The sequence below is a fragment of the Molothrus aeneus genome, chromosome 5 (assembly GCF_037042795.1).
Source record: "Molothrus aeneus isolate 106 chromosome 5, BPBGC_Maene_1.0, whole genome shotgun sequence".
Taxonomy (NCBI): Eukaryota; Metazoa; Chordata; class Aves; order Passeriformes; family Icteridae; genus Molothrus; species Molothrus aeneus.
In genome coordinates, this window is record NC_089650.1 from 20,126,687 (window position 1) to 20,269,965 (window position 143,279).

At 45.1% G+C, this 143,279-nt stretch overlaps 1 protein-coding gene across 1 annotated transcript; it reads left to right on the top strand.

Moving 5' to 3' along the window:
* Positions 1–25,882: 25,882 nt before the first annotated feature.
* CACNA1I (calcium voltage-gated channel subunit alpha1 I) lies at positions 25,883–112,734 on the top strand. The gene is made up of 35 exons (XM_066549587.1): positions 25,883–25,989; positions 26,987–27,120; positions 43,313–43,410; positions 59,563–59,722; positions 62,193–62,508; positions 63,135–63,227; positions 68,994–69,297; positions 70,653–71,053; positions 78,046–78,197; positions 79,250–79,435; positions 80,105–80,222; positions 80,664–80,819; positions 81,266–81,356; positions 83,271–83,473; positions 84,593–85,009; positions 85,901–86,001; positions 87,057–87,180; positions 88,062–88,130; positions 88,985–89,169; positions 89,507–89,633; positions 90,706–90,831; positions 91,279–91,368; positions 91,784–91,976; positions 93,093–93,244; positions 94,972–95,081; positions 95,687–95,820; positions 96,545–96,615; positions 99,477–99,555; positions 100,117–100,238; positions 100,960–101,298; positions 101,907–102,053; positions 106,228–106,344; positions 106,716–106,884; positions 107,744–107,940; positions 109,709–112,734. The coding sequence occupies exons 1-35, from the start codon at positions 25,897–25,899 to the stop codon at positions 110,411–110,413; spliced, it is 6,279 nt and encodes a 2,092-aa protein (XP_066405684.1). The 5' UTR covers positions 25,883–25,896; the 3' UTR covers positions 110,414–112,734.
* Positions 112,735–143,279: the final 30,545 nt, after the last annotated feature.

A 143,279-nucleotide genomic window follows, 5' to 3' on the forward strand; every position in this document is an offset into this window, starting at 1 on the left:
CTCATTTCCAGCTAAGTGTGTTTAAGTAAAATGTGACACAGCCTAGAAATGAGTCTTTATCTCTCACAAAATTCACTGCCATAGTAAGGATTTTAGCACTGATGTGGTACAAACATTGACCAATTTGATTCATTCACTAGCTTGTCACGTTTGAAATATTCAGAGGGTGGTAAGACACTGGTTTCTTTAGTGTATTAAAAAAATAGTTTGTCACAGCATGTTCTTCCAGATGTTTAGATACTATGCTTTCTAAAGATTATTTTATATCAGTTGTGAGGCCTAACTTGAAATTGTATAGAGGTTTCTGAGATGCTTTCCAAATGCAAAGTGCAGCCTGCTAATTCCCCAATTTGGTTTACGTTACTGAATTTTTTAGTGATGGATTTGCCTCATACTGCAAGTTATTTAGAGATCGTTGGTGTAATATTTGGGAGTAGAAGCTTTTGGGTTTTGCTTTGCTGGTTTGTTCCTGAGCTGCTTATCCTCCTGGCCTCTCAGCCCTCAGCAGTGTTGTTTCACTTTTAGTGCAGAAGAGGATGGAAAAGAGGCCAGAGACAAAACTTTTAAAAGGGGAAATTTAAACTAGTTTCTTCTAAATGAATTGGAGATTAATGAATCTATTCAAGAGCAAGAAAGACGATAGCTTTTCCTTGTACAACATGAACAATAAGAGTGATATTGGGGGCATGATCAAGTGAAGTGGGACTTGAGGCAAAGTAGGGAAATGGGTCAGGATAAGAGAAAACGAAAATGTGGATGAAGGGAGACTCAGGAAAACTGTAATGATGATTAATTAGGCTTCTCCCTAAATAACTGTTCCCATCTGTACATCTGAAAGCCATTCAGATGTACAGCACATATTTGGAGAGTCCTACAGGTAATAAAGGTAAGTAAATTAGGTGTGGAGTTACGAATCAAAGTACCAGAACAAAAGTTCATTGCAATTTTGAACTGCACTGTTAATGCTATTACTACTGTTATCTTTAGCTCTGTTTCCTAAGGAAATGGAGGTGATCAATGCTCCCCTGTAAGAACCTTTTGGCTGATCTCAGTCTCAGGTGGGTGGATGGAGGAGAGCAGTCATACTAATGCCCTCACCCAAGGAAGGATGGGCAGAGCAGAGACGCTGTCTGTTCTGCTTGATCCACCAGCTGCTGAAAGGCAGTGACCTGTGCAGGCAGCCTGCTGTGCCAGATGGCCAAACAGCACCCATGCAGGGCAGGAGCAGCTGGGGTGGCTGCCAACACTTGCCAGGCTGGGAGGGTGTTTGTGCTGAGTAGGGTACACTGGTGGGCACAAGGAATTGACCTAGGTATGGTGACAAACTCTTGAGGAGATGCTGGGAACACTGGGAGGAAGTGTAGAACATTGTGGTGTGATGAAGAGTGCATAGAATAGAGCTGTAGGAGGGTTTGATCTGAGATGTGCTGGTAGGTGGGCAAACCCAGAGAGGATGAAGAGATGAGTTTTGTGAGCAGCAGAACAAATGATGCCTCATGTTTGTGTCTCAGCTGGTAGGAGGGGTCATCCTGAGCAGCACAGGCACAGAGACCTGTTCCTGGAAAGGGGGCTTCTGGAGGTTAGAGACAAAAACTGCAAAAGCTTAAATTCTGCAGTTCAGAGCACCTTGCTCTTCCTGTCATATGGGAGGATCAGGAACTGGCTGTAGTAGACCTTGTGTAAACATAGGAAGAGAAGATGGTTGCCACTTTAAAGAATTTGTTTTGGAACACAGCAAGAAATCACATTGTAGACCTGGCATGTAGTCCTCCTTTTTCTTGTGTGATTGCAGTTGTTACACATTGAGTACTCTGAGTTCTGGGAGGGATTTTGGAAAGAGCAAAACAGGAAAAGCAGTGAAAGAGAAAACAAGGCAAGTGCCAAAGGATCTGCAATGGATTGATTTTTTTTTTCTTTTTTTTTTCCCCCTTTCTAGCAGGAAAGAATTGAAAGTTCTAATTATGGGTTGTTCGACTTAGCAACAAGTCAAGGGGAAGCCTGGAAGGAATTTACAACAATAGGAAAAGTTTCTGTCCCAGGGATGAGGAGGGATTTACTTTAAGGCTGTAGAAATGCTGGAGGCTTTTGGAGGAGGAAAGGGACAAAATATTTTGAATGCTCCAAAGAGCTGTGTGCATGTGAAGGTGTTAGGCTGACAAATGCCTTGTTGTGGCTTGTGGCACTTTTAACCCAGCTCAAAGGCACTGGGAACTGTGTTGCTAGGATCCTTCAAGGGAAGGGGCCTGGGTGCTGCACACCTCTGACACTGCTGACTTGCATCTTTGTGCTGAGATGAGCTCAGCTGGTGAGAGCACAGTGCTAATGACAGCAAGGTCATGGGCTTGGTCCTGGTATGGGCTACTCACTTAAGGGTTGGACTTGATGATCCATCTGGGTCCCTTCCCACTCAGAGTATTCTGTGATTTCTAGGGGGGAAGCATCAGCTCAAGCATGAAATTGAGAGAATATGCTAATTATTAGTCAGTCAGACTGGAAGCCCTGTCACTGTTTCCTTGGCTCTGGCCCGACCCCACAAGCAGGTGTAGCACAAATGAGGGGAAGCTGGGCAGGAACAAGAGACGCCAGTGGTGATTTCCAGGAGGATGGAAGTGCTCAGCATATAAGGCTGTGCTAAGGTCAAAGAAAACGAGCCAAGAGAAAAGCTCATGGTTTGCTTTGCAGAAGAGGAGATCATTAGCTATCCCAGGCAGTTCCAGTGCTCTGGCTGTCAGAGCCTGATCTAAAAACAGGCTGGGGTTATGTTCTGTATAAAAATGAGAGGCGGTGTTTCCCTCCCCCCTCTGCTTTCCTGAGAAGAGGGAGGGCTGCAAAGTGAGAATATGTTAGGGCAAAGGTGGAAATGTGCAGGAATAAAAGTAGTGACATCTAGCAAGTGGCAGGAGAGTAATGGAGGAGAAGAAATTTGGAATTGTTACAGTGGGGCAGGGAAAGTAGGTGGGGGGTGGAAGAAGTGGGAAGTGATGCAAGAGGAAAAAGAGATGAGGAATACCCTGAGGGATGTGAGAAGGAATAAATAATATCCTGGGAGCAGTGAAAAGCAGCAGCAGGCAGGGAGCAACGATATTGAGATTTAGACTAATCTTACACTGAAAGGAAGCAATGTGCTCTAGCTGCTCACAATATGTGTGTGTAAGCTTCAGTCCTGCATGCATACACCTTTTCAATGATAAGGAAATGACTATCCAATTAATTAGGAATTGGGAGCATTGTTCTCATTGTCTGGCAATCCATAAAGAAAAGATGGTCAAGTGCCACGACTGAAAAGGAGCTGGAAGCTCAGAGGAGGCTTGGGCATTTGGCAGTCAGGCTAACTGAGCTAGATAAAGCAATGCAAAAAAAAAAAAAAAAGGCTGGCAAAGCAATCTACTTATCCTGGAACTGGCTTGTGTCACTTCAGCAGTTCTCAGCGCAATACCATCTTGTAGCTGCACTTTCCTTGGGCACAGAGCTAAGCAAACATTCCTCTGCCTGTTTATCTCACAGAGGAAGCTGATGTGGAAAGGGATACGGATGCTGGGCATGTGTGGTGCTGGATTGAGTCTGATATGCTGGTGTGGTGTCTCTGACAGTGACTGGTGGGGAAAGTGACAAGTGCCTGACTGGTGCCTGAAAGGTGTTTCTACCTTCTGGGCCATTAACTAGCACGGGAAGCATAGCAGTTGTACTAATAGAAACAATGCTTCTATAAATCGAAAATGGGCTGTTTAGCAGGGTTTGCCTGGCCTGATCTGTGAAGGTCTGACTCAAAATAATGAGAGGAAACTGATCCTGGAAGCAGAAAAATATTCAAATGAGCATCACAGAAGTTCATGCTGATGCCCACTTTATCTGCTGTGACTCGTAGCTGCCCTTTACTTGCTTCGTTCTCTGGCTCAGATGTTGCTTTTCTGCATAGGACTCCAATATGCTTAGGCACTTCAAAAAATCAAGCAGTAAATGTGATTGCCTTGATTATAAATGTCATCCAGCTTGGATGAAAGAGGAATGGCTGAGCTGGTGTAGTACATAACTGCTGGTGATTAACCACAGCAGGGAGCACCTCACAAAAAGGTGTCCAGACCTTGCTGCAGGCAAGTGTGGATTTGTCCCCTGTGTATGGGTTAGAGATGGGTGTAAGTGATGGGGCTTTGAGTCTCTAGTAATGATAACTCTGCATATGGATTTATTTTCCTGTGAATTGATTGGTTCTGTATTGAGTGATGTGGCAATCCTGGTCTTGCTGCCTTCTGTGGCAGAGTTCTGCTGTTTAATCATATATTGAAATTGGGAGGAGGGGAGTGAGAGCAGAGCAGTATTTCATTTCTGCCAGGTTGGATTTGCCATCTTCTAATGACTGTGTATCCTCCTGGCCCTGTGCTGCGAGCACAGAATTTCGCCCGTTATTGGTTTTATTATTTCATGCACTTCTATATTTTTTTTTCTGTTCAGATGAGCTCAGGACCAAAAGGGATGGCTGGAGTTGCCTTATCAGGCACCCTGCAATCATGAGCCCCTGTGCTAAGTCCAGAATGAGCTGCCAAAAATGTACTCTCACACGTCAGAGGCTGTGAAATATTTTTGTGTGCTTTGCAGCAGATGTAGGACCAATGCAATAGCAGATCAAAAATCTTAACAGTAATATACCGTGGTGACAGCCCTGCCTGCCAGAAACCAAGGCTATTGCTAATGCAGCTGGTGCTTGTAGCAGGGAAGAGGATTCCCTTGGTAAAAGGGACAAGAAACCAACCCAAAGTTTTCCCCTCCTTGGAGACAACAGTGTTCCCAGGCTGTCCATCACTTCTGCCACCTTTCTCTGAACTCTCTCAGGTTCTGCAAAAACTGTTGCCACCTGAGATAGCCAATTCTGCTTATTATCTGTGTCCCTCCTCCTCTGGTCCTTTTGCAGCTGGGCACTTCTCCTGATGACACTGTGCTTGGCTGGGCAGTGCTGAGCTGGGTGTGGGGAGCCCAGCTCCTGTGCACTTGCCTCTCAAAATCCTGTGAGAGGACTTGGAGCAGCTTTAATGTGGGTTTTCCAGGATAATCAGTTTGTTTAAATTGACAGTGTCACTTATCATTGTGTTGGCCATCTGCCTTGCTTTGGTTAAGTCTCAATCCAACACCCAAGAATTCTGTCCCAAGATCTTGAGAGGCTGTTTTGAACTCCCCAAAATATCCTGTATCCTCCACAGACTCTGTGACCCCACCACGAGCTCTCTTCCCACACAATTTATATATTATTTAAACCATCTGTACAGCACTTGCTTCCTTTACTCTGAATTAATGTCCTTCTGAATGACTCCCTTTGTGCTCTGAACAGTCTTCTAAAATCTAGTGCCATTTGTGTATCTCTTGATTCACTACCTCCTCCTAGGCCACTGAACTTAATTACACTGTGAACCATATTACTTAAGGGCTCAGATATTGTCACTTCTTGATTTAGTTCCTGCATGTTGCTGAACATTAAGTCAGGAATTGCTGCTTTTCCTTGTGGGTGCTTGAATTAGCTGTTCCAGGAAGCAATTGTTTAAAGAGCTATGGGGCTGTTGTGTTCTTTGTGCCAGCTTACAGGTGAATTCCACCATCTTAATTTTCTAGAAATTGTGTGTTCTTTCAAAACTGCATAGCCAGCTGTCTTTAGCTGCAGCCCTGATGATAGATGTGCAGTATGGGATTATAAATGTATTGCAGCTCCTGGGGTTGTGAATTCATGCAGAGTTGGTAAGATCTTCTGTACCTATTTTTCCCCCTTAAGAGTTTTAAGGTTTTCTGAATTAACTCCACCGAGGTATTGAACAGACTGCATTATTCTTTCAACCTTTGGCTTGAACCCACTTTTCTGTATAACTTGCTTCCAGGTATTATAACATCTAATTTGCTTTTTAGTGTTCCACCAAGTTTCTGTCATTCATAGTGTATTAGTCATCATCCATTGCCAGGATATCTAGTTCACCTTAAAATCAGCCTGTTCTGAGATGTTTAAAGCTAGGCTTGAAGGGGAGAGAGGGAAATGCTAATGCAAAACCTTTCTCCCTTGTTTAAGTCTGGGTAAGGTGTTACTTGATTGGTCTTCCTTGCTTCTGTCTCCTCTGGCAATGCAAGAGGTGCTGACGGAATGTGATTGATTCCTGGGCTTGGATTTGCTGACTAAATGGTTTGTTTCTTTATCTGCTGCAATGAAAACAAGCAAATTGGAGTCAGCAGGTGAGAAAGGACTGTCAGTAATTCCCCTTACTTCACCCTGATGTGTAAACCTGATAGGTTTAAGGGGTTGAGGGCTATGGGGCTTTGCTCTGTGTCCCTACTACCATGATATACTGTGCTGGGAGCAGGGCTGCCAGCTCCAGGGTATGGTAAATGAATGCAATCTCCTGCCCCACCCCACCTCTGTCCTTCAGGATTGGCCCTTCCCTGAAAGGGGAGGGTGAGCCCTGCAAAGCAGCCAAGTCCAGTTTGGAAAAGGGGATTGAGCATCCTGGGGAATCAGGTAGCTTCCTCCCAGGGGAGCATACACCATGGGCTCTGAGAGCTATTTTATGATTATGCCAATCATAGATTATGCCAATCCTTTGCTGTAGGGCTCTGCAGGGAAGAGGCTGAGGGGACCTCCCACAGATTAATCTGGTTAAACTGTTCTTCACAGGGTGGATAATCTCTGTGTCAGCATTTGTGAGTTCAGACCCACTGATGAAAGCTACTCTGCAGCCAGCTGGGAGCTGGATAAATAGGGCAGATGCTGCTGAACATGATGGCTTCCAGCACTCTGTACAAACATTTGAAAATCAAAAACAAAAAAAAAAAAGGAACCCAGTGGAGAAAAAGGGACCAAAATTGGGTGTTTGAAACTGTCCAGATGTAGTGTGTAGTGTCTCAGATAAACACTGGGGACACCATGACAATTCCCAATGGTGCTTCTGGAGAATTTTGCCCTGGAACTGAGTTCAGTTGGAAATTGCTGATTCAGGGAAGTCAGCACAAATTTATTGTCACCCTTCTGCCCCCTGGAAATGATGTGCATGTTTTAATCAGCTCAACACATTTCCTTTGGCTTTATATGTTAATGTAAAAGTCAACATGGTAATGGTGATAGTCAAAACCCTTAGGTCAAAACAAATGTTCTTCAAACAAGTCAAAGCAAAATGCATTCTTGAATACATTGTTTCAGGCCATTGCAAATTAAGATGACACAGGCTTATGGCCCATGACGTTTGACTTCCAACAGCCTATTAGGAATCTGTGGCCTTAATGTCCAAACAAATGTTCAATAAGATTCAGTTTGCTTCTCTTATTTTTAACTGAGTTCAGTTTTGACAAAGGCTGTGGGGCTGACAGCTCTGAACAACCAGCCTTAATGCATTTCTGCAACTCACATCTTTAAAGCTTGATGTGTCCTGGCAACTCCTCCCCCGTTTCTGAAGCTATCTTTTATCTTTTTTTTTTTTTCCTTTCAAAGCTTCTAATGTTTCCTAGGTAGACATGAGCTACATCTATCCAAGCCCCAGTTTAGCTGTGAGGGGTGCTGGTGGGGCCTGCAATGCAGCCCATGTAGTTTCCCACACATTGCTGGCTCCAAGCCCACCCCTTGTGCAGGCTCAGAGGGTTTGTAGCACACTCAGGCTGCCTGTGACAGCCCATCCAGACTGCACAAATGAGAAGAGACAGTGCAGGGCTGAGAGCAGTGCATGGGCTGGCACAGGAACTTAGAGCAGCCATCAGGTTTGCAGGAGGGGTGAAGATGAAGCCTAGAGGGGACAGTGGCTTTTGGATCCCTGTGCAACCCACCTGTCCAAGATATGGGATATGCTTTCAGATGGTTTTGGATAGGAGTCTGCTTCCAAGCTCACCTTTGAACAGGCACTACCCTGCAGGAAGCAAGGAAGGGATGAGTTCCCAAGGCTTCCTGCTTGTCCTCCTGCCATCCCTGCAAGAGTAGAGAAGGCAGAGGGGTGAGTGTTCCTAGTTGTCCTTGCTCTTTTGTCGGCTGCTGTTCCTCAGAATGGGTGTGCAAGCAAGGGCCTGTGTTGGGAACCAGGCAGGAGACAGGGCTGTCACCTTCCCCTTCATCAGAGCATGGAGGAAGGGCTGAGAGACAGGAGCCAACGTGCCAGGGGTCCTTGCTGGGCATAAGCAAAGGTACATCTCACCAGAGACCACGGCAGCATGAGCCTTGTTACCATAGAGCAGAGCCTGTAGCACCCCTGTTCCTGCATCCTCCCTGGTGCCAGGGCAATGTGGGCCAGCTGGGGGAACCAGAATTCAAGCTCCCTTCCAGAGCTGGAGTGCTGTGAGGAGAGAAACAAGTAATGGAAATTGAAATGCAAATTCTTTTTCTGAGTGTAGAAAAGGCCCCCATAAATCAGGAGTGACAAGAACACAAAGACACCATCAGGATGCATTTGCACAATCAAGGGATGTTTCATATTTCTGAGAGAACCAAGGCACAACCTCCGCTCCTGAAATAAACCAAATCCATTTTTTTCTCATCAGTGAAGCAGTCTCTGAAATTCCCTGTTTGAAGAGCAACAGAAAAACAGAAAGGAGATTTGAGCTAAATTTTACTCAGATGAGGCATGCTTTCTAATCCAGAAGGAAAATATTTGTTTTAAAGGGTCAGTGATGAATAAACAGTTCTTCTCTCCCTACGCATCCAGCAACATAATAGGGATCTGCATTTTTTTTTCCTCTAGATTTGTCATCATGAAAGAAATGGTACAGCTGTTGAGAACCTTGATGATATAATTGTGTAGTCTAGAAACAGAGTAACCTCATGGCAAGGAAAGAGCGCAGAAATGCTTGAACAGAGACCCTGTTCACAGAACACCAGAAAAGGAGCATGGCAGCATGGAGGGCTTTTTCCAAGGCTTGAACCTAAAACTGTAGCTAAGTGTTTCACTAACCTGTGTGTAAGCTGGAGGTGCTGCTATAGGAAGAGGTGGAGGTGGAAGTTTTAATGTGAAATCAGAAATGACAGAGCTGAGTGACTGAATTTGGTCAAGCAAGCCCTGTCCTGGATTTTAGCTTCACTCTTCATCATTCTGTCACAAGCCCCAAATCCATCTGTCTTTTGCTGTAGTAACTGATAAAACCCCTGTGTCTCACTGTCTTCCAGGGAAAACTTGAGACCAGTCTTCAGTCTTACTAACTGGCTTTCCTGATACACAGTGTGTGTTGGGCAACTCTCTACTTCCACTTATAGATTCCTGAGGAGCCTAGCTCCCATGGGTGAGATGTCTTTATCCCAGCCTTGCTGTGAGGAAGTGTTTTCTGCAGTTTTCAGTGAGTGTCTTAAAACCAGGTTGAGCCTGTCTGGTGCTATCTCTGCATCGCAGAAAATGTGATTAGATGTGTGCAAGTGGCCTCATAAATCGGCCACAACAGATCTGTGCTCTGCTTCTGACTGCAATTGTGTGGTCCTGTCCCACAGGTAGTGTTGGGTCACCCTGGCAAGACTGAAGCAGTTGCCATCTTCTCTTCCCCTGGTCTAAGGCCAGACTGGATGAGGCCCTGAGCAACCTGATCTAGTGGGTAGTATCCCTGCCCACAGTGGTTGGAATTAGAGGATTTTAAGGTCCCTCCTGTTAGGAAAATTAATCTACAAACATCAGAGGTTTATGTCCAAAAAGAGACAGAGGAATCCTTTTTCTTTATTTGAATAAAAGGAGAGGCCATGGGGCATTACCCTGGGGTCTCTCAAATGTTTGGAAGATGCAGCCTCCTTTTTATCCTAATTTCCCTTCTCTCTTTCCCCATTGGCTGAGGTACTTGAGAGGTACAGATTCCCCAATACCCCTGATACCAAAGATTTCCCTCTAATGTATAACCCTCCCTTTTAATTTTTAATTCTTATGGAATTTAGGGTTTTTCTTCCCCATTGTTTCTTTCATCTTTCAATGTCTAATTTAGTTTAACAGCAAGCCTAAAGTTTATTTGTAAAAGCAAATATGTTTTGCATTCATCAAACAGTGGAATCCTTCCCATTGTTTCTTTTATGTCCCACTGCTAGTTTTATCTACCAGCAGACCCACAGCTTGTTTGGGGTAGACAAATCTACTATTCCTCTCAATCCCAAATTAACTAATTAACTAAGATATGTTAAATGGGTGTGGAGCTCCACAGACTGATGGAGTTACAGGCTATTCCTGCCCAATGCCCAATACAGGACCCTTCTGAAAGCCATTGCACAGTAAGCACTGGAGCTGTCCCAGTTTGTATTTCCTTCAGCTGAGCCATCATCCTCTGCTATTCCAGCTGTAGAATGGGGATTAGGCAGACAGGCTTTACTGATGTGATTTGTACTGGGTTAAAACTCACAATTGAGTTATGCAGGTTCTGTGTTAATAAAACCTTTCCATTACGCCACCACATGCTCTAAAGCACATTAGAAAGCTGGCTGCATTGTGAAGGGCTTGGGGAATTCAGATCTGCTTTCCTGCAGCTGTTTTTCTGTCCCTGCCAGGGTTAGGTGCATAATGTGCCATTAGTTTCCATCTGCTAGGGCTGGAAAGAACCATCTCTGTTTCTAAAAGATAGCCCATGACAAACTCCCCCAATGCTAAACTGTCTTTTTTATTTTTTTTTTTTTTTGGAGCCATTTCACGACTAAAAGGGAAGCAGGAGAATTGTTAAAATGTGAGGAGGCTCCTTCCTATGGAAGGGTGATTCTCCCTGGATCAGGTACAAAATTGGTTGTGTTTCCATAGGAATGCCAAGTATTTCATGGGTTCCTGCTCTCCTCTGCCTTGGTTGCTTTATCCCAGTCCCGTGCTGTGTCTCGCCAGCCTGAAGTGAGAAGCAAAACCTCAGCCAGTGTGTGATCACAGTGCCTGGGTGAAAAGAGAAGGTTATGCTACTCTTGCCCCAAAGAAGCAGACAAACCTGCACATGCACATCCATACTGCTCCCTCTTGATGTAATAGGTAAGAAAATAAGCATGGATTCCCAATGAAGTGCTACTGAGATTAGAGCTGAGGTAGCCAATATTTGATGGGGTCTGGGAAGGGGAGATGGTTGTCTAACCCTAACTCAAGTTGTCAGGCAGTGTTTGGAGTTCTCTGTGCTGTGGACTGACAGGTGGCTGCTTTACTCAGGACCCTGTCTGTGAGCATGGAGGGATTTCCTGGCTCCAGTGGCTTTGTTCTGGACCTTGATGGTGGTAGTTACAAGAGAGGGTGCCAAAGGATCACTGCAATTCCTTATGCAGAGCAGAGGCTTTCAGTGCAATGAAAAATGATGATTGCTTACTTCTCAGGTTCTTTTAAATTAGGGTTAATTGAAAAAAATTGGGCAGCTCTCAAAAATGGGAAGAAAAGGCCTTCTCAAGAGAGAGATTAAGTTTTCAAATAGGTATGAATGGTTTAAAATAGAGGACTTGGATAATTTAAAAAGAAGTGCATCAAATGTGTCATCAAAAAGCCTGGGCATTCTACTGAAGAAACAAATCACTTGACAGACTATCAAACCACCTGAATGTAAATGCCTTGCCAGGGAAAGACCTGTATGAGCTGTCCAATATATGTGGCCTATATCCTTGTCTATGTTACATATGCACAGGCATCCTTGCTTTGGAAAGCTGTAATGCAGCAGCCAGTAATGGGGCCAGCTTTAGTCTATCATTTCTTTTTTCTCTACTTCAAACCAAATCCTATCAGGCAGCATGGCGAAGCTGAAAGGAAGAATGTGGGGGAAAAAGTGTTTACTAACAGGAAAGGGAAGGATCAGGCATGGATGTGGAGTGTTTGTGGAAATAGTCTTAAAGCAGGGAGGTAGACAGGACCATTAAAAGCTTTGTACATCAGAGTGCAGGCTGATGTGACAATTACCATTTGGAAACTTAAGGCTCTGTGAGGCTGAAAAGTTTTTTTGAACTGTTGCTAAAACTAATTATCCTGGAGAAACGAAGCTAAACTGAAACAAAGAAAAAATTATACTATGGGTCGCTGTGCATAAAATATTATTAGTGCAAGTTTGATTTTCCTTTGTACCCTCCTCCCCAGTTTTAGTGGCATGTGGGTGGGAAGAGTGCAGAGTGAGGCAGAGTGGTGTGGGGAAAATTGCTTTATCAGCCTGGTGCAGCATGCAGGGGTTTGAGTGGGTGTCTGGTTCCAGACCTGGCACACTGTGACTGCCCTGGCCCCCAGTACTGCCTGGCAGGGGTGCCCACGGGACAGAACCTCAGCCACATTGCTGTTAGCTGGGATTTGTCATTCTCCCTGATGGCAGAGGGATGGGGAGAGGAGCTGGCTTTAGGGACAGGCTGTTCTTTCTGGGAAAGATGGGAGCTCTTTTGCAGTCACTCTGAGATTTACTGTGGGTCCACAGTGGCTGTCTCCTCACGGTGTGCCAAGTCTGGCTTTACTATCCTGACCTATGCTCTGGTTTTTCTTTCCCTTCCACTCACTGTCACAAATAATGTGGAAGCTTTTTAAGTGCAGTGCAGTGCAGTGGGTGCTCCAGGCATGCCTGGGAGGAGGCTGTGCTGCACACAATGTTCTCCACACCTGCTGCACACCCTGTGCTGCACACCCTGTGCTGCACACCCTGTGCTGCACACCCTGTGCTGCACACCCTGTGCTGCACACCCTGTGCAGATGCTGACACCTCCTGCCACACGAACAGGAATGGCAGCTCCTCTTCCAGAAACAAGCAGTGCTGCAGAGGGGGTTTTGCCTCTTTCAAAGAGGTGTTATGACAGGGCTGTCCCTTCTTTTCCTTGCTGATAAATTTTAAATTATTTTTGGCCCTTACCTGACTCAGACCAGACCACATGTGCTTCCTGCACAGCATTCCATGGGGATAGGCACTTGAAGCAGAGTGCATCTTGGCAGCAAAATGGATGAGTGCTTGGGGCGTATAAGGATCTGTAGGAAGTAAGTCTTGAAATATAAGGGTAGGTTATGAGTAAGGAGCCAAAATCTTCTGTGGTAGTTTTTCCTACAATACCTCTGACTCCATGTCTGATTGTATCTCAGCAGGAAGAATCATTCTCAGATGAACAAAAAGATTGTGTAGAGAAGATGAGTTTTATCAAGTCACTGCTAGGTGTGTTTGAAAAAGGATGCTGCATGTAGGGTTTGAAAAATAAATTTGCAGAAGTTGATGGGTCTTTCAGCTGTAGGTATCCTGAGTCTAGTAGGAGATGGTATGTTATCTCAGAGAGCAGCACATCAAGCTGCTGCTCCTGATGGTTTCTCTGACAGGGCTGTACAGGGCAGGAAGCAGCCATCCTAATCCACCAAGCACTGATTTATCACATATATCTCGTCACTGGTGCTCCTCCAGATGAGCATGACAATGCCTCATCTTGCTGAGCTGGGCAGATTGCCAATAATTTGATGACTCTTTGCCTTGGTGATCTGCTGATCCAGGGGCTGAAATGTCTGCACCATGATGCAGCCTTCTCTTCTTTGCAGGCTGCTGAGACCCTACTGGAGCCCTGTCCTCTGGCTAGGGGAAGATGGCTGGCTTTGTGCTCTGCTCACCAACATTTTGTACCAGCTATGTCTCAGCTAAGCAATCATCTTTCTTCCATCCTCATGGTGAAGTCACTTAATTGTGAGAAACAGAAGGGAAATTTTGGAAGTGTTCTGTGGAAGTGATGTAGCTAAGTATCATAGAATGGTGTGAGTTGGAAGAGACCTTACAGATCATCTTGTTCCAACTCCTCAGCCATGAATAGGAACACCTTTCACAGGACCAGGATGCTCAGAGCCCATTCAATCTGTCCTTGAACATTCCCAGGAAAAGGGACTGCTTCTTTGAGCAACCATTTTCAGTGCCTCACCACCCTTGATAGAATCATAGAATAGTTTGGGCTGAAAGGGACCTTAAAGATCATCTTGTTCCAACACCCCTGCTGTGGGCAGGGACACCTTTGCAGTGGCAGTATTGAATCAGTGTGCACTATGCAGAGGAGGCAGGAATGTGAGGGTGGCTGACCTAGTGAAGGTAAGAGAACCTGCATGGGACAGAGGAAATGCACGTGATCCTTCGGTGATATTTAAAAATGTTAAATTAATGGATGTCTGTGAGGTACCAAACAGCAATCCAATAAAGAAGCAGTTCCTACAGAGTCAGGCAGAATGGGGAATAGTTGTTAAAATTAAAACTAAAAGGCTCATAAGAGACTCTGAAAAGAGAAAAGGAAATATTTGGCATGGCTAGAAAGTAAGGATGGGGTAATGGGTTAGGCTATCACCTGTGTGTCCAAAATGAAGTGAGATTAATGCACAACTGAAATTTCTGACTGGAAAGAGTATGGGGAAAAATAAGTTAGACTGTAAATAAGAAGAAGAAACATGTATTTCCAGAGGCTGTCAAAAGCTCTAGAATAGCGTGTGAAGTTGAATCAATTTGAAAACAAATAGGTCACAGGAATACAAATGTGGTACCAGTCCTAAATCTGAACAAAGGCGATGAATACAACAGGCAGAAAGACATCAAAGAGGCAGTAGAGCTATGCTGCCCTGATTGATGAAGGCTTTAGCTAGCCTGCCCTATTAGCAACATGCTGTGTAGGACCTGCCTTTTTCAGAGATGGTTGGTCTGCAGTCAATTGTGTTGGTAACTTGCTCTTATATATCGTGTTTCTATTAAAGGAACCTGGAGTGCCTTTGGAAGGTAGCGAATTCTTTGGCAGATTGGAAAAGAGAGAGATGCGTGGGTGTTAGACTGGTTTTAGTGTTACGCTATCACAACTATGGGCTGAGTTTTCTCTTGAGGTCCCAGTGAAGGTATCAGTGGAAGACGAGGTAGAGAGCGTGTGTCTTGTGGCTGTTGCCTGTTTATCCTGCACACCTGAACAGCCAGAAACCTCTCTGAATGCAGGGAGCCCTGCATTTTGGTTATCTATTTGCAGTATGTTACTTGCCTCTACATGTGGAACCTGGACGCTTCTCCCATTGCTCTTAGGAAAGATTTTTGGGGAAATAATTTTCCCTGTGAGCACAGTCCTCATCAAATGCAGTAGTAGTTGAGATAGAGAATGATCTTAGGTCAAAGATGCTGGAGAACAGTTTGGGAGACTCTTGCTCAGTTCCCAGCTGTGCCCCATGTCTCCTGTCTGCCCTTGGGTAAATGCATTCATTTCTCTCTGCTCTTGCTTCTTGTGTGTGAAGCAGAAATCATAATGCATCGTTAGCCTGTCCTGTTCAGTTAGATTAAAAACCCTTTGGAGCAGGCAGCATGTTCTACTGCATGTTTATGTAACATTTTGCATAATTTGATCTTGGCTAGCATCATCGAGGACACGTGGAGATACCTCATAAATAATACTAATAATATTTTAATATTGTTAATGCTTAGCACATTCACAGCATTTAACCTCCCCCTAAAACAGCACTCAGCACTGTCGACGTCGCAGTGATTGAGCATGAGTCATGTTGGCTCCTTTCCCTGGCATGGTTCAATCTGTCAACTAGCCAGAAAGCTGAGGCCTTTAGTGAGCATGTACTGGGTGTCAGGAACACCTGTATCTTAATGCAGCCCTGGCAGTAACTTACTGTGTCATTGCTGGGTAATGTTTGTTTGTTTGGGGGTTTTTTTAAAGTGAATTCTGGTCTTTGGCCATCTCACTTGAGATAGTGGGAGCCAGAGGCTCACAGAGCTTTTCTGTGTTAGAAATTAAAAGTATTACACATCTTGAAAACCAGTCTCTAAGAAGCTCATGCATTGGAAAACCCAAACTAGGGGACACTTTTGAAAAACCCTGCTCTTCTTGTGCTTGCTTTCTAATCAGGAACAAAGGGGAAGGATTTCTGTACCTTAAGAGGTAGATGTGGAATTCAGTAGAAGTTCACACGGTGTCTTGAAGGAAAGTACTAGAAGATTTATATAATCTCATTTTCTCTGACTGCTCTTTGTTGCAGGATGTAAGAGGAGGGATGGAAAAGAGACCAGATGTACTAGGAGAGTGCTGACACATCTGCTCAGCCACCACAGAGTCTCTTTTCCTCCTCAGATGAGAAGCTTAAATACTGAGGATCTCTCCCGTCCTTTGTCACACAGACACATCAGGACCTTCCTTTCCAGGAGTGCATCCACAGCCCACTTGTGTGCTCAAGGAGGTTCCAGCAGCTGCTGTGAGCCTGTATGCTGGCTGGAGCTCCCAGCTTCCAGTTATCTGCTGAGACAGATTGGCTCAGTCATTTGCAGTCTTTCCTCCAGGCACGTGTCCTGCAGGACATGGATGCCAAATCTTCCCAAACACACTCTGGGAACCAGGGTAGACTGGCCAGCTACTAATCTTCAAAAGAATTAAAACTGAGAAGGAAAAGGTATTCAAAATAGGGGGTAGTGACAACTTAAACTCTGAAAATTATGCTTTAATTACAGCCAATAATTGAAACAAACAACAGGAGTTTTTATCCGGCTCTGTTACTGCCCTGCATTTTGCCTAGACTGTATCCAATTTCTTCTGAATGACCTTACCTGAGCACTCCCTACACTTCTGAATTAATCTTTATTTCCTTTGCTGCAAAGCTTTGTCCCTGCATGTCTTTTTTTTATTATTTTTTTCTGTTCTGAAGCACTTGTCAGAAAAGCCTGCTAAGCTAAGCACCGAGCATAGGATTTAGTGCTGCTCCAGCCACTGAAAACATCATGCTGCCTTTCTTTCTGCCCCTCTAATCTAGGATTTCTACTAGAGGCAGAGTGCCCTCTAAGATAATTTAGCCTTGGAAACTGGCTGTATGGAGGAGCAAGGTGCTCACTTCCACGTCCTTCACCAGGTGATGTGCTGGGGTACACGATACTGCCCTGAAACCTGCAGAGAGAAGAGCCCCTGTGCAGAAGGGCATACACACCTTTTAAAACTGTGAGAAGGTCCTTGATCTGCCTTTTGTATTTTCATTGTCATCTTCACATTCTTGCCAGGCAAGATGACCTTTTATTAAAGGTGCCCTGCACTCCCTTCAGACATATTTGAGTTGTACATCCCTCTAAGCTCAGCTTGCACTTGTGTGGCCTTTGACAGGGATAGATGGGAAGCTGCAAAGAATGGAAAAAGTAGTTTTTAACATCTGAAAACTACCATGGACTAGAAAGATGGAAATGCTGAACAAAGAAACCAGTGCAAGGAAAAGGAACAGGAGCACAGTTATTGTTTGGTGGTGGGCCTTAGCCCTTTGGTGCTGGTGAAGTTTCTTCTACCCTAATTCTTCTCCAGGGAAATGGCTTCTTATTCAAAGACATTCCATCCTTCCTTTGTATATGCTGTAAAGTTCAACATCCAGGACCCAAATCTCTGTCTTTCATGGTTCTGTGCCTACAGTCTGGGGGTGGTGACTCCCAGCTCAAGCCTGGGCAGTGACTGGGAGCTGCATCGCAGCACCTGCTTCAGGAGGTTCACTGGAATATCCTCTTCATGCCCCATAGACGGCTTCCCAAGGCACACAGAACCTAAAACCCACAACATGAGGACAGACCCTACACCCATTCATAAACAAACCTGACAACATTAGGAGCAGTGAGGGGGCATAAAAGTAAGAGTTTCATTTTTAAATTTCTCTTCCCTGCCCTCATAAATCTAACATTGCTTGTTCTTTCCTCTTCCTTCCTTGAAATTGAGTCAGACAAACGCTGCTGTTCTGGTGCTGTATTTATTTAGTGTTTAGGTCTAGTGGGCCCACCCAAGATGAGGACCCTGTTCAAACCTCTCATGATCTGAAGGTAAAAGAAGGGACTGCAGCACTACCAAACCTGGCAGGATTGTTGCATCAGTTTGACAGGTGCTGAGGAACACTTACACAACTTTGGATGAAGCTGCAGGGTGACAGAGCAGTGAAACACAGAAGCAGAGGGAGGATTGGAGATATTTTTTTTCCTTTCCCTTTGCAAAACACCTTTTTATACTTTAGGAGGAAATTTCCACCAAGTAAGCTTGGCCACAGCCAGATTAAATCTGATAAAAAGTGGCTCAGGCTGTGGTTAGAGAATGGTGACTCCACCAGTCTCTCTGATCATGTCACTTCCTGGGGTTGTGGAGGATGGGGCACTGTACCAGAACATTCAGCTACACTGGTAAAATTCACAGTTCATCATTCTGGAGCACATTACTAATTGAAATCACTTCTGGACCACAAATACTTTTCTGTTTTGGCCTGCCAAGTTTAGCTCTTCTCTGGAGCAGAGGTCCAACTGAGTCCAAAATCAAAGCCTAGCTCTTCCAAGGTCGCTACTTTGCCACTGCTGTCAAAAGGGAATTGCTTGTGCTATGGGAAATACCAGTAAACAATAAGAACTTTAAAATTTGGACCTCAGTTTTGTGGTTCAGGGGGTTTTCTCAGCTGGTCCTTCTCTGGTGTCTGTTACTCCTGTGACTCCATTCGCAGCAGGAAGCAACTGCTGGATCTGCCACTCTGACTAGGAGATTTTGGAGCAAAATTCTTTCACCTGTCACACAGCATAACAATGTTCCAAGCTGCAGTCCTATAGCCTCATGCTGTGACCTTGTTGAAGCTCCTACTGTGAAGCCAGGTCAGATTTTGGACAGCAATCTGCAAGGCAGAGCCAGAATGCTGCAGGAGGCACCATTTGGGAATCAGCAGGAGGTGTGATTCCTCAAGTCAGTCTTGAACTGGTTCCACAGCATGGTGGAGTATTGCTTTCCTGGCAGGAAAGACAGGCAACCTCAATCCCAGCCATCTGAGGATACTGAAAAGCTCTTTCTCCAGGAACAGTCATTATCTCTAATACCCTGCTTAAGTTTAAACTTGGGTAATTACTTTCATCTGACCTAAAAAAAAAGATTCTTAGGTGGGTTTTTTCCTAGGTACACTATTTTTTCATGCTTTCTGTAGTAAACAGCTTTGTAGGAGTGCTGCACACTATTAAACAGATGCTCTGTTGCACCCTGAAAGACAGATGCAATTTGGAGGTGGGTCGTTATCAGTTGAGAAGCTCTGGGGCTCAACTGCTGCAGGCAGGAGGTGATCATTAATAGCAGGGCTGTGCAGCAGCAGCATTGATGAGGATGCATGGTATTTGTGAGATATTTGAATAATTAGTGCTGGGATGCACACACCTCTCCTGGAGGAAACACCAGGCTGCTTTACCAACGTCTGTCCATGCAAATGCTGTGACAGAGAGCCAGAATTCTTGGTGTAACTCATGCTAGCTTTAGTACCAGTGAGTCCTGGTGGTGAAGGATATCTGAAAGAAGCCTTGCTTTTTTTCCCTGCAGCCTCCTGTTTGATTAGGGGCCCTATATTAGGTCAGAGATCTCCTGTTGTCTCCCATTTCTGGAGTATCTGAAGACTTGTCTCATTGTGTTAATACCTCTTTTTTCTTCAGGTTCTTTCTTAGCCCTTTAATCTTCACTGTATGTTTTTCCTGACAGAAATTTCTTACTACTATTTTTGGTTTTAGTGGACTTGAGAGTTTAATGGATGCATTTAGAACATCTGAATAAATCATTATGGAAAGAGTTTTAAGAAAGGAGATAGTTGCTTCCTCTTGTTTCTGTAATGGAAAAAAAGCAAACCTAACAAAATTTTTCAAAAGCTATCTACAATCCTTGCCAGACTTTGAAGGGGAATATGATGTGGTGCCTGAGAAACAACTGACTTAAATTCAAATTTAACTTAGAACCTAATGAAAACGGAGCTATGCATCCAAAATTCTGTGTGGCCTCATACAGGACCCACTTTCTGAGCATCCCTTGGAAGTAAGATCAGAGGGTCTGACCAATGGTGCTTTGTTTTTTTGGTGTTCATCTGATTTAACATGGGAACAACTGAATCTCTGTCTTTTGTAATGAACCTGTCCTTGATAGAACATCCCTTCCAAAGGGCAGAAACACAGAAGCATTGCCAACCATGGAAAATTTCTCTACTGCATCCCCCTTCTGCAGTTTCTTGTCCTGCCTGCCAGTAACACCAACACAAGTTAAGCCTTCCCCAATGCCTCTCAAATCAATGTTTCACTGCACTTGGCTGTACCACAGTCCTTTCCTTGGCATCAGTATTGCTGAAGGCTTGAAGACCTTGGCAATGTTTATGTCAGGTGCCTGAAGCTCAGGTGCTGCTCTTTCATGAGAAAAGTGTTTAAATGATGGTGTGATGGAAGCAAACGTGTACAAGATTGCACAGCATGGGAGCACTCAAAGCATGTCAACCTTGAGTGCTTGCAAAAAAGCTTTATAAACTGCCCTTGTGGCTTGGCCACCATGAAATCCCAACACTGCAATGCTGGGTGTTGGCATTTGATTTCCAACAGAAACTCAGAACTCCAAACCGGGGTGTTCTGTTGGGTCAAAAAAAAACCCAACCTTTTTTCTGTTATGTTGAATTTTTTCTTTGCATTAAAGAAGACATAGAAGAAATGCTTCAGTCTTAACAAATTAGGATTTTTAAAGTTTCTTGTTTGAGAAAATGTTTTGATTGTTTTGATTGTTTTGAACACAAACACATTTTGAGAGGTATTTTCCTTCACATGAACACAGTGTTACATTCAATTTCTTCTAGTGAGTTAGCTCACAGACTGAGCTGAAGAGAAAGAACCCTGTTGATTCTGCCAGCTTATTTTGTAGGAAAAGACAAAACTCCCATGTATCAACACAGAAGGAAAAGACCCCACAAAAGCTGAGTGTTGATAAGAAAAAGTGGGAGGGGGCAAAAAGTGAAACTTGCCTGTGAAAACATTTTCAAAAGACAACAGCAAGGAGGTAGAGAAAATGAGCATTTCTTTCCTTGGGGCTGTTGCCTTCTCTGACCTGTACAACAAATCCCTCCTTCCATTATAAATGGAATATTAACTGTCCTGCTTCAAGTACAGCATCCTACTGGCTTCTTGCAGGACAGTCACAAAGCAGGGGAGGAAAGTAGGGAAGGAATACAACTCTGTCCTTAGCTTGTTTCAAAAGGTGGGCAAGAAAATGTAATCACTGCAGACTGGAATGACAGGGTGAAGCCATTTAGCTGGTGGAAGGATGGTGGGATGAGTGGTAGGTGGGGAGGAGCCCAGGGGCAGCAGAGAGGAGTGCTCATGCAGATGTGGTGCAGTGTCCTCAGCCGAGCCCGCCTGGCAGCAGCTCAGAGCTGGGAGGCCACAAGGAGTTGTAGGAGGGTGGCTGGTTTTGGGATGCATTGCATGGGGCTCCATGTTTCCACTTGAGTCACTGAGCTGTTCTTCTCTCCATTTTGGGGTAGGAACAGGTTCTGCCATGACCAGCCATGCCACAGGGCTGGCAGGCCTTCCCCCCTTGCTGGAAATGCTTTGTAGTCAGGCATTTCTCTGCACGTTAAACAGGTCTGAGATAGTCAGGACTTTCATTGGCACCAGGCATACCCTAGGAGTAGTTTGGAAATAGCAGCAGGAAACACTGAGGGGTTGTCATGCCTATAAAGCTTATATATTTTCTGTGCTGTTAGGAGTGCCTGCCAGCCTCTGGGGAGCTACTTGTGCCTCTGCAGCTGATGACGGAGGAAGAAGAGGGGTCCTCAGAGCACTGTTTTACTTTGCTCTGTTGTGTTTTTGTCAGTGATAGAAAATAGAGATTAAGGTCAATCCCAAGAACCTTAAGTGGTACTCAGCTTTTTAGGTGCAAGGTTTTTACAGCTCCAGCACAGCAGACGTTTCTCCTGCTATTTGTCATTCAGAAATTGAGCCCAAAAGCTTTGCCTGTCTCCCATCACCTGTTTCTAACATCATTTTCCATTATGCACAGTTGTGTTATCAAGCACTATCACAAAACATGTCCCAGAAACATCTGCATATCTCCTTAAGTACCCTGTAGCTTGTGGCTTTCAGTGCGTCCCAGATGGTTTGGGGTGAATGATGGGTCTCTCCTGGTGTGTGCTGGTGATGTGTGTCCCTGTTGAAGCCTGTATCCTCATCCCAGAGTTGCCCTGACCATGGGGAGACAGGGTGTGGAGGGTCAATAGTTTCACAGTGGCTGTCTCTGGCCAGCAGCTGGCCAGGCCCTGCTCGGGCTGCAGAAGGACAGGGCTGGCGCCCAGCAGCAAAGAAAAGTCTTGCTGCCACAGGCAGGCACCAGCTATAGAACCAGTGAAAGTTTACTAGGCAAAGTCTAATCTAGATATGGACCTTGATGTCTCCAGACAGTGCTGAAATGAACAAAACTTTTTTAAGGAGGAGAGACTTCTGTGGATAATGAGACCAGCCCATGGTTACTCAATGATCCTTGTGGATCCTCCCAGCTGAGAATATTCTGTGATTAACTCAGGAAATACTTATTTTGCTGTATTTCTTTTTTCAAATGAGGGCCATGGTCCTTTTATCTGAAAGGATTTGAATCAGCTATGAACTGCCACAGTTAGTGGGGAAAACCCCTCCCTTTAGGGGCAAGTTATTACATAGTGGATTCCTGTGAATTTTCTGGTGCACCTTGTGGTGGCCGAGGAGAGAAGCTGACCATGGGCAGAATTTGTGTGGGTCTCCTTTTAGTTTTTCAAACCATTTGGAGGCTCCAGAATTCACTGGGAAAGATATTGAGAATGAGGCTGTGGGAAGGGAGAGAAACAGTGAGGAAGGGCTGGAGCAGGGCGGGGAGAACATGTGCATGGGTTTGCTTGTAATTAGGAGATTTAAACTTTGAAAGAAGTTAATTAATAATGAAACTTCTGACTGAATGATGCAGATTATGAAGACTGGCTTTGTCAGCAGCTGCAATTAATTACAGGCTCAGGCACAGAGAAAAGGAGGGGGGTGAGGGATGTGGGAGAGGGGAGGCATCACCAAAAGAAAGATGATAAACCTGGCTGCAGGCTGTTGCTGTGGTGACAGGAGGCAGTAGCTGTGGTTGACAACGGTGACACATTGAAGGCAGCAGATAGTCCTAATTACCCCCTCCACCGACCCAAGCAGGCAGCAACCCCTCCTGATTCAGGGTAGGAGATGCTCTGGTTTTCTCCTTGCACTTTGTTCTTTTCTGCTGTAGGTTTGATGTGCTTTTTCAGTGTTTCCAGCTGCTCTGAAAGGAAAACTGAGGGGCAGTGGCTTTTTCTAATGCCACTGTAATAGCCTGGGAATGGCCAGTGGTTCTGTAATATTGTTGGGAAGGCGGGACAATGCTGGCAAACTCTGAGAGCTGATATCTAAAAAGCAGGGGAGAAGAAATCATCTGCAACTGGCCATGGCATTTTGAGCAGGAAGATGAGATGAGATTGCACAGCTGCCCTAAGTTTCAGGCTTTTTGGGAGAGCTTGCCATGTCTTGTTAGGTCTTGTGCTTCATGGTCTCACCAGAAACTGACAGCCCCCTGCCATGGTCTGCATGGCCTTTTGGGGGGCTCTGCAAGGAAACATGGAAGTGTGCTGCCCTGGCATTGCTGCTGCCAAGGCACGTGCATAGAAGTGTAGACCTGTGTTAGATCAAAACTCCTGACTTTCCTGAGTTGGGTTGTAGTCAGAGTAATACTCTTGGCCTCCAAATCTCTTGTGTCATGTTTTCTGGAGAAAAAAAAAGACAACTGGCTTTTAAAACAATTTCTGCTTTTCCTTTGTCATGCATTAATTTGTTCCAGGAAGGTTTGAGGCCCTGGTTTTGTCCACATATCTTCTGACCTCCTTATGCCCAGGGAGAAGGACTTTTGCAACCATTGGCTCAGACTGCTCTGAAACTGTTTTAGCCTCTTGAAGAATGTCGTTCAGCACTGACCTCTATCAGGGCTTCACTGGTGCTGCCTTTCCAGTCACTGTCAAAGCACCTGCAAAAATGGAAAGGCTGAGAGAGCTGGGGCTGCTCAGGCTGGAGGAGAGATGGTTTAGGGAGCTCTTATCCATGTGTATTGATACCTGACAAGAGGAGTAAAGGACACAGCCTGCTCAGTGATGCCCAGTGACAGGCCAAGAGGTAATGGTCACAGCCTGAAAAGTGGGATATGCCCTATTTTAACTTAAAAAAACACTTATTTTCTGTGTAAATAATCAAATGCTGGAGCAGGTTGCCCAGAGAGGTTTTGGTGCCTCTATACCTGAAGACATTCAAGCCCCAAGTGGATGCAACCCTAAGCAATCTGCTGTAGTTGATGCTACTTTGAGCAGGAAAGGTGGACAAGATGACCTCCAGAGGCCCTACAACATCAACCATTCTGTAAGGGAATGGTGACACCAAACAGATTTTGAAGAGTTCAGAAAAAGAACTGCAGTCTTATCTAAAAACCCTGTGTGAGCTAATGGAAACCTCTCAAATTGCTTTCCTGGCCTTCAGATCTGATTATTAAAGAAATGTGCAAGAAAGAGGGAGGTGGCAAGTTGAAGTTGTGTTGCATAGACCCTGAGGGAAAATACTTGGTGCCCTTTTGGTGCATTCCTCTCAGAAAAGGGCCTGGTTTTGAAGCCTGCATTGAGGGTGGGCTTGATGTGCATGACTTTGTAGAGCACAGAGGATTAACTTTGTGAGGGATAGCGATAACACATTCTTGAAATCACATTTGAGCATAATTGGAACAGTAGAACTAGTGCCCTGCTCTTGTCTGATTTTGCAATTGAAGGTAGCTCACCACAAACCAGGTGGGGGAGAAGAGAGAGAATTAATAATCTTCTAGATCAGATTGTGCAGTTTAGTCATAAATCACTGTCAGAGAATGAGCATGGAAGAGTTGCTCAGAACAAACCACAGAAGCTGGATGTCTTTCAGAAGTGATCAGAGATACAGGCTGCCCTTTTAGATTCAGTACTGAAAGGACTGAAAATGGATGCACTCAGTGGGTTGGATTTTAAGTTGATAATTTTATGCCTCTTCTATTTAAAAAAGTTTAAATTGTCTGACAGTGGAGACTGGGCAGATATGTTGTTGTGAGGTGTGTAAAATGCCCAAGAACGTTTCTGCCAGAGGCTGGAGGTCTATTTAGTCTACATCACTGCTTTGCAATGAGAACACTGGAAAGTACAGCACAAATGTACCCACTTTTAGAGCTAAAATACTGTAAATGAGTTCTTGGATAAGTGTGTATCAGGCTTTAAAACTCCTTCACGAGGAGAGGGATGGTGAGAGGGGGCAGCTGGAGTGTGTAGAGTACAAGGGTCACACAAATACACCATTTTTATCTACTTCTCTAATACATAAATGAAGTGGCACTTGATAAAATTATAAGACAACAAATTAATAATAAATAGGAGGGAACAGTTTTTAATGTAAAGTATAATTAGCCAATGTAGCTCCGGGCTGCTAACTATTATCAAAGCAGATATTTTAGCAAGATTATCAAGAAAGGATTCAAATGAATAAGCAAAGCATCTGCAGGGACACCAGTGTAGCTGAGAAAACAATTATAAGGACTATCAATCCTCATGCTTTAGGGCATAAACAGATCACCAGCTGGGGTCAGAAACACAAATTCTCCTTATAGTTAGTGAGTAACTTGGGCACATTGCGGAGTTTTATACAGCGTGGGTCACTGCTGGTAACATAGTGACAGGATCAGTGGCACTTCTTTACCCCCAAGTTTCTCTGAGAGGTGACAAGTGAGTTCCATTCTTCCCAGAAGGGCAATAATCATGTAGAGATCAATCTGCCCATTTTGATTTAGATGCCTTGATCTTGGAGGTCTATGATAAGTTTAGGTATAGTCCACCTTGGAAAGTCTCTTCCATGTGTTTGGAGTATTCAGTAAACCAATGAGGGAAGGGACTCTGCAAACCAGCAGGAGAGGAGCAAGCATGTGTTTGACTATGGCAATGATTTGACTTGTGTAAGTACTTGAGGCCTCTTGTGCTACCTCTGCTTTCCCTTTTATAAAAGAGTTTTGGCTTAATCAAGGAATGGAGTAGTGATGAACTGGGTGCAGAGAATGTGGGAATGTAATAAATCAGCCTACCAGCACTTCTTTCCCTTAATCTTCCTACATTTTTACTCAAGCCTAGAGCAAGCTTATCTCAGCCATGATGCTTTTGCAGAAGTTTTCCTTGACTCTCTTCCACCTGGTTCGAGTGTGTCAGCATGATGGTGATTTTGCTAAACTGTGTTACCCTGGGAATGTACCAGCCATGTGAGGATATGGACTGCCTCTCTGACAGGTGTAAAATCTTGCAGGTAAGCAGATTTCTTTCTCGTTGTGATGGTGCTTCAGTCCAAGTCACAAATTTTCGTGCACGCTTTCCTTCAGTGTGTGGGCGATGCCCTCCCGGAGAGGCTGGCAAGGCTGTCCCTGGCAGTGAGCTATCCTGCTGTAAAAGGCAAGAGCTTGCTTTGAGCAGGGGAATGGGTCAAGAGAGAGAATGAATGAACTTTGCTTCTGACTGTGCAATACTGAACACTTGCTAATATTCCTGAACCTGCATGTAAGCAGGGGTTTCCTGACACAGACACCCACAAGACACGTGGGTCAGGGTTAGGCCAGGGAGAAATAACTGAGGTTACACAGCCCAGGCAGGAGGGAATAGCAGCTCCCAATGCATTTGGTAGTTTGGTGATGTGCAAGACTATTACTGATTGAACAGATACTGTGGAATTCGGGATGCCCAAAGGGAGAGCATATAAAGAGAATGCTTAGAAGGGCCATGAGTACATCCAGACTGTAAGACATCAGCTGTGCTTGATGCTTCTCCAAAGAGAAGGTGACAGCAAAGGCTGTCATCCACAGTGGCTAAGGCTTTCAGGTATTTGAAGCTTCTCTCTGTGATGGGTGTGTGCTGTCCAAGCTGTGTGGGAAGCTGCACTATGTCCTCAGCTGAGCCATCTGCAGCAATGTGATGAGGAGTCCCTCTTGGGGGGATCTTGGATAAAACAGTGTTTTCCTGGCCAGGCTTAGATCTGCTGGTGCCGAACCAACACCACTTTTCAAGTCTACGTAAGGAGTCTCTGAGTCTGCATCAGTTACTTCACCTGTGGGTGAAAAAACTATAAAAGCCCTCACTGAGCTTGAACAGCAAGAAACTGTGATGCCAGGGCTACATGGAAGAAACTTTTCCAGCCCTGCCTTGATCTCATTTTCAGGAGTGCTGAAATTAGTATTTTTCTCACATTCTGTGTTTGAAAGTCCAAGGTTGAGAATGCTTGTCAAATATGCTCTTGGGTTTCTGTTTGGCAGGTGTTTGATGATTTCATCTTCATCTTCTTTGCCATGGAAATGGTCTTGAAGATGGTGGCCCTGGGGATCTTTGGCAAGAAGTGTTACCTTGGGGACACCTGGAACCGCCTGGATTTCTTCATTGTCATGGCTGGGTAGGTTGATAATTTCTGGGTTGGTTTATTTTGGGTTTGCTAGAGTCTTGTATGGAACAGAAATGATGTGACTGAGGAGAAAGTTTCCACTCTGGTGCTACTCTGGTGCAGCAGCCAAGCTGGATTTGGGCATGCTGGGGTTAGCAGCCAATGGAAGAAAGAGCAGACAAGGTACCTTAGCTCCTCAGCTGATGTGCAGCCACCTGTCTAGCACAACTTCAGCAGAGGGTGCTCATTTGTACCAGCTGAAGAGCTTGTCCAGAGACATTTCTGGGTTTTTGTGTTTTTAAGATGTGTAGGTAGAAGAGGTGTAACCTTTACCAGAACCAAACTGAAGCTAGCATTTCTGTTTCTAGCAGCAGTGTTTCAAGGGTAGGAATGTAGGTTTTTTTATTCAGGGCTTTTGGTTTTGTATTGCACCAGCATTACCCGCAGTACTATTGGGACAAGTTGACATTTGAGGGTTTTTTACAACAAAGTTGCTATGGTGAAGCTTTGATTTTCCCCTCTGCATGTATCCAGTGGAAAGTCTACCAGAATTTGCCTGCTAAATCACAGCAAAATGTCCATTTCTGATACCAGTGGGATGTGCTTTTCCCCCAGAATTCTAATTTTCCATTAGAATGCCTTGTGAGATTAAAAAAAAAAATCATAAATAAATATGGTATCTTGCTCTTCTCACAGAAAAAAAAACTGAACATCTTTTCAGATGGAAGCCCTCAATTTTATTTTTCTTTAGCCAGGAATTACCAGCTCCACTGTTGCCTGGAAGTGCATGTATTACTGACTGAGCTAGCAGTGAGTTTGAGCTCACTTTGCAGTTTTCCCCCTGGTGTGGAGCAGCACTGTCTTTATATTTGCTTTTGACAGAGTTCTTCTACAGCAAGACTTGAAAGTTATTCCCTCTGGAGGAGCAGATAATTGTTTGCTTCTGGGAGGAGCAGAGATTTTCAAACTTGGTGCAGCTGTAAAAATTTGAAGGCTGATTCTCAGCCAGGTTGTGCATGAAAGAGGACAGGCAGATGAAAACTGTAGGCTTTTCTAAATTAACACAATGTGTGTGAGATGGCGAGACCTTTCTTGTAGCTGATTCTGCTGTGGTTAAGATCTGATTTAAAGTGGCCTGACATTAGAAGTGCCAGTTAAAGCCCCTGAGACTTGGTGCTGAGGAAAGCCAGATCATTGTATGTTCTAGCCCGAGCTCCTGGTGGCTGAATTGCTGGAGACTGGGTGCAGGGAAAGCAAAGACCCTAGCACATCAGCCTGTGAGGAAGGAAAAGCTGGGTAGGTTTGAAAAGGGCGCCTTGGAGCTGCTCCATGTGGGTGATCTGCTGGGAGAAAGACTCTGCTCCAGTGGGCACAGGAAAACCAGCATGGGGTAAAAAGGTGTGGGAACTGGGGGTCTTGCTCTGCCTGGGGTTCCTGCAAGCATGGTATGTGAGTGGGGCTGTCTGAAGAGATAGTGGGGCAATACTAAATGAAAGAGACAGAGCTCAAATACTTCATGCAGAAAACAAGTGAAATCCACATTACCTAGGCAAGGAAGGAACAAACTCCATTACATATTTCCTTCTGTCACCATTGCTGGCAAGAATTTGAGGACAGACAGAGTCTTTTGTGCATCTGATAGCAGTACCAGGAAAAAAAAGCTCATATCTGAACTTCTTTTAATGCCAAGGAGACTTTGAATCAACCCCTTAGATATGAAATAATCTGTGTGGGGGATTTTTTTATTTCAGGTCCAAAACTGAAAGAAATTGATTTCCTGATTTCTATTCAATTGTCCTCATGAGGTGTCAGAATGAAATGATAGTAATCTCATTAGAATATCTGATCTCAAAGGACTTCTGCTAAAGAAAGATTTTTCCATTTAGTTATATAGAACTAATGACTATATAATGTATTTCGAGTTATAAAAGCTTGTGGTTATTAATTCATTATTCTTTGAAATTCATTAAAATTGTCTGCACTGTTTAAATCAAATCCAAGGCTTTATCTTGTCCTTACACACTGTAGGCTTTTGCTTAACCTCAAATGCAAGCCCCAACCTTTATCCTTATTGATTCCACACCTGGATCATGGCTTCAGCTTACCGAAGCCATGCTGTCCAGATGCTGCCTTAGCATTGACTTAGGGAGGACACCTAGCATTAGGTCTTGCACATTGTCTCCATGCCAGGGAGCTAGATCCTGATCAGAGGCTAATCAGTTTTCTCTAAGAGCCCTCTCCTTTTCATCATCCTGGATTCTTCTTTTCTGTAAGGGAAGTTATAAACTTGGCTCCTAAGGAAACATCTCTGATGTTGGGGAGCAATGCCCAGCCTGGAGTCCATGCAGCTTCTCTCAGTTTCAAGAATATGGATTGTACCTCCTGGCCCTTTCTCCTCCCTTCTCCCTCTCCAAATAAACACCAGCAAGGCAGCAAAGTTTGCAGAGAACAGACTGTAGCATGGAAAAGTGAGGTGCAGGCAGGGCCCATTCCGGGGGGCATTCCTGGGCAGCTGAGATGTCTTCACCTGGTTCACTGCACAGCAGCACGTTTTATGAAAGAGCATAATGAGTGTTTGCTGCTATGGCCCCAGACAGTGCTCTGGTTACATAAACCATGTATTCAGGCAATCATTTCCTCACTTCCTTGGAAAGCCAGAAGCTATAGTTTTAGTTAGCTGAATTCCCTCGTGTGCCCTTGCCCTGCTTGCCCCTGCAACCCAGCAGCTCAAGGAGGAAGACTCCATTGTCACTAAAAATGTTCAGTTTCCATGGCAATAGGAGCTGACATCACCAGAATTTTCTCCCCTCTCAAACACTCCCTCCCCTAACCACCTTCAAAATGTTTTTTGGTTTTTTTTCTGAAAGGGTTAGGAAAAAACCCAAAACAACAGTTATAAGTCAATGTTCTCCCACAATGTTCCCCTCAGACCTCCAAAAATCAAATGAAGCAATTTGGTTTGAAGAGTGCCAATGCCCCTTGTGTGCACAAACAACCAGGGCTGCAGATTCAGCTTGTTGATGTTCCCATTCCCAACTGCTTGCTGGTGACAGGAGGTTGCAGGCTCCCAGACGTTTCAGGCAGACTGTGCTCGTCACCACCAGCTGTCCTGGTGGGAGTCCCTCTTCCCTTCCCTGCGTGATCAGGTCCTGTCTGGCGTCATTTGGTTCCCACAGTGATGGGTGTGTTTGGAGAGCTTGAACTCAGGCAGCCTCAGAGGGCAGCTACCTCAAGTTGAGAGCCTATGGTGGTTTGAAAGTTGAGATCATGAGAAAGCTAATCAGATGGGAAATGTCAGCCAGAGTTTGTATGTGTGTGAATTTAGGGGAAGAGTCACTTGTTTCTGGGCTCATGCTCATCAAGCCAGGCAGTTCTCTAGCAGTGCAAGAGTGAGCAATTGCCCCTGCTCGCTCTGTTCTGTGAAACAGTTGCATTCACGTGTGGCTGGAGATGATGCCACTGTCCCTCTTGGAAAGGAGATACCATCCCTTTATACATCTGACCTGAGGGTCTCCCTGACCTTAGGGGCATGAATTCCATGTAGGGAGAGGTTGTTCTGCCTCTCATGATCCAAATGCTGTAATTAACCATCTGTGGTGGGAATTCTGTCTCTCCTTGCCCTCTTCTGTGGCATCCCTGAAACATGTTAGGTATATTAAGGGGCAGAGGACTTCACTATGAGGGGTGGGGGTCAGTGTTTGATTGTGATTACACGTGTGTCCCCAGAAATATGCTCAAAATCTTCAACTACTTGTTGCTTGAATTCCATTGACTGAGGAGTGGGTCTGTCTTTCACAGAATGCTGTCTTTACCTCTCTCCATTATCACAGTGGAGCGTGCCATGCAGATCTCAAACTGTGGTCAAATTCCTCTTGTCCTTACTTTTGGTGTGAAGAATGGCATTTTTGATATTTTGGCATTTTGAGATATTCTTGGAATGTTCTTAAACAGTTTTTAAAAGTGGTGCATTTCACAATAAGAGCATTCTTCTGTCAGTGCTTCAGTCTGTTTCGGTGCCATTGCCTGTAATATTGTCTTACTATTCCTGCCTGAAATTTCCCATTTCCTATAGCCAAGTATTGCAGTAGCCTGTCCATTCAATCACAGCACCTCACAATCAATTCATTCAGCTGCTTTCTTCATGGTCTCCAGGCTTGATTGGTTGGGGTTTTTTTCCCTATCTCCTCTTCTGAAGAGAGAAAACCCCTTCCTATTAGTAGGAACAGTAAACTTTGTTCACAGATGTATGTTAGTTCCATTTTTTTCAAACTGGAATACTGGAATACATATTATTTGCATTTCCAAAGCAGTTCATGCTGTTCTATCCCTGACTTGTCATCTTCATTTCTTTTCTGTTCTCCCAAAAATACGCCTCAACTGCAAAATCCATAAGGGACTTTTTTTAGTTTTCTGTCAGGTTGTGATAAATAAATAAAGAACAGAGTGGCAAGAATTGTGCATTACAGAAGTACATCTGCTCACAAATGAATCCCCATTTAGTGTTGCATGTGAGGTTTATTACTTAGACGGTTTTTCTCTAGCTAATGTATGTCATGATGATTACATATCATTCCAGCCATATCAACCTAATTACTTGTGTGAACCAGACTTGTAATCTCATAAGAGATTATAACACATTAGTTTGATGATGTCTATTTTGCCTTACACTTGTATTGGGTATGGTTAATTTTGTTATCCACTTTTAATCCATAATCTATCCAAGATGCATATTGACAATTTCATCACTGTACTGTCACCAGCACCAGTCCTATCACTGAGATCACTGTGTACTGGCACAACATCAGAATTCCTTTGACCCTTGGATGCCTTCCCAGTTTTCTGAGTCTAATCAAAAATTATCAGTACTGGTCCAGATCTTTTCTGGCCGTTTCTTTTAAAACTCTTGCATACAAATTGTCCAGACTTGCTTATCTTAGAAAATCCCTATTTAGACACAGCCTGAAATACTTGATCACAGCTGGAGCTGAAATTAGCTCATTATGATCAATGGTGCACTTACATCATCTGACCTTCCCCAGAGGACTTTTATTTTAACTGATGTTTTCTGCCTTTTTTACGCTGTTAGTGACAATTCTGTTTTCTTGTTCTAAAACTTATACCATTTTATGTGCTCTTTCAGTTCTCTTACAAATTTTCTACAAGTCTCTCTCCTAATTTATATTCATGAGTATCACCTCTCCCTTTCCTTCTATTACATTGCTGCTTTTGCTTTCACTCATGTTGTACTATCTTCTTAGCCTGATCACCCTTCTTATCTCTCCTGAAGGTTCTTGGATACTTGATAAATATTCCTAAACGCCACTTGACTGTACTCCACAGCTCATGAATTGAAGTCTGACTAGTTTGGCACTTTTAAAAGACAAGTAGATGTGACTGGTGCTTAAGGACAGGGTTTAGTGGTAGACTTGGCTAGGTTGAATTGGACTCAATGATCTTAAAGGCGTTTTCCAATCTAAATGATTTTATGATTCTATGGCTGTTTCTGTGTGCTTTCAAATTCATGAATATGGCCTCTCAAATCCACCAGATGTACCTGATACTGTTGGTGACCTTACATGACTTGGACATAACAGATGCAATCAAGTTCTATATTTTTTTTTTTTTAAGAACTTGATAGAAAATCTGTCTTCCATTCTTGAATTTCCTGTGATTTCCAAGGCTGCCAACTTCCAAGGAGATTCAGGTACCCCCAATGCATTGCCCAAATTTAATTCTTAGAGGTGAATTGGGAGAGTGCTTTTATCAAGAGAGCTAGTCAGCCTGTATTCTGGTGTGATCTGGACATACCTAATCACATCCACAGGATCATAGGCAATCAAGGTTGGAAAGGGCCTTGTAGGGTCTCCACTCCAATCTCATTTAAAGGAGGGTCAACAGCAAACTCAAGTTAGAGTTGTCCAGTCAAGTCTTGACAACCACCACGGATGGAGATGGCACCATCTCTCACCATCCCAGCCTCACTGCTGATGTGTCTCTGTAACTAGTCTGAACCTCCCTTTCCTCTTTGTATTTATATTTGTTGTGTCTTGTTCTCCTGCCATGTGGTATTGTGAAGATTCTGGCTTAAATCCCACTGCCTTGTAGGTACCAAGGAACTGCTGTTAGGTCCCACCAAACTCATCTCCTCTCCTTACAGCACAAATGCTCCAAGCCCGAGCACCTTGGTGAGCCTCCACTGAACTTGCTTCAATTTATCAACACCTTCTTTTATTGGAGGGCCAAAAGTGAATGTGGTATTTGAGACATGGTCTACTGAGTGCAAAGTAAGGGGCATAATCCCTCCCTCATCTACCTGCTGCAATCTGACTGGTGCAGCTTGGTGTGTCATTGTCCTTCCCTGTGTGGACCTGTCCCCCAGGACTGGCAGCTCCTTTGCAGCAGCACCACTGTCCATCAGTCCAGCCCAAATGCAGGACCTTGCATTCATCTGTTGAATTTCATGAGGCTCTTGTCAGCCCATTTCTCTAGCCAGGAGGAATTCTCTATATGGCAGAAAATTAATCCATAAGTATTTTGTCACTGACTGTGTACTAGAAAATGCCATTTCTGATAGAGTGTGTTACTCCCCCTCTTTCTGTCCACTTGAGCCTCCTGACTAGGTTAAAATCCTTGATTTTAATATTCTTTTCATGCAGATTTTCCCACCAGGCCTTCCTAATGCCATTTAGGCATTCTGCTCATAAAATGAACAATTCTTATTCTCTTTATTACTCAGGCCCCTGGCACTGGTATATAGGCAACACTATTTTTCTCCTCTTTACATCTTTTAGTGCCTTGATTAGTTTTGTTCTTGACATATAGGTTCTGTGAGAATTAACTCTTTTCCTAGTTTTATCACTTTCCCCTTTGGCCTTTTATTTAATCTTCTGACTGGTCTTTCAGTTCTCTAAAACATAATTTTTCTTCTAATTAAATGCTGGTTAATATTTCTGCACAGGATTAGCCCAGTTCTCTGCCAGTCTCATGCTCTAGGTGGCTGGCCAAGCCAGCACTTTGTCATCAGATTCCTCCTTCACCTTTTTGCCTGTTGGCTAGAATGTGCCACTAATGAGTTCAGCTGAATATTTCTTGTCCAATTCCTTCAGAAAGGTTCATAAATCCAAGCCTATAATATGTGGTATATCTCTCATGATAAGAAAAACAATTAGTTTCAAAACATACCATCATGAGTAAATACTGTCCTTAAAGTCTGAATGCCTTCCTAAATTTGATTTTTAATTTCACCTATAGTATGGCAGCACAGCTCTCCTGGAGCTCTATTTCTTTTCCAAAGCACCTTTCCTTTCTGAGTAGTTATGCAGCATTTGGGGAGAGGGTTTTGCACAGCTGAAGATCCCTTTTCAGGCAAGCCTGGCAGCCCCTTAAGCTGAGCAGAACACTTCTTCTCACTCCCTGTCCATTTCGGCTAGTTGCTTCTTCAGGAGTGCTTTATGCAGCTTCCACACTGGGAGTCTGGAAAGTATTTCTATTAACTGAGATATTACTTCTATGTTTTCTTTCTGACAGTTCTCTACTGTCCTTGAGTTCTGTTCCCCATAATTCCCTAGATATGGCATCCTTTCCAAAAACCTGGAGGGATGATGCCTCCCAAATCCATCCATCCAAGCTCTTTTCAGACATGTGCAGCATCACTGTGAACACCAACTTTCTCCTTACATGGAAAGCACTTATGGCCCCAAGTTCATCCCTCTAAATTTCAGCCTAGGAAAGGGAACTGGCAGCTCTCTGAAGGATGTGAGATACCAACCCTCCATTCTCAAATGCCCACCTGTTTCCAGGAAACAAATCCATCACTGTGTGGTGCCCTTCCACACTGGGAAGACGCCTCTTAACCTGAAACACACCAACTAGCCTTAATCTCACAAGATGGAGAAGTGTTGCCAGTTTCTGCTTTTTCTTTGCTTTTAATTAACTGCAGTCCTTCAGGGACCTGGCCAGAATTTGCATAGTTATGACTTTAAAATCTCAGATCATTAAATACTTATTAGCAGCAGGGTAAACAGCAGAATGCTCAGAAAATCCTAGTTAGCTAATGTTCGATGCCAAATAGAAGTCTCTATAAAATTATGGCAAGTCAAAGAAAACTGTAATAAATATAGCAATTAGGTGTTTCAAGTAGTGATCAGAAAAAGATGGAAACCAGCAAGCAGCAGGCTAAATAGCATCTTAACCAAAGGTAGAAATAGCAGCAGCACAGCCCTCCCCTCAAACATGCACTCGCTTTTCCCTCCTTAATGATACTAATTATTTCATTTGCTTTCTCCCAGTAAAGCTATCCCTAGATGTGCAACATATTGAAATGAAAGCAGTCATCAAAACGAAATGAATCACACCAGAGAAGAATCAAAACAAGGAGGCAGCTCTACCCTGCCTGCGTAACGGGTAGTTCTCAATTATTGCCTCTGATTTTTTGCCTTTCTGAAAGCTAATTCCCTACCATGTGAATGTTAGGTTTCTTTAGAAAAACAAAACACAAAGCTCCCAAAAAGGTAAAACCAGCTGGCTTATAGGACCAAAATGCAGGCATTCTTTTTTATTTTCCTTTTTTTCCCCCCTAAGCAGTGAAATACAGCGCTCAGCCTGTGTTCTGACTCTTGGTTTTTAGAAGTGAGGCCCCATCGCTCGCATTCAGTCATCTGAGCTTGCCGAGTCCTTCTGGCTTTCTTATCACAGTGTGAAAACCTGCTTATGTCTTTTTGTATCATGTCTCTGAAACTATTAAGAAACTCTGACATTTTCTCTTAGTACACAGTTTGGAGAGAAATCTGAGTGTTCCAGGGTGTGAAATAATCACATTCCAGGCAGCAAGGGACCAGTCTCACAGGCTCTGGAAGCTTTCAGCGGCTTTTGCTTGCACAGCAATATAAAAAAAAAAAGTAAAAAAATATTTTGTACTGGAGAGGGGAAGAGTTGCAGGTTATTTTTTTAAGAATACAAAGCATCACAGCTCAGGAGCTGACTGTATAATTAGTAATTGATCTATAACTCCCTGAGGAAATGTCTTTTTGCTAACAGAATTATAGACTCTTTATTATTATATTTTGTAAATGAGGAAAAAAGAGTGTAATTTTTGCATTTCTTGTTTTACTAGCAAGGCTTTTTTTCCTTCTGTGTTTCAGTTTTCATGTCAGCAGAGAGTTGTCTTTTTCCAGCATAATGAGCTCTAAATTTAAAAGAGATAAGCAGAACTACTTAGCTTAGTACACTGTGGTTTGCAGAGCAATTTGGAGGCCTACTGTGTTATTCCACTTTTTCTGTGGTAGATGTTGAAAGGATTTTGGATCATCTGTTTAGGGTGCATGTTGAAACCTGGCCCCAGAGGCACCAAACTGTGCAAAATGGGTGCAAATGCACAGTTTGTTCTAGAGGTATCTATATCTATATAGATATACCTATCTATCCCAAGAGAGCTGATACTGGTGCTGGGATCTGCCTGGCAGCCCTATGCCTCCTGCACCACAATGTCCATACAGCAGAAGATCAGGTCCAAATAATGAAACAGTCTTTAACTTTTACCACCGCCTGCTGGACCTTTGGGGAAAATAAGGATGTGGCTCCAGCTATAGAGCAAAATGGTGGAGGCATGGGGCAGAAAGCTTAAAAAATAGGTCCTGGCTGGGAGCCCCGCTGGTCTGGCAAGTAGCATGTGTGCATCTGCTGGTCTGTGTGCATCCTGTGGCTGCAGACTCTGAGTGGAAGCAGTAGCCCTTCACTCTTGCCCAGTGTCTGGTCAGGCCTCATCAAAATCTCCTGGCCCTGCTTCTAATGTGTCCAGATGGATTTACAAGAGATTGGATTAATCTTGCAGCTCTCTTTGTGTACAAGCTCAGGCATGTCCAGCCTTTGCAAGGGATGACAGGAGCAATCTTGAATGCCCCATGTGCCCCATGCTCTAGACCTTTATCTGTGTGCTCTTTTTCCTGCCTTTCTGTGTACAGTTCCTCTTGCCTCATTGCTGTTAGCCCAGTGCTGGGGGTCCCCACTTCCCAGGCAGTTGTGGACCCCAGTTAGTGGATTTTACTGCCTGCCTTCCCTTTCCACAGCACAGATTCAGCTGATGGAATCTCTGGGGTAGCCTGGCCAGCCCTGCTCTCCACACTCCCTGCCCATGGCTACACCTCTGGCCACAGAGGACCAGGGCTGTGTGGATTTAGTGATGCACATGCCATTTTTTACTTTCTTTTCCCTAGGGTGGATCAATAATCTAAGAGGGGAGATATGGGACCACTGGAGTTCATTGTCCAGTGCAAATTCCAGTTTGCTCCTTTTTTGTATTGTAGCCACAGTCTTTGAAGCCAGAGCAGAGGCAGTGAGATCACCTTCTCGTCCCGGTATGTATGACTGAAATGGAAGAATTTAGGGGTAAATCAGTCTCCCACCACCCCACAAACTTCAGGTGGAAGATTTGAGCTCATGCATCAGGGGCTAGACATTTTGGTAAATGGAGAGATGTCAGCTCCCACCTTTGGCATAGATATCTGAATAAAATTTCAGTCAGGGAAAACTGATGGTCTTCCTATGGACTCCTATGTTCTAGATCTTCAAAGTGGTAGAAAATCCAGTTTGCAAAATGTGATAGCCAGATCAAGGAACCAAGAACAGAAAGACATATTCTTGTACACAGAAGACATTGATTAAATCCCATCTAGCCATGGTATAGGTACCCACCAATCTTTGAGCCCTCACATAGCTGAGAAGCTGAAAGAATTCAGAGCAGAGACCGATCAAACTCTTCTGATCTGGTCATATCAGGTGCTCATAGATGTAAGGATCAAATGGAAGTCCACAGGCAGAAAAAACTTCATTTCCCACAGAGACCCATAGCAAGTCTGAAATTACAGCTGGAAAGTCACAGCCATGAAGTTTTTTGCTTCAGTGCCAAACCTAAATTTATTTGACAAAAAATATGAATTGATTAGTCTGTTGTTAATTAGATTTCAATTGAAAACTCCTATCAGAGAAGGGGAATTAGGCAGCTTTTGAATTTGACAAAAACATATTGGCTTTGTGTCATAAGAAAAATACTGCCTCGGTATTTTTCATGAATGATTTCAGAATAGGTTTTAAATGCCATTTTTTGGCTGCTAATTTTCAGCAAATAGAAGTTCAGAAGCCAAGACTAGGAAAGTTATTAAGTATTTAATAAAGGTATAAGGAGATGTAAATATGAAGAGGTAAATGGTAATGTTTGAACTGCTTTACTAATGGATTTCATTGAATGTAACTGCTAGGTAGCAGCTAGCCAGGCATTGCATGAGTGTATTATCTCAGGTCACACGTGCAGCAAATGAAGTCTGAATTTTCTGGACTCCTTACATGGCTTTTGTACTGTCACTATGTCTATTTCAGAGAGCCTTAGCTTTATTCTCCCTCCTGCTGGTCAGTCTGCTCCCCTGTGCCTGGCACAGAGCCACGCTGGCCAGGCATTTCTGCTCTTGGACAGCGAGTGCTGCTCTTGCCGAGTGCCAAGGCAGATCCAAGGCCACTCTGGAGCCCACAGGTGCACAGTACGAAAGGAATGCCAGGCTGGAGCTGATGAAGCTCTTCTGGTGTTGTTGAGGCCTCACGGGCATTGGAGGTTTCTGTGCCCCCCTGTCCCCATGCACTCGCTGTCTGCTCCAGTGCCGTGACACGGGACAGGGGACACAACACCAGCCACGTTCTGGACAGGGGCACCTGCTAACAAATTGCTCGCTTGTTCCCTGCAATTCCTGTGTTTAACTCCAGGTCCTTTGTGTGTTCAGCTGAGCAGATTTACCTAAATGGGAAAACACAAAGGAAAGTCAAGGGGCAAATGGAAAAAGTGGGAATGAAGAAGAAAGGTTGAAATGAGAGGTGGAAATGTTGCAGGCAGGCGTGTGTCAGAGGGATGTAAGGAGGCAGGGAGCAGGTGGGATGCCTTGAGAGGGGGGAGGGAGGCAGAGCTCAAGCAGAGAGGTGTTCCCTGCCAGGCATCCCTCTGCTTCTGCAGGATGAACCCCATGCATGCAGGCAGTGCCCCTGTCCCTTTCCCCACCCCGATAATGTTCCCAACATGGATCAGTCTTGAGCTGTGTGGTGTGAGGACACTGCCTGTGCCAATCCCCTCTCCTTCCAGTGAGTTTCATGTGGAAGGTTTTGAAAAAGAAAACCTCTAGCAAGGGAAGAAAAATTACTGTAAATATTCAATTATCATGACAGCTCAGCGCTCAAATTCCATCACAGATGAGAAGTTTGTCTTATTTAGCATAGCTTAAGCTTCTGAACCTGTCCTTCTACTCATCCATTCACACAAGAGGCCAGAAAATAGTTTAGTGATGCCAGAAATGAGCTGCTGTTTCCCTCGGAAGAGATGCATATCACCTTGTTCTGTCATGATAAAGGGGAAGGACTCACACCCAGCGCAGTCTTTTTTTTTTCCTTTCCTCCCCTTCCCACATCCTAGACTCTGTCTGACTGCCCCCAAACCTTAAAGAATTTATGGTGTTTACTAACAAGACATGCCTTAAGCAGCCAAGAAAGAGAGGAGAACAAGATGAAGGGTAATGGGGGCTACCCTCATTCATGGCACTAAGCTGCTACAAAGCAAGAACAAGGAGCCTGGGAGTCTCCTGGTGTTCAACCATTTTGTACTGGCTGTAACCTTACCTTGGTTTACAAACACCCAGCAAACGCAGGCTTCTGCAGGTTGCTGATGGGATAAGGATCCAAAACCCAGCTTAACAAGAGTCCAAACAAGCACAGTACCCCTGACCCACCACCACAAGGTCTCTAGACACAGGAAATGTGAACCTCCTGAAAAAAAACCTGCTGGCAGCTTCTAACTGATCACTTCTTGCAATGAGTCCCTTTGACTCTCTGTCAACATGATGTCACCCCCATGTATGGCACTGGGAGATGGGGCTCAGCCCACACCTAGAGGGGGTTGAGGGTCCAGGGTTTCCAGGCTGTGGGGAGCAGGGCTGGCTGGGGAGTGATAATAACAAAAAGAGCTGGGCTAGCACCCCCTGAAATGCTGCAGATGCCTGGAGACTCCAGCAGAGTCACTTATAGAGATCCCATTTCATTAGAGAATGGAGGCAACATTTGGATTTTATCAGTTTTACCTACACAGGAGATGGGTGGGTTTTTGGTTAACATTGGAGTTTCACTGCACCTTGGTCACCTGCATTGTGTGGGCATGCAACCATTGCACAAAGAGAGGAGTGAACATAAGCTGATACTGAAGTCATCACTAGAAATGAAAAGGTCAAAATGAGCAGCCCTAATGCAAAATTAGACTGGAATTGTATCAGAGTTGTTTGGATACAATCTGCATGACTACAATAGTCATATCTCATCTGCAGGGATTTAAGCATCCTGGATTTCTGTGCTATTACAGCCAAGACTGGGAGGCCTCAGGAAGAACTGTAGTCAGAAGGGGTCTGTTAATCGAGCTGGAGCCTCCTAGGGCTGAGTTCATTTTTGTTACAGTTGCTCTTTAAAAGATTCAGCTTTTGCCCTTTTCTAACCCATCCTTGGGAACAGCCTGCTGTTTTCTCTGGCAGTGTGATTGTCTGTTCAGCTTTTTTATCTGGCTACACTGGAACATAATGGCAGTAAATCTGTGACTCTGGCCACTGAGGGCTGCAGGAGGCTGGCTTGCTGCTGTCTGAACCACAGGGTTGAGTTAAGGCAGCATTTGTCTTGTGCTGAAAGGACCCACGGTCACTACTTGGATGACTGATAATTTTCTAGTGACACAGGAACTGTACTATATAGCTGGCAAACTCATTCCAGCTAGGAGAAGGCAGTGATGTTCACTGGGTTAAGGTTACTCACATGCTGTAGCCACAAGAGGACAAAACCCAAATGGTTTGAAAACATTTTAAAATTAATTTTGCATGGTTAAGGCTAAGAGAAGATGTCACCTCCATTTCATGTCACCCCTAGCCCTGTGCTTTTTCCCTGTGCTTGGTTTCTCTGAGTATTACTCAGGACTTCTCATTTTGCTCCTCCCAGTTCAGAAAAAAATAATTTCTGAAATTAGATGTATTTTGGGCCAACAGCTTACTTGGCATTTGACTGTTGTTTTGGGTTGTTCTGCTTCTGCTCAAAATTTTATTTAAATTTTTTTTCCCCTCAGAGGCAACCCAGTTCTCTTAGGAGATAAGTGTTTTTAGGGGAGAGGAAAGGAATTTCAGTGGGACTTCACCAAGCTTGAGGGCTTTATGTTTCTGTGCATATACATACCCCCACAACAGACTGCAGCATGGGGGCTCCATCAGTCAGGAAGCTGCTTCTGTGTGTCAGCTCTCTGTGAAGAGCTGCTAGCTCATGGCCTGGGAGCAATGTAACTGTAATTCTAAAGTTTCAGCAGGTCTGTCTAATTCTGAAGCAACAACATGCTGATGAGACAGTCTTGCTTTATTTGGAGCAAGGTTGGTCAGTGCTTACTCAAGGCTCTTTCACTGTGTGCCTTTGCACCACACAGGGCTGTCCTGGAGTCATCTCCATGTGTTTTTATCTCTGTGTGTTCCTCCTGCTTTCATACCTGCTTCCAATTTCATCTGACTGCATCCCAAGCCTCTGTCTATCACTAATTCTTTCTGTAGGCTGGTTGAACATTTCTGCTTGGCTTGGGGTCAGGGCTTTATTTGGGCGTGGGAATATTTTGATTATCTGCATGAAATTCCTTGTCTCTTCTTCTGCACTTGGTATATGTGGAACTGACAGCTCCAGGGAGGTAAATGAATGCCACTGCATTTCAGAGGAAAAATTATTTCATGCAATTACCCTAAAAGTGCAGGAGAGAACAGACTGTAAGGAATGAGGGAGAGAAAGAAAGAGAGCATGAGAGAGGATAATCACAACACTTCGACAGGTTTACCCCATCATGTTTGAAAATCTATCACTCTGACAAGTCCCCTTTGTGAAAGGTGTAGACAGATAACCAGGCATTAGCTCTTCAACGTCCTCTTGAATGGAGGGTAATCTATAGAAGGATCAGTCCACTGTTCCATTTCACTCAATGCCTCTCCCTTATTATTTTTTATAGACTGCTGTACCCCATTCCCCTCTCAGCGTCTCACTTAAGCTCTCATTTAATTCTCAGTGATTTCTGGTCAGGGGGACTTGGGTAAACTTTTGGTTGACTTGTGGGTCTTTCTATATTATGTTTTTGTTCTGAGAAAGGGTGCAGTAACAAAAGGCTGTCCCCCCAGTCCCTTCCTGTCTCCTGAGTCCTATTAAAAGGCCAGAAAAAAGGGAACTTTTTGTAGTTTCATTATTCATGTCTGAGAAGAGATTCAGTAGAAGCAGTTCCTGTCCTGACTCTGCTGCTATTTCAGCTGCCAACGTTGTCATGCTCTTGATCCTATGTGCAGACCAGAGTTAGCCAAGGGAAGCTGGTGACAACAGCCCATGTCTTCCTGAAGGCCTCATGCATGTCTGTTCATGAAAACTTCTTCATGAAAGATGATTTGAGATCCTCAGGTGGAGATTTCTGGACAGGATTATCATTATATCATTATAATTATCAAATTATCATTATAATGATTTCCTACTGTGCTTTTAAAGAGACAGGACATTTGCCATACTGGGCAAGGAGAGAACACTGGGCTAAGGATTGCTGGGCCAGGTCACTTTCTGTCACCTGCACCTGCTGCTCTTGCAGCAAAGCCAATGCATGAGTCACACCTATTTGCACTTTGAGGTTATTTACAGCACATGTTGTTGGGTTAGGAGAGCTAAGGTCTAGCATATGTCCTAAAATTAGGCTTTTCTCCTTTTGGTTGGTGTCAAAAAGGAGTGATTCACAGCCATGGGGGAAGCCTTTCCACCTAGTGAAAGCAGTTAGTGCTTTAAGTGAGAGGGTTTATTTCTGTGTGAGATAAAGCAGGTTTAGCTGAAGCTGCCTCCCAAGACACACCCTGCCGTGGGAGATGAGGGGAACACAGGGAGCACCCTGCTGTGCTGCAGGTAACTCCCAACAAAACTGGCCACATGGCTCCTGTCCTGCTGGCTTTGTATGCAGGGGCCACCCCATACGTGTACTCTAGCCAGAAATGCCAGAATGAAGCTCAGGCTTCATACCCATAACTTCCAGAAGCTCTTCAATGAAGAAATGATAAACCCATGGCTCAAGCCAAAATTCTGGATTCTTTTAAACCTTCTTTTTCTCTCTTTTTTCTCCCTCTGTCTCCCTCTCTTTCCCCTGCTGCAGGATGGTGGAGTATTCCCTGGATCTCCAGAACATTAACCTGTCTGCAATCCGTACTGTCCGTGTCCTGAGGCCCCTGAAGGCGATCAACCGCGTGCCCAGTAAGTCGTGCTCCCCTCCCACCCCTCCCAGCTCCGCTCCTGGGGAGCACATGATCCATAAGGCTGCCTGTGCTGCTGGTGTCCCAGCAGGTACAAAGGGAATAGAGGCTTCTGTGGGGTGTGTGCAGGCTTTTCCTCATCAGAGGGCCCAGAGGTGGTGTTGGATGGGCAGGAAAACAGCAGTCTCCCAGTGTACCTGCCCTGGCCATCCTTTGTGCGTGGCCATGCCGATGGAGCTTCAGGAACCAAAGGTGAACAATGTGCAATAAAGAGAAGGGGTTTTTCTTTCTCTTACTGAAAGACATCACAGGTTTAATGATCTCTGTAGCCTCAAAAAGGCCTGTGTGTGAGGTCTGGAGAAGGATGAGCTTCAGGAATCAGGGAGAATTAGTTTGCTCAGGCTTCCACAAGACCTTCCAGATCCTCTCATCTGAAAAATCTTCTGTGGTGGTTTGACAGGAAATGTGTTTTTTGGGATGCTGTGTTTTTGGCCAATGGATATTCAGACTTTAATACTGGCATTTAACTTGGTCATTGGGACATGGACACGCCTCTGAGAACACGGGGTTAAAAGCAGAGCTCTCTTCTGGGAGGGTCTTCTTGGGTTTCCGGCGGGAAAGAGTTCGGGTCTCTCCCCCGGCCCAGCTGCTGGCTGGGCAGGGGGAGGGGAAAGCCATGAGGCCGAGAGAGGTAGGCCTGAGCCCGGGGGTGGAAGGGTGGAAGAGAGAGAGAAAGAGAGACACCGGGAGCCATCGGGCAGCCCCCCCTGAGAGACACAGAGAGAGAGAAAGAAAGAGAGCTGCTGCCTGAGACTGTAACCTTGAAGCTTGATAAACATGGGCCTGTGCCGGCAGCACGGCTGGGATGGAGAAGAGGGGGGGGTTCAGCCGGCCGCTTGTAGGAGCTTTTAACCCCTTTTTAGAGAATGAGAACTTTACAGAACATTGACCTTTCCTAGAAGATAGAGTGGAAAATGAGGAAGGAAATGGGCCAGTGTGAGAGAGGTCTGGGCGAGTGAGAGATAGTAGAAGAATAGAGAAGAATCCTAGTGGGAAGAGATGATGGAGTAGCTTTTGCTGGACTCTTTTTGTATAGCCATGGACAGAACCATGTTCCTTGTGATACAGAGACTGCATTCTAGGGGGAGGCAATGCCTCAGGACCAAGAGGGTTCAGTGTTGATGCCCCTCGGCCCCAGGAGGTGAAAATATGGGGGGGGACAGGTGTCCCAAAAGAGAGATTGTTTGTGATACAGAGACTGCTCAGTGTTGATGCCCCTCGGCCCCAGGGGGTGAAAAATATGGGGGGGACAGGTGTCCCAAAAGAGAGATTGTGGGGACAGGTGTCCCAAAGGAGAGACTGTGCCTTTTTTGGATCGGGACAGAGCATCCTTAAAAGACAACCCTAGAAGCAGTTCTGGTCCGTGTTCAGTGGTGAGAGCACTGGACATGAAAAAGAAGAAGTCACAACGGCAGATGTACTCCGGGCGGTGCCACGAGTGACACGGAAACACACGAGGCTTCGACTGTGTTTCCAGGGGAAGCCCATAGCACAAAAAAGACTCCTCTCCTCTTGATGAACTGAAGATTGATTGTCTAAAAGGTGGTGCTGGACCGAGAGTTAGTGATTTGAAGAACCAAATGTATTGTGTTAGAAATTTGGTGGGGGGAGGAGGAAATGCACTTGTGAAGTTTTCATTTTCCCTGTGTGTGTGTTCCTTTTTATCTGTAGTTGTAGAGTAGTTAATAAAGTTCTGGTTCTTTTTTTTCCCTAAGTAAGAGCCTGCTTTGCTTATTCCTGGTCACATCTCACAGCAGAAACCAGAGAGAAAGTATCTTCATGGGGGCACTGGCATTGTGCCAGTGTCAAACCATGACATCTTCATGCCATTACAGGTTAGGGGCATGCACGTAGCACCGACTCTTTTTTTCCCCCTCTTCACCTTGTGCTTTGTATTCTCTCTTTTGCGCCAGCTCTCCCTTCTGTGAGCTGCTGTGTGTGTATGAGCCAGGTCTGGGGCTGCCAGGAGTGTGCCCAAGCCCAGATGTGTCAGCCCTGGGAGACTTCAGGCATTTCTTCTGCAAGTTTTTCAGTCTTACAGAATGGCAGGAAGTCTCCTTGCTGTTCTCCATAATCTCCCTGATCAGGCTGTTGGCAGTGGCTGAGACCTTGCCAGAGCTCTCCTAATCCTTCTCTCAAACTTAGATGCTCCTTTTTCTTTTCCAGACCTGAGAAAGTTTGCACAGTTGACCTCCTAATCTGCATCATATGTTTTCCCTTGTGCCAAAGTAATTTTCATGATGTCACCTACTTCTTGAACATGCTGTGGAGGTGGATTTCAGAAACTCTGGCTTCATGCAAAGCCTTTCTGTAAGAGGATCTTGTCCCTCTTCCTGGATGTACTTTTATCCTTGAGCAATAGCCTTGAACAGAAGGTGCTGAAAGGTTTAAAAGAGAAACCGAGGCACAGTCCTGTGTACTCAGCATGGCAGAAAGGAACCAGACAAAAGAGCCACAGGTTGGGGCACTGAGAGAACAGCCAGGAATGTGACAGGTCCATCATGGAATGATAAAGATGAGGTTCAGGAGAAGCTTTTGGCTATTCATGGTCAGCAAAACAAACCCCCCAGTCTGTCTCCATCTCTCTGGCCCTTCTCCAGAGAGGAGAGGACTGGGAACCAGCCCTGGTCCTAGCATTGATGCCTTGAGAGGCTACCTAGAACAGAGGCTAGACAGAGTTAAAGGAATAAAGCAGGTATTTATTAAATGGCCTTCAAAGGATACACCTTGGGCAGTCCAAGAGCCTGGCTGTGGCTCCACCCAAGATGGACACCTGGTCATGAGGTTTCACACTTATACTCTAAGTTTTGGTCCATTTACATATTGGGGTTAATTGTCCAATTACAGCTTCAGCTTATGAAGTTCCATCCTCCCAGATTGCTCTCCTCAATTTGCTGTTGTTTACACTTTTTGGGCCTGAAGCTGCAACAGTGTCCCTGGTTCTCAGGGTGGAAAAGGACTGCTGTGCCTAACTGCCCTGTGAAGAGAACTTGCTAACACTTTATATGAAGCTAAGAGTTACACACTAAGGCAGTACAGAATCTAGAAAATATGAAAGCTAAAATTTAAGGCATCACCTTTCTGTGAGGGGTTGGCCCGGAGGCTGTGCATGGCAGACTCACCCCTTCCAGGAAGATGTGGGGAGCCATGTGAGAGCAGCACCATCCTCACAATGTGCAGCCTTCTTTCCTCCCTGCTTCATCAGGCGTGCCATGAGTTTGTGCTCAAAGACTGCTTGGAGAGACTGATCCCTGTTATCAGGGCAGACTTAACCTTGGAGGCAAATGGAAACATCTGGAATGACATCCAATTAACTCTTACAGGTGTCTGCCTTTTAAATTGCTGGACAAAGGTGGTCAGGAAGAGAGCTTGCCTGGCAGAAACTTAAGGTTTTCTATTAGTCCTGTTTATCTCTTTATTAGAGCTGCTCCAGGGAGGAACAGTGTGAGCCACGTCAAAACTGACCTGCTCCATCCATGCAGAAGCACCAGAGAGGTTTTCCATCATCTTTCCTGACCTTTGCAGAGCAGATGCCATTGAATTTTTCCTGGCTGTCCCTGCCCTGACACTGCCTGTTTGCTCTTTTCATCAGTATAGAACTATACCTGTATGAAATTGATGTTGTTTTAATTTCCACTCTGTGGTAAAACCTTTATGTATTTTTCTTGCTACATAAATCTGTGGTAATATGCAGAGAGTGTTTTGGAAGAAAGACATCCTGCCATTAATTAAAACAAAAAAAAAAAAAGAAAGAAACTGGATTCCCTGGGAGAGGAGGCATTGACTTGAGGGCTGAAAACTAGCAAAGAGGTTGTAAACAAAGGTTTGTGATAAATGGGAATGAGCTGCATTAGAAGAAGGTGTCTAGTGGGCTACAACAAACATAATTAATGGGACCTTTGGCCACAAATCTTTTTTAATGTCTTTTTAAAGTTCTTCATTACTAATCTGAAGCAAGAAGAAAGTCTATTAGTGAGATGTACTGATGTTATCAAGTGGGAGGTGTTGCAGGTGCTACCAAAGTGGGAAATAGGACAGCAGGAGGGAGAGGGAGATTGAGGTCATGGCTGTGAGTGTGAGATGTTTGGGAGAGGCAAGGACTGGGGGGTGGTTGATCCCCAAGGCAGATATTCAGCCAAGTTCAAAAGGCTATGATGGGCTGGGGGGCCCAGTGCTCATCTTGGGCATTTCAAAGGCTCCCACATGGACACCCAGGTAGGAACTGATTTCCACAGGGGAGTCTGGCTGTGTGGACTGAATAATGGCAGTTTATTATCAGGAGAATTGACAAAATGATTAGGAACCTGACTAATTAGAACACTAATGGAAGACTGCTCAAGTGATCTGTCAGGTAAATTATTTAGTGCCCAAAGAACTCTACTGATCTGCCAGCATTTGAAAAGTCCACATACTTACGTGAGAAATTTCTGAAGAAGTTTGAGAAAAACTTTATACTACCTGAAGAAAAAAAAAAGGCAATAACAGAAAATTAGAAGAGAGGGAATTCAGAAGGAATTTCTAAGGAAACAGTGGCAACATGGCAGAGTAAAAAGTTAAATAAACTTATTTTATATTCTTAGCAGGTGGGCAAGACTGAAGCTTAAATGCCCAAATTCCCAAATTGGATGTGTCTAAATTCTGCTTACGTGTGCTTATCTGCAACATGAAACTACTGAAAGCCCTTCCTCACAGTGACACTCCTGAGGCTTTGAAACAATATCCCACAAAGAGCTGTCAAATTCTATTTACTCATTATCTATGGTACAAAGGATGCATGTAAGGATGTAAAGCCTCTCTGAATCATGACAGAAGAAGAAAGGGACAACCAGTGTAACCAAAAGGTGATAAATGTCCATTGAGAATGCCAGTTTCTACCCAGTTGTAGTTAGGCTGTAAAACTCGCTGCCACAGGGAGTGGCACTGTGCAAGTAAAGAAAGCAAAATGGGATTTTCCAATGGGATTTTCCCATCCTTGGAAGTGTTCAAGGTCAGTTAGAATGGGGCTTTGGGGGACTGGACTGGTGGAAGGTGCTCTTGTCCATGGCAGGGAGGTTGGAAGTAGACGATCTTCAATGTCCCTTCCACACCAAACTATTCTGTGGGAACTCTCATGGAGACAATTCTGGATTTCAAACCTCCTTTGGGGTTAGAGCTGATCTTTAGCTACCAGTTATCAGCAATTGACTGCATTTCTTGCAGTTCTCAGCAGGATGTGCTACTGACCATTTCAGGTTTCCTGTCTGAAGCAGTCTGGGATTCTGCCCTGCCTGATCATTCCTCCATTCTCCTGCCATCTGTGGAGCGTGCTAGAGAAAACATGAAGCACCCTGGTCTTGTACCAGACCTTCATTAACATTCCCTCTCATTCTTGCATTCCTGACTACAACCCCAGGAACTCTGGCTTTTGGGGTCATGTTTGAAAATGCAGGAAATGAAAAGTCAGAGATTGGTCTGGTCCTATTGCCATGGGATTCAATTCCATGGCAATGAGTTGGTGTGACAAGCCCTGCAAGTCACTGAATCAGTGTAAAGAGTAAAAAAATACCCTCCAGGTCTCTGTCAGAGGTAGCTGCCTTCTGCTCTGGCCATGTCTGTGTCCTGTCTTGGGGTGAAATTCCACATCCATTTATTGTTATCCTTTTGTGATTGTGTTACAGGTTGCTGGGTGAAATATTGCTCTTTGTGCTGGCTCTTTATTTGTTGCTTCTTCTCAAGGCAAGGCACAAGGTTTGGGGAGAGAGGCTGGTTTTGTTTTATTTTTGCCTGCTTTCCAGCAGTGAATCTGTGATAATTTCTGATAATTTGAATTTCTTGCTCTTCTTTTATTAAGTTTTTTTGACATTTAAGAAGGAAATGTTTCTTCACTTTACTCTTTCTTGTCACATTGGCCTTATGCAAAGAAGAACCCCTGCATTATGTGTGATGTCTTCCAGTTTCCACTTACAATTTAGTAGCTGATTCATCATTTGGAAGTAGATTTCTTCAGCTGGGTGCACTGTATGCAAGTGAAAGAATCTGTTGCAAAGCAACTTTACAGAGTAGAAAGTACACATATGTGCTAATACTCTGTCTGTAAGTGCACTAATATTTATATGGAGTTGTAGGTATTATAAAAATAACATTATATGCTTATTATTTGGTGTGCAGGAAATAAAATTTCAGATTTGTGGGAAGTTCTGCTTTTTCTAAATGTGGTTTTTTTTCCGTCAGAACAAAATTAATCTTTTCCCATCCTTTTTAGTACAGCTGTATGCTGCCTAATTTTAGAAGGTTTGTTTAATTTAATGTTTTTTCTTACACTGGGTCCTGACAAAAAAGTCTAAAAATCAGAAATCCTTAATCATTCCATTCTAGTATAAGAATGCTTTCCTCTCTTCTTGTCCTCCTTTTCTTTTTGCTAAATGTTTTAATGACTACTGCAGTGTTTTTATTTCAATCAAATAGCAGGTTTTTTCCTAGTACAAGTGCTGTGTATAAAAACTCTTGATCTAGTTCCATTTTTCTTTTTTAATGATTGTAATTATAGTAACTCCATGGGTCCAAATAGACTGGAGTTTTCTCCTTCTCCTCTATGGATCTCAAAGATATAAACCATGGCTTGTTATTTTTAGTCTTTCTTATGTTTCACACCAGGTTAGTGGGACCCAGTAAGTGTCGCCAGCAGATTCGGGAGTACAACTGACATCTCCTAACTCCTAGCTCTGCACTCATCTCACTAGACCAAAGCCCCAAAATAAATATAATCTGAACCATCTGAGTGCTGAAATGGGAAAAGCAGATGTTTAACCTGCATATGCCTGCTTTAAATCTGTATTCCACACCAAGGTACCTGTGCTTGGCACTGTAACAGTGCCTAAAACAGAGTAAGCTGGCTACGAACCCCGCACTTGGCATGGGGGAAAAGTGATGACATTTACTTCTCTAAATGTGTTTTTGAAGAACTAATTTCACTGATGAGCGTGTGTGAAATGAGCTTCTGACTGAGATATATGAGGCTGTAAAACAGTCTCATTTACAGCTAGATCAGACAAAAACCAAGCACATTTGACGGGCACAGTCCTGCCCTAGCAGTTGGAAATGCAAACGGATGATGAAATTCCTCTTCTAAGTGCCCCCCATGGGGTCTTTGCTTCAGATGCTTCAGTGTTTTTGCAAGAGGACTTGCTTCTTCTCTTCCAAAACTGATTCCCTTTCAAAAATGTACTCTTCCAAATGACTCTTTTGGAAGTAATATCCCCCCCCTCTCAGCTTTATTTGTGAAGCAATAGCTGAAACTCAGATACTGTTGATTTTTCCAAGTATTTTAACTTACCCAACTCACAGTTCGTTGTATGAGGTGCTCTGTAAATACGTATTATCACACCTCAGTGACAAACAAACCACACTCTCAACCACGTGCTAATGTGTATACATACAGATTTATCCACATACAGCCTGAGCAGGTTAGTAAGGGCACAGGAGTGATGTTCTCTGGCAGCACCCATATGAAAACGTTAAGAGGTCACAAAGCCCTGTTCATTCCCTGATCAGGCTGTGTGACTGAAATGTATTTAAAGGTGAAGCTGCCAGCTTCCTGTGGGGGACATATCAGAGATGGAATTGTACTCTGAGCTGCACTGTCCTGTATGTGCAGCTCTTTATCAAGTGTCTTCATCAAGTCAAGCCCTAAATTAGATGGACACGCTCAGGATAAAGGGAAACCATGTGAAGGGGAGCAGAGCAGAATGAAGATCAAGAGAGATGAGAAAAAGGAAGGGGAGCTGGAAAGAGAAATGCACAGGAGGCAAGTGGTAGGGTTTGCCAGGCACAGCACATGAAGGCCTGATGCACCTCTGTGTGTAGGATAATGCAAAGAGGCAGGGAGGAAATCAAAACTGATACAAAGTCAAGGACAGTATAAAGACTCACAAATATGCTGGATGGGTTTGCAAATCAATGCATCTCTGAAGCTTTTTAACAAACCAACTGGTCTGTAACCAAACCCACTTTTGCAATGCTGGAGGAAGCCCTCATAGAAGCCTGGAATGGTTTGGGTTGGAAGGGACCTTAAAGATCAGGGACACCTTCCACTAGAGCAGGCTCCTCAGAGCCCCATTCAGCCTGGCCGTGAACACTTCCAAGGATGAGGCATCCACAATTTCTCTGGATGTTCCAGTGCCTCACAACTCACTGTAAACAATTTTTTCCTGTACTTAATTTTAAGTCTTCAGTCACTGAAGACAGGCTCCAGTTATATTTACTTCTTGTCTGATCTCCGTGCTGTTTTTCATGTAGATTACAAGTGTGCAGTGTATTGCCAGGTGTTTAACTGGGCAATCAAAGTAAATTTTGGAGAAAAACCCCAAAACATAATGAAAATTATATTCCTTTGTTAATGTGGCATCATGGCAAGGAGCTGGGAAACACTGAAATGCAGGAAACAGAGACCTGGAAATGCTTTGTTTTGTATGATACATTGATTATTTTCTATTTTTTGTGGTCACAGATCATGGGAGAAAGTAATATTTCCTTCTCTGAACCAGTCCACTTCATTTCTGGATTATTAGCAAGTATTCCAAAGTCACTAATTGTGGGCTTGTAGGTTTTTCAGATGACTTTAAAGCCATGAGATTTGAAAAAGGAAAAACAATCACAGATTATAATTATTTATTTTTCCTGTGGCTTTCAGACCTTTATACCTCTGAGTTCATATCTTTTTTTTTCCACCCATACTAGTGGGAAATAAAAACTTCTCTCCTTTTTTTTTTTTTGGCTGTAATCTGAGGTTTTCAAGTCATAGCAAGATTTCCCACCTGAAGGTTTCTGCCATGTAGCTAAAGACTGATGATAAAAATCACAAAAGTCTGTAACAACTCTTCAGAATTTGTGTTAGTAAAGCAAGCCTGGAAAAAACCAAGCCAAAACATTACAGAAACCAGTCATAGAAACCTTTGATGGAATCTTTATTTCTCCCTTCTCCTGTAGGGGAACATGCAGAGCCAGAATTTTAAAAAATGCTTAGTACCTCACAGCTCCCATTGTGATAATTCTGCTGCCTGTTCAAACAAGCTCAGCCTCCAGTGTACACAGCAATCACGAAAGCCCAGCCATGTATTTTGCTGCCTAAATAGGAGCTGAGCTGTTTTGCAAAATCTGTCCCATGGGACCTATCAAGCAATGGATACCATGGAAATGTGAGCAATAATGACAGTGTATTATGGGGTGAATGATACTGTCATATTACACTAATGCAAATTAAACTTTGTGTGTGTGGGCAAGGCAATTTACAACCATAACCTTAAATTTCTCTATCTTTGTGTATTTTGGGACCGATTCTCCTGTTCACACTCATTTCACGTAACGTCATGTCATTGCCTGCAGTAGAAAGAAACGTGATTCATGCTAGTGACAGCAAGAGGAAATTAGCCCTGTTAAATCTTACCCAGAAGTTGCATTAATACTGTTTTACATAATATTTTGCATTATTCTGTCTCACTTAGCACTAGAGATGTGTAAAGAGCTTAAGGATATTTATAGGATGGAGGCAAGTGGCTTGCAGCCACAGCACTGGAGTTGACTTTTGTCCCTGGTGTTAGGTGGCTCCTGCAATTCTGAAAGAAAAGCTGGCACTGTATGTTTTTAATAGACTCTTCACTGAAAGTGAATGCAGTCATCACTGCAGTGATAAGTGGGGAAAAAATGAGATGATCACTGAATGAACTGCTGTAGCAGGTGGTAGTAGGTGTTGCTTATTAGATGTTCAGTATTACAAAAAAGAACAGAATGACAGTAATCCCCCAGAGAGACACCTCTCTAAGAAATAATCTGACACCTGTCATCACTTTCCAAGACAAGGTTGCTTAACAGTCCAAAGCTTGCAGGGGGATAATGGCAGGACAGAGAAGAAGGGGGCTACTGACTGGGACCTTTGCCTGCATGCATTTCTGCTCCTGTCACAGATTATGTGGCTACCAACCATGCTGAGGTGGCATGTCCTGAATGTGACTGCTTGTGGGGGAGGAGTTTTTGGTTGTATCTGTGAACCTTATCTGGGCTTACAGCATCCATCATGAGGTGCAGCCTGCTGCAGAGCTTAGTGTCTCCTTTTTGGATGACAGAAAAGCATGGACTGTGGCCACTCTCTCTTCAGAAATGTCAGTATTTAGGTGTCAAGGTAAATGCTCTGGATTTTGCTCTGCTCTCTTTCTTGAAGCCACTGCAGCTGTGGGGTCAGGTCTGCAATTAGGAGGCTTCACTTCTGAGCTTGCTTCTTCACATCACCTGGCAGCACCAGCTGAGCCCCCTTTGGCAGCCTGCTGAGCTCTGGGGCTCTGCAGTGCCTGTGTGTTTATTTGCTCCTCTACCCCTCCAAGGAAAAGAGCTTATCTCTGGTTTCATTGGCTCTCTTTTTGGTGGTTGTTTTAGCTGAATGTCTGTTGGGAAGTGTTTTAAGTGATGCATTTTTCTTCTGTTCTTTACTTTTTCATGACCTGACCTGGTCTGTGTCTTGCTCTCTGACTGAAAAGAGGTGAGGTCTGTGTTAGTCCCTGGATCCCAAGGGAATTGTTTCTAGGGCCTTGGAGCAAGCTTAAAGAGATTTTTTTCCTCTTATATGACTGTACTCTAAACCTTGTCTGGAAAGCTTTGTTCCAGCAGGGTGAAGCTCTGGCCAAAAAGGTTTTTTCTGGAGTTTGTCTCTCTTTCGGCTACCTCAGGCTTAAGCTGAGAAGTACCTTGAAGGTAAGGACTAGGGGCACTTAGTGTTTAAACTTGAGTATTCTAAGGGAAGTCATTGTATGAAGATGAGGATTGGTATGCCCATGCTACTGAGAAAATGAACAACAGCTCTCCATACTGGCTGAAGCTTTATAAGTGCTACAAATGTCATGTTTTGATCTCTTCTGTGGTTACACTGGGGAGTGACAAAGATAATTTGAGGTTATGTCATCAACAGGCTGTGTAGGATGAGATGCCTGAGCCAGTCAGGGATGCTAAAAGGCTTTGCTTGTCAGTAAGGCAAGAGTGGGGATTTGGTGAGGAACTGAGCAGTGCTCCTGAGCTATGGATCATGCTGACCATCTGCAAGTGTTAAGCCCCCAGCTCTAAATGTACCCTGCAAATGCACCCAGAACCTGACAAAGAGATTGGTGGGAAGACTTTTCTTTTCTCTGAATGAGCCCAGTGTGTCTGGGGCAGTTTTTCCTTAGCAGCAGAACTGGCTTAAGATCTCTCAGTACCTCATACTGTCTGTCAACTGGACCAGTCTTTCCCCAGAGCTGATTTAATTTGGGTCTGGCCATCCATCTGGACATGCTCTCTCTCTTGCCTTGGTGCAAAACAGGCAGTGATGGTTTGCAATGTGAGTGAGGCTGGCTTTGCAGCTTGAGGACAAAGCATCTGGAGCTGCACACTGGCTCTTCCAGCTGAACTCCTTTAGCTTGCATGTGTTGTTTGCAGAACAGGCCTCAGTTAGAAGGAATGCATCAAAGAGAAAAGATCTGCATGGCAAGAAAAGCTGTGGGTTATAGTATAGGTCAGCTTGGCAGTGTGTCTGCTGTTGGACCCACAGCTGATTGGTGTCTCTTGGCAGTGTTTGGCCCAAGCTGGAGCTGAGTGCAATGTGTGAAATGACAGCTAAGCCTCAGGTCAGCAGGACATCAGTGAGGATGGCCACAAGTTGGAGCACGAGCTTGCACTGTGCACACAAACTGAGATTGTTTTAACTACAGGGGTTGGCTGCAAAATTAAAAGAAAAGAAGAAGGTGCACGTCTCTCTGTGTGTACTTGCTGCACAATCTATCTGCTGGAATGGTTCCTCGGTTCTGAAAATTTCCATAAAGGAGCACGCACAGGAGAATGCTGCCAACCCCATGCTAGCTGGATGGACTGCCATGTGTCCTGGGGCAGGGGAGGAAGGAAAGAAGGCACGCTTGGACAAGCAGCCTGGCTGAGGGACATAATGACACTTCAGTTTCTGCATTCTGCAAAATGTCCTGCCAGCTACAGTCACAAGTGCTGATGGGAAGGAGATTTGGTTTTGTTCCAGTTGAAACGACAAGTGGTAGCTTGGTCCACGATGCAGATGAGATGGGAGCTGAGAATTATGTTCTCCTCCACTGCTTTACCCCAGGCGAGGGAATGATGGCCTCAAATCTCCTTTTGACTTCACAGGTGTTGGCTCTGTCCCTCATGCCGTAGCTGGGGCGGACTGAAAGCCTCAGAGGTGAGAAAGAACAGGGTTTCTCACCCCTCCTCAGCCGGTCCCCGTTCGTGTCACAGGGGGGTTAGCGCCAGGGAGTGAATCAGCCCAGCTCTCCTGGCGCTCGGGAGGAGGCAGGGGGGACAGGGCGAAGTGACAGGGCTGCTGTCACTGGCGGTGGTGGCCCGGCCCTGCCCAGGCCGGCCCGGCCCTGCCCAGGCCGGCCCGGGGCGGGCGCGGCAGATGAGTCCGCTTAGCTGCGATAGCCAGGCTAATCAGGGTTGATGGCGAGTGTCGGGAGGGAGCTGGGGTCATTGTGGTGTCTGCTGAATTTGTCAGGAAGGGCCTCTGGGTGCCACCAGGCTGAGACAGACGATTTACTTCTGAACCACGGGGGGAGCTCAGAGGCTTTGCTCAGCCCTGTGAAGAAGGGCTGCTCAGAAGTGACCATCCTTCTGATGGTCACTTCTCTTGCCTTCCCACCATTTCTTATCCCTGTACATACTTTCCCCCATCTCCTGCTGTGTTTGAGTGGTGAACACACCTGTGGCTTTGCTCCTGCGGGATATCTTACCAGAAGCAGCCCTGCCTTCGAGGTACCATCAAGCACCCTTCTCTACCCCTTGCTCAAGGCCATGGGTGAGCAGCAGGAAACCATTATGTGAGCATTGTTTCCCTCCTTGGATGCCCACAGACAAGGCCATTTCATTTCCTCCCCCCGGTCAGAGTGAGTGGAGAAAAGATCTTTCCGAGCCCACACCTGGCGCTCATGAATATTTAATGTTTCTAGCTTTTATTTCCCTTGAAGAGCAAAACCTTTTCATATTTGATGCCCTGGAAGGCTGTTTGGTTGCTGAATGTTGTTTCATCAATGCTCTCCCTCCTCACTTTTCCTCCAGACTGCCCAGCCTCTCTTCCTTTCTCTTCTTGAGCAGCGTTCCCCTTTTTACAAAGGTTGCTTCAGAAAAGGTCACTGTGCCTTTCATATCCCCTCCTTACTGTGAGCCAGCACAGCTTCTGCTCTGCCAATGGTAAAGGAGAAATGGGGATGTGGGGAAAGGCAGCAGTGGGGAGGGAGGCCAGGAAAGGTGTGCACAGAAGCTGAGGAGCAGCACAGAGGCAGAGAGGAGTTGTAGGCAGAGCAAGAGAAAAGTGGCTGAACAGCAGGTGGAGGCAGCAGAAGGTGGGAAGGAGGCAGCAGCAGGATTTTGGTGAAGGGGCTTTCCAGCACCTTTCAGAATTTGTCATTCAAGATGCACAGGTGTTGCAGTGGATGGCAGCTTGTCCAGCAAGGGCCCTTTGGAAAAGGTAGGCATCCCAATTCCCCAAAACAGAATACTCCCAAAGCTGCACTTCCCATTTCCACTGTTGGGCAGTTGCTTTAGAGACCTCATTATTGTGGCCACCAGCTTCTCTGGTAAATCATCACCTGTTGGCCTTAGGCCATTCAGCCTTTCTCCCTCTTTCTCCTGCAATTGCAACTGATGTTTGAATGTTTAGATGGGTGTAGATTCAGCATTACTGCTTTTGAAGAGCCAATCTCATATCCATAGTCAACATCAATGGCAAGAGAAAGATTAATCTGTCAAACTGTGAAATTAAAAAAAAAAACAAACCCCCAAACTGGTTTCATTTGGACTTAGAACCTGTTAATGCCGAAATTCTTTGTGATGTGGAAAAGATGCCACAGGGGCCACCTGCCAGTTCTTGGGTCATGGCCCCACATACCCCAGAGTGCCTAACATGGGGGCAATAGCTGTGATCTTGGAGCTGTGGAGAGCATAATCTTGTACCATCAGTAATCCCTCTGAGAGTCAGGATGGAGAACGTATGGGCAGGCAGGATGCTTCCAAGAAAAAGTCAGACAAGTTTTGAACATCATTTGCTTTCTCTTGGAACATAGACAAAATAAATTTTTGTAAATTCTGACCCAACAAGGATGCTGTCTGTAAAATTCTGGTGTGAATGTCTGTTTTGTCTGTTCTGCATTTCAACGTAAGGGCAGCCTCATCTCTTCCATTACCCAGCTCTGAAATGGAGCTAGCATCAACTGATCTGAAAAACACCACCCCCTCTTGCAGCATTACTGGTACCATGTCACTTGGCTCTCCCTAATGTACTGACCAGGACAATTTATGGGAACTACTGAGCTTCTCCTGGGACACAGCATTAATGCTGGGAGCACATAGCACTACAGTGAGGGTGCACGGTCTTGAAGTCCCAGGGCTGTCCAGAGTATTTCTCTGGGGCCCAGCAGGTCACAGTGGCTGTGCTGTCGGACTTGGTGTGCTGAGAGCTCAGAGAGCTGTCAGTGACTCAGGGCACAGCTGTGATCCCCAGTGTGTGGCTGGAGCTGTGACCCTGATGTACTCATCTAGAAGCTGCCTTATGTGGTGGCTGGTGACACAGCAGGACAGGCAGGCAGCAGGGCTTAACTACTGCTCCACAGCCTGGTCTTAGAGCTAGTGACATCATCCTTTATCCTTCATGATCCCATGGAGGCACCAATGAGCATCTTCTCCTTCCTACACATCACATACCTGTAAATACCACTCCTGTCTCTTCCACCCTGCTCTGACTCCAAAGCATTCTCTACTAATCTAAACCAGTCTGCTGTTCCACAGCAGGCACACTTCTCCCTCTTCCTTCAGTGTTTGTGAATTCCGTGCCTGCCTGCTCCATCACAGGTGCCTCTTCCCTCCCCTCTCTGTGGGGCAAGCAGTCTGGGGAACAGACACGGAGCATAATGTATAGTATTGTGTGGTAATTACTTGGTGCTGGGTACACAAGGGAGATTATCTTGTGCCTCAAAGGGCTGTCAGAGAATCCTAATCCTATCTTCCTCTCCTCTTTCCCCTTCCACTGCCATCTAAAGCAATGAATTGGTTATAAATACCTAATTAGCTAATTATTTGCTGGCCTACATGGAACATCTTCAGTGAAGGAACTCTCTGGGTATCTGAGGGGGGACCTCCATGGAGACAAGGAGAGACAACCTCGTGAGGTGTGCACAGGGATAAAGGCAGTACTGTGATGCTCAGAAGATTTTCTAGGCTTTCCCCATCCCTGGAGAGCAGAGGAAAAGCCATTAGCTCCATGGAGAAATGGACTATGTTTACCCCTACTTGTGGCTGTGCGCTAAAGAGCCAAGGGGAAAATAAAACCACAAGAATAATTCATTAGGTAATTAGAGAGTAAAAAAAAATTTTTTTTAAAAACATTTGCATTGGGCAGAGATTCTGTGCTGGAAGCTTTTTGGGCTGTGCCTGCTACTTGTGTGCTCCAGCCCCACTGGGGCATGAGGACTAGCCAGGGGGGGAAATTGTGGTTTTCATGACTGTCTCTTGATGATACTGTCACTGAAAAAAACCCCAATTATCTAAGCCAGTTTATATGTTCTGAAAAGATTCATGCTACTGGCAGGCTGGCCTTAGTCTATCCATGCAGATCTCACAAGCTGCAGGATTCAGTTGCTGTACTAGGATGACTTTCAGTTGGAGCCATTGGGTAATGGGGCTGTTGAGCTGACATGCCCCTTTGGGACCTTTGTCACTCTGTTGTCCTGCAGGGAAAAGGGAGGGAGGTATGTCAGTCAGATAGCTGATGGCACCAAAAGTCTCATTCTCTTTTCTTCTCTGCTGCAGATGGAGGCCTAAGGTTAAGGCATCACAGCATCACAGCAGCTCTGCTGGGCTGCCTGTCAGTAGAGGTTAGGACAAGAAAGGGCAATAAGCATAAATCTGGCTGGGTTTGGACAGTGGTTAATTTCTGACACTATGCTTTTATTTTCATGGGGCTTTTTGCTTTTATTATGCATATCTTGTAAACTTCTTTCCTTCTCCTTCCCTTCCTCTCTCCCTCTGTCTATCCCTGTGTCCCACACTTGCTCCTGCTGGTTCTCTTCTCCCCCTGCAGGCATGCGCATCCTTGTGAACCTGCTGCTGGACACCTTGCCCATGCTGGGGAACGTCCTTCTTCTCTGCTTCTTTGTCTTCTTCATCTTCGGCATCATCGGCGTGCAGCTGTGGGCTGGGCTGCTCCGCAACCGCTGCTTCATGGAGGAGAACTTCACAGTGTGAGTGACTGGGAGACAACCCTTCCTTCCTTCCTTCCTTCCTTCCTTCCTTCCTTCCTTCCTTCCTTCCTTCCTTCCTTCCTTCCTTCCTTCCTTCCTTCCTTCCTTCCTTCCTTCCTTCCTTCCTTCCTTCCTTCCTTCCTTCCTTCCTTCCTTCCTTCCTTCCTTCCTTCCTTCCTTCCTTCCTTCCTTCCTTCCTTCCTTCCTTCCTTCCTTCCTTCCTTCCTTCCTTCCTTCCTTCCTTCCTTCCTTCCTTCCTTCCTTCCCTCCTTCCCTCCTTCCCTCCTTCCTTCCCTCCTTCCTTCCCTCCTTCCTTCCCTCCCGTGGATGTTTCTCTTTCCCTCTGCCTGCTCATGTCTTCTGCCAGGCTCTCTGTGCATCACTTACTCCAAGTGTGCGATGCTAGTGTGCCACCAAGGGTGCTGGTCACACCTTGCAGTGGAAAGGGAGGGTGGGCAAAGACAGCTGGTTTTCTTCTGTCTCCACAGCAAGTGTCTGGGCTCATATGGATTTGATCAAGGCACAGGTTAGCATGGCTGCCCCCTCCAGCCATGTCTAGTAATACAGGATGGTGCTTCTACACCCAGAAAAAACTGAAACTCTGAAACATGCTGCCGAAAGATCCTGAACCTGCTCCTTCTTGACAAAAAACAACACTCATGGGAGTCTTAGAGAAAGCCAAAGTGCTGCCTGATGCATCCAGGAACATCTTTGACACCTCCAAAATGGAGCTGAAGTCCCTGTTTCAACAGTAGTGCATTACCTTTGGAGGGACACTGAGAAATTTCTACAAAACTTCAGGAGTAGAATTGCATGTGGCCAATGCCATGGGGAAGAGATAGAGGGCTGGTGAGAGAGATGTCCCACAGCTGGGTTAGTAGAAGTGAGAGCATATGAAAGCAAAGAATCAATGTTTGAATGGGACAAAAAAGTCGTGGGGAAACATGGGAACACTTCTGTCAAAGAGAGCCTGAAGCCACACAGGGGTCAATTACAGGTATCTGAGGCTTGTTTGGGGGCTCAGGGGGGAGTCTGCAGAGCACAGCTTTACTCCTCCCACAGGCAGTGGGGTGGAAAAGCTTCTGCCTGCCATAAATTCTCCGATTACCCAGTTTCAGGGCACAGCTCTTCCTGTTGACTCTCTGGCTTTAGTAGATCTCAGGCTTTAAAACGTTTTCTTAAAACCGTATGCTAATCCCAAGGGTGCTATCAGTGTAGACTACTTAAAGAAAACCTAGAGCTGTAGATCAGTTTAAACTGATTAAACAGTTCTGAAGCTTTAGAGCATCTCAAATTGGAAAAAAAAGTGTGAAAATACAATGTGCAGAACAGCAGTGGAGTTGCAGAGTAGGAGCTGCTTGAAGCAGTGTTTATTTATTCCTTGGGGAAAAACTACTGTTTAGGATGATTGTCCTTTATGTAAATCAGGAGTAGCACTTCTTTAATGAGTGTAATTACATCCATGCAGAGTTGATGTAACTGAGAAGTGAATTGGGGCCACAGCCTTCACAATGACAGATATTAGAAAATATTTGGCTGACCATTACTAGGGAAATCAGTTCTGAAGGTGCCCATGCACCAATGATGAGGATGAGTTACAACATACTTTTGTAGTTTAGTCCTGCTTAGTTAACAATCCGAGCTTGTCTTTTTCTTTTTCATCAACACCTGTCCTCTTCCAATGACACTTAGTGAAAAAGTCTGCATTTGCACAACATGAAAGTTGTGCATTGTAGCACTGCAAGGACTACACCAGCTAGAGCTTAATCCTTTTTTTTTTTTATTTCCACCTTTCACTTTTCTGATATTAGCTCATCTCCAGCTAGGCAAGCATAAATGATTTTAATTATTCATGCATTTGGAAGGTGCTTGCATTATTTGGAAAAAATACATGAACTTGTCATAAAACATTGCACCCGTAATGCCAGCTGTCAAGGAGGAGTCAAAGTTAAGGTTAAGTCAATTTTATCTTTCCATTTCTGAATTTTAAGGCTTATCTGTGCAATGTTAATTATTCATGAACTGGATTTTTTTTAGAAGTACAGAAGGTTCACTACCAAATGTTATAAAACATGTCCATCAGCAGTTACATATATGAACATATTACAGTAAAGCCTGATGAACTTCCTTAATGTCATTGCATCTGATTTAGCTTTGATGTTAAAGGGGAGAGTATCAGACTGCAAATCTCTGCATTCCAGCTTTTTTTCATCTCCAAGCAAGCTGATTGTGCAATTTGGCCTGGGGTGATCTGATGGCAGGAAAAGCTCTGAAAACTGGGGGCTCACCCTAGAAATTTACTAGTTTTCAGGAGCCCTGTTATTCCTCCCCTTCTCCTGAGTCAATAAACCTGGAAATCCCCCACCCAATGCAGTCCCTCTGTCAGAATGGGGGCTCCCAGCCCCACCAGTATCACTGATAGATAGGAAACTCTTTGTCACAGGAAATTTGACTGTGGCTTCTTTTGCAGACAAGGTGACATTGTCCTGCCCCCTTATTACCAGCCAGAGGAAGATGATGAGATGCCCTTTATCTGCTCGCTGTCAGGAGATAATGGAATTATGGGCTGTCACGAAATACCCCCGCTGAAGGAGCGAGGCCATGAGTGTTGTTTGGACAAGGATGATTATTATTATTACAATTCAGTCCGGCAAGAGTTCAATGTCAGTGGCATGTGTGTGAACTGGAACCAGTACTACAATGTGTGCCGCACAGGCAACGCCAACCCGCACAAGGGTGCCATCAACTTCGACAACATCGGCTATGCCTGGATTGTGATATTTCAGGTAAGTCTGAGTTAGCCTCCTTACAAGACTCAAGCTTATATTTCTGTTTTTCAAACTCAGTCCTTCTGGGCTCCAGGGGTAGTTTCTGCAGAGTGTGACGGAGATGCAAAGTAAAGGGCCTTGTAACTCCCCTGGTAAGGGAGACAGTGCATACATAAACGCGCTTGCCAAAATAAGCTCCACTCTTAAGGCTGACTTGTACCAGTTTCCCCTCCAGTCCAGACAGCTATAGTAAAGGATTTTTTTTTTCTTTGTAATTCCCAGCACGTGTTGCAGATGGGAGCTGAAATCCATGCTTTTTTTCTTTTCCTCCGGCTGTACGTGGTGTCCAGTCCAAGGGGCACAGCAACCTGCTGCGGGTTTTCCCCCGCTGCGATCCAGGGAAATGAACTATTTTAATGAAATATTCCTGCTGTGGACTAGAATGATCTCACAGGCTTTGACAGTATGCCAGTGTCACCAAGCAGTACCATGCTGATTTCCCAGAATGGAAATTTGGCTTCATTGAAATGAATTGTTGTTTCTCACCTTTCTTGGGTTGCACCCATCCTGCCAGTATCTGCTTGTTATACACTGAGGAGTGAGTTCTGGATTACCCCTCCTGCTTCTCTTGTTTGTCTTTGCAGGTGATCACACTGGAAGGGTGGGTGGAGATCATGTACTATGTGATGGATGCCCATTCCTTCTACAATTTTATCTACTTTATCTTGTTGATAATCGTAAGTATAAGGTTTGATGAATTGTTTGTCAGCAATGCAAGCTAAGAGCTGACAAAAACCAAGCCTTAGGTCAACATAGATACTGGGGAAGCAAACTTCTAGAAATTTCAGAAAATCCAGCTAGTTGATTTTTTTAGAGTCTGATTTTTTTTAGAGTCTGAGGCAGGATCACATATATACTTGTCAGCCAAGTTATTAGCCTTCACTCAAAAATATACTTAAGATTGATTTTTAAAGTTATACGTGCCTGGTGTAGAATAATGTTCTCACTGGCAGATCTTCTTGCAAAGTAAATTCCTCAAACCAGTTGACTTAAAAGCCAATTCTTTCTCTGCCCTTCTACTAGGTCTCTATTGAGTTTAAGCTCTTGAGTAATTTTTGAGCTGTGTTGAATGAGGAGCTTTTGGCAGCACCTGGGTTTATCAGGTTCAGAGTCTAAGATTCACATTTTGTTAGATTCGGGGTCTGTCATGCTGAATTACTTCCTCACCATGAACGAAAAGGAGCTACTGCTCCAAAAGTGTCAGGAGTCCGAAAGAAACTGGCTGTATGAGGTCCCTTGTGGATGATAGGATGGAAAGAGAAGTGTGTCAGCAATGAGAACTTAATAAGCAGTTTATAAGCCCTGTGGATTTATACAAATGAAGTCTGAAGGTTGGTTTTCTGCAAGGATATTCATTATCAGCACCTGGGATGAGAGCTGAGAAACATGGTGCCATTGCCTCCCTGTTCCTCAGGCTTCCCTTGCATAAGTGCATTTTCTTGGAGGGAATATCCTGTTTCTAACAAGGAAGGATTGAGTTTTTTATGAAGGCTCTTGCACGTTGCTCACCTTGGGGACCAAAGTCAAGAGTGAAATGGAAAGACATAGGATGAATTATAGGAAATATAAAATCTGTACATGGTAGATGCAATTTAGTTTCAGGTCACTGAGTAAGCACCTCAATATGTATTTCCAAGGCCAACGTGCATTTGGATAAATGGACCTGGCCAGGACTCTGATCTTCATCCAACACTTGTGCTACAGGGCCATGCCCTTCAAGAAATAGGATCTCTAGAAGCAGTCACCCAGTAACACTAACAGACTGACCTGGTACATGATCCAGTTTACATTCAAGCTGGCATACAATGGCTTGAGATAAAGCAGACTTTAATCCATTTCTGTGAGAAATTCTGCAGCCTGTACATATGAAGGGCGGCCCAGAAGAAAAAAATCTATTGGCCCATTCAGGTCAGACAACTTAAAAAAAATCCCGCCTTACAGACTTCTATTCTCACAAGGGCAAAATAAGGAGATAAAAACAGTAATATGACATACTCCCTGTGGGCTGAAGCCATAAACCTGGACAGCAGAGGTGAAATATACCTTAAGGAATGTTGCTTTTACTTTGATGCTGGAGAGTCCCAAAGAGACAGTGCAGGGATGTGATTGCACATGGGATGATGGAGGGGAGTTTCCACAGGCTCTGTTCTCAAGGGCAAACTGGACATCTAGTGCTTTTTGGGAGTTCAGAAAATAATATTTTCCCATTAATTTTGTTCATATACCCCACAATGCAATAGATATTTAGTACCCGCCTGCATTCTGACTTTGATCAGCGTGGTCAGGATACCCCAATTTGTAGAATATGCAATTAGACACAGACTTTACTCCTTGTCCCACAACTCCAGTCTCTCCCAGAGCCAGGAAGGACTGTGCAGGGTAAGTGTTTAAGCACTGGGGCACACATACCCAGTCTTTTGTAGGCCAGTTCCAGAAACTGCCCTTCCCCCCACATTTCAAACTACATAAATTCTGTCAGCGTATTTTTGGTTTCTAAGTATCCTTCTAGTGCTGGCTCACGTCATGTGGATTCACAGTGATTCAAACTGTGTCTCTGCATTTGCAGGCACCGAAAACCCTCAATTAAACACTCCACCTGAGATGTTACTGCAGAGTGTCATTGACATTTCTAGACACTCCCTCCTCATTTGCAGAAGCCATATATGTTTATTTCTGTCAAACACAGGAGAACATGATTCTCAGGTTACTTTGGGGACTGCTGAGAACAAAGGAGTCATATGCTAGGTGGAATATTTTCTTTACCTTTGTGGAGTTAGGCCAAGGAAGTATTTAGCCTTCCTGCTACCTCCTTGGTGTGTGATGCATCTTTTGCAGCACATACCAATGCCACCGTGTCTAACTTGATATAATTTGGCTGCATTTTCTATCTTAATCTTCATATAGAAATGATGATCCCTCTTTAAGTCTCATGAAGTACAGCCCTTCCAGCCTTTATCCTTCCCTCCTTCTCCATGCTTTGAAGGCCTAGCTTTCTAAGCAGGATTGTTCTGACAGTTGTATTTTAAGCCCTGACTCTTTGCTTTTCCACTCACATTCTAGCTTTGGCTCAGGCTTACTCTTCTGGGGCTGGATCTCTGCAGCTTCTCTCTAGAGCTGTGCTTTCATCCATGACTTCTTTCCTACAACGATATCTGCAAACACCTACATGGGGCATTACTTGCTACTGCTCATATGGCAGGAAGAAGGCTCCACCACCTGGATACACTCCCAGCACAGTTAGAAATCCTGCACAGATGTGCTTCTCTGAGGGGAAGGATGCTGACTGACCATGGTACTCTGAGTGGCCTTGTAGAACAACCTGGGAAAAGCATTTTATGTGTTCAGCAGATTTTAAAATGCTTCCCCCTTGACCAGAGATCATGGATATGATATGAAGGAAGGACTACTCCCTGCTTTTGGGTCAGTGTTTCACTTGGGTTTTCCTGCTTGAGGTCCAGGTATCTCTTTGACACCTTTCCAGCTACTTGGCCACTGCTATGGCTCCTGGAGTGGAGCAAGCTCTTCTGAACTCTTACACTGGCATCTGCATTGCAGCACTCAGGGGCTCCTTGAAGGGCTCTGTGCTTACACAAATGGGCCTCAGAAGGTAAGCTGGATATCCAGGCATAGGCAGTAAAAGTAATTGACAAGTCAGGATCTGCAGCACTAGTCAGATTTTGTCAGATATTGCAGAGGTGGGGCTTGAACTTTGGGCTGAATGAAGCCAGGATCTGCTTTATCAAAGCACAGCTCAGTCTCAGGGCTGAACAGGACACTGTGTTGGGACTTGGAATCAAGGGTCTCCATCTGCTTCTCTCAAATGCTTTGACTCCATCTCTGACTCTTTCTGTCTCTCTGCTCAGCCAGCTGAGATGAATCACTTAATTAGGAGCCTTTGGGACCCTTCCTGTCCTTCTCCTACCTGGGAGGCAGTGCCAAGCTCAGCAGAGACTGAGAGTTTATGGACTTGCCTGTGGTTTTAAGGATTAGCCAAGCTAATTTGCTTTGAGTTTGATGTTTCTAGCTAAAAGAATAAGGACTGGGGAGTAGTTCCCATATCCAGACCTCTCACTGCCCCCTTTTTGTTCATCTGGTGGGAGATGGCAGCAAACAGTGCCTGTGAGGACAGGGCTCAGGGATGTGAACCTGAACCCCTCTCCAGAGTCAACCCTAGGTTGACAGTGCAGTCCTGGTGAGGCATCTCAGCCCTCAGCTCTTCCTCTAGGGGCCCAGAGAGAAGGTGTGGCAAGTCCTAATTGCTTGTTGTTTGGGAGCTGTGGGAGGTTGCAGAGTATGGGGCAGTGTCACAGGTGGTGTTCCAGAAATGCTCACACAGCTGGTGCCCACCTCCCTGCCCTGCCTGCCTCAGTGCCAGCTGAGGAACGCAACCAAAAGGGAAAGCCCAGGTGAGGATCATGCTGCTGAGCAGAGTGCATCTGAGAAGAATCTGGATTCCCAGTAATATGCTCATCAGTTAAAATAAAACATGCAAGACATCACAGACTAGGGAGAATGTTGGGTGAAGGCAAAGGAATCTGAACAAGGCATTATTTTAATTTTCAAGGCTGCATGCTGAAGCTGAAGGAAAAATAGGCTGAAATATGGGGGAAGGAAAGAGAAGAGAAGGGTTCAGTGATGAAGGGAAACAGAATTAGAACAGCTTTGAAGGGTGTTGAGGGGAGGAGGGGAGGGAAAAAAAAGGCCTTTATTGTGAGATACTTTATTGTCCTTGTGTTGAATCTGGATCTGGTTGGAAAGAGCTTCGTGTTTCAAAGTGTTATTGAGATGCTAGCAGGGACACGTCCCCTTTGAACAAAGGGCAAACTGTGTCCAAAAGAAAGGGTCACTCAGAAGGGCAAGCTGGTCAGGGGGGCAGTAAGGGCTATGAACTGAGGGAAAGGCTGCTTGGATAGGTAAAACAAGCTTTGAGGTACTTGCTGAAATAAATTTTTTTTCCATTCTCAAGCACTGGGGTCAGGTTATCAGTACCTTTGCCTGCTCTGTCCCTTTTGCTGGAAAGGTTTACAGGAGAGGAGACATGTGAAGACAAGGTCAGGACTGAATCCTGCTCCCTGTCAGAGCTGTTTGCTTGCAAAGGAGGGACAGTGCGGGGAGATGGGTCCTGTGTGGGAGAAACTGGTGCCAGGGTGCCCCTTGGCAGGGATACTCACAGGTCCAGAAGAAGCAGAAATCTTGAGCTGGTGCTTAACCTCCTGCCAGGGGCTGCCCCACAGAGTCTGTTTCAGAGCACTGCAGATGCAGAGTCCTTGTTTAGAGTTTAGGCTCTGCATTTTATCAATGCCCTATTGACACAGCTCTGCAGTGAGTAGGCACCAATCAAGGTGTCATAGCTTTTGAAAATTATTTTGAATGTAGTTACTAGCCCATTTATATATGAAATTCTCATCATATTGAAGCCCAGGATTTATCATCCATCCATCCATCTATCTATCTATCTATCTACAAATAGACCTCCTGGTGGAAATTAATCTCTAATTTCATGATATATAGCACAGGGTGAGTTTATTTTGCCTCTAGAACTCTCAGCACAAAGAAATGCTTGCTCCATTTTATAAATAGGAAAACTGAGGTTTGAAGGGAGCATTCAAGTTTTAAATTAAAGCCTGGTAGACATTTGGGCTTCTGTATGGAGAATAGGGAGAACTTGGGCATTTCGTTTGCTCTTTCTAAGAACTTGGGAGTGCGTTTTTTACAGTTTTTGTGTTTGAAATGAGAAACCTATGTAGGCCAGAGGACAAGTTAAAGAAGAGCTAATATGATATGCCTTGTATCAGAAGAATAGAAAATAAGCAAGGAAGCCTGGCTTCACCAGACTACTTAGTGTCCTTCTAAAAAAGGACACATTTTATTTGTAAAATCTTTTTGGATTTCAAAAGCTCACTCATTTCAGGAAAGCTCCAAGTGCCTATATGGAGAATTAAGGTGCAAATGGCGGAAATCAATAATATGCCCCAAGTATACTAGTATGTCAATAAAATGATCTGAGAATACTGACATTTATTCCAAGAGGTGGAGACTATAAATGGCTTTTTTCAGTGGTAAATTAATTAGTAGAGGAGAAATCAACCAAACTGGTTATCTGTCTCCTACCTTCTATTTAACACAAATATAGTCCAGTTTTCATCAAACTGTTTGTATGTAACTTGTAAGTGATTGCTAAGGGTCCCAAAACCTGCTGAAAGTTGGACCTATTTCCTGAATTTCAATGCATAGCTTTAAATTCTTAATGGAAATTATGTTGAGTGAGCTATCAAAACCAAGCTCATGCACTCCCGGCTTTCTCTGAAACCTCTTCTCCATATGCAGACTGATTCCTACTCCTCTGCCTCCAGTCACTTTCCCCTCCTCTCTCCTCTTACAGTCCTGCTCCCACGTGTTCTTTTTCATGCTGACATTGGTCCCTTCTCCTCCTTTGCTGTTAGGTGGGCTCCTTCTTCATGATCAACTTGTGCCTGGTGGTCATCGCCACGCAGTTCTCGGAGACCAAGCAGCGGGAGCACCAGCTGATGCAGGAGCAGAGGGCCCGGTACCTGTCCTCCAGCACCGTCGCCAGCTACATGGAGCCGGGAGATTGCTACGAGGAGATCTTCCAGTACGTCTGCCACATCCTGCGCAAGGCCAAGCGCCGCACCCTGGGGCTCTACAACAGCGTGCAGAGCTGGCGCCACGGGCAGGAGCCTGGCCATGCCAAACCCGGTGGCAACAGGAAAAGCCAGAGGCACCACAGTAAGGATTGCGTGGGTAAAGCTGGAAATGCCAGTGGTGGAAATGTGACAGGAATGGGAGAGTCTCTGTGGGCCAGCTTGCAGAAGGACCTGTGCCTATAAAGCACAGAATTAGAATTAACATTGGCCACTGAGCGTGGCACTGTGGCCAGCACACTAGAGCAGCAAGGTGGGGGTGACCAGCAAGAATGGGAATGAAACAGGGCTGGCCAGTAGGTTCAGATCTGAAACCCAGAGACCATAAAGAGATAAAGGCACTTGTAAAGGGCTCCATGTCTGGTATAGCCAGGTGTTGATAGCAGTTTGGGAGAAAGAAGAATTAGGGGATACAACAAAGTGGGGCAAAGGATTTGACTTGGTGGCACAGCAGGTCTCCTAGACCTCTCCTCCCAAAGTGAGTTGCTTCCAGACCTGAAGAGAGAGGCAAAGAGTGTTGAATAGCAATAAGGTGTCACCTGAACCTAAGGAGTGATGCTGAAGAAGTCTGGTTGATATGCAAGGATGATGGAGACAATTTCTCTTGACGGCAGCACATGCTGTTGCATAAAATTAGACATGAGATATCATTTAAATTGGGTTCCTGGCTGGAAAAGTCACTGTAAAAATGGTTTTATAGAGTTAGTATTAACTGCCTGCTGATGCCTTTCCTAAGTTACACTCCCATTAACAACCAAAAAGGCAGATTTTCCTTCAGCGTGTCTTGCATACTCAAACTTTCATTTTCTTTACTTGCTAGAAGAAAAGTTTCTGCAGGCTTCATGCACTCTGTTAATGAATTAATTGCTTCATTTCCCCCAGTGTCCATTTGATCTTCCAGGCCAAAATGGAGGATCAAGGAACACTAATTTAGATTTCTCTGGTTCATAGTGCACACTGTCGGGGGAAGTGTTCCTGTGTTACCTCTTCTTGAGATGCTTTGCTAATGTAATTTCTCTGATTTAGAGAGTTCAGTTCTGTCTGGAGTTTCTCAGACTCCACTTGTAGCAGTTCAGGCCAAAAGCAGCTCTCATGACCACTTTTCCCCTCAGGTCCCACTTAACACAAGCTCGTGAGTCTCAAGCTATGATTTCTGCATGAGACAAAGCAGTTCTTTCTCTGAGGGACATGAACCCCATTCAGCCTAAGCACAGGCAAGCTGAACAGTACCATGTGTTTTGGAGACACAGCCTGTCAGCATAGAGCCCCCAATGGCAACAGCTCCCATTGCTGCCCTTGAGATGATCTGTCAGTGTTTAATCATCCTCGCAGCTAAAAAGCCCAGTTACCCAGTCTAAATACCCAGAAGCCAAGCAGGTGTCCGCTTTGAATGTCTTTTTCATATCCTCCTTCTTTAAGCAGCACCATTTCTCTTTCCAGGGCTTTGCCAGCAGCACAACTCTCTTGGCTGCCCTCCTCAGGGCTTAGTCCAGCCCATTGCTGTGACAGCAACCTCTGATCCCACCAACTGCCCCCGATGCCATAGGGCAGAGCACGAAGCATCCAGAAGGCTCTCAGTGCTGGATAGCACTGGCTCAGACCAGGAGGATGGAGGGGCCAGTGAGGGGGAGGGGGAGGGCAGCCAAGAGGACCAGGGTGCCTCAGCGCTGGAGAAGGAGGAGGAACTGGAAGAAGGAGGACGGCTGAAGCTCTGCAGTGACATGTGGCGAGAAGTGAGGGTCAAGCTGCGAGTGATTGTGGACAGCAAGTATTTCAACCGTGGGATCATGATTGCAATCCTGGTGAACACCATCAGCATGGGCATTGAGCACCACGAACAGGTAAAGCACCTCAGGGCACAAGGTGGGCAGCGTGGACTCCGCCTCCTGCTGGGGGTTATGGCCTTGCTAAGCAGTTGATGCAACTTGGAGGCAGAGACTGAGCAATTTGGACCTCAGACTGCAGCACAGATGGTCCCAGCATGACTTTGGAGAAAGCCTCAGGATCTTGCAGGGTCTCTTGCTTTCTTATACCGTACTTAATCGCTTTCTCTCTCTCTCTGTGTATTGTCCTCTCAACTCTTTTCAATGCCTCTCTTTTCCTCCTCCCTGGTCATTCATCCCACTGTTTCTTTTTTGCCCTGTCTCCACATTCTGTCCTCTTCTCACTCATCCTCATCTCTTCCATCTACCTCATCTCTCTCACTCGTTTCTCTCTTCATTAGCTTACTGAATCCTTAGTCTATGTGGTTAATTTAATGTGCCCTCTGGGGATGTCAGAGGCACTTCACCAGCATCTCAATTCAAATCCATCAGCTTGCTAGCCTTCCCAACTTAATTAAGAGATGTCTGAGCACATTCTATCTATACAAGAAGGCTAGGAAAGACACCACCTCCAATCTCCAGTCACTTTGGGGGCTCAGGCTGCTTGAGCCTTTCCTTTGCCCTGAGAGTAAGAAGTGATAGATATGTCAGACACAAGCAGCAGGTGTGGGCACAGGCTTGACTTTCACACCAGTAGTTTGCAGGCAGCTCTGAGTCAGCCGTATACTTTATCCTAATGACAGACCTGTGAGATGGAGAGGAATTGTGTGCCCTCATTTTATAGCTGGGAGACAGAGACTGTGTCTACACTGTGGTGTGCAGTGCCGGTGTCAGAGGGGGTTAAGCATGCCCATGACCTTGCATCTGCATTGCTGGTTGGTAGCTCTGCTGCACTTTGCATTGAACAGTCCATGCAGAACATCCACATCTCAGATCTATCCTGCCAGTCTGAATGTGACCAAGATTCACTCCATGTGTCTACCCAGATCACAAAATAAGAGATTCCTGCACTACTGAGTTGCTGACTGTATTGAAGCTCTGGGGCCATGGTGAAGTCTGGTCCTGAGCACAATCTCAGGCAGCAAAGAGACAGGCAAGGAGCCCAGTTCAAGCAAGGCACTCAGATTTGTCTTGTGCTGTATCAGGATGAAGATACCTTCCGACCCAGAGTATCTTAAATTCCCTGTTTGAGGCAACACAGTGTCTGAGGCAGTATTTGAAGCCTCAGATGTCTGGATCCCACCCACGTTTCAAGCTTTAAACCAATTTTCAAAGCCCAGCTAGTTTCTGATACAAGGCTGTGACACCTTAATTTGATCCCAGAATTCAAAACTGCACTGGCTGCTTCAGTACCAGAAAAATACTGGCAGGAGCCCAGAAGAGAGGAGAATGAAGAAGACGCTGGAGGGGTTGACTCATGGAAATAGATAAAAAAGAGCAAAGTATTTATCACGTAGCAGAGAGATGACTAAGGGCTGGAGCCCAGGACAATTTGAAAACTGCCCACTGGTATTTTAAAGATGTGATCACTAAGCAGGAAGGGCCATTGTTCATCCTGGTTTAATGGACACAGCGTGAATAATAGTTTGACAGAAGAATACTTGAGCTGGAGATAGAGAATTCGCTCTCATGTTCTGGCTATTGTATGTGCAGATTTAAGCCCTTCTAGGATGCCTCTGCTGTGTTTGTACAGCCTGCAGCAGAGTAGGATCTGCCTCTGCAGCCTTGGGGTTTCTTGTAGCAGGTCCTTAATGACAGTCCTCAAAATTGTACTATCACTTTTTATCCATAAGTAGTTGGGAAAAGCTTATGACCCTGCATGCTGTTTCTACCAGAAGAGCTGTCAGCCAAACTGATCATAACTGAAAAATGTGGTGCAGCCTGTTTATTCAAAATGTGTACTGAATTCTGTTATCCTGGCACAAAACTAAAACATATTCATACCATACCACGAATTTTGGGTTCTTTTCTGTCAGCAGTTAACTCAGAAGCACACAGACATTTGTACCTCCCTTTGGTCTCCTCAAGTTTTTTTCAAACCACGCCATCAGTACATCTTCGGCTGGTGCTTCATTGCCTACTTATTTCTCCTTTCTTTCTCTTTTCCCTGTTATCTTTTCTCCAAAAACCACAAATTTTCACAGAACGAAATCCAGCAAAGCCCCTCTGCCCAGCAGGATCTGTGATTTGCAGGGTGACACCATCCTATGATTGAAGAAGCTTCTGTTGTTTCAGCTATTTCATCATGTGATATCTTCTGACCCAGAGCTAATGCCTGTAGAGACCTCTTGAGCTTTTATTTTCTGGTACATGAGCTATCACAAGCCCAGCCACTCTCTGGGGACATTCCTGGCTGGGCAGCTCATGGCATGTGTGTCAGCAACTTGGCACTCCACTTTTTTATGGGCTGTTCACCAGCAAAGCACCCACAGCCATCAGGTTAAGGGGTGAGGCACAAGTTTCAGGCTTATAAACACAGGAACTCAGGGGACAGAGCACATGCATGAGTGTTGCCCTGTCTTGACCAACAGACAGAAAGACATGAATTTAAACTGTTTGTTATAATTCAGGGGTTTAATATTCATGGTGGTTTTCTTCCAGGAGACTTAACCTCAACAACTCAAATACCTTTACTCATATTCAAATGACCTTGGAATTTGGCTTAGTTTGGCTTATTCATCCACTCCTAATTGTGTGGCCAAGGCAGCTTCCATCTGCATATATATTTCTTGTGAGGGAAATCAACTCATTTTAGGAGAAACTGAATTTCTATGAGTCATTTTTAATCCATGATCTTATAACAAGATATCATTTGTAAATAGCTATGTTTATTTAAATCCATCAGTTTGCAATATCCCATGTAATATTCTCAGTATTAGGCCTTTAGATATTGCTGAGACATTGCATAAGCCAAGCCCCATCATTTCAAGCTTTGCCCTGCTTGAAATAGTTTTAGCAGTTCTTCAGATCTGCCTCTATTTGGAAATGTCTATTTTTAAAATCCAGTGTAGAAAATATTAGATTCTTGTGGCTGTCCAGAAGAATTCTTTTAAGAGGCTTATTTTTTTCTTAATATTCACAGTGGGTCTGGTGCTGCTGATTTTTCTCCCTTACTCAGCATGAGAATGAAAATCTTGTCCCAGCTGAATCTCCCAGACTGCCTTTCTCATCATGTATTTCTTGAATGGCCTGTTGGATTCAAGCCTCTCTGCCATTAGCAGCCATTTTAGACAGCTGAGTGACTTGGTTTATCTTCTCCAGAATCTACTTACAGTTTTCCTTCATACATCATATCAGTATTTTATGAGGTCTCTCTGTGTGGATTAGATGATGATCCCCTGTTTCCTAACTAGATCCATCCTGTGGATCAGTACCCTCATATCCTTTAGCCTGTGTGATTTCACTTTATACCAGCATTTATTGCATTCGCAAGTTTGTATTTTACAGTTATTGCTTCTCTTTTTGTCATTTGCTCCTTGTCAGAAACATTCAGCAAATGTCCAAGCCAGCTCATCATACTGACGTTTAGTGAGGATGGAACAGTCTCCCTGGAGTGGTGATGAAACCACGCTACCTCAGCCTTGTAGAACCTTGTAGAACCAATCATGTAATCCTGCATTGGTTGTGGGGTGATGATTAAACTTATGTAAAATTTGGTATGTTCTATAGCTGATTTTTATGGCTCTTCTAATTATTGCCAAGTGATTTTGAAATTGTGAGTAAAAATAGACAGGCGTGGAGAGATCTCTTTATGGAATATTTCTTTTTCGTGATCTCATCACAGAGGCGGTGATGTGTAGGTTCAGTAGGGCTGGTCTCCATAGGTCACATCAATTACTCTTCAGTTTCTAGACAGTTGCAAATTTATTCCTGGTTAGGAGAAACTTTTTTCTGCTTCATGGGGATCTGTATTTTCTTAGCCTTTCCTATGATGCAGGAGTTTCTGTCTGTTGCTAGATAATGGACTAATTATATTTTCAGTCAAATCTGGCAAAAGAGCTCCAAAGTTAGTAAGAAATTGAAAGGGAGAAAAAAGCTGAGCTGCTGTCCTCTATTGCCCCAGTTCTAGTTTCTGATCATGGGACAGGAGTGCTGAAATAAATCTGAATCATATCTTTTACTCTCAGTACTTGATGAACATTGTTAGAGATGGAGGACTTTATCCCACAAAGATGTGAATTAGATTGTTTCATGGATTGGGAAAGAGATCCATACACAGGATAGATTAACCATTCTGGTTAAAACACTGGCTCTGGACATGCCTTGCCCCCTGGGATCTCTGCCCCTTCAAGCCATCCTCCTTACCCCAATACTCAGCTCCCATAATTATGTTCAAGTTCCACTTCTAGTGTGATGGGTAAATCAGTCTGTCCTGTCTTGGCAATGTGAACAGACTGCTTGTGGGGAGATTTCTGGTGTTCCTTTCTTTTCCTTGGACTAAAGTAGCCTTGAGCTCAGTTCTTTCCTTGGAGATTCTTCAATGTACAGTTTCTAGGTAAACCTGGGAGGAGGAAGGGTTCAGATGCTGAATGCCTGAATGCTGTCTGTGGAAGCCCGGGGAGACCTCACAATTGCAAGGTGACACATCCACCGTGTTGGAGAGCCCATGTGTTGGTAGGAAGAAAAGGAGAGAACCGATTTTCCCCTTTGCTTGTCCTCTTCATCGAGTTCTCACTTCCCTGGCCAGAGAAGGGTCCCAGACACCTGCCTCGTCCATTGTCACTCCCAGCCACACCGCCCTAGGAACAAGGACATTGCCACACAGGACACAACCCCGGTGAGCCCCACCCTGCAGCCTTGGCCTCTAGCTGATGGCTCTTTGCACTCTGACAAATTAGCTCCATCTCCAGAAACGGCTGCAATGCTGGATCTGCCTTAGTGCTTCTCCATCTGGCTCCTGTTTATCACCTCTTTTTTTTTCTCCTGAGTTAATTTCTTTTGTGTTGATCTTCCTTTCCCAGCATTTACTTCTTTGCTACACTATTTAAAACAACTCTTTCATTCTCTACTTCTTGTGGGTGCTAGTCAGTTTAATTTTTTTCCAGCTTTGTTTTTTGATTTCTCTTTTTCTGCTTTTATCTCTGCTTATCCCTTCTTTCTGTCTTTCTCTGCCTAGTCTTTCCTGTTCCTCTGTTTAGGAAGGATGCTTTGCTGTGGCTGAATGATGGTCCATTAGAAACAGATTAACAGGTGAGGATTGACTAGAGAAACAGATGTCAAGGAGGGAAGGAGAGACAGAGGAGCAGGTGACCTTTTCCACAAGCAAGATGCAAGCATGGTTTTTCAAACATCAGTTGCTCCCTACAAAAGCATGAGAGAATGTATGGAAAGCAGAGCGGAGAATAAGCCCACCATCATAACCTGTTGTTTTTTTGCATTGCTTATTTTCACTGACATAATGGTTTGATTCAGACTGAAATTGGCATCTCAGTTTAACATATAGACCTCGTGTTCTCAGCAACTGTTACTGCTGGGTCTCAGTGAAGTGATCTTCACCTCTCCCTTCCCACATGCACTTGTTCATTCCTTCTCTCTCTTCTCTCATCTCCACTCTTTTCTCCATCATTTTCAGGGTGGTTTTGCTTTTCAGATGTAACTATGGATGGAAATTGATCCATCTCCACTTTTTTCATTTTAAAGACATGGACTATTTTAATAAAAAGCTGCAATGAGGAGTGCAAGAAATTAACAAAGGGCATGGGAAGCCAGAGCTGTGAGGAGCAGTTTCCAGATCAGTTGTTCCCCTGGAAGGATACTGGCCCCTGGGGGCCTCAGAGCAGGGGTTAAAGCAGACTCCAGCTTCAGGCAGAGAGCCAGAAACAGAACTGCATTCCTCCCTCACTTCCCTTTCCACCAGCTGTATAGGTAACAGGCATGGCCAAGGCAAGGGCCGCCCTTCAGCAAAACAGCAATTTTGCAGACCATGGGGAGAGACCATGACTTCCCTTCCTTGTGGGCACTGAGTTAAAAATATTGACTCTGACCTGCAGGGACTCACTTTTTTGTTTCCACAGGGCCAGGAATGTCTGTCCTCTCTTGCTCTCTACAACAGGCATTTGCAGTTTTCTTGTTCCCATCCATTTTATGTGATGCTTAAAAGAGTGGCTTGGTGGTCAGGCAGAGCTCAGACCAATGCAAAGGAAGATGCATCCTCTTTATTTTTCAACAGTCATCTTGTGTCATTCTTGGATTTTTCACCTTGTGCACTTGCCTTTCTCCTCTTCCTGTCCATTTCTCTGTATTCTTCACCCTGTTCTTCTCTCCCTGTCCCTTACAGATAGGTTTTAGCAGTGTGGTCCTCCTTGCTGTTGTCTTGTCTAGTTTGATATTTTCTTGGGTAATTATTGAGACGACTCTGAGGATAGAGGCATAAGACTGATGGAGCAAGACCAGGAAACTAATGCATACAAGGGTTTAGTGGGGAAAGGGGGAGAGAAAAATGGGGAAGTGAAAAAATAGGGAGGAAAGGGGCAGATTAGTGCAGTGATATTTAGAGGAAAATGGAGAACTGCTTTCCAGTCATTTAAATGTTTTCAAAATTTCAGGAAAAAAAAAAGCACCAGCTACCTGTGGAAACCTCAGAGGAAGAAATTCTTGAAGGAAGAGGTTGACTGCAAATGAGCCAATTTTGCTCTCATTCAAGAAATACTCAAGTTCTTTGCCCAAAATAAGTTCTTTACCCAAAATAAGTTCTTTGCCCTGCCTTTAGCCCGGGGGACGGGATCTGAGGTGGGATGTAGGAGATGCTTGGTCAGCCTTGGCTGTGTGAATGGCTGTGGGGCCTCTGATTTTCTCTAGTAAAAAAAGTTGTTAGAGATTGAATCTATGATGAAGGTAGCAAATCTGCACAGGAATTGGAGTGCAAGTGTCGCTGTCCAGCTCCGCTCTAGTCTCACCCAGGGAAATTTGCAACTCCCTGCAAACCCTGTTCCCTGGGAATGGTAACACTTTATTTCCCATAATTTCAGGGCTCTTTCAGTTCTGACTCTCTGAATTTGCATTCTCTCTAGCCAGAGGAATTGACCAACATCTTGGAGATCAGCAATGTTGTCTTCACAAGCATGTTTGCCCTGGAGATGATCCTGAAACTTGCTGCTTTTGGTCTCTTTGATTACCTTCGCAACCCCTACAACATCTTTGACAGTATCATCGTCATCATCAGGTGACAAGGGCCTTGGGGATCAGCTGAAATATGCACAGAAAAGAGTACCACAAAGCTTGCAGAGTATTTCAAAAAGGATTTAGCAGCTACACTGAGAGGAGCTGGGCTGATGCGCAAGGCCAAGGACTGGGAGACCAAGATGTCTTTTCCCAATGCTTGGTGTTAGTGCTATGGAAGCCACACAACATTTTTGTCCCTTAGTTCTCTCCTCTGTGGAGTGGAGGCAGTTGCAACTGCCTTGTTAAGTTCACAACAAATGTTAGCTGTGAAATATTTCGAAAATGCACAAATTGAAGATGTTACAAAGGTTTAAAGTGTGATAGAAGAACTTGTCTTGCTGGAATTTGATGCTGCAAGCCTTTCTTAATTCCTGCAACATGTACTGCCACATTCATGTTCTTAAGGAATAAATGCAGCTTTCATCATTCAAGGATAAGCCTGTAGTTCATACTTCTGCCTTGCTCAGACAGATTTTCTTTCTCATCCCTTTGTACTGCAGAAATAGGGGTCTCCTTGAGCCAGGTTTCATAAGCTCTTGGAGACCTATTTCACACCCAAGGTAGCTCAGTTACCTTAGAAGGCATAAAATCAGCAGGATGGCTTCTGTGGTAGTGTTGGAAACAAAAAGGTTTTAGTAAAAGACAAAATAATGTTTTCTTTACAGAGAAAAACTGAGCCAGGTGCAAGAGGTCCTCCTGCCCCTGGTAAAACACCTCACAAAAGCGATTAGTTTCTTTGTTCTCTTCTTTTTCTAGTAAATTGCTCAGGCGGGACTTTTTGGCTCCTGTCCATTTAGCTATCCTTAAGTTTGAGGTGAAGTCCCCCAGGTCCTATGAGATATCTTTTCACCTAATTGAGGAGAGAAACTTCTAGGCTTATTTCCTTTTTGAGGGAATGAAAGATAGTTTTGTCACTCCGTCAACAAGGGGCATATTCCTATGTACTGCCAATGCCAAAGTGAAGACTTAGCCTTGTTATTCCTTGTTTTCTTCTGTTTGCTCACTTGTATTTTGTTTTGTGCCTCATCCTTGCCATGCCTGTCTGGACCACAGCATCTGGGAGATCATTGGCCAGGCAGACGGGGGCCTGTCCGTGCTGAGGACATTCCGCCTGCTCCGCGTGCTGAAGCTGGTGCGCTTCATGCCGGCGCTGCGCCGACAGCTGGTGGTGCTGATGAAGACTATGGACAACGTAGCCACCTTCTGCATGCTCCTCATGCTCTTCATCTTCATATTCAGGTGAGCAGGCAGCAGTGTTCTGGAGTGGCACTGTGTGGCTCATGGGGACAGCAGCTTCAGAGCATGACTGCATAACTCATCTTGCCCTTTGCTCCAGGCCAAGACAGTACTGACAAATATTTATTTTTTCATAAGGACTGAACTTGCTCCTGCCTTAAATTGGATTCAGCAGCTGAGGATTTTGGCCTGGACAGGGTGGTGAAATACTGCCAGCAAATGCAGACATTGAGCATAATGTCCCATTACAGGATAGGTGAAGTCTCCTGCTAATCAGGACTAGCTACGGCAACAGTTCAGTCTGGAAGCTGATTCTGGCAGAAGAGCAGCAGGAAGCAACCAAGAAAGTTTGTCTGTGCATGCCATGGATGCCCTGATAGCAAGATGAAGACATATGAGAGCAAAAAGGACAATAGAAAGGACAGATCTGACTGACAGGTTGGAGGGAATATATGGGCTCTGAGTCAGAAGAGATGGAAAGCAAATTTTTTGGTCACCTACAGGGTTGCAATATGTAGTTCCTTCTTCACAGATAGCTCCTAGTGGTCTGATTGTGTTGCTGTACCCCTTGCTTCTGTGATGTTGCATTAGATTTTCATGAGAAGATAATTACTCTGATGAGTTCATTGTGGTAGCAGAAATATTTATATTTGACATCATCTTGTTCCAAAGCATCCTAGGAATGCACATCTTTGGTTGCAAGTTCAGCCTCAGGACAGACACAGGAGATACAGTTCCTGACCGGAAGAATTTTGACTCCCTGCTGTGGGCCATCGTCACCGTCTTCCAGGTGAGCCCACTTTGCTCTCTATGGGTGGGCCAGGGCAAAGTGAAGAGGATCAGGAGATGCTTGTTCCTCACTGAGGAGCACTGCACTGACTCCTGACAGCACAAAAGGTTGTGGAGGAAGAACAATTGCATATTGGAACCAAGCACCTGGTGTATATCTCAATAGGGGACCTTCCTCTTTCCTAGAAGACAGTGTGCAAAGGTCACTCCTGCTGAGGCAACTCCCAAGTTTAACGCTCTCACCTCAGCACATGACTGTCCTAATGGCTGTTCTTGTTTCTTCTTGCTCAGCTAAGAGCTGGACAGTGACAGTGGGTGTGTGTTAATGGGGAAGGTCAGAGGCCTGGTCTGGTCCTGATGTGTATTCTCTGACTGTCCTTTTCTGGGAATATGCTTCATGCTCTTCCATCATGTTTTCTGAGTTTCTCGTCCTCTCTTGCAGATCCTAACCCAGGAGGACTGGAATGTTGTACTCTATAATGGCATGGCCTCCACCTCACCATGGGCTTCCCTCTACTTTGTGGCTCTCATGACATTTGGGAATTATGTACTCTTCAATCTTCTGGTGGCCATTCTTGTGGAGGGATTCCAGGCTGAGGTGAGCTGCCACCAAGTCTTCATCAGAAGAGGAATAGAGGTGCTAAAAAGGGATCCTTTGTGACACTTTGAGGGTACTGGACTGAAGGACTTAGAAAATATCACCCCTCTTTAATTTCACTCATGAAATAATCCTTGTTAGGGTAGTATTCCACTAAGCAAAAGAAAAAAAATGAGTGTTATTCCTTGCAAGGAAAGAGGCTCTCTGGAAGGCCATTCACAATTTCTGTTCTGCGTAACACAACAGAACCTACCTTAGGGTGAGCCCTTTATCCATCCAAAGAAGCAGTGCAGTCTTTCAGCCATCCCAGATCACAGAAGACTCTTTCCAGTGCTCACACGATGCCTGACTGCCAAGGACAATTTTGCAGTTGTTCCAGAAATGAAAGACAAAAACAAATGGTCTTTTGTGTTTGAGTTTCCAACTTCTAAATCTCTGTGTTCCAGGGTGATGCCAACCGGTCATACTCAGATGAAGATCAGAGTTCTTCAAACATGGAGGAGTTTGATCAATTCCAAGAGGTCCAGGAAGGCTCAGGTACAATGGCTCAAACAGTCTTATTTGCTTGGGTCCTACTGTTGGTGAGAAACCTAAAAGCAGATTCTGCAGAAAATTTACTCCCACTTCTGAGAACTTGCCAGTTTTTATTTTGAACTTTATGCCAGTTTGTGGTGTTATTTGTGGAAAAACAGAGACATGTTGGCATCCTGAGGAATGTGGTAGCTAAGTGGAACAGTTCTTGAATGACCTCCAGAACAGCAACTGGAAGTGAGAAGTGAGGCTGTCTCTGGTTATCTTCAGGGTCACTATTTCAGGAACACTGTATCCAAATCTGAAACCCACATTTGGAGAAGGGATACCAAGATGGTAAAAAGGACTCAGGCAAATTTGGAAGCCTTGCCTCATAGTGAGAGACTAATGAAGCTTAGAGAAATCAGGAAAGTTACTTGATCACTCTCTCTGTAGTTGTAGATCAGAAGGAGGAGGTTGCGGTGGTAGATAGCTCTTTAATTGAGCAGAAAAAAGCATAATGAGATTGGAAAGGTCGGAAACTCAAGCTAGACGAATTCAGGCTGAAAAAAAGCCGTATATTTTCAAGGAGAGATAATTAACAGTGGGAACAACCTGAGTAGAAACTGCCTGCTAAGCTCTCTATCCCTCAAAGACTGAAAGTCTTTCTACAAGAGGTATTGTACTTCAAACAGGACTTGATGGCAGGGAGCAGTGAGAGTAGCTTGCTCTGCAATGGATGGTGAGCCAGGAGTTGAAGGGGACAAAGAGCCAGGCAGGAGGGCAGGGGCCACGCTGCACACTCTTGCACAAGGTGAGCAGAGCAAGTCCACTGACACTAGTAAAGGTCTGCCAATGGTTCAGTAATTACCAGGCAAACCCACAGTGGTGAGGAAGGTCTAAGGTCAAGCCAAGTCCAGTTAGCAAGACAAGATTAGGATCAGTAAGGTGCAAGGACAGGTACAAGCATACTCACAGCACAACTCAGACAAGCACCATGGGCACATTTCTGAGCATAAATGCAGCTCCCACAGCAGGGAGCAGTGGCTCCAGTTTTTGGCTCACAGTTTTTTTTTTCCTGCAACTAAGCTCTTTTCAAAGCAGTCCTATCCTGAGCTACATGGTTGCACCATATCAGAGCTTATGCTGAATGCAGGCAGTCAGACCCCTGAGATGGCAGAGGAGGAAGAGGTTACAGAGGTGTTAGTGGAATCATGGCTGCCTGTCATGCAGACGTGGATAGGTGACCTTCATTATGCAATAAGTCAAACAAAAATGATTGCTCCAGTCCTTTCAGGCACTAAAATTCAACATCCTGTCCTTTCCATGCATCTCAAAAAATGCTGATGGTCATTGACAGGACTTAAGATTTCCTTCAAAAGTGTCCTAGATCTTAAAGGTCAAGGATCAGTCATTTGAAGAAGGGCAGTGTAGTAGGATAGACTGGGATGCAGTTTTTGTATGCAGTATGATTGCAGGAATTTTAAGGTGACCTCAGTACATGGATAGCTGTGGCTATCCCTCTATCTTAGTCTCTTGCTCAGTGTTTCAGCCTAACTACTTTAAGTAGCCAATTTGACAGCTGGTGGAATTTGTTCAGACCTGAAGATGCTGGTGTCTGCTCTTGGCATGCAGAAGCACCCTCTTGTCCCTCTGTTCGCCTTCATGCTCTGCCCGTCAGTCTGAGGCTGCCTGGCCACCACTCTGCTCGTCGTGGTTGGTTTTGGAGGCTGAGGAAATGACTTTTAAGCCTTCCCAGCTTGCACTGCCTTTGTCACCACACCCTAAATCAGAGAAATTGATGTTGATTGGTGCTAAATGGCTAACAATCTGTTACCTGCTGTTAACGTGCTAAACTGCTTAGTCATCAAAACAGTCACTGGATAGTGAGGAACCCAACTTCTTCTTTACTCATTCTTCTTTCTGCCTCTTTCCACTCAGATCCCAAGCTCTGTGCAATTCCTGTGACACCTAATGGGCACCTGGACCCATCCTTGCCCTCTTCCAACCCACCAGTGGCTTCTGGGGGGGTCACAAACTCTTCACGCAACTCACTGCAGCTTGACCAGATCCGAGTTGCCGTTGGCTCCCGGAAGAGCAGTGTGATGTCCCTGGGGAGAATGACTTATGACCAGCGGTCCTTGGTGAGTGAGGGAGTAGAAATTTGTGTCATACCCTTCCTTTGAGGCCAAGCACTTTGTTGGTTTTCTGCCATCATCTGGGGATTTCTGGGAAGGATTGCCCTGCTTCTGTAGACTTCTGACACAACTCTATTGCCTGTCTTTAGAATCCAGCTCAGTACACATTATTTTTCTAAATTTCCAGATTTTTGAAGTCTATTTCAAGATTAGTTATCTATAATCTTTTGAGTGTGGGAGAGGGAGAACACCAGGAAGACAGTGTCCCTCTTACAGTGGAACATGTTTTTCCTCCTTGCCTTTTCCTTGTTTTGCTAGATTAAAGGACACAAAATGTTGCCTTAAGAAGTGATGGCAGAACCACCAAGTGCTATTACAGATGGGATTGTATCAGAGCTTTTGTAACAGTGGAAATCTTGTCTTTGAGCTCCCCATGGCACATTCTCCTGCCCCATAGCATTTCCCCAGCATGCGAGTTTGTCTAACCAGTACATCTCAGACCTGCTCACCTTGTAACATCAGCTTCTGGGCTTTTTACCCACTGGCATACACAGCTCTGGGGAGTGCCTTGGTGCTTAAAGGGTTCATGCCCCTGTTATTTCCAAACAGGGAGTGCTGGCAGCCATGTACTACATGATACCTTGCTCATGTGGTTGGACTAGGCTGTAACCAACAAGCCTGTTTCTCTCATTTCTCCCTTTTACTAAGACTGGACTCAAAGATGGTGTGTCAGATGATCCATCACCTTGTGTTATGCTTAACCCCAGCGCAGTGTAAAAAGCTGCCAGTCAGATTCTTTGAGAACTTTACTCTTGCTCTGTGCTGGTGTAAGTAACAATATCAGACACCTGGCCTTTGGCTTTATTACTTACCTTCCCTGAAAGTGCTTTGCACACAGATGGTGCTATAAAGTAATCACAGTCAACACCATTGCTAACTCATTACCAATTTATTGTCAGATTTACTGAGATTGCTGCTGAATTCCCACCATGGAACTTGCTCAGTGTCTGATAAATGGCAGCCTTTTGGCTTAGGGGCTCAGGAAGCAGTCTGTGCTCTGAGAGAGGAGCACATGCTCCCTCCTTGTGCCCAGAGTCACCGAGTCCCCATCCCACTCTGTTACAGTCCAGCTCCCGCAGCTCCCACTACGGTGCCTGGAGCCGCAGCGGAGCCTGGGGAAGCCGTCGCTCCAGCTGGAACAGCCTGGCCCGGGGACACAGCCTGAAACACAAACCTCCCTCCGCTGAGCACGAGTCCCTCCTGTCTGGGGAAGCACACAAGGCGGCAGATGGGGAGCCGGATGGGACAGGAAGGGTGCTTCATCACCGCCGGACACTCTCTCTGGATAACAAAGGCTCCTGTGACCTGCTGGAGTTGGCCTCGGTCCCTTCTGGCCACAGAGTGACCCACAGGCTGGGAGCACCGCCTGGGGCCAGTGAGCATCAGGACTGCAATGGCAAAATGCCCAGTATTGTCAAGGAGATCTTTCCAAAGATGAACAACCACAAAGAACGGGGAGAGGATGATGAAGAAATAGATTATGTGAGTGCTTGGTGGAGGACTCTGGGGTTACATCACAGTGCTCTGGGATACCCCAAATCCATCCTCAAGTTTCAGTCTCCTTGCGTGTGGATGGGAAAGCTTGCAAAGGTGCTTTAGGAGAGCTGGAGGACAGCTGGAGGACTAAATGCAGATAGGACTTTCTAGGCACAGACAAGCTCACACCACCTTGTCAGGCTTGCAAGGCAGGTGGGTGGTGGGAGGAAGGCAGGTGTGCAACATACATGTGGTCAGTCAGGGGCTGTTATTTCAAAGCAGTGCAGCCAGTGATTTCTACAAGGCAGAGGAGGTCAGGCAGTGCAAGAGTGGGTTTTGCATGGGGAACATCAGCAGACCAGAGCAGGAAGCACAGGCACCACAGGCAAGGCAAGTGGGTTTTGTGGTATCAGCCTGGGGGACAGCAATCTGTGAGCAGATCAGAGAGTGGAAAAAGTAGAGTGAGAGTCAGTAGAAATTTGAACAGACATGTTCAAATGTCTGTAAGAAATTCTTAGCCCAAGTGCCAAAAGAAAGCTTTCTTGTCCTGGCTTCTCATTTAGCTGAGGTAGGGAGGAAACATTGGCCTCATGTAACACAGTCCCTCCAACACCTCTAAGAAGGCATCATGGGACAACATCCTACTCTAGAAGGGACACCAGCAGTTTTATTTTCATGATCTGGGGAGGAGACCAGATGCCAAGAGGTAAACAAGCCCTGGCAAAGCAGCTTCTACCTTCTTTTCCATGACTTGTTGCCTTTGAGTTGATTTTCTCAATCGAGGGATTAAAGAAAAGCAGGTAGTGGTGCATTTGAGTCAGATGTGAAAGGAAGAATGTCTCTCTCAGGCAAGTGGGAAGGTGACCAGTGGCAATTGCTTCTGCTGCATCCCTACAGAGCCTGTGCTTTCGCATCCGGAAGATGATGGAAGTCTATAAGCCAGACTGGTGTGACTTACGGGAAGACTGGTCCATATATCTCTTCTCTCCACAGAACAGGTTTGTGCAGTTTTTGCCATGAGAGGGTTGAGAAGATGGGACAGATTCTGTTGCTCTCCTGGCCATATCCCCTGGTGCTAGGTGACAACTTCAAACTTAGCAGCTGAGAATGTGTATTTTCTCCTCCATTGTTCCTTCTACAGCCAAACTGCATTTCTTTTCCTAGATTGTGGCAATGAGAGGAAAGTTGAGCATCCTAAATAGCTATTGTGATCTTCCCTCCCTTTGGAGCATCCCATTTTTATTTTCTGTAATCATAAATATTTATAGCAAAGCAAGGCAGGGAATACTAATGTTAACACAAAGAGGATAAAGAATGCATTATTGATGACTCCATAATACTGATATTTCCTCCCCTGGTACCAGAATAGCATCTTCATTTAATTTAGAGTACCAGTACCAACTTACCAGCAGTTATATCACACCTTTTAGGGTAAAGTTAGAACTCTTCTTGCCTAAAAAAAGGAAATTTGGGTTGAATTCTTCCTGTTAAAGAGATCTCACCAGACGAAAATGTCCACGTACCCCAGCTAACATTATTGTCACCCATTCATATTCCCCCTTGAATAGAAAGGGCTTTCATTTTAGGTCACAAGGGAGAGCTTTTTTTGCTCTGTGTGACACCTATGTTAATGTACACAGTGTCTTTCAGAAGTGTGCTCCCCACATCTGCCAACCTACCTGCCTCTCCTGAGCTTTCAGCATGTGGCCTCTTTGCTGTGGAGAGGTACAAAGTATGAGTTTGGAGGAAAACAGGAATGCAGCCTCTTTACAAGGCAGGAGAGGAGCACAGGGTCATAGTGGTTAGGATACCACTCTGGCACTGAAGAAATAAATGGAGGTTCAGCACATTACTCTGCCCTTGCTCTGCTCCAGGCTCCCTATGTGACCATTAACCACCCTGGGCTATTGCCATTCCAAGGGACATCAGTATCAGAGATAGGAAAGCTGCTATATTGGAGCCCAGTTTTAGCCAGAATACTTAATTCTGTGTCCTCTTTGTTCCTAAATCTGTTCTGCCCAAGGCACAGGTGCCTACTGGAACTCTCTTGCAGGTTTCGCCTCCTCTGCCAAACCATTATTGCTCACAAGCTCTTTGACCACGTAGTGCTGGCCTTCATCTTCCTGAACTGCATCACCATTGCCCTGGAAAGACCCCAGATTGAGCACAGAAGCACGGTGAGAACCATTACCTGTCACCCACTTTATAGCACAACCTCTAACAGTGGTTCCTGAGTGTTCCTGGTCCTCCTATGATCTCTGGAAGAACTTCAGCATTAAACACCAGCTCCGACTCATCTATTCAAATACCTAAGTATTAGTAATTGACATAAATATGTGTTTCCCCTGCAGGCTTTTATAATGGGGAGACCCACTTTATAACACAGAAAACCTAGTTCCTTCTGTCTTGGAAAGTAAGTGTCTCCTCCAGGAGCCTGCATATAAGGGATGAATGGCAAAAGGGACAAGGAGTGGAACTGAGAGATAGAAGTAACTTCCATGCTGTAGCAATGGCACATCATCATTCATGTATGTTACTCTTGAGCTATCTTGGAGGTGGCTCAAGCTGGCAAGTGAAATTACTTTTTCTGCTTGTCTGCCTTAGCTGACTCCCAGACTTTGCTGCACTTGGACACAATCAGTGGTCTGTGCTCAGCAGCTCTTTGGGAAGGAGTGCCAGGTCAGTGCAGCAGGTTAGGCCTGAGAAACACTGACAGAAAAGGGCAGAGGCTGCCTTGAAACCAGATCTGCAGGATGCAAAAAAATCCCATCCACTATGGTCTGGCAGAGCTGCATAGGATCCTGTCCCAGCCAAGGTATATGAGCTGAAAGCTGCCTAGCACTGACCTCTGCCAAGAACATCTCCCTTATTTCATCAACTTTCAGACCCTTCACAGGAATGCAGAAATATCAAGATCATCAGAGGGGACTGACAGAGTAACAAGAAGCAGTGAAAATACATTTAAGATCTTTCTCTTTTTTTTTTTTTGTTTGTTTGTTTGGTTTTTTGTTGTTGTTTTTGTTTCGGTTTGGTTTTTTAAATTTTTTTTTTTTTCTAGGAAAGAATCTTTCTCACTGTGTCCAACTACATTTTCACAGCAATATTTGTAGCTGAGATGACATTGAAGGTAAGTTACTGGAGAATAGCTCAGAGCCTTTTTCCAGTGTCAAACACTGTTCATGTTTGCTCAACACCCTTTTAAAATGTGTTCATCTTTTTGGTGTGCCAGTCCTTCCCTCTACCTTTATAGATACTTCCTGGGGTTCAGTCCTGTCTTGTTAGGCATAGAGGAAATGTTTATTGCAGGCATTAGATCCAGTTGGATCTTAGTATTCATGAAGGATAGCTGGCACTCAAGTATGGATTTTGTAATGATGTCAAATGTCCGTTCCCTTTCTCCTGGAGCAAGAACGGGGGACATTACAACAATATTAATGACATGCTCAAAGGTGAGATAATGATTCAATAGATGTCAAAGTACTTTGCAACAATCAGAAAACCTTGTTATTCCTTTCTCATATTTGGGGAAAAGTCCTAAAACTGTGTGCTGGAAGTTAAACCCCTAAAATTCATATCTGAATTTTGACTGTGATTTGGAGGATGTTAGTATCTCCCCATGACCACCAATTTCTGTAGCACCCACTGTTTTTGAGAACTGCTGACAAACAAATTACCCCTTTAAGAGCCAAAGTATGGATTTGGTGCCTGACTTTACCTCCCAGGTGATCTCCAATTTCCCCAAGCCTCTGGTGTGGCAGGGAAAGATTTCCTGTGTATCCCCTACAGTGTCATGTTACTCAGGGAGGCAGAAAAAAGGTGTTTTCCTTCACAGACATCCAGGTGAAAGGAAAAGATTATGAGATGAGACTTCAGTGTCATGAGGAGTTGATAACTATTCCCCCTCCTCCCATTCTCTCCATAGTTGCCCTCTATCAGGTAGCAATAGAAATTTCACTCCCTCTTTTCTCCCCTCTCTTCCAGGTGGTCTCTCTAGGCCTGTATTTTGGGGACCAGGCTTATCTCCGCAGCAGTTGGAACGTCTTGGATGGCTTCTTGGTCTTCGTGTCTCTCATTGACATTGTGGTCTCAGTGGCCTCTGCTGGTGGTGCCAAAATCCTGGGCGTGCTGCGAGTGCTCCGGTTGCTGCGCACCCTCCGTCCCCTCCGGTCAGAACCCCACTGAGCCCTGCTTGGCCCCCTCCTCCCACTGGTTACCCCCAGGAGGGGTCCCAGGGTCAGATCAGCTGTCCCAGGCAAAGAGGGGTCTTTAACAAGCAATAGGCCACAAGGAGATCCCCCTTGGCCATATGGGTCTGATGCTGGAGGTACCTCATCAAAGAACAAATCCATGGGAGAAAAAAGGCCTATTGATCATGGGGGAGGGATCTCCACTGAGGGGTCACTGCCCATGGAGACAGGAGTCTGCTGCTGCTGAAAATGCTTAGCTTAGGTCAAACGTCCCTGCCCTGAACCTCTGTCATCCTTCCCCTTCCTTCCTTTCCAGAGTCATCAGCCGAGCCCCTGGTCTGAAGCTGGTGGTGGAGACCCTCATTTCTTCCCTCAAGCCCATAGGAAACATTGTCCTCATCTGCTGTGCTTTCTTCATCATCTTTGGCATCCTGGGTGTGCAGGTAGGTTGTTACTGTCCATCAAACAGCCCTTGAGCCCCCACCCCACAGGCATCTGTATCCCCAGGTCCTATAACAGACACAGGGAGCCAAGCAGAGCAGGAGAGACAATGAAGCCAGTGAATTTTCTGTGTTTACCTTCTTCCACAAGTCATCTCCATAATGACACAGCCTTTGGCAAGCACAGACAGGTGCTCAGCAAGTGCAGGCATTGCTGAACATAAGAGACAGGAGTTAGTGCTCACACCTGGCAGCAGCTGGGTCAGGGTTTGAGTCAGTGTCATAGCGAGAGCCCAGGGCTGGCACAGCACAGGGCTCCCTGGACCCACCTGTGTCTCCCCACAAGGGCAAGCAGCTCAGTGCCTGCTCACATGAACCCTGCCACCAGTCAGCTCTCCTTCTCCCCCTCACTCTGAGCCCTAAATCCACCCACAAACTTCTTTAATTTTTTAATTTAATCCTCCTTATTTTTGGCTGTTGCATTGCAGAGGAGCAAGGGTGTGGGCGTTACTTCCATCTCAGGGAATGCGCTATACTTAGTTTGCTCTGATGCATCTGTACAAATGCACAATCCAGTACCTTCCATATGGGGAAAAGAGCCCTGGGCAGAAGAGTCATAGAAGTGCAGTGCAGCTTTGTGAAAAAATATATATGAGAAGAAGAGGATGTTTTTTTCTGGTTCTTTACCCTCAGATGAGATCTTCTTTTCCCATCAGCACTTTCAGTAACTGGGGAGCAGGGAGTGAAGATTACTCTAGGGGACTGATTAGAAGATACTTTTTCCCTTTGTACCCAGAAAGGCTGCCTTAAGGGCTGTCAGATGGTGGGCTTACAGTCACTGCTGCCCTGGAGCAATGGAGAAGGCCGAAAAGCCAAGTGTGAGCTTACAGGGGTGGTCCTGCCTCCTTTGCAATGGTTGAGCCTGTGCTACACATTGTGTTGGTGGTGTCCCTGTCATGCTCTATGTGGCTTGCAGTCTTGCAGGCCATGCAGCATCTTGGCAGCTTCTGTACATCCCAGGGAGCATGGGGAACCCTGTGGGGAAAGGGGCTGATGGGGCACTCCCCTCCTGCAGCTTTTCAAGGGCAAGTTCTACCACTGCCTGGGAGTCGACATCAGGAACATCACCAACCGGTCTGACTGCGTGGCAGCCAACTACAAGTGGGTGCACCACAAGTATAACTTCGACAACCTGGGACAGGTGAGTTTGCCCACAGCCCCCCCCTCTGATGGGAACCCAACACAGGGTTTGTCTCCTCCCCAGGGAACAGATGCAGTGTCTGGAAAGCCAGAAGGAGCAGTTATTTGGCATGCATGCCCATGCAGAAGCTGTGTCACTAGTTGGTTGGTATCAAAATGATACTTACAGGATGAGTGGGAAAGAAAAGTGGTGGCAGCAGAGAGCTTGATTTTCTCTTTTCTCCCGCCATGAAGCTGATGTTCTTCACAAACTCTCTCCTCTGGTGGGTCTGGCTGCACATGGCACCTTGTCACCCTGTCCCTGTCCAGGGAAAGAGCAGGTTTTGATGTGTGCAGAGACACAGGAAGAGTATTGCAGTGCTGTGTGTGTTAGAGCATAAACCCACAATAATTTTTTCTGCCTGCCAGATGCACCTGCTCCACATCAGTTTTGCTTTATATGTTGCAGGCTCTGATGTCCCTCTTTGTTCTGGCTTCCAAGGACGGCTGGGTCAATATTATGTATAATGGACTCGATGCTGTGGCTGTTGACCAGCAGGTACATGGACTTTCTTGTGAAAGGACCTTTTCACTTTCTTGTGCCTGTAAGGCAGAAGCATCCTTTAACATCCTGATTCAGTACCTCCCTCAAACCAAGAGTCCCTTCCAGGCCTCTTCTGAATCCTTTGCTCACCTGTTTGCAAGGGGTCAGGTCCATGGCCTTGTCTAGTCCATGCAGGAAGGTGTAGCTGTGGCTATGCTGTGGGTGTCTGTGGTAGGGTCAGTGGGCCTTTATCTATTTGTAATGAAGAAATAATAATGGCATGTGTCTTTCTGGGCATGCTGGCTCCCTCCTGGCCCACTCATGGTTATTTCAATACCTTGTAAAGCAGGATCTGTTGGGCTGCCACCCACTGCATCCCTATTCTTCTACTGCTAAGACAATGTCTGCCTCTGTTCTCCTCCCACTCCAGCCAGTGATCAACAACAACCCCTGGATGCTACTCTACTTCATCTCCTTTCTCCTCATCGTCAGCTTCTTTGTGCTCAACATGTTCGTGGGGGTGGTGGTTGAGAATTTCCACAAGTGCCGGCAGCACCAGGAGGCTGAGGAGGCGCGCCGGCGGGAGGAGAAGCGCCTGCGACGTTTGGAGAAGAAGCGAAGGAGTAAGGCACAGCCTAAGTGTTTGGTTGGTTCGTAGGCCAAGGTTTTCTGAGAAAAACCTTTTCCTCTTATTTTTCTTTCCCAATGAGCTGGTCTCCAAAATCCATCACTCGTGGCCGTGCTCTCAACCTTCCTCCCCGCACCACTGCTGTGTCTCCACACACCTCACTGGGGTGGTCTGGGGAAGAGGGGTGGCCAAGGAGGTCTGCTAGGACTCCAGGGAAGGCACTGAGGAAGGGTTTTAGCACCCTGCTCCTCAGGAGATAACATACCAAAAACACCCCTCTGCACATGCCAACAGGCACTGTTGGCATGGGGCGAGCACACATTGATGTGCTTCCTGTGCTTGAGGTAGGGTCCCACCTGGGCTTCCTGCAGCTCAACTGGTGGCTGAAGAAGAACCTGAACAGACCATTCTTTGTGTTTAAACCCAAATCTAAATAAGAGGGGGAAAAAAAAAAGAGGAAGACCCCTGTGTTTTGTGTCCCAGTGACCCCAGTGTTGCAGTGTCGCTCCTTGGGATCTAAAACCCTCTGTGGTGTAGGAAACCTTCTATTCCTAGTGTTTCTGTCCTGTTTTGTGTTACCTTTAGATAAAAATTGCTGAAGCATACTTGCTCCTGGAAATCATCCCTACTACCCAGACTTCCATTCACAGCCTATGGGCATGCTTTCCTTTCCTCTGCTGCAGTTTTTCCCTTCTCTCCTATAACACCCCAGGGCCTCTCCTTGAACCATCTGCTCCCTTTTATCAAGAGTGATCTTAATTTGTCAAGACATGAAATGCTGATTTAGCACCATTCCCACAAACACAGTCTAACAGAATTTTTCCTAGTATTCCATTCTTTGTCTTTTTTCCTATATATTTTTCCCCATTTCTTCTTTTGGTGAGGTTTTTTGGGATTTTTTAGTTTTGTTGTTGTTGTTTTTCATTTTTTCCCCCTCTTCTCTATGTCCTTTACCTATTCTTTTCTGGTTTTTCTCTCTCCCAACTACATTCCAATTTCTTTCAATGCTATCACCAAGCTTACACCTTCTCCCTCCTCAGTGTTTCTTACCGATTTCTCTCTTTCTTCTGATTTCTTCCTAACTCTGCCCACATCCCTCTTTCCACTGAAGAGGCGCAGCGTTTGCCGTACTATGCTACTTACTGCCACATACGCCTCCTTATCCATTCGGTCTGCACCAGCCACTATCTGGACATCTTCATCACTTTCATCATCTGCCTCAACGTGGTCACTATGTCCTTGGAGCACTACAACCAACCTGTGGTGAGTGAGATCATGGAGATAAGTCCTGCCTCCAGACACTGTCATTTTGGTACAGCTCTCTGGTGACCACTGTCCACCAGCATAAATAGGACACTTGGGTGTCTCTAAAAACTACTGTTAAAGTTTTGTAGGAAGTACTTTTGTAGTGGCAAATTTGTGTGAAGATTTTCATGTGTATCCAAAAAGGTAGTTCCTACTCAGACACTTGTTATCCATTAAAATCCATAGAGAGGTGTCTGAGCAAAAGTCAAGCCCCTAGAAAGCATGGTACAATTAAGTCTCTGTGCTTTATATTAGTAAGTGGATATGTGGGTCACCCAAATTTAGCTGCCTGCTCTGCTTTTTATTTTTCCCTTGTTCCTAATGGGAGCAAGTGGTGGAAGCAGCAGTGTCCTGGGAACTTCAGGCTTTGCATCAGATTTCCAAATGTCAGCCCAATTCCCCTGCTATGTGGCCTCAGCTGAGAGAACCAGAGGGGCAGGTTGCATGTCATGGGATGGTCCATCTTTACCAAGCCACCTTTTCTTCATAAGGGAAACTGCAGAACCAAAGTGCTGAGGAGAGCCTCTCTCAGCTGCAGGGTGTGGTTCCAAATACAGTACCTTGGAGGCCAAATAAGTTTTTCACTTTGTTTGGGTACAGACCATGTACCTCTCAGTGTTCCTGGCAAAGCTGCAGATTCTTTTGGCGGGAAAAAAATGTATACTGCACATATCAAAGGAGCCTTCTACGTCCATATGTAGACAGAGCATTCATCATGACATCTGCCCAGCAACATTTCAGTTTTCTCTTCAGAAGACCCTTGGTTTAGGTGACAGCTCTGGTGTCTGAACAGATTGTCTGAGGTAACTCAGGCTTTGATCAGGGGCTGAATCTGTCCTCATTCAAATCTATTGCCAGGCTCCTCTGTTTCCTGCCCACCTTGCCCAGCTGCCCAGCTCTCATCTTTCCCTAGATGGTGCCCAGTTTTATATTTCAGGAACTCTCAACCTTTATCTGTTGGTGTCCTCACATAAGATCTTTGTTCCTCAACAAGTCACTAGTCTTCCTTACTCTTCAGCTCCTTTCCCTGGAACACAGCTCCAGCCAAGCCAACCTGCTGTCAGGCTCTGTTAAACAATCTTCTCAAAGCACTTCAAACCCTTCCAGTACAAAATGCCACCAAAAGCTGCCCACTGCTCACACTGGTTCTTGGTGGTCATGAAGGGGCAGCATGTAAAAGAACCAGAAACCAAACAGCTCAGAGATGTGATGTGCTGGCACCAGACCAAGACACAGCAGAGATGACCTGAATCCACACCCAGAGTAACCTCTGTGCTTCACTCCTGGTTGATAGCTATGCCAGTGCCATTAACAATGTGTCATTCAGGTGGCATAGGCTACTGGCAGAAGAAAAGCCTAATGGCATTTTGTGGATTCTCTTGCAATAACCTCCTCCTCCTCCTGATTATGCTGAACAGTACAGAAGAAAGGAGCAGTAACTGATCCTCAGAACTGATCCCATCTCTGATGGGCAGAGGGGCTGGCTGGTGGTTGCCCTTAGTAGACGACCTCCACATTCAAGTACGTAGGAAGTGTGGGGCCACTTCCCACCCCACCATGAATATCTGGGGCAGCTTCTGCACCCAGGATGAGTTCCTGGCACTTAGGAGAGTCCCCCACACAGGGGGGTTATGTGTTTGATGTTGCTTTTGCCTCAATTCTTTTCCTTCTCTTTTCTGTGGCAGTCCCTGGAGACCGCCCTCAAATACTGCAACTACCTGTTCACCACTGTGTTCGTGTTTGAGGCAGTCCTCAAGCTGGTGGCATTTGGTCTGCGACGATTCTTCAAAGACAGGTGAGCAGAGGGTTGTCAGCAGGGGCTGTGGGACAGCTGGGTTTGGGGTAGAAGTTTGGGTATGGTGCCCTATTTAGACCATGAAGTGGTGGCAGAGTGCTCTGACTGTCTCCCAGTTCTGCACCGCATGGACCTAACCTCATCCTCCACAAGGTGCAATGCCTAGGCAATAGCAAGAGTTGTCCAAAAATTGCCTCTTGGTTGCAGTCTGCTGGTTAGGCTAGAAAGCAAAGGAGATGAGGTTAGAGCGAGACATTTGTTTTCCTGCCCTTGAGGCAAACTGTGAGCATGCAAAAGCAGAACATATATAGCAAAGTTGATTCAAGGTAGTAAGGCCGTAAAAAGCTGAGCCCATTAGTCAAAGCATAGCGCCATAGTAACACAGCTCCATGCTTTCAAATCAGCCTGGCTTGCCTCTGGCTGCTCAGGGTGTGTGTAAAGTGAATCTCTGTTTCTCTGGAAAAGCCCATATAGGTTGACTCAGAGTGGGCCTTGAACTCATACGTAAGGAAATGTTTAGGATGAAGTGGAGACAAGTACCTTTCTTTTTCAGGAAAATGGAAAAACTCTATCTACGTTAATTCTGTTCAATTTTTCTCCTAAAGGTGGAACCAGCTCGATCTGGCCATTGTGCTGCTGTCTGTCATGGGCATCACATTGGAAGAGATTGAAATCAATGCTGCTCTCCCAATTAACCCCACTATCATCCGGATCATGAGGGTGCTGCGAATTGCCCGGGGTGAGAGAGACGCTGGCCAGAGCAGGGGTACATGTGGCCATCGAGTGCAGCTTGGTGCCACGACTCATTGAGCAGTGGCTGTAATGTTGTGAGCTTGCCCTGTCCTGGCCCTCGAGGAGCCTCTGGAGTGTCCTTCATCACATCCCAGCAGGGATTCTAGGATCTAGGATAGCCTAGAAGCTCAGGCTTTCTGGTTCCCTGGGAAGTGAAGCACTGGGAGGGTGGGCAGATCATGTGAGAGTTGAACTTTCTCTGTTACTCATTTCTGGGGCAACTATAGTAGTGGTGTGGGGAGCAGAGGCCCCTGAGCAGGTTGAAATTTGAGGTAAGGGGGTGGCCAAGGTGTGCCAAGATGGCATAACAGCAATGGCTGAAGGGAGAGAAAGTGATGGAAGGAAAAATCAAAGCAGAAGGACAATTAGGACACACATTCCTGGGAAGAAGCATGGCTGGAGTGTGGCTGGAGTGTCTGGGTGAAGCAAAAGCAACCCAACAGACATGGGTAGCAGAAAGAAAATATTTAGTAAAAAGGATGTCAGCTTGAAGAGAAGGAACAACTGGGGTTGTACCATCAAAAGCAAGAAGAGAAATGAGGGGAAAATCCAGTTTTTTTAGGGGAACAAGATACAGGACATCTGTCTTGTGCTACTGTTATTAGTAAGTCATACAAAGGAAGCCTCTGAGCTCAGTCTGACTGCCGCTTTTCCTGTGCTTGTTGTGGCAGTCCTGAAGCTACTGAAGATGGCCACAGGAATGCGAGCACTGCTGGATACAGTTGTTCAAGCCCTGCCACAGGTAAAACATTTTCCCAAAAGACTCTCCTCTTCTGTCCCTTTTTCCAAAGGGTTGATTCTTGTGGGGTCTCAGAGGTGGTGTCTACAGTGGTGTGTAGGCAACTACCTGCAGGTCATGTCCAAGTTCTCATGTCATTCCTGGGGTTACAGCTCACCTCACATCTCTCTTCTCCAGCATCTGAAAAAATAAGGCTTGACCCCTGGATAAGGGTAGGTTTCTTCCCATCATGCCTAGCTAGTGTCTAACTGTTTGCAACTAGTCCTTGGCTCCTTTCTCCCCTCTCCATAAGAAGGAAAGACTGATTGGAAGCCATTTCAGGATGAAAGGACATCTTTCCATCACTGCAGCTCTCACCCTTCCCCAAATATATACCTTTTTCCCTCCTTCTTTTTCATTTGCACTCTCCCTTTCTTAGCCAGTGCTTCCCCCTTTCTATTTTTTCTTCTTTCCTCCTCCTGGATCCCTTTGTGTTTCTGAGCAGCTCATGCATGAGAAGCAGTGACACGCTGTGTTGTGGCTCACACAGCCGGCAGTTAAGTGTCTGCTGCAAGACATCGAGACAGAAGGATCTCATGAGCTGTGAGTGGCAGCTGCTCCTAAACGAGATGCTGACACCATGCTTTACACAGGCTTCGAGCCCACTGTGAGCATCCTCCGTGATGGATGAGCAGTCAGGGAGTCTGGTCCCCTTCCTTTTGGATTGTTGGGGGAGCATTGTTAAGCAAGGAGTAATGCACCAAGTGGCTCTGCTGATCATACATCAGACCGGTCCCTTGGCAGGCCCTGAGAAAGCAGCTCTACTGCGTGATATCAAAATGCACAGGCATTTGTCAGTTGATTTATCAGCTAATGTGCCAGTGCTGGTGAGTGATGATGAGCTGGGAATCAATCTGAAAACAGCATGAGTAGTTACCAGGGAATTTACTTCTGGTGTGGGTGACAATAAATGTCAATCTGAATTAGTGGAATATGATGGCACAAAAGTGAAAAGGAAACTCTGTGATCTTTTATGGATCCTGAGCTCTGTCTGGTCTTCCATGCTTTTTATTAAGCAATAATTATTTGTGATTTATTATAGTAATAGTAATAACAACAATATTAATAATTCATTTGTAGGATACACAACATCATTCAGGATAGTTGTGGGCTGAGATACACTGGACAATAGAAGGAAGGGGAGATAAAGGATGGTCTTAGTGCAGGCAGATCTGGAATGTAAATTTTTATTAGTTTTTTGTTAGCTCTGCTGCCACAGACTGGCTCAGTGCAGCTTCTTTGCACCTTGCTCTTTTCCATTCCAGGAGCCACAACAGATTATTTTTCTCAGGAAAGGATCTGGGAAGAGCAGGTCTTCAGATCCAGTGTCTGCATGTCTGTGGCATGTTTATTCTGAGACCCAGATAAATGCACACAGATATTAAGAAATAGTATCCAGAAACTGTTGGTAAGAGGACTCTGCAATATATTTGCACTTAAATGATGAGATTCAACTTCCACCCCCAAAATACAGATAATAAATAAGAGAGGAAGAAATATTCATATCCCTGTCATGTAGACAGAAAAACAGAGTCATCAGACAGTTAAGTGTTTTGCTCAAGATGGCAAAGAGCACAGCTGGGACCTGTGAGTCTCTGTTTCTGGTCCTAGCCAAAAACCACAAGTATATTCTTCCACACTTTCTCATTTTTGATTTTTCCCATTTGCCTACAGCTCCTTTGCTAACCAAGTTTGTAGGCCAGGTTTTTTGGAGGTCAGTAATATCTGTCTCAAAGCAAGCAGATATCTGAAAGTTTGGTCTCTAGGTATTCCCTGGAAGATAATAAGAAGCAGTACTTAATCCCTCCAGTATCAAAGCCTATGACTTTCTATTGACTGGCTTTTGCTGCTTCCTATAACAGGTTGGCTTTGATTAATAAAGTTGTGTAGCAGGGATAAAAAAATCCCTCCATACTTATAGTTGCATAAAAATCTGAACTTCAAGGTCTAAAATCCACCAGTTTCAACGTTAAAAGAATGAATATAGTCTCCATATTTTATACACCGGGTCTTTGGGGGACAATTGAATTATCTGTAATATTCTCTAAGATTTATTGGCTTTGCCAAAAGAAGTAGTTTAAAATAAGCTGTCCTTTCCCTTGCACTTTCTCCTCTTCCTGACCTTTCTCTTTTTGTTCCTAGAGCACAGACTCAAATCAGGGATTTTGGCTTGCTAATGGCATACAAGGCATCTCCAGTTGTCCTGTTTCAATTCCCTTCCTGTCTTTGTTACACTGCAGCAATTCTTAATAGTGAATAGAGCTTTAATTTTAAAGAGCCCTTTGGAAATGTAGTCCTTAGCTAAGTTTTATTAACTTCCTTTTCTTAACGCCCTGTAGACACAGACCCAGCACTGTGCTTTCACAGCATTTACTATGGTGTCTAATTTAGTCATCAGAAATAATTCCTTCCAGTGAGTATGTAGCGAGCCAGGATGTGGCAGTCCAGGGGAGTGGGTGGGCTGAATAATTTATTTCTCTCTTGAATTTGGATGGCACAGCAGTTGCAATGACTAAATTAGATTCCTGAAGTGATGATCCTAACGTAAGCCCAGTGACCACATGCATTCAGACCAGAAACTGTTTAGTGTGTCAAAAAACCCATTAAGTCCTTAATTTTTCCATGCCTTCTCTTCTCACCTTCCTGCTCCTCCCCCAGCCCTGATGGCAACTGGATCCATCACTGAACATTTCTCAACTGTTGAGCAATTGTTTGGTTGCATTTGTATACTGGGATTTCACTTTCTTCAGACTTGGAAATGCAGAAACACTTTCTGTACAGATGAAATAGGCTTTGGGATAGGCTGATGGTGCCTTTGCTTTTAGGTGGGAAACCTTGGACTCCTTTTCATGCTCCTCTTTTTCATCTACGCTGCTCTAGGAGTGGAGCTCTTTGGAAAATTGGGTAAGTCTCAAGCAGACCATGCTTCAATGTGAGCCACAGACATGCTGGTTGGGGTTTCTCAAAATCAAAATCAAAATCTTCAATAAAAGGACTCAGTTGTTTGATGCACTTCATTCTCCCTTATGCATAATTGATGTAAGAGGAATTTCCCTCTAAATTGTTATTCTAACAGGCTAACAAAATAAGAGCAGCCTCCATTTTCTCTTACAGTCTTAAACATTTGATTTTCCTGCACTCTGTCCCTGACATTGCCTTCAAGATTACAAGAAAAAGTTTGTGAAATCTTATTTACATCTCTTGCCATGGAATATTGATCAAGAAGAAAGGCAGGACAATGACTTGCTGGGAGGATCCCCCTGAGCAGCAGTTACACTGCCTGATATCCTGGGGCTGGGCCATCAGGGATTTTTCCATACTGATGGCTAACAGCCAACTGTTGGACAGGGTGCTGACACCATTCATTACTTGAGGTCTTCAGGTTGTGAATCCATGTTGTTGGTCTCAGGCCTGGTAGTGTGTCCTCCCCTGAGTGTTGTGCCCTGCACTCCCCTTGTTTTTCAGTGTGCAACGATGAAAACCCCTGTGAGGGCATGAGCCGCCACGCCACCTTCGAGAACTTTGGGATGGCCTTCCTCACACTTTTCCAGGTGTCCACGGGTGACAACTGGAATGGGATCATGAAGGTAACTGGGACTTGGAGGCAAGGATCTCCAATTTGTGGGGAAAGAGAAATTCTGATGTGTGGTCTGTTCAGCAGAGCTTGGGCCAGCAAAGGGAAGGGGAACAGAACACAGAAGCTGGGTTGCTAGGTAAGGTCCCTGCTTGGTCCAGAGTCTCCCTCCCCACTATGGTAACTCATGCCTTGGGCTTGTCTAGTCCTGGAGACATCTGATTGAGAAAAGTGCCAATTTTCCTTAGGAGGAACAAGAAAATCATTTAGGCTGAGGGAATATCCAGTGTAGTCAGGACTGCACAGGACATGTGTGTTGGACATGGCACTCATCTGCAGAGCTACCAGGAAAACACAAAATAAATACTTCCTTCAGAGGACGTATGGAGAAAGGAAAGTTCTTTCATCACAAATGGTGCTTTTGAGAATAGATGGGAGAAGGTAGTACCAGCCTGCTCATTTTTGGTCTTGTTTACATATGTGGTCCTACAGGGGCAGCAACATGTCATGGTCTGAAAATTTGCTTCATATGCTCTTAAATGGTTTTGCTTTCAAGCAAACAGCATATGAACAGAGAGTATCCTAGATTCTTTGGGGAATTATGCCAAAAGACATGGGGTGACAGAAGTGTCTGCCTTGTTCTTTCCATTAGCATCAGTGTTTTTTGACAGAGAGAACAGCCAGGTTTCTGTTCTTACTTTAGTCTTTCCTTCCTTCCATGGTTCCCTCTCAAGGATACCTTGCGTGACTGCAGCCACGATGACCGCAGCTGTCTCAGCAACCTGCAGTTCATCTCCCCACTGTACTTTGTCAGCTTTGTGCTCACAGCCCAGTTTGTCCTCATCAACGTGGTGGTAGCTGTGCTCATGAAACATCTCGACGACAGCAACAAGGAGGCCCAGGAGGATGCAGAGATGGATGCTGAGCTTGAGATGGAAATTACTCACGGGCTGTGCTCCCACAAGTCAGGCTCTCCAAATTCAGGACAGGGAAAAGGAGCAGGAACAGGAGGAGGTGGTGGTAGAACAGAACCCGAAGGACATCTGTGCATGAGATGTTACTCTCCAGCCCAGGTGAGTACACCTTTGAACTTAACTAACCAAACTGCAGCAAGGAGCTGTGGGCATTAGCTGGGCAGCTCAGATGATTCAGGGCTTAGCAGTAGCAGAGTCTTCCACCTCAGGGTGAAAGGTTTGCTTTCAGCAGTAGACTTCTGAGTTGATAGGATCATGTAGGGACAAGGCTATGAGAGCAGTGTGTCCTGTTCATTGTCATCATGGCGTAGGAACCTGAGGGCCAGCAGAGGAGGGATGGAGCAGATCAGCTAAAGGTGTGACAGGAGCAAATTTGAGAGGGGAGCTCAGGAGAAGAGTGCAGGAGAAATGGCAGATCAAGAGTGAGTGACTCCAGCAGAGCTGGAAGGGAGATGTGAGCACTGAAAGTGAGTGAAGACTGTCCCTACTTATTATTATTTTTTTTTCATTGCACTCTGGCACCTTTACACACCTTTTGGAGCAAATGTTTCCCCCAGTGACCCTGTGCAAGTACCTGCAGAACAAGATGCTGCTCCAGATGAGTCAGGGTGGAGAACCCAACCCCAAATTCACAAGAAACTTGAAAGCAAAAAACTCGACATTCTTAAAATGATCTCTCCCATCCTCCCCCCTTTCTTGTCCCCTAGGAGAACTTATGGCTGGACAGTGTCTCTTTAATTATTAAGGACTCCTTCGACGGGGAGTTAATGATCATCGATAACCTATCGGGCTCCGTCTTCCATCATTACTCCTCGCCGGCCATGTGCGAGAAGTGTAACCATGACAAGCAAGAGGTAACCTGCGTACGAGGATGTGTGAGGGGACTCTTCCCCCCAGACCTGCACACCCACGGGCCCGCAGGTCGTCCCATGTGTGCTCCTCGCTGTAGATTGTGTAGACAGTAGAGCTTGTGGACCTGTGTTTGTTATCTGTTGTGAAGTGCTGGTACTGCCGCTAGTACAGGCCTGCCCTCCTCAGCCACACGTGGATGTTTGAGGTGGTGGAAAAGTGAGATGTGACAGGACACATGTCAGGAGGGACTGAATGACCTGTAGAGAAATGACTATGAAGGCATCCCTTGGCAGCTCTTGTTGTGTTCAATTCTGCAAGAAAAGTCTAGGTTCAGGCTCATGTTGGATAGAGGACTCTAAGGATCTCACCCCAGTGAGACCACTCAGGAGCAATTCAGGGGGAGATTTAAGCTTGTGTTTTGTCCTCATTTTAAGCATGTGCTTGCTTATTCCCTATTGAGGCCAATTAGTTAAGCACATGTTTAAATGCTTTGTTGAATAGAGTTTTTGAGCAAGGATTGGTTTGTGTTGAAAACCAGTTAATTAGTTTGAGCAAAAACTAAATAAACATGAGCCCACTGAGAAAGTTTGTTAGCTGACAAATGGGTTGTTGGCTAAGACCAGGACCAAATGGCTTAGACTTGAGCTACTAAAGCCTCTACTTGGTAGAGGCTTTGGAAAACTCCTTCCTAAGCAATTAGTCTTTTTGGGTTGTGAAAAAATAGGAGCAAAATAGTCTGGGAAGGGTAAGGTGAGTAGCAGAACTGGTTTTGCTTCTGAAATAATTTTATTGTATGTAGGTGCTCTGATTTTGTGTGGTCAGACTTGTAGCAGTAGTGTGGCTCTTCTGACAGTAAATTGGTACATCAGTGGCAAACTTCACCCTCTCCTTCCCCAGAACTGACTGGATATGTTGTTATAGCTTATAAAGAAACAAGGAAACTTGGGGAAAGAGCTCTTATTGGCAGGTCATTCTATTCATGTTTGAAGAAAGCAATATTTTGTTTGCTCTCAGATGCCTAGTTCTGATGCTCTGATATTTTTTCAGCTTCTCAGCTGTCTGCTTTTCCCCATTGCTTCCTTTTGGAACTGTCAAAATGCAAACATTGCTGTAGTTTATCCTGAGACACTTCACAAATGAATTCTGCATTAATGCAACCAAATAACTAGTTTTCAATTAACTGCAATTTTCACTGCTTTGCTTAAGTCTTTATGTTCAGCAATTGGTGCTCAGCTTTAGCAGCAAATGAGGTCTAAGGCAGTCCAGAATGATTGCCCCCGAGTCAAGTCACTTGCAGCTAGTTTGGTACATTTGAAAACCTCACAGACAGTCTTCAGTATCCCGCCTACGAGTGAAGACAACAACCCATTTTCTTACCTTTCCAGCAAAGAAACTAGATTAGCAAAATCTTCAAATGCAACCCACAGCTAGAGCAAAGAATTTGATGTAATTATCACAACTGAAAAATTATTCTTAGATCATACTTTCTAATGGGTGTTATAGAGCCATAAATTACTTTCAAAAATGGTATTTCAATGCATCTAAAATGTGGAATTGAAAAGAACTTATCTATGCAAGAATGGGTTTAGTAATAAAATACAGATGCTTTATTTTGGATTATATGAGTCAAAGTGATACCTTAGGATTTTAAGCCAGGACTGACCATGATGTTCTCATCATATTTCAAAGTAGAAAAAAGAAATTGAGGAAATTGAAATGGTAAATCACTACATGGAGTCATAGCTAATATCACCAATGCACAGAGTCATTAAATTATACTGTACTCTGGTACATCAACATACCCAAATGAGCATTGTACACAGACTGAATTGTACAGTCCCAGAAGCAATTGACAGCAATTTACATAGGCAAAACTATTTATCCAGTGCTCTTAAGTGTGTGTGTGTTAGAAAAACCCAGTATGCTTACTGTCCACCCAATCAGCCTTAAACCACCCTTCTGACAAAAATCACATATTAGGCAGAAATGTCCCCTCCAATTTCATTGGTAGTTCAATTCACCAAGATGATGAGCACAGCGGATGGACACAACATTTAATGTTTAATGTGCTAAGCTTTTTGTGGCATTGAGCAGAAGTGCTCTGTGGCTTTCCCAATTATGCTCCTGATACTTTATTTTCAAACCAATTATTTGTACAATTAAGGATTCTTGTGATCATGGGTCTGTTCCTAAAGATATATCTGCAAGTAGTTGTTTTCTAAGGGATATGCGTGCATTGTTCAGTATCTCAGGCTGATGCTCCTGGCAGGTTTCATGGATTGGGATCTATTCAACAGCTCTTTCTTCCTCACTGCAATTAAAATTGCCTTTTTGTTCCTCATCTTTAGTCAGCAGATTTTAAAATATTCTGCCATAAGGGAAGCAAAAAGATCAGAACCTCCTTTTTTCATGGTGCTAAACTCTTCTCTTGCCATTTCTATCCTTTCACTCTTGGGATGGTTGACAGACTTCTGTACATGGATGACTGAAGTGTGTTTAGCCACGGTAGGAGTTTGTCAGTGAGCACCAGTGAAATGTGTTTATTTCACCTGCAGTTTATTTAAGTTATGACATTGTTGACTGTGGGTTTTATGTAGATCTCAGGGTGGTCAGAATTTTCAAGCAAGTGGTTCAGTGACAAAAAGACTGTTCTGGCTTTTGTTGAAATCCTTCTTTATGGATGGCAAAGGTAGTCACAGATGTTTACCACATGTCATGCTTGCGTCTCTACAAGCACAGCTGTAAGGCTGCTTTGGTGTAGCAGGCACTTGGGAGAGTAATAGATGAGTACACACATTAAGTGGGACTAAATGAAGACTGTGCTTCTCTGCAGGAGTTGTTGCTGACTGGTGGCCGTGTAGCATCCCTGGCATAAGTTCATTGTGGGCTCTCTGTGCATTCATGCTCTGAGGAGCAGTTGTTGGTTTTGGGCTCTCTCCGTGGTTGAACAGCACCATGTTCCTGTGTCAGAATAACACCTCAAATAAGGATGTCATTTGTGCACTTTATTTAAATCCAGCTTCGGGTTTCCATTCTGCTTGTTTAAAGTGCATTATCCCTCAGATGGAGACCTCTTCCAGTCTCTGGCGTTGGCAGAAGCCACTAAACTTACAGCTCGAAAGTCATCTCTCCAAATGTTTCACCTGCTGTCATGGTGCAAGAGCTGTAGCTGCCTCTTGCAAACACAAACACATGGCCAGAAGCTGTCCTGACTGAGACAACCCAGAATACAGCTCTCAAGACTTAGCTGCTGGTGGTGCAAACTTCTGGCACTCCAGAGATCAGTGATGGAAATCCGAGCACAGGAGGGACAGAGTAACTGCTTAGGCTGGTAGAAAAAGATGCTTTTCAGGCATTGTGAGAAAGAGTTGTCAAGCAGAGGGGATTTAAAAGCTTGGAGGAAAAAGGATGGGAGAGGGGCACATGTGGTATAAAATAGGCCAAAAGATGAAGCAAGGTCAGGCATGGGACTGGAGCAGAGCTGAAGCACAAGAATGAGAGAAATGCAATAGTCAGACTTGCTTTCAGAAAGCAGGAGAGCTCAAGTGTGGGTGTGTGGGAGGGGGCTGAGTTTAGAGATGAAGAACAGAATGGAAGACGGTGTTAGGTAAGATCTTGGGTAGGTTAGAGGGAAAGGCAAGATGCAGGAAAGCTGGAGAGAAACAGGGTTTCAGTAACGAAGGTAAGAGAATATGAAAAGCATGATACTGGCATGGATTGCAAAAGGCATGACTTTCCCTGGAATGAAAGCACCTTCATGTTTAAGCAGGGCTGTCTGTGGTGCCTTCAGAAAGAGGGGTCCACTCCTTATCCCTCAGCAGAGCCAGCTGCCCTGTCACCAGCCTGAGGGACCCCTCTGCCTGCCTGGCTTTATTTGCAGGGCCTTGGGCCAGCTGTACCGCTGTGACAGATACAGGACTCGTTCCTCCAATTCTGGCACTAGAGGAGCATGGACTGGTAGCAGCCTGCTTGCAGATCATATATTCAACCTTTCTTTAAAAGTGAATTCTCCTGCCCAGCCCAGTTCTGGGTTAGGCAGCTCCTGATATATCCAAGGAATATAACCTAAAATTGATTTTGGGTCTACAGGCTCTCACTTATCCACCATCAACAGTGTGACTGCTTGAAATGTGGATTCCAGGCATGACCTGTGACAGCTCCTTTCCCTTCCTGCAGGTCCAGCTGGCTGAAATGGAAGCATTGTCTCTCAACTCAGACAAGTCCTCTTCCATCCTTCTAGGAGATGAGTCAGACAATCGAAACGCTGCTCAGCTGAATCCTAAGGAGATCAAGGTTAGCCTCAGTCAGCCATGGGCATCCTACACCCTGTGCTGTACTTATGCCCCTGCTCATTTCAGGTCTTCTGTATTCATGCAGGTGTCCCTGCTGAGCAATATAATTCTGGTCATTTTTCAAGAGCTTCTCCATAGAGACATACTGTGGAGTAGGATTTGAGGAGAACAAAAGAATACATGTATTTGAAAGTTCTCTTCACTACTGTTAGTAACTTCCTCTGAATTAGTCAAAAGACGATTTTGGGCTGGAAAATTGAGCATCTCTTAGCTAGGTTGAAGTTATTATCAGAATCTTCTTCTTGAGGCTTTGAAAAGTCTGCTTGATCATCTTCCATTAAATTCCACTTTGTCCTTGCTTATTTTTTCCAGCAGGATGGCCAGGACAACCCTGACTCCACTGGGGCAGACAATCTGGGGGAATGCCTGCTTCCAGCATCCAGTGAGGATGGCTCTACAAACCCAGAGAGTTACCTGTGTGAAATGGAGAATACACCTTTTGACTCAGTTCAGTCTTGGCTAAAGCATGAAAGTAGCAAAGGTGAGCAAGGCTCTCATTCTCCAGGTCTGCTGAAACTGTGCGTTGGCTCAGCTCTGTTTTTCTCCTGCTTTCCCTCTGCAAGGGGGTGAGTTAATGTGACTTCGGGTTACGCTAACCAAGAATTAGCTTTCAGCTTGCTAATTTGCTTCAGGAATGGGGGGAGGAGCAGTTCCTTCATTTTTGTTGCTAGTTTTTATATCTTCCCTCAGACATGACTCTGTGCAATACTGTGAAAATGCTGATCTCCATTTGCAGTAGTGCACCCATACACAGTCAGAAGAAAGTGGGGACAGATTTCCCTACCTGCCAGCTGGATGAACTGTGCTCACTCAGCACAGAAAAGCTCTGCTGCTCCCTGAGACCAAGTAAAGGTTCAGGGAACACATAACACACGTCTGCCCTTGGTGGAAGTGCTCCAGTTCTACTCTTGAGCATGCTCTGGTCTCCTGTGATCCCCAGCTTTCCCAAAGCACCATTTAATTTATCTCCCTTCATCCCTTGCCTTGCAGGATCTGGGATGAATGTCCTCTGGCAGCAATACATACTTGAATCAAGGCAATATAGCTCAGCATTTCTCTGTGAGAGCAACAGCAGAGCTGGCCTGTTACCTTAGGGCTCTGAGCTGTGTTAGGTCTTCCTGATCTGGTGCAGGATTTTGTGCAAAAAGTGGGATCCTTAGTCTGAACACCAGACTGAGGCTTCTTGGCCAGGAGTGCATGCTCCTGAATATCCTTTGTTCACTGGACCTGAGACTTTGCTCAGTGTAATAGCAGCAAAGGCACAAAATAAAATCAGAGGACTCTTCAACTTTTTTTTTCTTCTATTTCTGTTCTCCTCCCTTTTCTTTTGATGCTGTCAGTCCCTCCCAGCCCCTTCTCTCCAGGTGCATCTTCCCCTCTGTTACCTGTGCCAACAGAATTTTTCCACCCAGCCATCTCTGCCACCCAAACAGAGCCTGAGGAAGTCTCATGTCCACACAACCTTCCTAAGATCTCTCTGCAAGGCTCGTGGGCATCACTGAGATCTCCAGGTGTGAACTGCTCACTTCTCCATCAGGTGAGGAACCTCGCTTCTGTCTGCTAGGAAAACTCAATTTTCACATCTCACCCAAACAGAGGGGGCTGAATAAGGAAGAGGGCAGAGGAAGGAGAGAGGCAGCTGTGCTCACGGGCTGAGTAGCCTGGATAACCTGGGTCTGTAGGAGGAGCACAGTGGACTGCAGAATGCAGAAGGTTAGGGGAGGAGAGAGGGTAGTACAGCAAAGTGGTCTTGGATAGCTCTCACCCCATGAAGTCGTTTGTTCTTCTGCTTTGGATCAACAAATAGTTTGACAGCTGCAGTGGGCCCCACATGAAGATGAAATCACATCACTCTGTAGCTCCCCCCTGGCTCCCTGGCACTGGGTGTGCTGCTGACACCTGTGTGCACAGCAGCCATGGTGTGGGCCAGGGAGGTGACAGCTGCACAGCCTCCTCGGGTCCCCTTAACACTGTGACTCCAAATCATGCTCCTTCTCTGTTGGAAGAGGCTTCTTCCCACCTGCATCCTCCATATTCCTGAGTGCCCATCCACACACTGTGTCCCTAAGCTCACTGTTTTGCACTGCCCACTTAACTCTCACGTCCCAGAAAGGTGCCATCTCTTTCTGAAAAGGCAGCTATTTCTCACTAACAAAAGAGAAGAATAAAAGCACTGGGGGGATGTCAGGTGTCTCGGAAGTGCAGAAGGTGCAGAGATTAAAGCCCAGTAGAAATCCCTGTTATTGTTCTTGGAAGATATACTCCATGAACAGGGGCACTCTGTTCCAGACAAACTGAAAAAATAAAATCAGGTGTTATTCAGCTATATATGACAGACACTGTTGGCACAATACAGATGTGTATAAATTCACCAAGGATAAATTTAGCCTTGGTCTGAGATTGAGTTGTTGCAGTGTTGAAACCTCTGGTAAAATTAAGACACAAAAGAGGTAGAGCCCTGGCGCTGACACACCACTGGGACAAAGGTACTGAATTGTTGTAAAGGAGAAATTAGTAAACTTCTGATTATTTAACACAGACTGTGTTGAATATCTATGGAGTCTGCTTCAGGAGACTGCTTCCAGTCCTACATGCATCAATCCCAGTGCAGTGTCCCAGTGATGATCACACAGTGCAGACCAATTTCCTAGAAACAACTAAAATGCAGCTTAACTAGATGAGCCCTGATACAAGAAAATTAAGGCTGTTTCCTCTTCCTGCTGGAAGGGGACTGCACCTTTGTACTCTAAATGCAAGGGTAGTTCCTGCTAGTCCTGGTCAAAAGAACCATGGAGCCTCTTTTCTCTCCCCAGATATTGCTGATTTTTTTAAATGAGAGGAGGTCTGTACAGAAGCTCCTTGATTTCTGTGCAGCTGATAGATGTGTCCCCATCTGTGTGGCAGGTTTATAGGCAAGCCATGAGTGAGGACCCACAGGGAACCTTTGCTCTGGTGCCTCCTGGACCATCAGTGCTGAGGGGAGAGCACAGTGGTGGGTGCGGCAGGGCTCGGACACAGCATCCCTTCCCTTTGGTGGAGCACTTCTTGTGGGAGGGTAGATTCATTCTGAATCCTTTCCTCCTCCTTGCCCAGAAACAAATCCCATGGCAGGCTGCACGGCTAGTGCTTTGAAGCACTGGTTGGTTTATGGCTCCCTTCCCACGCCAAGAAGACAGGAATGGAGTTTTCCCCCTTTCTGTAATGGTGGCTTATTTTCGCACCCCTAAGTACCCCCAAAACCAGTAAGGCAAAGTCTCTTGCCCATCTCCTTCCTGAGAACTGTGTTTTCCTGCTCCGCTCCCCAGCCCCCCGAGAGCGACACGTCGCTGGACAGCCGGAGCAGCAGCTCGGCCGGCAGCCTGCAGACCACGCTGGAGGACACCAGCCTCAACCTCAGCGACTCCCCGCACTGCGCCCTGGCCCTGCCGGTGGCCCTGTGCCCCGTGCCGGCGCCGGGCACCCAAAGACCCCTGGCAGCGCCCCTGTCCCCCGCCTCCCGCCGCCGGAGCCTGCGGGGCCGCGGGCTCTTCAACCTGCGGAGCCTGTGCCGCCACCAGCGCAGCCACAGCAGCGGCGGCAGCACCAGCCCCGGCTGCACCCACCACGACTCCATGGACCCTTCGGACGAGGAGGGGGCGGGCAGCAGCCTGCGCGGCGGGGGCAACAACAGCGAGCCCTCGGAGACGCTCAGCAGCCTCTCGCTGACCTCGCTCTTCTCGCCGCCGCCGCCGGGGCTGAGGCTGGTGAAGAAGTGCAGCAGCACCAGCAGCCTGCAGGCCAGCCCCTCGCCCCGCCGCCCCGCCGCCCACCACGCCAAGCCCTTCTACACCGTCGACCCTCGGGGGTTCCTCTCCATGCCCTCCTGGGTGACGGACTTCTGCAAGGACACCCCCTCGGCCAGGGAAGGAGAGGAGCCGGGGGGCCCCGGCAGACTGGGGACAGGGGGCCGCAGCTCCCCGCTCCCTTCCGAGCTGGAGCTGGGGGACGGAGTCAGCAAGAGGAACAGATGAGGGTCCCTGAGGTGCAGGGAGGGAGCATTCGGCCGCTGGCACGGGGAGCATGTTTCACTGGCTTCTCCTTGGCAGCAATTCCAAAGGATTTGCAAGAAAAAGAAAACAGGCAAACAAAAAATTATAAATATATATATATATATATACGTAAATATATATATATATATATATATAGATATATATATATATAAAATAAATATTCTGGTACCGTACCTTAGAGGTGTGGGAGAGTGCAAGCAATACGGGAACAGTCCTGCCTGAGGGCAAGACCTGGGCCATGACCCCAGAGACTACAGTGACAAGAAAAGGCCATGGGGCTGGCAGGGACAGGACCCTCCAGCCAGGTGACTGCTACATGGCAGCTGTTCAGTTATATAAATATACATATATAGAGAGATCGATTTATTTATTTTTTTTACTGAGAGATTATGAATTTTAGAAAGTGCTAAGGAGGAACAAGAGAATGGAGGGCCTGAAGGAGCTGCTACACCAAACCGTGAGAGTGGGGTGAAGGGAAGCAGGGTAAGCGACGAGAGAAGAGCATCTGGGGCTTGCCTGATGTGTTTCTGGGAACTTCTTTATTGTCCATGCTTCCATTTCCAAGGTTAAAAATTGTGGGCCAGATCTTCAGGATGAGCATAAATTGGCAAAACATGCTGTTGGTGTAAAGCAGCAGAGTTCTGGCTTGAGGTGAATTCATGCTGATTTACAGCAGGTGAAAATCTGGCCCCAGCAACAGAGAAAAGCAAATAGCCATGGACCACAGGGAAACGTTTTGAGGTGAAAAGCCTTGCTTTGAAGGGAATGTGTGAACACAGCGGGCATGCTCATAGAAGGAGAGATGGTGGTTACATGGCTTATTTTTGTTGTTGTTTTGTGGATTTGGTTTTTTCATTTTCCAAAGAAAGAAAACTGCAAAGGAAAAAAAAATTACAAGGCTCATGGGGATATATGGAGTGGGAGAAGTAGGCTGGAAGGGAAGGAGGAGGTAAAAAGGGGAGAGGAAATTGTACTTTTCCCCCTTTTATTTGCAGTGATTGTGATATTTTATTTTAGAAGCCCAAAGGTGCAAAAATTATCCCTAGAGAAACCTATCTGTTATTTTTGTATCTATAGCTATATATATTAAAAGAATACAAAACCTAGAATATTAGAAAAGACATAAAAGCAAAGGGGGCTTCAACAACACAAAATACAGTCAGTCCCTTGACTGAGGGCTAACCCTGTTCCAAGTTCCAGTGGGAAGACCCTGCAAGGACATCCTCAGCTCAGTGGTGGTTGTCTCCTCCCTAGCATCATCCTCTGGCATTTTCCTGATTTGCATCAGTGTAGCTGAGACCAGAGTCCTAATCAGTGCCAGCCATGGGCATGGAGAGCAGCGAATATTGATTGGAGAGTGGGTGTGTGTTTGCGTGTGCATGCCATTGTGAGGATGCTGATGTGTGCTGTGCCCAAGCCAACTGGCTCACCAGCTGGAGAGATGGGTGAGAGGGACAAGGAGAGCTGCAGCTCTCCTTGTCTCTGCCTTGCAGGGCAGTGGGAGTGGGGAGGATTGTGGAGAGTGAGGGCAGAACCACCCCTCAAACCACGACCTGCCTCAGGATCCAGGATTTTTGTTCAGCATCATCCTCTCCCAGCGTGGTTGCAACAAGGCTTCCAGAGGCTGCATCCCTTCTTGCTTTTTCAGTGGTACAACTGCACAACTCTCCTTCCTGGCAGGGCCAGCCTGGATCTCCTCCTGAAGCAACTCTAAGGCTTTGTGCCCTTCCCAGATTTGCAAGTGGGTAGGAAAACCAACCACCCAAGGGGAACAAAGGATTTTGGATGTCATGTACCACCCCAGGGATGTTCCACTCAGGTGTGTCAAAGACAGACTGGGAAGGGCAGCAGGGAGATGATAGCAGCCTAATGGAGACAAATGTTTAGAGTACTGAGGAGAAGGAGCAGGGCTGCCTGTCCCATTTTTTTCCATCAGACCAAGAGGGCCTCTGCAGCCCTCCCAGAGGTCTCCCAGCTGGCATATGAAGCATTGTGAAGAGGGCAGCACAAAAGATATTCTGATTTTATTGTGACCTGTCTGACTTGAAAGCAGCTGCTGCATCTTACAAACCAGGGTTGTAAACAATGAGCACATCACTTGGGACCAGCAGCCAGGAAAAGGATGATTACTGTGGGGACTTAATTAATTTGCTCTGTTGCAAGTGTGCATGCTGACTGCAGGGAGGTCAGACCTGTGAGTAGAGGACAGGAGAGCCTGGGTCCTTGTCCTTGCAGAAAGATGCAAATACAGATTTATTAAAGCAATAATAAGGGTCTTTAAATGCTTTTTTTGCACTGGTGGTTCTTTGAGTGAGTTGCCCCTGCTCACTGTCCCGTGGGCAGAGAGGAGGGACACGACACATGGTTTCACATCCTCAGGGAAGGAAGTCAGTCTCTAAATGGCTGAACCATGAACTTGGGTTGCACAAGGCTTTGACCCAAACCCAGAGCTGCTTTGAAGCCAGAGGCAGGGTTTACACAGAATGCTCCTTGCAAGTTTGTCATAAGAGAACACAGAAGTGGGACTCCAAGCTGTCCTGGCAGTTGTGTGGGCTGTGAAATGTCTCAGCTGAGCAATGGGAGAGACATTAGAGATTGGTGGAGTGCTAGAAATTACCCCAATATTTGATCATGAGAGAAACATGGCCTGCACTTGGGGTAGCTGGGAGGGAAGAAGGGTAAGAAGATGGTGGTGGTGACCTCATGGGGTGACTACAACCCCTTGATGGATACCTCTAGGCTTATTCTGGGTTGTCCCTGGAAGTGACATCTTTGTTTCTCCTGTGGTTTGGGGTTTATGGCAGTCCTTCTGCTCTGCAGGATGTCTCCCCTTCACGTCCCAGCAGGGTCATGCCACCTCACCCACCTCCTTGCAAAAGGGCTTTCACCCTCCCCTCTATGACTGGAGCAAAAGGCTTCTGGCTTAGGAAGTAGGTTGCCATGGAAACAGAAGACAAGATTATCCTTAAAGAATATTTTGTCTCTTTCTTTTAATTATTTACTAACTGTTTCAATAAGAAGCAGAAAACATCTATCCTTCCCAAAGAGGAGGCAGAACACGAAGCCCCAGCAAGAACTTTGTGGTTTTTTCCTGGGGATTTCTGCAGTGCTTCAGGTTGTGCAGCTTCTCCTGGCAAGAGCTGCCTTTCCCAGCTTTGCCTGCCTGCTGGCACACAAAACCTCTGTCATCACCCACCCACCTCCCAGACAACACCTGAGGGCACCTTAGGATTTGCCCAGCATCTATTCAGCCTCTAATACTCTCACTTCCCACAAGGGACTGTACTACAGGCAATTCCTGCCACGGTGCTCTCTGCTGTCATTAGCCTGATATTGCTCTGTTTTGTCCATTTGGGCCTTAGGGTTTTTTTTTTTGTTTTGTTTTGGAGGTTTTTGTGAGGCCTATGTAAAGGACTGCACACCACCAGCCCTCTGTGAAATTCTTATGAGCTGAGCAGGACTTGATGGGAGGGGAGGAACTGAAAACTTTATTGAGCAGGAAAATAATTTTTGAAATAGAAGAAACATAAAGCAGAAAACCTTGAAGCGTTTCAAGGAATTTTATATTTTTCCCGCCAAAATGGCTCTCACATTCAAAAGGCTTCCAAAGGGCATCACACAGGCATTGTAACCTGGTTGGCCTCTGGTGACTGAATCCTCAAGACCCCAGGCCAGTTGTCCACCTGATGAGGCACTGAAGATAGGTCCCAGGCAGTGAGGTGCCTGCAGGAAATATGCCCTGCACACCCACCGTACAATGAGAGCAAAAGTTGTCCTAACACTGGATCAGAAACAGAGATTTATTTTTAGCCAATGTAACTAAAAACTCAACATTTATTATGGAAGATATGGAGGTAAGTGGCATGGGTTCACTTAGGTTCATCACAAAAATTCCACAGAGGAGGAAAAAATTAAACCCTGTGGATTTTTTAACTAGCTGTGATACAAAACACAGTGCACCTTGTAAGAAGAGCTTGGTACCTTGCAAAGTCAGGCACCTGGATGTCTGCCACTCAGTTCAGTTTATCTATATGTGACCTGACTTCCCAAGTGTCTCCCTTCCCTGCTCTTCACAAATACTTTATGAGATCTGCCTTGCTTCTCCTTTTTTCCATGTTGTTTTTGTTCCTTGCTAGGGACTGGTTTCCAGTAGGAACTCACTATCTCCATATCTTCGAGTTATCACTCATTCCTTCCACCTCATTTAGATATATATATATTTCTTCTCTAGCACTTTTTCCTTCTTCTGCATATTTCCAAGCCCTGTTTACATTTCCTGAGATCCTGCCACACAGGAGCTGGAGCTGGCAATCTGCTATCCAATATTTATGCCTCCCAGCCACTTCTAGAGCAGATGTGCTCAGTTTACAGGGAAGGAGCTCTCCCCCCCACCAAAACCAGCATCCCAGACACTGGTTTGCAGCACACCTCTGCTTTTGCTCCAGCATCAGCTGCAGCAATAAGCAATAACAATCTGCCCTTCCCCTTATGCCAGTGGTGGGGTTGCAAAGATGAGCTGTCCACAGGGTTTGTTCTCAGCCTTGCTTTGCGTGTCAGCAGCGCTGCTGAGCATCTTTCATGCCCATGGCATCAGTAAGAGCAGGGAGGACTCCACACCTCCTGCAGTTGCTCCCATGAGCAGCTGGGCTGTTGCCATGAAAAGCACAGCAGGCTCCAGCTCACACTCCCCCTTTGCTGTGCAGTGCTGTGGACATAGAGGAATACAAATCTTTTTCCTTAGTGGTTTTGTCTGTAGTCACCAAAGTCGACAGATATGACTCTCCCTTTGTCTCATGGTCCACAGAGCAGAATGATAGCAGAGGGAGAGGTACTGTTTTTCCAAGGACATTTTCAGAGACCAGAGCACTTTAACCTTCTGTCTAATGCTGCTTTAACTACCTGCATTATTTTGGAGAACTCTGAAAACAGCTGCAGCTGTGTTTTGTTGTTTCATTCTGTTCTACTTCTGGTTGCTGGGGCAGTGTCGGTGCACATAGTGCACCACGCAAATGAAGTGGCTCTTCCTGCAGCCCTTCCCCTTTCTTTCCTCCAGCTGACTCATCCTGGATGAAATTTTTGAACTGTAAATTGCCTGCTTGTGCTGACCACAGTGAGGTGGGATTTTTCATAGTTCTGCTGCCAAAACTTTCTTTCTGTTCTTCTATTTCTTATGCTGCTAAGGGAAATAGCACTGTTCCTTCACAAAGTCTGGCAGAGTATCTTCAAAAAGCAGCCACCCAGCACAAGCAGGCAGGGCAGCCACTCTTCCTTCACTCAGAAACACTCAGAGAGGCTAAGATGCTGCTTCAAAACAAGTGATCAGTGATACCATGGGCTCTGTGGATGCCAATCTGAGGAGAAAGTATTTTTTAGTGAAACGTCTTTAATCCAAGATTTGCTCTTAAATTGAAAAGTGCCTGTCTAGAAGAGAGCCACCCACATACACAAGGAGGAGAAGCATCATGCAAGAACTCAAGGTACGTGGTCCATGCACTGGCAAACATTTTTATTACCCAGCAAGTCCTTGGTATGACTTGCTTTTGAGCTATCACAGCTTTGGAGATAAAGCACCAGGTGGACTTTCCTCTAAAACTACCACTGTCATCCTGTCATCAATAATCACTGGGATAACAATGAAAGTGGGTGATCCCATTTCTCCTTTCAATTACTTCACCAATACAATGAATTTATTTTTTCACTTACACACTTCTTTTCTCGCCTCCTTATCTGAATCATATGAAGGGTTCATTTCAAGATGATCCACACACAGATTCTAGTTAATAATAGATATTTCTAAGAAGAAGAGCTGAGTGCAGTGTAAATGGGGTGGTGTGGATAAAAGATCTGCTTTTGTGTGTATAATCCCTCTACATACATACAACTACCCCATCCTCCCTGTACACTAATATTTTTTGGTAATTTCTTTGAAATTACCTTACCCTGAATGTAGAGTTAATAACACGTGAGACTGTTAATCATCATTGGCCACTGATTAGTTTCTGCTGTTATTGTAAGCCCAGGCATAGGAAATAAATCAGGAAGGTAAAAAAAAAAAAGCAGCCAACAACAAACAACATGGCATTGAATAAAAAAAACCAGAGAGACTATTCTGAAAATCCCTTGGTGTCTGCTCAATATTTATTCATATGCTTCCATAGTCACTGCTGCTTTGTGTATGTGCGTGGGCAAAGGCATATACTTGTTTCAGGGTGGTTGTGGCTCATAAACAGATCTCCCACTGGTCTCTTTTTTCAAGGATATATTAAAGCAGCCCAAACTGCTGACTCGGGACACTGCTCACCAGCAGAGCCCACAGCTCTCAGACAGGCAATGTCTGGGCAGCGCTGTCTGTAATGAGTTGCAAAGGTCTCTGCATGCCCCAGGGCAGTGAGCCCCATCCAACCATGTACTGTGGGCCTGGGACAAGGGGCAGCCTCAAAGCGTGGCAGCCTGAGGGGCTGGGCACAGCTGGGCTGCCACCTGTGCCAGTCCAACCTGCCTCTGGGGGCAGGGGAAAGAGGAGCACTGGGTTGGCAGGGAGCTGAGCTGATCCTGTGGTGGGGCATGAGGGGACCTGGGGCTGTGGGAGCCCCCACGTGTGTGTTTGTGTGTGTATTTGTGTGTGTGCACTTGCACTGTTGGGCACCAGCAGGACCCTCTTCATGCCGTGTAAATTGTTACTCCATCTGCTAATCAGAACTGAAACTCTGGCACTTCTGCATCATCCATTTGCTCAGGAACACAAAGAGGTCACAGATCCATGTCAAAACATGTCGAAATACTCTCCCTTTTTGGCAAGGATGTTCAGGCACCTACATTGGAAGGCCAGGAAATGGCAGCTCTCCCTGCAGTAGAAACCACTAGCGTGCAAAGCCCTGGCTGGGGTGGGAAAGCATGGCAGTCACCCTTGCACTACTCACAGATTTGGAAGGTTAGTTATTGTCTACCAGATGATGGCTCCATCCCAGCCTGACTGGTAACAAAACAGCCTTTCCTTTTAGGCTTCTGTGGACACAGCATTTTAATGTTTATTTATGTCCAACCAGCCAGGGTAATAAAGAGGTGAGAGCACCCGAGGGGAATTTGCACAAATGATGGAGAGATCTAAGGGTCTGGAGAAGATCTGACTCCTGACTTCCTATGGATGATTGACCTTGAGGGACAGGACACACCAGGGGTGCAGGTTTCTTCCCTCCAGCCTCACCCCCGCTTGCTGCTGCATTCTTCTGCTCTGTAAATACCGCAGGAATCAATGCAGCAGCTAATGTGGCATTTTGACATCTGAGGGAGGATTATTTCACCAGGAGTTTATAAACCTGCTTCATCAAAAGCTCAGAGTCAGCAAGCAGATGCCACCTTGCAGCCCCTGCCTGTCTCCTGCTGGCAGCCCCAGGGGGACAGGCCCCACGTGTGTGGAAAGCAATGGGGCTGTTGCAGCACTGGATGAGTCCAAGCATGCAGGTAGGGAAGGAAAGAGGCAGCCTGGCTGGTTGTGTTGTTTGCTTTGCACTGGTGATAATGCAGTGGTATCTTTTTCATGCTAAATGCTAATTTTCTGCTTTGCTGGCCTCAGAATAGGCTACATTCATATCCTTCATTGCAGCAATTAAAGGGCTGGGTGCTCAAGCTGAGGCACTTGTGATGAGCATGATTTTAATCAGTGTGCATGAGAGAGAAGGAGGAATGTGATTGCCTTGCTGCTGCTGTGGGAACACGTGACAGCCCATGAGGGGTAGGTAGGAGAGCCCCTACCCTAGTATGAGGATGCATCAGTTTCAGCTCAGCACTGGACAGGGAAGAGCAGGTTTGCCACACCTTCCATTTCTCTGTCTGGTCAGGAATTGCTGTTTGACTTCAGCAAAACATTAGAACAAATCACCTGCTCCCCTGGCTCATGTTTATAGCCGGTGATGCTGCCCTCCAAGGCGCCATGCACATGGCACAGAGATCCCCAGCTGCTGTGAGACAGGCTGAGCATCACTTGCCTGTCCCCTCCAGTGGGGAGGCAGGGCAGGAGGAGAGGGCCACACACACGTGCAAGATTTCAAGGTGTGCCTGTAGGCAGAAGGATGGAATTCCATAGGTCCCTGCTGTGAGACTGCTCTGAGGCTGCTCTGCCTGGCTGGGCAGGAGAGTCCATTTGTGAGTGCCAGGAACAGTATTAGATGTAAGTACTTAAGCATTTACACTGTTTGCCTAAATCATAAAGCTCATCCTGCTGGATTTGCTCACACGTCCCCTCTGCCTCTTCAGGTGGCTTGAATGTCCCTCCAAAGGAACAGGGACTGTGTCCCTTGAATCCTCAGTGCTTTGCTTTTCCTCAGTGTGGCTCAGTGACCATGTTTGCAGGGAGGGGACCACCCTGCTGGGTTTCCCAGCAGAGCTGTACCTCTCCCTGCTGCTGCCACAGCACTGTGGAGTCACAGCAGGTAACATGGGTAAAAAACCCCGAGAGGGGGAGTGGGGAGGGACGCTGGGCTTGGTTTCCCATGTGAAGGGATTTGTATGTGCAGGGATATCTGCAGGAAAGGAACATCTAGGGGGAGACCAAACTTGTATCAAAACTGCAGGAGCCACTGGGAGGGAAACAGGGGATAACAATATTTTTGTGACGCTACAAGCTTGTCTCTACAAGCTTCCTAGGGCATATTTCAGCTCCTCCTTGAAATGTATCCCAATTCCTTCCTACATGGGCAGGGACACCTTCCACTTAGACCAGGTTGCTCAAAGCCCTGTCCAACTGGCCTTGAATAATTCCAGGGATGGAGCAAGTCCCTGTCTGTGTCATTTCCCCATCCCAGGGCCTACCTACTATTTTTGGCACCCAGAGGTAGTAGTTGCAGACAACATGAAAATCAGAGGAGTGGCTGGTTTTGTTCTCTTCACCAGTTCAGAGAAGATCTTGAATCTTTTCTCTGGATTAGCCACCATATCTCAATGCCTATCCCGCTCCCACAGGTAAACTTTATCAGAGACATTTGAACACTTACCCTGTTTTTCTGGAGGTTTTAACACTGCCACTGCTCTCTGGTCAGGCAGAAGGCTGAGTAGCCTTTGCAGTCAGTGGCAATCCTGGGCAAACAGTCCCTACATACTTATAGCACAGCTTCATAGAGAGAAGGTGGGTTCTTTCCTCCACTGAGCTCACAGCTCATGCTCAGAAGAACCCTCTGCCAGGCCCCATCTGACCTCTCTAAAAAGCTCCTCCTCTGTCTTGGCTGGCATTCAAGAAGGGAGGACAGACACAGTAGGCACAAGCGTGTCAAAGGTGTATGTTCATTGTATTAAAAAAAAAAATTGACCAGCAGCATCTGCAGCAAGCTGCTATTTCTCTTTTCATCATGAATAGATGGGCTTCCAAGGCTCAGGTACCTCCAGGACAGGGGCAGGACATGCTCACAGTGTGGAGTGAAGGGGCCTGTTGCACATCCCAAAAGTCCATATCAGGGAGGGCTCACTACAGCACAAGGAAGAACAAGCAAGACCCTGGCTTGGACAGATTGGCAGTGAGTTCCCTCTCCCTTCTGCAGAAGCTTGGGTGAGAAGGGAGGTTTCTCCCTCCCACTGACTGAGCTTTGAGCTGTATACTCATGATACCACAAGGAGGAGAGGAACTAGAGATTGACAGCCATGAGAGATTTTTGTTGCTGTCTAGGATAGACCTCTCTCCATCTCTTCTTCTGTCTTTCCATTTATTCTGCACCTCCCCCTTTTTCCTTCCTCCAAACCCTTTCCTCCAGGCCAGCTCTCCTCTTCCTTTTCTCCTAGTTCTCCTTGCCTTTTCAGTAAGTGAGGAATTAAACAAGCCTCTATGGAGACAAAACTAAATAGTAGATTCTCCCTTGCCTCCCTGGCTAGGATGTTGATGAAGTTAGTGAAGAGACATCTCCTTAGGATGCTGCTTTTATTTTATTATTTAGTCCAGCATACACCAGATCAGGAGTTCAGGAACATCCTTAGAGCCACATGCAGGCTTGCAATAAAAGAGCTCACTGTGAAGTCCCAGAGCAGCCACATACACAGGCACCTGTCACCTGAAGTGACAATAACCACCCCCCAGGCACTGCCCCACACACAGGAAGGGTGAGGTCTGAGCAGCACCAAGGGCTCCCCATCACTCAGACAAGGCCCACCTGGAAACAGTAATGAAGAGGGGTCTAAGGTACCAGCCTCAGGTGTTTGTGTTTAGTAGGTAATGAAGGAACCTGAGGAGCAAATTAAAGAAGGAAAGATGCAGAGGAAGGGTTTCTCTGCCTTGCAGTGTGCTTGGCTGGGGCCATCCCTTGGTGCTGCTACCTTGTATCTGTGCCATCAGAGTAAATAAGCCTCCTCTTGTAAATGCTGGCCTCGAGCTGTGTACTAAATTCTGGTGCCAGCCAAACCTGTGTTGGGTCTCTTGCAGCAGTGTGTTCTTCTCACTATGCTGCTGCTCTATTGCTTTCACCACAAGCACCAAAGGCTGTTAGATGCTTTCCTTTGGGACACAATTCCAGGTACAGTGCAGCATCTGGTCAAATTTTTTTATTGCTTGCTCTCACGCCTCACATTTCAAAAGCAGCAAAGTTTGCTGTTATGTGTTTTGCCATGTTTTTTCTTCAGAGCCGACTTAATCTTCGTGTTTTCCTTTCTCTGTTAATCTCAGGATTAAGGAAAAGCTGTGAAAGTATGATTTGAGCTTTTAGAAATATTTTCTGCTTTAAAGTTAAAAAAAAAAAAAAGAAAAGAAATTAACCTGCAATGAGCAACCCTTTTTATTTAGAACTGAATTAATGAACTCCCACTGAAGATGGGCATGTTGGGCATTAATATATGTATAATTATGCAAAACCACTGTTATGCCTCTAATGAAAATTAGATTCTACCACTGAGGCTATGTTTGACAATAGTGTATATCTTCATTTGTGCTATATTTATTCTTTTTCCTAGCTGCATGACCTAGGATTACAGTTGCTATGGCGATAAGACAGTTTGTGAAGGAAGGAGTGAAAGGTAAGTTTGTATGTCTGCCTGTGCTGGGGGGGCTGGCAATCTCTGTCCCCTGTGCTGCATCTGCCTCCCGCTACTGCAGGCACTGCAAGGCTCTGTTGCACAAGTGATGGTCATTTCTCAGTAACTCAGGGGTGGGTGCTCAAGCAGCAGAGCAAATCAAGTTGGTTTTTCCCTTCCCAGCAGCGTGTGTGCATAACCAGGCCACGGAACTGCTGTGCTGGGACTGTTTTAGTGGGGTGGGGGAGCTGATCCTGGTATGCATCTTTGCTACTGGCCTTGGAGGGGTTTAGAGGTGGATTCTGGGGCTACTGGGGACCAAAGTAAAGCTCTCCAACTACACTTCTGTATTTGTTGTGCTGCATTTGTGATCTTCTGTTCCCTGGGCTTGGGGCTGGAGGTGCTGAGCAGATTTAAAAGATGTGTAGCTGAGGTGAATTTGGCAGAGCTGGGTAAACAGCTGACCTTGATGATCTTAAAGATTGTTTCCAACCTAAGTGACTCTTTGGTTCTATGAGTGACAGCTTTGTCTCCCTTCAGCTGAGTTACATTACCAGGCCTCCTGCTGGGGTTTGCTTTGTGGTGCTTGCTGCAGGAGATGCAGCATTCCCCAAACCTTCCCAGAGCTAGTGCTACCTCCAGACCTGGACAACAGGCTCAGGAGTGCAGGGGTTCTTTCAATAAGTAGTTGATAGTGGAGGAGAGTCTGTCCTTGGTGCAGCTTTCTTTGTTGACCAGGAACACATTTCCCTGAGCACAGCTGCCCAAACCTCTGTGTCTCTTTCAGCCTTAGCTTGCCCTGTATGTGTGGGAAGGGCTTCCCTGGCTTCCTGCCTGCCTCTCCCATCCTGTTTTCTCTGTCTTCCTCTGCACCTCTCCATCAAAATTGCCATCACTATTTGCTTTAAGTTCCTGGAATTGAATGCTTACCATGGGAACTCAGGCTGGCCAGCCTTCATGATTGCAAGACTGATTCAGGCAGATTTTTTTTTTCCTTGCAATTGTCTATTTCAAAATAGCTGGACAACCTCTTTTTGTCTTTTTCCTGAAGGAGCAATGGCTGTTATCACCAGCAACTTGAGAACTTTTCACCTGATCCTCCCAGAAGCAGTGCCTTAGACACTCTTTGCAGCTCTGGGTTGTGTTCTTCTCTCAGAATCATTGTGAATTAGCATATTAAGGGCTAGTGAGTAAGTCTCAGGCTCCCATCAATTGGTTTCTGTAGCCTTGACTATCTCCTTGGACTTGCTAAACTTTTAATTAGGTATAGATTTTCCCCCAGAGGTCTTATAACTTGTTTAACAAAAGACAAAAGTGTTTTAAAAGAGTCTCTCCTCTCCTGCCCTGCCGTGCTTTGCATTTTTCCCCAAATGAACTCTGCCTGTTTGCAAATTATCAACAGTGCAACCACCTTAATGCAGGCAGACAGTGCTCTCTCACTCTCTTGGACAGGGGTAAGGAAAATGAGCTGTCTGACAGGGACAATCCTGTGCTTGTACTAGTCTGTCCCCTTGAGGAAAACTCTTCCAAGCCACTGAACTTTGCTGGGGTTCTCTCCATGTGCAGTCACCCTCTCATCCACGGCAATCGGCATCCATCAGTGCCTGGACAAAATGCCTGTGCTTACAGGGCACTGCACAGCTGGGGGAGGAAGTGGAAAAACCCCATGGGCAATGCTCATTGGTGATTTAGAGAGCAGGGGGAGTTCTTGTCAGCCTTAAGGGAAGGGTGGGAGCTTGAAGGATCTGTATTTTAGCCTGTTGGAGAGTTGCTGCCACCCTCTCATGGGGAAGATATCCTTGTGGCTAGCTCAAAAGCTGGGGAGGAGCTGGTACCCCTGCTCCTCCAGCAGAGTCTGTCTTCCTTCCAAACCCCAGCATCATGGAGCTGAGGGCAGAACAAACCTGTGGGACTGCTTAGCAAAGTAAACTCGCTTGCATCTGCTCCAAACCCCAGGGCTCAGAGGTGCTCAGCTTTCCCCTTGAGGACTGTTGTAAAGTGATGTTAAATGCAGCCTGGAGATCAGGAACATGATTCAGTGTGCACAGCCTGGAAAAGCAAGGAAGAATAGAGAGCTGTACAAGGGGATGTGCAGCTCAGACAGATGAGAAGGAGCAAAACAAGCTCTCTCACATTTTTGACTCTCCTTCCCGAGATGAGGAAAACAGGATTCTGCCGGGAATCCGTCCTGGCTAAATCCTGCTTCAGCTGTGCTGTACCTCAAGATGCCCTTGCACAACAGGTACAAGACTCTGCAAGTGGAGCCAAGCAATAGTGAGGGATGATGGTTCTTCTAGTTTGGAGGTGTCAGTGAGGTTAAATCAGCCTCCACTCTGCATCAAATCTGCTTCTCTGTGAAAGGCTTGGTCATCCTCATAGGACATTTCCTTCTGAGGGAGCAGAATCACAGAAGACCCCATATGCAGGCTGAATACACTTCTTAGGGAATTCTGCTGCCTTGCTGGGGCCTAGGTTAAAGATGTGGAAAAAAGCTTCCTACCCTGATATGATCCTTGGGTTTTCTTCCATTATTGATTTTTCAGCTAGGCAACACTCAAGTTACAAACCCAAGGGCAGTCAAGAGAGACTTTGGGGCCTTGGGACAACTGGGTAAGGGAGCCAGGAGCTCAAGTAGTGATCTCATCTATCCTTCCAGTTGCAGGGAATGATGAGGGAAGAAATGGGAAAAGCCAGCAGATAATACAAGGCTGCTGTCACTGGCAGAATGTTTGGATTTTGATCATGGATCAGTTTACATAACATCAGACCTGCTGGTGATAGACACAGTACCCCTGATACAAAAGCGGGAAAGGATCCACAGGAGTTAATCAGGCTTGTGGAAAGAGGTTTAAACTACCTTAATGATGGTGACAATAGGGTTGGGTGTTTATGGGTCAGAATCAAGGGGAAGGCCAAAAGCCAAATAACAGCCAAATAACTGCTGCTTGTGTCTTGGGTGGGTGTTCACTTTTCTGGGTAAAAAACTTGCTGGATTACCAGCCCCAAAGCATGCTGCTGAATGGAATTGCATCCAACTGGTGGCCACTCATCAGTGTTCCACAAGGCTCAGTACTGGATCCAGTCTTTAAAATCTTCACCAGTGCTCTGGACAAGGGGATTGAGTGCTCCCTCAGTCAGATTGCAGGCAACACCAAGCTGGGCAGGAGTGTTGATCTGCTTGAGGGAAGGAAGCACTAGAGTGAGATTTGAGCAGCCTGGAGAAAAGGAGGCTCAGGAGAGATCTTGTTGCTTTCTACAAGTGCCTGAAAGGAGGTCATAGTGAGATGGGGGTCGACCTCCCAAGTGACAAGAGGAAATGGCCTCAAGTGTGCCAGGGAAGGCGTTAATATGAAATTAGGAAAAATTTCTTCACCAAAAGGATTCTGAAGTACTGGAACAGGCTGCCCAGGGAAGTGGTTGAGGCACCATCCCTGGAGGTATTTAAAAGGCATGTAGATGTTGCACTTGGGGACATGTTTTAGTGGTGGACTTGGCAGTGCTACGTTAACAGTTGGATTTGATGATCTTGGATGTCTTTTCCAACCTAATTGATTCTGTGATCTCAGCTATGAGATGAAGCTTGCCAAGCCATGATTCTCTTGCAGCCAATGTCTGAGGTGAAGGTGAATGCCCAGAAAAGGCAGATTTATTGCATGACCCCTGGGGTTTCTGGTTAATGCTTCAGGTTGCCTTCGAGTAGGGAAGTGTCAGATGATAAGCCCTTTGAAGGGAGGCATTAAGCCTTTCAGGCTTACTTGTGCTGTGGCTCCAGCCCAGGTCAGCAGTGTAACAAGTCATCAGCACTGGACTGAGATTTGGCAGTGATCTGACAGCTTTGGGCTTTGGTTTAGAGGTGTCAGTGCCAGGTCAGAAAAATCAATACAGTATGGAGCAGTGTCTTCATCAGCCTCTGACTTTAGCACCTCTTCTCTTAGTCTTCTGCAAGGCAGTATTGAGGTGGGTGAGATGTGTGCACACAAACTTGCAGTGCCTCAGCCAGCTGGGTAGATACAGAGGGCTGGAGGCAGCCTGGGTGCTGTCAGGCTGGCCTCTTCTCTGGAAGAAAACCTGCTGGAAAAAAATCCTAGCAGGTAATTTCATGATTTCTCCTCTTCTTCTTCTGTAAATATTCAAAATAAGCATTTAAAAGGGAGCAGCTGCAGTGGATGCATTCTGAGTTGTCATTGTCCTTTCAGGAGGACAGCCTAGTCAGCACTCCAATATCCTTCCCCTCTCTCCAGCCCCCTGCCACCTCTGTGTGCTGCATCCTCATGCTGCCAGGGTTCCATAAAGAGCTTACAGACAGGGATGCAGGAAACATATGCTGTGCCTGTAATCCCGAATGAGCTACTCAGCTGCTTAAGGACAGAAGCTGTTCCCAGTAGGAGCAGTTGGACTGATGCAAGGTGTTCATGGAGAGGGATTGCCTTGCCATCACAAGTTTGGCCTCTAGGAGGGAGGAGTGGGCAGTAGGGTCAGAAGAGGTTGCCAGAGGTTACATGTTCAGACATCAATGCAGCAGCATGGCTTCCTCACAGTCCTTGTGCTCAGTTCACACAAGTGCCATCAAATGCAGGCAGGTCACACTGAGGGCCAACAGGTAGCCAGGAGCTGTAGATGGAGCTGTGAGGGTCCTGTGTTCTTATCAGAGAGATGAAAGAGCTGGCAAATTCTCCTCATTGCAGGACAAAAGGAAATAGTGGCATTTGGGAGGATGCAGCTGGCTGATGGATTGCCCACCTGCTTTGTAACTGCAGTGCTTGCAGGCAGGTTAGCAGCTGCAGAACATACCAAAGAGGTGGCAACTTGGGGCCTGGGGGTGTTTTGGCATTTTTGTTCTGTTTATTTCAAGAGCCATGAGATGTTGTGATGTCCCTGTGCATCAGATGCCTGTACTCTCAGGTTGTCCCAGGTCATCAAGTTTCTTCCTAGGCTCAGTTCTGGGCCAGCAGGGATATGGTATCTCCTTACCCTCATGGGATGATGGGGGGATATGTGTTTGAGAGCTGCAGTGAGTTGCCAGGAAGGACAAGCTGATAATCTGCGTACTTGCTTTTGCATTTCTATTCCTTCTTAGTTGGCAAGAAAGAAGTAGCTTAAATATCTTAACCTGTTGATTTTTATAGTGCATCCTTTTTCCTTGTCATATGGAGATAGGAAGAAGAAAGGGATGCAGGAAGGAAAGATGGAAAATGAGATGAGGACTGCAGTCAGCTTTAGTCCTCTTTAAATAGCAGTTTACCAACAAGGGCAACTCCTGTGTCTCCATTGTATCTCATTAATTTGTGATATGAAGCACACAGATCACTTAGAATGCTGCTTTGTTTTTAAAAATTGGAGTAAAGTTAAATCCATGTGAAAGATGGAAAGCCTTTCTTAACCCCAAAAGCAAAGGAGAGAGTTCAGAACAGCCTACCCTGCAATGTAGTAATGTACCCTGTAACCCTTGTACTCACTGCTGGAAAGTGTTTGACACCCTGAGACTCCTGCTGAAAGCAAATAATTTGTGCTTACACATTGATGGATGTTGGGACTTGGTATCTCTTTTCCTGTATCCTTTTCAAGCTTCTATTGTCCTTGCTCTTTGGCTCTCGTGTGTCAGGATAAATTCTAGTGGTGAGCTTTTCCAAAAGTGAGAGAGAAGCAGCATGTCAGCTCTTCCTGTATCAGCCTCTTTGGCATGACTAAAATACAGCACCTTATACAAAGGACATCTGATTAAATTAAAAGATGGCAAGCTTAGAACCAAGCTCCAGATCATTGCTAAGTAAAAGCATGCTGTTCCAGCACACCACTGAAAACAAGACCTCTGCAAGATCCATTTGTGCTTGATGTGTGAGAGCTGACTGAGAAAATCCAGGTATTTCAGAATATGTAATATTCATTGATATATGCTAAACTCTATGCTTCAGGCCCTTGGGCAATTCCTGTTTACAAGAAGCCTGACAAGACTAGCAGAGAAGACTGATGCTTTTGCATCATTTACCTTCTCTGTAGCATCAGGAGTGGTCACGGGAAGACCAAACTGTGTGAAGGGCTTGACCTGGGACACTGGACCCAAGGAGCTGTGTGTCTTCTTCCCTTCCTCCTGCCTTCCTTGTGCTTGCCAGAGATGTTTACAGGAAGATGAACGGAACTGGAGGTTGGCTGATCCATGACAAGGTTTAGAGTTCCTGTTACAGATGAGTGAACAGCTGACAGAGTAAATGGAGATTACAAGGTTGCAACCTGGACCTCTGGTTGGATAATTTGTACATCTTCTCTTCAGGGGCAGGTTGGGGTGTCTGGAAAGGCAGGGGAAGTCCTTTTTGGAGGTGGAAACTTTTTTTTTACTGTCTCTCAGCAGGTCCCTGGGAACCAAAAGCAGCTTCCATGCTGGGGTACCAGGGGCATTTCTGAGACAAGCTAAAACCCACCAGCTCAAAAAGCAAACCAAATAGCCTGTGCTTTGGGATAGCAGCAATTCAGGAGGGAAGGCTGAAATAACCGTGTGTCAGTTGGCTCCATTTGTGGGTCCTGAAAGGTGGCTGTAGTGATGTCACACTAGTGAGGACAGTGCAAGGTGGGGAAGAAGGGAGATTTAGGGTGGTGAGAGCAGATATAACCTGGAGTAATGATGTGGGAAACAGAGCCTGTGGATCAGCAAGGGATTACTGCTTTATTAACCTCTGGATTAGTGTCCCAGGGCTGGAGAGTGCAGAATAGACTGTATTGAAATATTCCTTATCAGATGGTGCTGACTGACTCGTGTCTGTCCCAGTAAGCTCCTTGGTTGAGGAAGTATTTTCTGTGTTCAGGATGGTGTGCCATAGTAAATAGCTTGGAAAGGGATGGCTTTTAGGAACAAGAAAACCAACACGGAGATGAGAAATTATAAGAGGACTTGGAGGTGAAGGATACACACAGCAGTTGTTCTTCCTTGAATTGGAAGGGCTCTCTTATTTCCAGATAAAGTCTCTCAAGACATAGCTGGAAATCTCCAGTCTTTGATTATGATAGCTTTTATTCCAGAATCTTTCCATGTTCCTATTTATACTTCAAAGGTGAATTCAAACTAGTCAAATCTACTTTGACTACAGGTTTAAAATGTCTGGGGATATAATTTTAACCACAGAAAACAGTCACCTTATTGATATATCTGTGAATGAGGAAGAGAAACAGACTGTGTAAAGGAAAGAGGGCAAATATACCCACAGCTGTCCTGTAATTATGCTGTGAGGCTGGAGGAGGCAAGGACAGAGACAAAGGTGGCAGAAAGTGATATTGCTTCAGCAGGGCCTGCACCTCACTGTGAGCCAGTTCCTCAACAGACAGGAGTGTTGTGATGAGACACCAGCTCAGGTATCCCATTTATTTCTTGCTACCAGCTATACAACATTCTCAGGGAAAAGGATATTGTGATTTGCCTGGGGAACCTCTGGCTGGGAGGAAGGATGAATAATACTTGTGTTTCTACTGTCTTCTGAGCCTGCTGAAAGTATAAAGAGGCAAGGGGCTCCCTGTAAGAGGAGTTCTGGCTCCAGTGCTGTGATAGGCTGCAGGGGGATAGAATATAAGAAAATAAAGATAGTGTAGAAAGTAATCTTACCCCTAAGGAGTTGCAGCTGGGCCAATTATCAAAGATTAGGAACAGGCCTGACTTTACCAGGCCACAGCTGTAACCAATGAGAAGAGTGCTATAAAAGAGTGGATTGGCTGGTGGAGAAGGGAATTGGAGTCAGTTGGCTGCTTTGTGAAGAAGAAAGAGTCAGTGCTCTGAGGAGCTGCCCGCGAGAAACATCAAGAAGGCATGAAAATTTTGTGGTAAGGAGACAACAGTATGGAACCCCTGCAATAAGATGACAACAATAGGCCATTAGAAGTGCAGTGTATTGTAAGATAAAGGAAGTTCACAATGCGGGGCTATTACCCTTGCTCTGTGAAATAGATTTAGGTTCTGCTGTATCACAGGTGATGTTACACTAATGTTTTAAGCCTTTATTTGCAAAGGAAAACCTCTACACATGGGAACCACTTATAACCAATGCACTTTGAGGCTTGAAATGGCAAATCACCAGAATTAGGGCTTTTTCAGCAGAGCTGACTCCCCCAGACATCCATCATCAAAGGTTTCTGAATAAAATGCTGGTCACTTCAATATGTGAAATTTGTTATCATGCAAATATTTGAGAGCTGGGCACTTGAAGGCAGTGAGGAAAATGAAAAGCCACCTAAGAGCAAGGCTCCTGCCTGTAATGTGCATTTTGTGCTGGAGAATGCAACAGAAATTTTCTATGTGAATAACACCAATTACCATCGTAATTTTGGATGAGTGTGGTGGCCTGCCAGCAACCTTTGTGCAGATCTCCAGCAGCTAGAGGGGGTCATGCACCTTAACTAGCTAATGTGATCCACAGCTGGGAATATAGTACCCCCTTCTCCACACAATCACACTGGAATATGAGGGACTTCATTCCCATCATGCTAGTAAACACAGTATTTAGAGTAAAAACAACCACATCCTGTCGCCTGACTGGCCTCTCTCTGAAACTCTACTGAGTGCTCCTGGTCCAACAGAAAAGTTAGAAGCAGTTTTGTGATTGGGCTATGCTCATACTGGCTCTTGAGAACTACAAATCTTCACCAGGCTGCAGTGACTGATGCTAAGCTTTGTGGACACTTTTGAGGGAAGGCAGGTGATTCAGAAATGAATGTTGACCACTCACTGGGCATCTCTGGGCCCTCTCTAAGGCTAATAGAGACATTTTGTTGCCAGAGCTACTATTTTTTTGCTTAGAGGTACACTAAAAGGCTGGGTCATTAGTTATGCCACAATATCTTCCCCATGAGTTTGACTGCAATCCTCACTGTTCCTCTGAATTTCACCTAGTGAGAGTGGTGTACTGCTGACTTGGCATTTGTTCTGTAATCCAGCTAAAACAGTTGCTTTTCATTTTCCTCTCTCTGACTTTGCCACATAGTTTTATTGTCTGTGGTTATACAACTTAGTTCTGAAGTGAAGCCAGCTATATTTCAGCTAGATGAATGATCCCTATATAATAAGCATATATGGCTGCAAAGTGCTTCGGATAAAAGACGCTAAAAACCACAAGTTATTATTTTGCCTTTTCCTGGGTTTTGCTTTGTCACATGTTATTTAGTAGCTTTGCTGAGGTTCTGTCTCAATGCATTGCTGAATGAAGTGTTCTGAACTTCTGAAGTTTTAGGACTGCTGGTGCGTTTTATTAATTGCTTTTTGCAGGTTGTTGTTCCGTCTGTTTTTAAACTCCTTGTTTCACAGACATAATGAAAAATAAAAGTTTTAAACTGAAGTTTTAGCTATGAAGGCAGGGAGGGAAAGAAAGCTCAGCAAAATATTTGGCCAATCTTAAGCTCAGTGTTGGGGATGATGTCATACCAGAGACTTCTCACAGTGGGGTAGAGGAATAATAATAACTGAAAGGGAGCACAATGGACGGTGTTCCAGGAAGGACAGAATATGCCAGTAACCCATATGGGTCTCTGACAACTTCTCAAAGAAGGGTTTTGTAGACTGAGATTTGTTCTGACAGCAGTGTTTTGAAAATGTTTAGGACCCTTGCCATCACGTTTCTTTTAAGTCTGATTGCCTTATGTGACACATTCTCAGCTGCTCTAAGTTGCTCCCACTTCATCACTCAGTGACGTCTCATCGGTGTACATCAGCAGAGGATTGGCCCTCTGCTTCCAGACATTGCCTTGAGCTGGGTTGGGATCTCACCACAAGTCATTATGAGCCAGATGAGAGTGCTGAAGAGAAGACATAGGCTTATGATAGGTTGTGGTGAGGACTGACCCAGTAAGTGGAACTCATTTACCTTGAATTTATTACTAATTCCAGTTTCTCTGTATGATTTTTGTCTCAGCACATATTATCTTCTGAGACAGAAAATCTTGTAGTTACTGAGACCTCTGTGCTACCCTTTGTAAGAATTGGGCTGATATTGGTTCTGATGTACTGGCCAGCACCATTGTAAGAAATTGCACTCATCCTTCCAGAATTCCCTTTGTAGATATTTAATACTCATCTCTGCTGCTTGTCATAAGGTTACTGTGTTACAGTTATGTGCTGCTTAATGTTTTATCATAACTCAGGTATAAGACTTTCTCTGGGAAAGACCTTTTGAAATGTTCTTTGGTATCCATTAGGATGAAATGTGCCACAGAAATGCAAATCATGTCACTGGCTGCCAAGGAGCACCTGGCCTCCAAAGAGTGTCCTGCTGCCTTACTGAGAAGGGGGAAGAGGAGGCCATCAGGGCAAGGCAGAGGAGAAACTGGATTTTTCTTTTCACTTAGAGGACTCTTACTGGCAGAATGGCATGGTTGACATTATGAAACAACAGAGAGCTAGAGTTTGAAGATTTTATGATTCAGTTTTTAATGCAGTTTAGTCAATTGCCAGGTTGCAAAGTTCAGACTGGGGCATTTCTTAACCCTTGCCAGAATACTCTGAGTCATCTCTGTAATAAGTTTAAAAAAGATATTTGAACTTTTTGTAAATTTTATATTATCTTCATCCAGTCTGAACTTCAACTTATGATAGTCACACAAGAAATGTTATTACTGAGTGAGCCTTTGTGTTGACAAGCTGCTTCTTTCCCTGAATGGTATCCTATGCACCATGTTTTAATTTTTGGCTGGCTTTAGGTCAGATGGGTAAATTTGCTTCTTAGTGCTTCAAGGATTCCAGTGCAGATATTAATTTCATCAATATGAAGTGCTACAGCCTACAGCAAGTCTGGCCATCACAAGGATCATGAACTGAGGATATTTGCTATGTGGTCCTAGAAAATAAATCCTAATCTTCTAGGCTAGACACAGGCTTCAGGCTGTCCTTAGGCTAAAGGAAATATGTTTAAGTCTTGCTAAATGGAGCATTTCCCAGTGACATTGGGAAAGCAAAGAGTGGACAACTCTGCCTTTATATCATGTATGTCTTGAACCTACCAATGCATGCATGGCAATCAGGAGATCTTGCAGGTCTTTAGGCAAGAATTCTGATTCATTCAGCCTTGCAAATGTCTCCCTAATGGAGTTTGCTTGAAGCCATATGACCTTGAAAGTGGAAGCTCCTAGAAAGTACTGTCTAATGTCTAACAGTTAAACTAATATAGATGGGGACAAGTGTGCACTATGCTATGAATGAGGATTGTTCATCCCATTAAAACTCAAGCTTATCAGAGAAGGAGCCTTTTCCCTTGGCAGAAGTGTTTTCCAACAATATTAGGCATGTCCATCTTACAAGAAAATGTCACAGCTGAGCGAGGATTTGAAAATATTATTCTTGCTCACATATGTGAAGCGTGTTGTATAAAGATTTGGGTGCATCTGCAGTGTTTGCTCATTGATAAAGCTACACAGATTATTTAGCAAAGACTGTTACACTCTTGCTAATACTGTATGTGCTTCTAATATGTCAAGTGCTATTAAACAACCCTGGTGTTGTCAGAGACCAATTTTTATGAGAGCTGCAATGAAATACTCCTAATCATGTGTAGTATAATCCCTCCTTGTCAGGAGAACATATTGTGCCTCTGAAGTAAACATTCCTGCATAAGTGGAATACTGTCTTATACTTTCAGCCAGTTGGCCCTTATGACTGCACAACTGCAAGTGTACACGTGCATGCAGCATGGAGAATTGGCGATGCCTATGTGGTAATGATTTTAACTAGCTTTGCATCCAGTTTTGAAGCCTTCTAAATCCCCTCAGTAACAAAGTCCATTCTCTTGATTGTTTGTTTGTATGATATGTGGCCAATAAACCATATTTCTGGCAATTGAAAGCTGTTTTGATGAAAGGAAACCCTAATATCAACTGTGCTGTTTGCTTTTTGCAAATACTTCTTTCTCAGGCTCTATCAGAAAAGTGACTTGGCCTAGAAGTTCAGTTTTGCAAGAATCCTTGATGATATGCTAGCATGAAGCATGACTTCAGATCAACTTAGGAAATGGGGTTTTTTAAGCATTTGCCAAGGCTTCTTCAAATTTTTGTAATACTGACTGCAGACCTTAAAGGCAAAATTTTTCAAATCCTCTGGCACTTACCTAACTTTTCTCACCCTCACCAGCTTAGATTTCCACAGAGCAAACTCTGGAAAGCAGCAAAGCCTCCCTCCCTCAATATCCTATCCAAAAATTGTTCCTTAGGCTGGTGGTGCTGGGCTATGGAAAAGGGAGTGATGTTCCCAAGTCCTGTCTCTTGGTTTACAGAGCTGGCAGTTGTTCAAGCTGCACTCTTGCAGACAGATTATGTTCCAGTAGCTGAACACTTGGGTCCAAAGTGGTTATGTGTTCTCCTAGTACTCTCTGTGAATTTGGGGAGCTCTTGCTGAGCCCTTCTCCCTCTACAGGGGACTGCTGTGCTCTGCCCAAGAAGTAGTGGAGTTTGTAAACAACCTTAGTCCAGTTTTACATTCAATGGAAAAATTAACGTCTAATTGCAGATTTCTCTAGATCTCTAAACTAATTTCCTGCACATAATATTTCTGCAAAGTGGATTCAGGAAAATGTTCCTTTTGCTTTAACAATTTCAGAAATAACTTCAACTCTGTACAATGATTCTTCAACAACTGTAGAATGGTACAAGGAACAGCACAAGGGTCTGAAATGGCATGAAAATAATGGTTTTTTCCTATGTGTGTTATTAACAGGTTATCTTCTTGGTGTTGCTAGATCAAAAAAACAATGTTATTTTTTAAAAGGAAGCCACACTGCAGGGAAAAAAGAAATTCTCCTTTTCCTCTCATGCACCATCTTCTTGCCAGGAATCTATTGGCTAAACTGGAGAAAGAAGGCTGGGGGGGAGTGTAGAGTAAGAGAAAGTATGAGGATGTGCAGATTGTATTCTGTATCTCTTGTGCCTCAGATGTTGCCCTTCACAGCATTGCTTTGTGTCCCCTGCAGCTGTGCTCTGAGCTGAATCAGAAGCTGCTGAAAGCAGCCTGGAGTATTCTTTCTCTTAATAAGAGCTGAAGCATATCCAGCCTGCTTTTCTCTTGCTTTCCCTACCTACCCTTCCGGCAGAGGAGAAAACATGAAATTAAGTGGGTCTTCTTCCCTGCATAATGCCCTGCAGCCTTCCTTGGATCTTGCTGCTTAGCCCACTCACACCACTACTACAGTTTAGATGCGGGAACGGTTTTGTGGTATGAATGTGAGCCAAGGCCAGGGACTGCAGGTGTCCCCATGTCAAGAAACAAGAGGCCATCCCCAGTGCAGTGGCTGTGTTTTGCTCCTTGCCCATGCTCCTGGTGGGCTGTGCTCAGTCAGTCACAGTGACTCCAGCACAGCCACCTCGCACAGTGTCAATGTGCCCACTGTAATACAGCTGAGGTTTCTCTAGGCAGTGGCAGGAAGCCCAGCTGCAGCCCACAGAGGTGTGCCCCAGGTAGATTAAACCACAGGCAGGAAATATCTGTGAGGAGAGCACGGAGGCTCAGCTACGTGGTGTACTGCTCGCTGTCACCTCTGTGGAAGCCAGGCCTGCACTGGCTGCAGTCTCTGTGGTGTCCCAGTCGCTGTCACCTCTGTGGAAGCCAGGCCTGCACTGGCTGCAGTCTCTGTGGTGTCCCAGTCGCTGTCACCTCTGTGGAAGCCAGGCCTGCACGGGCGGCAGTGGCGTCCCAGCTGCAGGCCCAGAGGAGCAGGGAGCTGAACAGCCCTGAGCCCCATCTGCACCTATCAGTGAGAGCAGTGCCTGCTGGGCCCGAGGCAGGGAGGCTTTGTTGCAGTCTCTACTGCTGCTGTCCCTTCCCTGGGGATGGCGTTGTCACTGCTTTGTCAGGGTGGCGGTTTGCTGATGGCTCACTGCAGCAGTCAGCGTGTTGCACGGTGCAGCACAGGCCTTTGAGGCCAGACATTGGGAAAGACAGCTCGTAAAGGGAGATCATTGTTGGCACAGCTAGGGCTGTAAAAATGTCAGTGGGAGAAGTAGCCAAAACACAGTGGAAAAAAAAGAAATTTTTCTCCAGTTCTTTGCCAGGAGATGATGTGATTCTTTTAGTGTGGGTTGCCCTTTGAGAGAGGGTGACATCAGAGGCCTGGAGATTTTAGCCATGGTTCTCCTCTTTACCAAAGGACACCCAGCTGTGTTGTTCTTGGACCTATTCTTTCAGCTCCACTCATCTCCAGGGTATACAATGAGATAACTTCCCACATGGAAGTGCTTTGTCAGGCTAAATTCAGTGATGTCAGTGATGGCACAGAGATGATGGAGGGCATCAAAAGAATGTGTTGATTCACCAAAATTTTCGTAGTACTGGGGAGTTCAAGGGAAAAATCACTCTGTTACACTTCTCTCTCTGATCTGAATTCATTCAGATGGGTATGTTAAGGCATAATTGTGTGTGTATGTCTATATATTTTTATGTCTTTATTTATATATTTATAATTTATTGCAACAATGTGGAAAAACTAATAATGTAGCTGGATGTATCTAGTGTAGAAATCTATAGGTTTCTATACCTCTTTGCAAAGGACATTAGATTTTTTTTTTCTTCCTCAGAATGTAGCTAGTGGTGATCTTCCTCTTTCCATCTAATCACAAAGAAATCTTCTGTTTTGCTTAGTAATTAAAATTGGCATTTTTGCTTTTGCTGCTCACAGGCACTGCACACAGGAATCAATATAATATCTGACAGTAACAATTGATTTGCACACTTGCACCCACACTCAGGATTTCAGGCCTCAGGGATCAAACACCTTGAGAGAAGAGTAAAGTCACTTTAAATTGAGAATTACCACAATTGTAACTTCATCATACTGTAACTTTTGCACATCCCAGCAGCACCTTGAGAGGTCCTGTGCTTGTTGCTTTGGTACTGACAGCTGAGGAGCATAAGCCAGTCACATTCTTGGTGTACACGGGCACAATGTAGGCAGCAGCTGGCTGGAGGTGAGCCCAAGCTCAGTGCTGGGTTGCTTCTTCACTCAAGGAGCTGTAACTTGGTGAGCTGGCAGGGACAGGACAGTACAACCTCCAAAGAAAGACTGAAAGGGGTTAAGAAAAAAGTTTCTTCAGTTATCTTCTTTCACTGAAACCATACATGAAGGTCCATCAGCAATATGATCCTTAACTGTCATTAATGAATGAATGTCAGTGGCAGGGTCATTAGATTTACAGATGCTGGTTCCTTCCTCCTTTGTCATGCTGGCAGCAGCTTTCTCTGATGAAATATGCAGTACATAGCTTTTCATTAAATTTCTGTTTCTATTCTCAATGAGATTGCAGTAGATCACAGCATTTGGTGGTATACTCCAGGCTTCTTTAAACTGGCAGGGGGGAGTCATGGATAAATGAAAGGTGGAAAAAGCACAAAATGCTACCATAGATGTCTAGATCAAACAGGGTAATGCTTCTACTGTTTTCAGTATTTCCAATCTGAGATAGTCCTAGCATGCTGTTCTTTTGCATATATTGGTACTATGCAATGTGGCCTCTTCAGATGAAGAAGCAGGGATTAATGAGCCACACAGAAACTCTAATTTGTCTGGGTTAGAGGAGATTAGTTTTGTTTAGACCATTAACATAATTAATCTTGAGACTAGAAGTGTTCATCTAGTATTGCAGACTCACTGGGTTTTTTTTCAGAAGTTGTAGCCCAACACTATTAAATGAGAATTTCAAAATGTTATATTTCAAAACAGGATCTCTGTTCTTTGAAAGTATTTACAAGTTGTGTGTTCTACAGTTATGTAGAAAAAAGGATATGCCATTGCTCTAATAATTTGTCCCACTATAGTGTCTTGAGGGACTCCAAACTGGTCAGTTCCTCTAAGAGCTTCAAATCAAGGGCTGCTTATTAGGTTTACTATGTTAAGGACAGAAGGGGAAAAAAAAACCCCAAGTAACTTGCAGAGCTGTAAATATTTGGTTGGTTTGGTCCCTTCTGTCCCATCATACTGTCTGGGGAAACATTTATGTCTTTTAACATCTCTTTTCCCCATTGCTAAGTCTTTTATTCCTCATAATAAAAAGGAGCTGAAGTCAAACCATGGGAATAATTTTTGGGCAACAGAGGGGGACTGCTATGGATCTTAGAAAGTACTCATAGTGACTAAACTGCTGCCTGTAAGGGACAAAGATTTATGGTGTACAATCATCTTGTCCAGTCAGGGAAAGCCATTTCCCTCGCATTTTGTGGGGCAATTACTGACTTGGAGAAAAACTAGAAAAAGTGGGGCTGATAAGAGAGGGTCCATCTCTACTCTATGAGACTCCTAAGAATGGGTGTGAAGTTACACCTGCTTCTGTAGTTGTGCACCTCCAACCATGAAACAGCTTTCCTTCCTTATCCTTCTTGAGATTTGGGATCAATGCGATACAGTTAGTTCAGCTTGCAACCAGCTTGGCTTTAAAAATTCTGTTTCAAGAATCATATGGTTACAAATCTATCTGAAAAGGTATAAAATATTAAGGCACTGGTGTTAAAATAAATGTGCAGACTGACTCTGCTACGGGAAAAAGTATTTGCAAAAATGATATTGGGATATAGCTTGTGTTGGTCTTTAATTTAGTTTGAGGGAATTCAGAAACTCTTATGGAAACATTTTTTAATGTGGAGCTGCTAAGCAAACTTGTTCTTGCAATTTTCCAAAATGGAGAGTTGTGCTTTATAACTTAGAAATGGAGTTTTATTTCCAGCTCTTTGAGAGGAATGGGAGGAGCAGCTTTCCTTCTGACATTTACTTTAATTCATAAAAATTACAGGCATCTGCCAAAATATCCTAAATTGTGGAGGAGGTAGAAATTGGGTCATGGAGAAAGATTAATGTTGAGCAAAAATATTTGCCAGTAGTTTTATATGAGAAGGGGAAAATTGTGTGTGCTGCAGAAGAGCCGTCTGGCTGTGGGGGTTTTTTTTTGCACAACCACATCTGGCTTGTTGCTTTAACAGAGAATGAAGAGAGGGGGCTAGAATCTGGATAATTATCTTTGTGCTTGTTTGCTCTTCATCCTTTATGTGTCATTAGATCTCTGTCACCATGATATTTTCTGAAAAATCCTTTTGCCAGGATTCTTCTCCTGAGAAGCTGAGAAGCCTCAGAAAAGAAATGTAAACAATAATTATCTGATTGCTTGGAATGTGGTCTGGAGGTTGCTTACCAACAGGTGCATCTTTGATTGGTTCCATGTGAATTGCTTTTACTTAATGACCAATCCCAGTCCAGCTCTGTCGGACTCTCTGGTCTGTTACAGGTTTATATTATTCATTCTTTTCCAGCCTTCTGTCTGTATCTTTCCTCTGTAGTTTAATATAGTTTTAGTATATAATTTCTTATAATATCATAAAATAATAAATCAGCCCTCTGAGAACTTAGAGTCAGATTATCATCTCTCACCTTGTCCTGGTACCCACAGCACCACAATAGATCCCCATGTCCTGTCTTGTTGCTTGAATTTATTTTGGATATCTTTTTGTTCAGGGAGAGGAAAGGCCAAATCCTCATCAGACCTATCTTCCACAGGGGTCATATCTTATAGATGCAAAAAGCTTTAGGCAAGACACTAGCAGTGCCCTCAGCAGAAACCTTGGAGTTGTTCCTCTCAGTGGAAGGAGGGAGCTCTCACAGGCTCCTTCAGACAGAGTTTTGTAACCTGCAGGGTGGAGTGTGCGATTTGACAGAGGTGGAGCTGCTCCACCAGCTGGTGACAGCTGTGGGATTGAGGCCTGTCGCTGGAGAGCAATGAAAGTCATCTCTTAAGGGTAGCCTGAGGGTATCAGAATAGGGGAAAGAGGATTGAGAGTTAAATGGGAGCTGCTGTCAGCAAAAGTGCCTGGAGATTTAATGAGGATTTGGTTTCTGTTTCCCAGAGCAGCTATTCACCTACAGGAAAAAAAAAGAAATCCTCAAAAAGTCTTGGCACAGTAGTCTTACTTGTCACAGTGTGCCACACTAACCTTGGCACAGTCCCAGGCTTGATGTTGGCCTCACCTATGTCCCAGAAGTGCTTACCCAGCCACAGCATACTAAACAGCAGCATATCAAGGTGCAGATTTACAGGCAGAGGAGCTGCTGGTTTCAGGAGTCATGTGTGATTTCCTCTCCCTCTCCACCTGTCAGTTTTATCTCCTACACCACTCCTATGAGCACTGCCTTGCAACCCAATGACAAGATTACACTGAGGACTAACTGTGCAAGTGGGAACACCACCTTTATATCCTTCCTCTATCTCCTAGGGCCAACTGGGGATGTGTTCAGCCTCTTAGCTAATTAATTATGCTGGCTTGAAATAACCCTTCAGTCATTTATTACTGTTCGGAATATTTCTTCTTTGGGATGCAGGAGCATGTTTGAAACAGCTGTAATTCCCTGCCTGTGAAGGAATGCAATGAAGTGTCTTTTAGACAAGTTTTATGGCTCCTTTTCACCAGGAGACATGACAGAGTCCTTGTGGGCAGTGATCTGCCCTTGTCACGCTGTAATGTGCTGATGCAAGATGCCAGTGCATATCTAGGCCCGGTCTGACTTGCATGAGAAAGCACATCAGATGCAATCATTTTGTGAGGTCATGTTAAGTATTTTTTTATTATATTAAGCCTATGAAAAGAATATTCATAATTTAAATAGAAATCCATTTCTTAATTTCAAAGATACTTCAGATAGATGTGGATTTAACCTGTCACCTTGGCCTTTTCCAGCAAGCAGTATTGTACTGCAGTACTGTGTACTCCCAACTGCCAGTAATGACACAGGATGCTTTTTTTCTTTTTTTTTTTTTAACGGTCTATTTGAGACAAAAGCTTCTCTTCTCTTTACTTCTATTCTAAGGGCTTCTCTTTTATTCTGGGTATGTACAGAATTTTCTTGCTGGCAGTAATGTCTCTCTACTGCAATAAAGTGCATCTTTCAGCATCTTCAGAGTGGCCACTCTCCCTAGGATGCTCTGAAATTATTTTCTGCATGCTGCAGAACAGCCATGTGGAGGACATGAAAATTTATCTGGCAGAGTGCCCTCTCCAGCTGCACAAGTGCTCTGAGTGCCACTGCCGTTCCCCAGTGGTGAATGGTGCTGTGGTGTGGCAAGGAGAAAGCAAGGGGCACTTCCTGAGCTTAGCTAATAAAACAAAGGCATTTTTTGTTTTCATGTCAATCTAAGAACATCTCTCTCACTTTGCCAAATTAAAAACTATCATTTTGAACATTTTCAATCCTTAATGTCTAGAAATAACTGTAAGGTTTGAATTCCCTCAAGGACAGAGTCGTCTGGGGCAAGGAAGGGTTGGTTGTGTCCCTGATGAGGCTGCTCATGTAGTATCAGTAACTGAAGTGGTTTGTGTTTGTCATTGGTAAGGCAGAGCCTCTGCACTGAGTTCAAACCACCGAAGTGCACACAAATGCATTGCCTGATTTTGAAGTGCTCTGTTAAAGATTATTGTTACTCATATTCGTGACTAGATTTTAGCCTTTAAGAAAAAGACCTACTGTTGAAAATGATGATTTAAATAATAATGATTACATAAGCCTGGACAGCCTGAACTGTCTTGAAGCAACTTAACATATTCAATATTGTACTCACTGGGGGAGGCAGTAAGAACTGCCTACAGCACAAAAGGTGATGCTGTTAACAGACACTAAACTGTGAAGGGCTAATGTTGTTAGCTGAGCTAGCAGAGAATTCTCATCCAGCAAGGCCTAGGAAGTAGACTGTGAGTGGGCAGATTTAAGAAATCCATGTAGCATTGACTGTGTAAAGTCCCCTTGCCCTGGAGAAAGGCAGAGAGATTTGCCAGATGCCTGCACGCTTCCCAAGAGGAAGGAGTTGGCTTTAGAATTGCTTTGCTCACTAAAGCGTTTCCAGAGATTGAGAGGCATTGAATGAAACAGGCTAGGTGATCTTCACAGGAGCTTTGCTACTGCGTGGAAAAAGATCCCTGGCTTTGGGTTTTGATAGAAGTCCTGACATTTTTTGACACTGGCAATCGGGGATCGAGCAAGATGGGTTGTGTGTCTTTCCTTTGCATGCTGACTGCTTCCTGGAAGGAGGATTCAGGGTGGCATAGGAAGCTGGGTTTGAGGCAATATTATCTCCTTTTTTCTGTTTAAACCCCCTGCTTGAGAAGTAGCTTGGTTTGTCTCTGAAGGGAAGGAAGTGGCACCTGCAAGGCAGCAAATGAAAATAATGTCACAGAAAGGGAATGTGTCACAGTTGGGGTGTGTGTGATGTTTTAATCTTGTGGGTCAGAGTGTAAGTGTCTCAACATAAAAATGATCATGTATTTTGATGTAATCTGCAAATGGGATTGTGCCAGAAGAACATCTGACCTGACAAACCAGATGGCCAGCTAGCCCCATTATTGCTCAGGGACCTTCTCAGACAGAGGTGGTGCTTTTAGATATGGTGATACTGATTAGATTATTTCTCATGCATGTGTTCAGTCACTTTTTGCATTTTGGTAAACTTCTGGTGTTCATAACATCCTTTGGCAAGGAGTTCCACAGATCATCTATGCCTTACTGAAAGGGCTACTGTTTGGGGTTTTTTTAATGTCACTCTGGTTTGCTTTTGTATCCAAGTCATTCCGCACTTCCTATTTTACCTGCAGGGTCTGATGTTTTCACAGTTCTGTTACATGACTGGGGATAGCTTGGGGTGAGGATGATGACACATCAGAACAGATGCAATATGCAAAATGTGGGCACATCATAGATGTGTACAGGTGCATTAACAAAGATCCCCTTTGGTCCCGATTCCTTTCCTAATTGGTCATGCCATTAAATTTACTTTCTGGCCACTGATGAGCAATGAACTCGTTTCCACACTTCTCTTATGATGCTAAGCCCTTGCTTCAAAGGAGTGATTGTCAAAACTACTCAGTGTGTGTAAAGTTGTTGGTTTTCCTCATGGAGGGTGCTTTACCTACACTGTACTTCCTCTGCCTTTTTACAACACTTCTGTTCAGTATTTTGGCAGATCTTTGTTGTCAATCTTTGTCTTTAATAATCTGATTAATATATGTTTCTCAGAAAAGTCTGTCATTACATGATATGGTTTTTTCCTGATCACTTCTGTATATGATGAGTAGGACATATCCCAGTGCACATTCCAAGAGGACTTTTTTGGTGACCCCTTTCTTCTCCTTTGCCTGTTAAATGATCATTTGAGTTCCATTATGGCAGGTAACTTTTTAAAAGAATCTTAGCTGAAGATCTTGTTGAATTCCTTTGTATTTCTGGAGGAGGAAAATTTGAGATTCCCACAGCGAATGTCTGCTCCAGCTGTGCCATGCCACAACTGGGCTAAACTGACTGCCATCAAGTAGTTCTTTAGAATAATTTAAAGGAAACTGAAATGAACAGCAAATTGCAATCACTATAGCAAATTGCACATAAGTAAAAGTTGCTAAATCTGAGTTTATTTTCCATTAATAGAGCATCAAGAATCAAAGAGAGTTTCTGTTTTGTTATTCTGGTGCTGGATTACCTAAGAAAAATGAGTTTTAATATTGCAATTCAATGAGATTTAATATTGCAATCAGAAGGACAGTCCTGATGTACTTAAATGGGGAGAGAAGGTGTCTCATCTGTAAATATTCACTGCTAAGCTATCTTAACTAATCAGGATATAGAGTTTGCATGGATATAATCTTAAGTTTATGCTTATTCTATGCATTCAGAATGAGTTCTGCTTTCTAATGTATTAAACTCAAGAGAGTCTTGATTCCTCACTGATATGATCAGTCTGAAATTTAAAAAAATCATGTTGTTGAATCCTGACTGGGGTGATCAGAGGATAAAGGCTGACCTGCTGATAAACCATATGGTATTGTATTATATTATAATGATGTCACTCCCTTCCCCCTACACACACAGTGTCT

What these genes read in the sequence shown, in the direction of transcription:
- CACNA1I (XM_066549587.1), top strand. Translation starts at nt 25,897, where the DNA reads ATGATGGTGATTTTGCTAAACTGTGTTACCCTGGGAATGTACCAGCCA. An exon ending in TTGGCATCCTGGGTGTGCAG is followed by an intron (nt 89,634 to 90,705) that starts GTAGGTTGTTAC and finishes CCCCTCCTGCAG; the next exon opens with CTTTTCAAGGGCAAGTTCTA. An exon ending in AAAGCATGAAAGTAGCAAAG is followed by an intron (nt 106,885 to 107,743) that starts GTGAGCAAGGCT and finishes TGATGCTGTCAG; the next exon opens with TCCCTCCCAGCCCCTTCTCT.